A 121,932-nucleotide genomic window follows, 5' to 3' on the forward strand; every position below is an offset into this window, starting at 1 on the left:
CAAATGTGCCCAGCTTGGTATCTAGTGGTTTGGGATGAAAAACGAAGTAGGGAACATGCTCCTTGGCCTCAAGAAACTTACCAGGTAGTAAGTAACCTGTGAAATAATCATAGAGTCAGAGAGAATCATGAGATTGGGGAAGACAGAATGAGGGATGGAAGTGGGTGTGATCTGTTTGGTAGATGGTGAAATGTAGGGAAATGAGGCAGGTGGATCTGGCTATCAGAGAGGCAGAGCATAGTCTCCGGGTCAGGAGTGGTTTTGAATCCCCAATTGTTTAACAGTGGGTGATTTCTTTTTTCTCTCTGACCCTCAGTTTCCTAATCTGAAGATTAAATCTTATGTTTTCTACCCCTTTTGTGGTTGTGAACATTAAGTGAAGTAGATACGTGCATGACTTTGGACAATGAAACGCCCATACCCCATGGCCATCTAGGACATGGAGGTGGACCATGTCCCTGGGGCAACACTTGGTGAATTTCCAGTGTTTGCTGCAGCCACCAGGTCAGCTTCCTGGTTAATAACCAGCTTGGGGGCTATAGACAGCAGTCCACATCTATGCCCCCTCATTAACAGTCTTGACTAAATGATAGGTGGGTTTTGTGGAAACTGCTCACAACCACTAAGGAAACCATCTGGGTTTATAAAAGGTAATCTCTCTCTGTGTCTCTGTTTTTCTGTGTGTACTTTCCCTCTCAGCAGTGGCTCTGGCTAGAGCTCTCATTCAGTACAGCCATCTTTCAAGGAAGTCTGAGTGGGTGCTATATCATCCAAGTGAATCAATTATGTCATTTACCCCAACTCATAACATGTGAAAATAGTTAAAACCAAGAGTGCAATGAAAGTCCTTTCTTCCCGAGAAGCACCTCAAAGAAACTGGGTATTTATATAAGCAACAGTGATCAAGACTCAGGTCATAGTCATGGGTGAGTGGAGAGGAAAAGTCTGTGACTACCTGCTCCCTGAGAGGATTCAGCCATTAACTTTGATAGTTTGGAAAGTGTGAATCAGCCTAGCCTTAAAAGTGCTGAACAATCTTTAACTGCCAATATTTTCCTCTTTCTGAATTTCAGGGTTGAAAGGTCTCTAAATATCCCTTTGTTATACACATGAAGAAGGCTCCCGGGCATTATAAGGTCACGCAGCCAGTTAGTGGCAGATCTAGGAAATAGGACTTGAGGACCCAGATGTAGCTAACTAAGATCTCTTTCAGCTAGAGCACTCTGCCTTTCTGTCTTGTGTGAGCTCATATGCAGTAGCAAGCTCTTGTAGGCTGTGATCAGGGGGCAAGGAGACCCCCTTGTCTGGGGGAAGACAGAGTGACATCCCCTCCCACCTGCACACTGCTGCTCTTCTTCCAGAACATACAGTAGGAGGCAGGAGAGGAGCTCCCACCAGATGCTGGCCTCCTTCACTGTTTTGGTGCGGGTTTATAATACCAGCTGTAATAAAACTCCTCAATTTGGGCTGTTTGTAAAATGATTCCTGGTAATAAGTCTTTCTACCCTAGTTCAGGGTTGCAGCACTTACTCTGTTTTCTTATTCTCCTAGGACCGTGCAGGAACGACATCCATTTCCTCTCGGTATCTTGTCCCTGGACCTCCCAGGTTGCTCGGTACTGAGAATGTTTACAGTGAGAAGGGCAGGACTTCTGAAGACCTGGCTTTCAGTCTGAGCTGTACCCCCTCAATGATTTTGAGCTCTCCATCAAGACATCAATCCATTTTCTGGAGTTGCTTATATTTATTATTATATTTATTACCAACTATAAGGTATTACACTAACCACCAAGCTATAAAGAGTGCAAGTAAGATCCCTGCCCTCCAGGAGATTTCCCTGTGGTGGGAGACGGCCACACAAGCAATCATAACCTACATTCTAGAATAGAGTGACTACGTGTGTGCGGATGATGCATAGGCAGCCTGGTCCTCCAACACTGGAGAACAATGGTTCTATGCCACAGACTTTAAAGAGGTGCTGGAAAGGATAATGTTTGAGGTCATGGAGAGCCAGATTAGAAGGAGCATTCTGTATCTAACTAAGGAGGTTAGATTTTTATCCTGTCAATTCAGGCCACACTTGTAGACTTGAGGGGGGACCCAATTTCCTCTAAGAAATATCATGCTGGCTGGCAAGGCAGGCCTTGAGGCAGGGAAACCAGACAGGTGGTTCTGGGAGTGGAGGGGAGTTCCCGAGCCTGCATGAGGAGAAGCCAGTAGAAAAGATCCAAGAGGTATGAGGAAACCTAAGAGAGAGGGTGTTAAAGAAATTTCAGAAGGAGACAATTTCCAGGAGGGATTAGAGAACAGGACTGTCCAATCCTGCCAGAAGTAACGTAACACAGGTCCAGGTGGCAGCACAGGACATTGGGCCACCAGGGCGTGCTGACAGCCCTGTGACAGGACCAGTTCCAGGGCAGCTGGGGGCAGAAGCCAGTCTGCAAGTGTTGAAAAGAAAATGGGAAAGGCAGGGAAAGGAGAGCCAGAAAGTCCCGGTTTCTTTACCTGACCATTAGGACGGGAATAAAATGTGTTATGTGACTATCCATTCACCCTTCAAGATGGGATGGATGAAAAGTCCTGGGGGCGGATGGACGCCATGGCTGCATAACAGTGTGAATGCACTTAAGGCCACTTAACTGAAATGTAACTTAAAAAACGGTGAAAATAATAAATCTTATGTTGTATCTATTTCAATGTTTAATAGGTAAAAAAATACAGCCTACAGAAAACTGTAGCATTCTGTACAAATTTTGTTTATTTATATGTAGGCTTACAAGCAGCATGCACTGGCCTTTGGCTGCAGATTTGGACACGTCCTTTAGGACACGCTGGCTGTGCAACCAGAGTGGGGAGGCAGCATCTTCTCAGAGCCGCACGGCTGTTTTCACCTGTTCAGACTTCCTTTGAGGTCAAGCTATACAGGAAAACACTGAGTAACATACTGCGTGTAAAACGATCAAGGGGCTTATTATTATTCATGCTCCTCTGATCTTACTATTTTGTATTGCAGTAATTATTACAATTTAAGCTCATTTTTATTTTCCCTGAGAATTTGGAAAATCTAGAAAGCCACTAAATAAAATAAAACTGAACCATTACTTCACAACTTGAAAATACTGAATTTAAGAAAAAAAGAAAATACTGAATTTTATAACACGACTTTTAAATAACTTTTCTTATAGTTGATGTTCATATCCACTGTTGAAAATCTGGGGAATACAGGAAACATAAATCTCCTGTAATCCCACAGTCTAGAGATCATTTGGCGTATTTATTGATAGTTTGTCTTTTCAGTGCTCTTTAAACTAGATTGGGGAGCCTGGGTGGCTCAGTCAGTTAAGTGTCCGACTTCGGCTCAAGTCATGATCTCGTAGTTCAAGGGTTCAAGTCCCACGTCGGGCTCTGGGCTGACAGCTCAGAGCCTGGAGCCTGCTTCAGATTCTGTGTCTCCCTCTCTCTGTCCCTCCCCCACTCGTGTTCTCTCTCTCTCTCTCTCTCTCAAATAAACATTTAAAAAGTTTAATTAAGGCAGAGAAGGACAAATACCATATGTTTGCACGTATAGGAGGATTAGGAGGAACTTGACGGAGGAACAAGGGGGAGAAGAAGGGCGGAAATGGTGGGGGAAAGGGAGAGAGGCAAACCATGAGGACTCTTGAATGCTGACAAAAACTGAGGACTGATGGATGTGGGGGGGAGGGGGGGATGGGCATGAAGGAGGGCACTTTGGGGATGAGCACTGAGTGTTATGTAGAAACTAATTTGACAATAAACTATTTGTAAAAATAAATAAATAAATAAATAAATAAAAAATAAAATAAAATAAAAAGTTTAATTAAACTATATTATTTTGTAAGCTGTTTATTTCACTAAATATAACATGTTTTCTCATATTATGAAATATTCTTTTAAACATTTATTATTACTATTATTATTTTTTATGTTTATTTTTGAGAGAGACAGAGACAGAGGCAGAGTGTGAATGGGGAAGGGGCAGAGAGGGAGGGAGACACAGAATCCAAAGCAGGTTCCAGGTTCTGAGCTGTCAGTATAGACCCCAACGCAGGGCTTGAACTTACTGAGCTGTGAGATCATGACTTGAGCCAAAGTCAGCTGCTTAACTGACTGAGCCACCTAGGTGCCCCTAAACATTTTAAATGACTATAGTATCCCACAATGCAGAGTACTAACCACCAAACGATCATGGCTAAATGACTATAGTATCCCAGTAATGCATGTAAAATTCTACTTTTAGACACTTAAGTTTTTAATTTTTAGAAAAAATGAATTATTTTTGCTTTTTAAAATTAAGTATGATGGTTCTGTGCATAAAACATAGAAAAACAGAAACAGAGGAAAAGCCACATGGAATCCTACCACCCTGATAATCACTGTTAGCAGTTACAATTTTTTCCCCGTCTTTTCCTCTGTGTGTGTTGTGTGTGTATTCACTCAACAACAGCAATTCTCTCTCGCTAGATATTTCAATCATCTATCATTTTTCGATATTAACAAGTTATATCCCATAGGATACTATGTAATCATTAAAATAATTTTCTAAAATAAAATTTCATAACTTGACAAAATGCACACTCTGCACTATAAAATACTGGACAAAAATAAGTTACAAAATGTTATCATAATGATGAGTTTATACATGTGCCAGAATGTATCAAATTGTATGCTTTAAATATATGCAGTTTGCTTCATGTTAATTATAACACAATAAAGCTGTTTTACTTAAAAGTAAGATAAAGTGCACTTCCTAAAAAAATTTTATATTGACATGGCAGACATCTTTTTTTTAATTTTTTTTTAATGTTTTATTTATTTCTAGGAGAAAGACAGACAGCGTGAACAGGGGAGGGTCAGAGAGAGAGGGAGTGACAGACTCTGAAACAGGTTCCAGGCTCTGAGCTGGCAGTCAGCACAGAGCCCGACGCGGGGCTCGAACCCACGAACCGCGAAATCATGACCCAAGCGAAAGTCGGACGCTTAACCGATTAAGCCACCCAGGCGCCCCGACAGGGCAGACATCTTAATGAACGTATCTTTATCCTCAGAGCAGGTCCCCAGGCTGGAATTCCTGCCTCCAAGTTTCTTGACATCTCCTGACAAATGGCAGGGAAGGATTAGCAATGCATATTCTGAAAGCTACTTTTTTCATGCACCAGATAGCTAGAGAAGAGGACATGATGATATTTTTCAACAAGGGCAAAAATATTCTAAAATATATTTGCCTATGTTGGGTGCTGTTAAAAAGAGGGAGGGAAGGCAGAACTAAGTGTAAACAGGGCACAGGGGAAGAACAGGAGCGGCAAGGTTCCTCCACCTGTGTGAGCCTCGGCGCCCTCACCTGGTCATGGGATGCAGGTGCACCCTTTGCAGATGGAGCTAAAGCCAAGAATGCTAGATTGCAGCCACCCCCAGCAGCTGGAAGAGGCAAGGAAGGATTCTCCCCCAGAGCCTTCAGAGGGAGCATGGCTGTGGACACCTTGATTTCAGACGTCTCTCCAGAGCTGGGAGAGAATACGTTTCTGTTGTTTCAAGCCACCAAGTTTGTGGTACTTTGTTACCACGCACCGGCAAACTTCTATGCTGAGTACGTTTCTTCGCTTTCTTTCCTCACTTCTAACTAGTGCCCAGCTCTCCCCTGAAACACTTGTCACAGTTGTACTTTACATATTATTATTATTATTATTATTATTATTTTAAATGTTTTATTTATTTCTAAGAGAGAGAGAGAGACAGCGTGAGCAGGGGAGGGTCAGAGAGAGAGGAAGACACAGACTCTGAAACAGGCTCCAGGCTCTGAGCTGGCAGTCAGCACAGAGCCCGACGCGGGGCTCGAACCTACGAACCGTGAGATCATGACCTGAGCGAAAGTCGGACGCTTAACCGACTAAGCCACCCGGGCGCCCCTGTACTTTACATATTATTTGTATCCTTCAACCTCAGTCATGGGGCAGGTATCCTGAACCCGGCTACCTGCCAAAGTGCACGTGACACAGGAAGCGACTTGGGGAGTCCGTGTGCCGCCGTCCACCCATGGTCCTGGACGCTGGGCTGTATCACTGCTTTGGAGGCGGTGACACCATTGAGCATGCTTGATTCAGCCTTGGCAGGTACCAGCTACTCTGCGAAGCATTTGGCCACCATTGTTTCACTTAATCCTCACAACAGCTCTACCCGTCGGTCCCTGTGTGGTTCCCACTTCACAGATGCAGAAATTGAGTCTTGGAGGTGGCACAGCTAGAAAATAGCAAAGCCAGAACTTGAGTTTAGATTTGTCTGGCCCCGAATCCTGGCATGAACGTCAAGCATCTCTCAGAGTTCTTACTTCATTCTGTTGACTGGGCAGGTCTTAAACTCTGGGGGTTACCCCCTTTGGCTAGACTTGAAATTTAAATTTACAAAGAAACATACAAGTGGGAGCACACCCAGGCAGGGTCCCCGTTTGCCCTCCATTCTGTGTCCAGGGTGTGGGGCAATGTAAATCAAATCCCTTCCTGTCAATCACCTGCTTAAAACCCCATAGCCCTTGGGAGTAAACCCTTGGCTCTGTGCCCTTCACTGACTTCTCTGCTTTCAGCCCATGTGGGCCCTATATTATTAGCCACCTAGAGACATCTGCAGTCCCCAAACAGCCTCCCTTGGCACCTTCCTGCAGCAGCTCTCTGAGTCGGCCTTTCCCTCGGCTCCATCATCCTCAGCAGACTCAGCAGGCTTCAAGAAGCTGTCCCCAACCCAGTCTGAACTGGATGCCCTTTCTTAGTATTCTCACATTGGCCTTGAGCAACCTTATCATACTTGGTTACTTGCTTGTCTTCCACCAGGCTTCCAGGACATCTGTGTGGTTGGAACGCTGAGGGTGTGGGGGAGGGGAGGCCTCTGCGTTCCGGCACCAGACAGACCTGGGTTTGCATCCTGCCTCCTCCAGTTGCTCCCCAGGGCACCTTCAGGTGGCCATCTAGACCACCTGAGTTTCATTTTCCTCACGTGTAAAGTGAGCATTCTCTTACTCATCTTACATGGTTGTTGGGAATTTTGATTTATAAACAAAAATAATTGCATATATTCATAATGCCAGGTATGTAGCAAAATTTCACTCCCTGTATCCAATGCCATGTAGGGGACATCTTTAATAAAATTAAATATACCTGGAAGTCCCATTTTATATTCTTCTCCATCTTACAAACCTTGGCAATTCATACAGATACACCTTGAACTGTGCTCTCCAATGTGTAGCCACTAACCACACATGCCTAATGAACCCTTAAAACGTCCGAATTGAGATGTACCCTCAGTGTGGAATGAACACTGAATTTCAAAGACTTGGTAGGAACAAAAGGTTGTAAAATATTTCGATAATAATTTATTTTACAATTCATTACATGTGACAATGATAGTATTAAGGATATACTGGGTTAAATAAAGTATATTACTAACATTACTGTCACATTTCATCTTACTTTTTTTAATAAGGCTGCTAAAAAACTTGAAATTACACATGTAGCTTACCTTACACACACACACACACACACACACACATACACACATACAGAATGAGAGAGAGAGAGAGGAAAAAAAATACAGAAATATATTTGTACTTGATAGTGTTACCCTTGACTCTCAGAGAAAACCTGAATGCTTACATCAATTCATTTACTCTGTGTGTGTGTGTGTGTGTGTGTGTGTGTGTGTGTGTTTTAAGCCTCATGAATGGCTACAGACAAGGGAACAATCAAACTGTAGTCATAGGTGCCCTGAGCAGGGTAAGTGGGTATGGGAACATCAGGCAGAGAAGAGGCTTTAGTTAAAAAAAAAATTCAAATTCAAATTCCCTCACTCTGACATTTGGCCCCAGCCCTTTGGGCTTCCCCCATGTACAGTCCAAGGCGCCATATCTTGAGAGGCAGCTCTGATTCTCTGGCTTCCATCACACCCCCTGGCCCAGATCCATTCACTCATATGCCATTTAAGGAGTTAAGTGTCTGTCGGTTGAGGCTGGAAGGGCTTCAGATTTTCTAAGATGTTTTCAGTAAGAAACAGTCAGCAAGCCAGTTGAGGAAATATCTGCCTAACAGACGGACACTGAGGCCCAGAAGGCAAAAACCTTTGTATTAAATAATACAAAAACTCTGACTTGAGCGTGCATCAGATAAAGAAAAAAAATATTCTGATTCCAGGAATGATTACCTTGAGGAATCATGATTCATCCTTGGAAGTTTCTGAGAAAATTAGTTGGTAGAGACCAAAGGGCAAAGGTGAGAAGATATAATTAAAGAGGCTACTGATTAGGATAAAATGCTTATTTACCTCAGGAGTCTTTCAAAGACAGAAGTCAAAGAAACCAAGCAGCCACTTAAAAAAGAAATAAAGAAAATAATAAAGACAGACAGACAGAAAGAAAGAAAAGAAACAAACAAGTCAAAGGAAAACTACCATACTAGGGTAAGTAGAGACATCCAAAAGTCAGAAAGATAATTAAAGATGGGAATCTAATTACAAAGCACATAGATTTAGACTAATAATCAAGGACTCTGCAAACACATTTGGAAAGAGGGGAAAGGAAATGCCCAATTTACAGAAGGAAGCCCAACCAGCTCAGTTATTCATCTCCCTGGACCTCAGTTTCCTCATCTGTAACAATCTCTAAGGTGCCTTTCAAATCTAAATTTAGTATTTTATAAAACAAATAGCTAAATGAAAATTTTTTTATGTTTTTCTTCATTTTTAACTCAAAAAATACATAGGTACTGTTTGTAGAAAAAGTAAAATTACATCTGAGCAAGACAGAAAAATCAAAATCATCAATCTCACCACCTAGAGAAAGCTACTATGAATATTTTATTGTATATTCTCTCAGATTCATATATACAGGAAGAGATAATTTTGTACAAATTTTGCTATTACATGTTTCCAGTCAACGAAATATTTTAAGAATATTTTCTTGGCCCAGTTTGGTTTCCATGCCTTTGTTTGTGACGGCCACCATGTACTGTAGTTCAAACGAAGGCGTCAGAGTACAAGGAGCTGCAGGATGTGTGTTGTATGGGAAATGTGAGCATATCCAGACTGGAGACATGAAGAAAGCCGAGGGGAAAAAATAATGTATGACGCCTTCTAATTTATAAAGGACTGTTGTACAAAAGCCTTATAATCCCAGCTATCACAATGTCTAGCATATAGGAAAAATCAATAAACATTACGGAATAATTGAAAAAATAAATATGCATTGTCTCCTATATTTCTCATAAAACTGGGATGAGACATGCCTCATTTTACAAATTTTACAGGTTACCTCTGTCACCTTGGTAATGAGCATAGAATTTTAGTCCTATGAGAGATGGAAACTGAGGTTAGGGTCAGATGGTCAATAAGTGGGAGAGCTCGACCTTGAATGCAAACTCACAACACTCTCCATTGCTTCCCAGCCTTGAATTGTCCCGCTCCTCTTTTATTTAAGCAGTTTGTGTTGTGGGAGAAATCATCTGTGTGCTGGTAAATGGTTAACGTTCAGCTCTGGGGTAGGAGGAGCCCTGATTTTCAGTGTTTACTGATTTCCCTGGTGTAAATACTCCCACCATGGCTGATATGAAGCTACTGACATGAGATTACTGATCACAGGTGTCCACAATTAGTACACAGGTGCCAGCTAGCTCTAAATACTCCTAGTATTTAGAATACTGGAATAATCTTTCCCTCCCCCTAATTATTAATTCCTGGAGGCCAGGGACTGCGTCTCTTTTCCATCTTCATAATGCCAAGTACCTAGATAGCAAGTAACATGCTTAGGCTTGGCATAAATGTTTACTTAGCCTGGCTTTGCAATTTCTCATTCTCTTTGGTTTCTTCACCTACACAGTCCTTTTCCCCAGACTTGGGGGAATGTATAGCGACAATCCTGTCGTTTGGATAGTTTCCCTTTCTTTCATCTCCATTTGTGTCCTTGTTGTCGCCCAGGGCAGATACATGAGCCTGAAGACAGAAGCGGCAGCCATGGGGGCTCAGGATCTCCTGTTTTATATTTGTAGTCTCTTAATCTCAAGTTTAGAGTCTTCTTCTGTCCTGGGGTCCCAGTAGCTCACTGTTAACCAAAACATCTGACTTCCTTGAGGTTGGTGGGAGGTGGAAGTGGCAGATGGGAAGCGAGGTGACTTTCACCTGCTGGTACATTTCTTCAACCCTAAATTGGCACAAAATCCACCAACAATTGGGAAACCTGAAGTTCCTAGCTATGTCAAACACAACTACAACTCTTGAGGCTATTTTCCCCCCTCAACATCTTACTAGGAATTTTCTGCTGTGGATCTTAACTAGAGTTGGGCTGGGCTTCATTTTCTTGAGAGCGAAATGTGCAGACTGAAAGTGTAGAGTGAGAAAAAAGGTGGAGAAAAGGCAGACTTTGGCACCACCTTCTGGAAGCTCCTGTTTTTACATGCCATGTATGAATTAATAAAGTTGGTAAGATAGATATTTTGTATTCTGTTCTCTGATACATGGCCAATTTTGAAAATTTCTTATAAGAAAAAATATGGGAAAAAATTTATTAAAACGGAAGTTAAATACTAATTCTCCCCTCCTAAAATATTTATTAAATCCACTGTCAGATTGAAGTTTAACTCTACTTAACGTTCCCCTCCAATCTACCTTCCCTTCAAGTACTACCATCTAGTAGAATGGCCAAAGACTAGAGAAGGAAAACTAGAAAAGCATAGGCTACTGGTCTGGAGAAATTGACAAGTGACTCCACATGCAAAGCCAGCACAACTTTCTCTCAGGAGAGAGAAATGTACTTCCAGCAACTTCTAATATTAGATAACCACAGCAAAATGAAAACAAGGAAAGGCACACCAGCCGTGTGTACCAACAAGCCACACGCCAAGCAGCAGCTTTGCTGGATGGCTTCTCCCCACGCTCATCTGGGGCACTGGGCCTCTGGGGTCAGGGACAGGCCTTCACAATTGGTCAGGGCAAGTCACATCTGGGGAGCCTGATCTGTCAATGCTGAGACCCTTGGCTTCATATCCACACCAAGGAGCAGCTTCAGAAAGGTTTGGGATTTTTTTTCTTCTTTTCCTCCTTTGAGTTTTACTTCATTCACATTCATTTTCAATGGCTCATTTGTAGGACACTGATAAATACATTTTTCTCCCCTCAAAAAGACCAGACCGATTTTCATAGTGATATTACTTGGTATTTGTGCATCACTTGATGCTTTTTATTTTTATATTTTTTATGTTTATTTATTTTTGAGAGAGAGAGAGAGTGCACACAGGGGAGGGGCCAAGAGAAAGGGAGACAGAGGACCCAAAGCAGGCCCTGTGCTAACAGCAGACAGCTCAATGTAGGGTTTGAACTCACAAACCATGAGATCATGATCTGACCCAAAGTTGGTCACTTAACCGACCCAGCCACCCAGCCACCCCTCACTTAAAGCTTTTGAAAAGCTGGCATTGCTGTCACTTCCCAATACCCTGTGATGCAGATAGACAGGGGCTGATCCTCAGGCCACCAAGGAGAAAGTGAGGTTCCAGGAGGGCTGATGTGTTGTCCAGACCCCACAGACCAGCACCTCTGGCTCCCAGGCTGGGCCTTCAGTCACCTGGTGCCCTGTAAGCCCCGGGGGCCAGGTGGGGCTTCCGTCATGTGGGTCGGTAAGGACAGAGCCTGGGTGGGCAGCTGTTGCCACCCTGCTCCAGGCTGCCTGAGCAGTGCTCTGTGGAGCTGAAGGGGCAGATGCAGAGACAGAAAACTCTCCAAGGCTGTTCTGAAGAACACCTGTAGCTAATAAGCATAGGATGGATTCAAATGTCATGACATACCTGTGTGACAAAGTGTGCTAGGAGGAGACGCAGGGGTGAGGTGTCCCTTTGGTTGGCAGGGGAGACACAGAGGAGTGCTCAGGTGGCCTTTAATAGGGCCTCTAAATGAAAGAGCAGACGTGAGGGATGATTTGAGATCAGAAAGTTATACCCACACACATGCTTACCCTCACTCACATGGACATGCACACTCACAGAGGAAGAGCCTCAGCTCAGACCCTCTCTATCCCTCAGGTTTCTGGGGAGGCCCCAGAGGCCCGCCTCGACCTGAGACCCTGAGGAGCAAGCCGCATAAGTACTGAAGAAGCTGAGATTCGTGAAGGTTTTCTCAAAAACACTGGGATGCCAAAGGACTGTCTCTTCCTACTTTTCCACACTCTAGACTTGTTTTAGCTTTGCTGGGACCAAGCTGGGGGAAGCCAGGGGCTATCCGGTGTCACTGGCTTCGGCCAGTGTGACAGCTGTGCCTATTTTCTGGCACCAAGGGGCTTGAGGGTGGAATATAGTCCTGGGAGTTATTTCTGTGTGTCCTGGGGTTTCTCAACCTTCCTGGAGATGGGACAGTGGTCATTGAAACTGCTCCATGGCAATGGCAGACACTCTTCAACTGGCTTGGCCTAGATGACACCCTGCCAGTGACTGACCCACACTCTGATAATAACTGTTTATCCTGATAATGACCCCACAATGACCCTGATAATGACCCACAAATACCAATGAGTAATTCCTTTTGGGTTTTTAGAACATGAGAACCATTATTTCGGGGGTTTGGAAGTAAACTGCAGGTCCATTTTTTTAAAGCTTATTTATTTTGAGAGAGAGAATGAGAATAAGTGGGGAAGAGGCAGAGAGGGAGGGAGAGAGACAATCCCAAGCAGACTACACACTCAGCATGGAGCCCAATGCAGGGCTTAAACTCACCAACTGTGAGATCATGACCCGAACTGAAATCAAGAATCAGACACTTAACCACTGAGCTAGCTAGGGGTCCCATGCAGGTCACATTTTTATGTTAAAGGCTTCACAGAGGTTAATATGTTCTAGACAGGAGAAAGCAAAATCCTACCCTTCCATGGTTTATGAAAGTCCTATTCATTGGCATCACGATCACAATAATTTTATCTGGGTCTCAAGCCAGGGGCCCCTAAATAGATTATGTGGGGGTCACGTGCTGCAAGCGTTGGTTCTGAAACTGTGCTTTGGGTTTTTGGAATCCTCTGAGGATGTTAACTGGAATGCAAGACGTCAGGCTCTGGAGAGAGATTTTATCCTTATTCCTCACTTCTATTTTCAATCCATAAATTGGACCAGAAGTAGAATTCAGGTTCATTCATTCGACAAACATTTACTTAACACTTACCCTAAGTACACCTTATAGTAGGAATTGGAAACACATATGTAATTAGAACTGCATCCCTGCCCTATGAGATAAGGTACATAATAATAAAAGTGTATGAACATGAGCTAAGAGCTCTTTAATGCATGGTTCCCTGTATTACTAATTTTCTACCCCCCACACTTAGCACTGAGATTTAAGTGAAGGAGCTGAGTAAAACTTTATTGAATGAATAAATGGCCCATGATTAAGAATCCACTTGCAAGGGCGCCTGGGTGGCTTAGTCGGTTAAGCGTCCGACTTTCGCTTAGGTCATGATCTCGCGGTTCGTGGGTTCGAGCCCTGCGTCGGGCTCTGTGCTGACTGCCAGCTTAGAGCCTAGAGCCTGTTTCAGTCTGTGACTCCCTCTCTCTCTGACCCTCCCCTGCTCACGCTGTCTCTCTCTCTCCTAGAAATAAATAAAACATTTAAAAAAAAAAAAAAAGAATCCACTTGCAACAATGGCAAGGTGTCCACTATAGAAGGGACATGGCAATGTATGTTGTCAGCAAGGACTCTATGGTAACATGCAAATAAGGGAGTTATTGCTGCAGCTTCTTAAAGAAATAAAAGTAACATAGGCGCAGGAAAGAATATTTCATTCTGCCTAGGAGGGCTGTGGTGTTGAAAGGCAGAAACTCATGGTTTCTCTTCTATTTACCACTCTACTCTCAATACTTCTGGCATCAAACATGGGGAGTGTGTGGGGGGTTCTCATACCAAGCAATTCCCCAACACCAGCGAGGTGTCCTACAATTCACTCAATCCTTACACTATCTACCGGGAGATAATGTCAGATCCCACAGGTTAGGGGCTCAGTCCCACAAGACTGTCCTCACTTCAGACATCAGTTGCAAGTCCAGTTGTCACCCATGCTTCTGACTGCCTCTTCCTTCTCAAGTTTGATAATTTGCTAGAATAGCTTGAAGAACAGGAAAACAGGCTGCTTATCATACTACTGGTTTATCAGAACAGGATACAGTACAGGAACAGCTAGGTGAAAGAGATGCCCAGCACCAGGTATGGAAGAAGGGCCATGGCGCTCCCACACCCTCCCAGCACCTCCCTCTGTCCACCAACCAAGAAGCTCTCCAAATGCCTAGCATGAGGCATGTTCAGAGCAATTGTTAAATGTTTATCAGATGAATGAAGGAACTCTAAATTAGGAACTTTTATGGAGATTTCATTATGCTGACATGATTGATTGTATCATTGGCCATAGGTGATTGATTCAACCTCCATCCCCACTGGAGTCCCCAGAGATCTGGAGGTGGGACTGAAAGTTCCAACTCTAGTTATAGTTGGTTGACCTGGCATCCAGCCCCCATCCTTAGGGTCTTTCAAAAGGTCACCTTATTAACATAAACCCAGTGTGGTTGAAAGGAGCTTGTTATGAATAAAAAAGAATCTTTATGGCTCTCATCATGTAGGAAATTCCAAGGGTTTCAGGAGCTCTGTGCCAGGAAATGGACAAAGACTAAATATATATTTCTCATTATAAACCACAACATCACAGATGCCTTTATAGGGAAGTTGCCTTTTGAGCTGAATTTTAAGGGACAAGTAGAATTCACAGATGTGTAAGGTAAAAAAAAGGCCAGTCCCCCGAAAAGAACAAAGGGCACAAAGTCCCTAAGAAATGAAAGATCATGACCCATCATGGAGTAGATGGAAATACAGCACATGTGTGGGCAAGCAGAGAAATGATGGCAAAAATCTGAGTGAAGGGCTCTATTTTCCTTTTGCCACACTTAGGAGGTCAGGCTGTCTCTTACAGGCAATGCCAAACCACTGAAAGGTTTTAGAACTCTGTGCTAGCCATATAGAGGTGCAGGCTGTAAGCTGCAGACATTAATAGCAGGTGGCATTAGTCCATGTGAGAAATGATGCAAGTACCAAAAAGGCCAGCCCAGGGCACGGGGTTGAAGAGAGAGATGCAGACGTGAGAAGTGCTTAGGACATGTGATCAGAAGTGGTGCAAGGTGGCAATGATGAACTCAAGTTTTAGAATTAAACAGATCCAAGTTTCAGTTCAGCTGTCTATTCACTCTGTGATCTTGTGCAAGCAATCTGTGCCTGTTTCCTCGTCTATAAAATGATGCAGAGTACCTATCTCATATAATTGGTGCACTAAATTAAAATATTAGGGATTAGTATAATGTTTGGCACTTAGGATGTGCTCAGTCAATATTAGCTACAATTATTACTACTGATTAGGCATGGGGAGTGGAGATGGAAAGGGAGAAATCAAAGACTTGGGTTTCTAGACAAAGCATCTTTCCCTACTCCAAGTAGGGAATGATTGTGTCATGGACCCAGATGAGGAATTGGGTGGAAGAGCACACTTGCAGAACAGAAATTTGATTTCCAGTTTGGGGAATGTTGAGTTTAAGATGTCTATGGGACAGCAATGGAAATGTCCATTGGGCATTCAATAGAGAGATCGGGGCTGGAGTTGAAGATTTGGAGGACTCACAGCACAAATAAGGACGTTAAGCCAATAGAAGACGTGAAATCATTTGCAAAGGGATATTAGAGTAGTAAGAGGAGGGAACTCTGAGAACACCAATGTGCAGAGGGGGTACGAAGAAGGGCGCCAGAAAAGAATCCTGGGGATTGTCGCAGATGGAAGATGTCCACTCTCAGTGCTTCCAAGGAAGAAGACAGTTCAGCCAGAATCCACTGTGTGCCTGCTTTCTGCTGAGAAGCTCACGAAGGTAAGTAAGACACCAGCTGGATCCTCACAGAACCTACAAGAAAGCTTCAGGAGCTTCAAAAACCGCATTGTACTGGACTGCAATTCTGTTTCAGTTGCCTCTTTTCCATCTTTTCTCTTCTTTATGGATAAATAATTTTCACTTGCAATTTCTCTGCCCATCTCTGTCTTTGCTTATCGCGTAGAGGCTGTGTGAGCCCAGGGGCCCAGCCCTCATGCAGATGGCAGGTCTCCTGAAAGCACTATGTGGCCGAGCCGGGCCAGACCATATGTCCTGTGTTGCCTTCCAGTTCTGTGGGGCTTCCTCCCCGGCCACTGTGGGACAGTGCCCCAGACAGCCAGGGCTTTGAGAAGTGAGTCAAATACCCTGGCCAGGAAGGAAGGAAGTGTTGGAGGTCTGTGGAATGTAATGTAGCTACTTGAAGGACAATCTTGGGCATTGCAAAAGATACATGGATTTCAAATTAAGTTTTAAAGCATGTCTAGTTTTGCAACAATATGCCATACATATCTAGGGTATGCAAAAAGCTGTATTTATGTAATTTGACTGATCAAAGAGAGCCACATGTTCAGAGACTGAGTGGGAAGTAACGGATGGGAACACTTAATATTTGCTCACACACTCAGCAGGTTAGTGTAGAGGTATACCTCTGCCCCCTTGCCAAATTCTCCCCCACTGTGATGAAACGACATTATCAGTGCAAATATGCAAAAACATGCTCCCGACAGCTCCCTCTATGGATCAGACAACTTTGTTCCAGAATCAAAGACTGGGGTAGGAACCCTATGATAGCCCTTGTCCCCCATTCTCCTGAGACTGCCTACTCTGTGTATCATCCAGTTATTTTTGGTACTTGGCAAGGAAATCTCAGAGTGCCAATGAAATCCAGTTTGGTTACCTTATAGGGATACAGTAACAAGTGATGAGGATGATCGTGAAAGAATAATACCAAACACATCCCTAATGCTTAATGGACCAAGCATTGTTTTAAGTACTTTACACACAATAACTTAATCCTTGAAAAAACCATAGGAGGTAGGTGCTATTGTTGGCTAGCCAATTTAACACAAAAGGAAACAGAGAGAGAGAAGTGGCTGGGTGGAAGACAGAGACTGACTGTAAAACAAAAACAAACATCACAAAGGATCTTTTTGGCGCCATGGAAATGTTCCATAGCGTAATTGTGACGGTGGTTACGTGACTGTATCTGTTTGTTAAAATATGCCAAGCTGCATTTTTAAGGTTACTGAATCATACTGCATGTAAATAATATATCAATAAAGCTAATTTAAGAAGAGAAAAAAATAAGGAAAGCTTCTAAAAAAGAGGTAGCAAAGAGAGGGAAGCAAGGCCTTACTAGGTAGACAAAGTAGGCAAACTACGTAATGGCTCTGTGCCTCTACTTCCATATATATAATAATAATACCCAGTCCTCAATACAGGTCAGGTTTCGTCCTCCTTTCTTCTGTCCCTTTTCTGTACCATCAGACTGAGCCCGCTATAAATGAGGACTATCACTTATGGGTGGGGCGGGGGGGTTCTCGCCACAGTCCCTCTAGACAAGGCTGTCGGATGGAAATGGTTGTCTCTCTAAAGGGGCGTTTTCCCCTCTATAGAGAAGAAGACGATCACACATTACTGGAGAAGCTCATATTGACACAGTAATTTCAGAGTAGAATTTTATAGCATGTGACAACATTTTAAGCCCGTTTACACTTCTACAAACCTATATTAAAGAAGTACGAGAGGGTCACCTGGGTGGCTCAGTTGGTTAAGTGTCCAACTTCGGCTCAGGTCATGATCTCATGGTTTGTGAGTTCGAGCCCTGCGTTGGGCTCTGTGCTAACAGCTCAGAGCCTGGAGCCTGCTGCAGATTCTGTGTCTCCCTCTTTCTCTGCCCCTCCCCTCCTCGTGCTCTGTCTCTCAAAAGCAAATAAATGTTGGAAAAATTTTTTTAAAAAGTACGAGGTACAAGCAAAAAACTTGCAAAAAAATATCTACGTAGAACGATGCACATGGAAGCCTTGTAAGAGTAAGAATTGAAAACAGTCTCAATGCCCATCAGTAAGGCTTGGTTCAGTGAGTTAATGGACCTCTAGCCCCTGGAATACAATGAGCTGACAGGCAACATAATGAAATATTTGTATACTGACAGAGGGAGACCTGCCCAACGTATTGTTAAGAGGGAAATCTACATGCAGAGCAATACGCATGAAATGACACCATTAAAAAAAGAAAGTGTGTAGGGTAGACCTGGCTAGTTGTTTGTCAGTCTCCCTGCTTTATTTCATTTAGTAACAGAATTCTGGTCTCCTGCCAATCCGGTACATTTTAAATGGGCAGCTAAAGACTACATTAGCTTGGGTGGGTATGAAGACCCCAGGGGGCAATGTAGCCCAATCCTGTATGTACATGGAGACCAAAGCCTCCCTGTTTAGCCAGGTTTGGCAGAGGGTCTAAATTCTTGCCAATGGGCTGTGAGCAGAAATGATGCATGAAACTAAATGGTCATATCCTCCAAAAGGAAGTTGGTTGTCTTTCACTTCCTCTGTTTCCTTCCTGCAGCTGGACCCCAGAGATAACCCTTTGATGCAAACAAGGACCCTCTCTAGGAGATGAAACTTCATGGAACACAGGCAGCTACTGTTCACTCCTCCAAAGGCTTCTAGAAAGAGGAAGAAACCTCTACACTGTTTGAGCCACTGTAGTTTGGAGTATCCAAAGTAACAACAGTACATGTTTCTAGTATTACTACTGCTGAGAATTGTAATGCACACATCTAGCGGTTATTCTGTGCCAAGTACTATTCCAGGCACTTCACGTGTAATAACAAATTTTACCCTCACGACAACCCTATGAGGTGAAGTTCCATAACTGTCCCTTTTCTACAAGTGAGAAAACTAAGACACAAGGAGGTCAAGGAACTTGCCCAAGGTCTCCTAATACAAGTGGCAGAGTTGGGACATGCACTCCAGAGGCTATGTTCCCAATATAAATCCCAAATTACCTCTGGATGTGGAATATATGGAAGAGAAAGGAGAAAGTCTCCTTTTTACATTGTGCTTTTCTGAATGTTTGATTTTTTTATAACAGCCTTGCATTATTTTTATAATTTATAAAAGGTTTTGCTAAATTTAGATATTTTGGTAAAAAATAACCACAATGGAGTGGTATCATTAATTTAAAATAAAACTTTAAAAAGGAAGAAAAACTTCACTTTTCAGGCCTAATTGCTCCGCCTCAGAGACAGCAGGAAAGCTGATCTGTGTTGAGTCCTATGTCACAAGACAGTGGTAAAGGATGGATGTGATGCAAAGACGACAGAGTAAGTCTGAAAATGCACCACAGATGGGCCAAGCCAGCCAGCTGATGCTGTTGTCCAAACAAGCAGTGGGACACACTTCTCATTTTTCACCATTTGTTTTGCCATAATATATCTTCAATGTAAACCTAGAGAGGAGAAAAAAAAAAGACCCTCTCAGTCAACCACTCCTCCCTTGAGAGGGTCTCAGACGTACAGTCTCTCTTTGCCTTTGTAAATATTTAGCCCTCTGGTTCCTGGAAGAAGATGAGTCTTGACTTTTGTAAACCTTCATGTGCTGCCTAACAACCCTGTAGGGGGTGTGTGCCGAGCCAAAATGTCACACCATATACAAACTGAAAAGAGTGGCTGGCTGGTTGCTTTAGTCTCAGATCTTCTAACTGGAATGAAGGATATTAGGTCCACACAGTTACTGGGTTTGCAAGACTAAAAGGACTCAGGAGTTTCTGTCCACTTATTTATCTGCAGAGCTTCCGGGTTGAGAGGAGCTGTGTGTGCACTACACAAGACTCCGTGTAAGTCCCAAGCTGCAGGTTTTAAGCAAAAAGTACAGTTTGAACCTAGGTTAGACTACTTTCAGAAAATAATATATTCTTTCTAGGTTTTCATGTTAGGTTAATAAACTCTGCCTATAGAGGAGCTTGAGTGGCTCAGTCAGTTGAGCGTCCGACTTTGGCTCAGGTCACACGTGTGGGTTCGAGCCCTGCATCACACTCTGTGCTGACAGCTCAGAGCCTGGAGCCTGCTTTGGATTCTGTGTCTCACTCTCTCTCTGCCCCTCCCCAACTTTCTCTCTCTCTCAAAAATAAAGAAACATAATTTAAAAAATTAATAAATAACTCTACCTATAACACATTATGCCGATTTTTAAAGATAATGTTAGTAACAGTTTCATAATCGCTGTTTTACTCATTTGCTTTTTTTTCCCAACAATATGACAATCAGCTGTGTTTTATTTCTTAGTATTATCTATGGAATATCATCTTAACAAATGAAGATACTATTTTGTGGGCAACAATTTAAAATTATATATTTTTTAAATGTTTTAAAAGTTTATTTATTTTGAGAGAGAGAAAGGGAGAGAGAGCCAGAGAGGGGCAGAGAGAGAGGGAGAGAGAGAGAATCCCAAGCAGGTGCCAGGCTGTCAGCAAGGAGCCTGATGCTGGGCTCAAACTCATAAACCACGAGACCATGACCTGAGCCAAAATCAACAGCTGGATTTAACCAACTGAGCCACCCAGGCGCCCTAAAATTATATTTATTTTAACCCTGTATCGACACCTATCACTTCTCTCAGGACCCTTCTGAACACTGAGAATAATTACTTGGTCTCTTATTATGTAGGATTTGATGTTACTACCCCAGGAAGGTGGTTTTGTTATCTAGCTGACTCATGTCTGAGTCATTATCATTAAGGAAACTTTGCTTTGAATAGGACAGTTTTTGCTCCAAATCAGTTCAGTTTGGTAAGAATTTCATGAGCACCTACTATGTGCTTCCTTCTGTGACAGGACCTTGAGATAAACCAGGAATATTGAGTCTAGTAAGGAGAAGGACTCTCTCTTTCTTTCTTTTTTTTTTTTTATCAATACAATGACAAAGATATACAAGTGATACTATTCGAGGGCATAAGTGAAAAAAATCTTTTTTCCCATCTTTTAATTAATTTACTCGTATAATTTAAAATAGATGTTGATGGTTTTCAAACTACCATTAAATTTCAATTTCTCTCAATATTTTTCAAAGAGTGATGTAACATTTTAAAATGCCAACCTTTATGATATTCTGAATGTTACATACTCTGCTACTGTTTATATTTTTTTATGTTTATTTAGCTTGAGGGGGGAGGGAGAGAGGGCGCTCATGAGCAGGGTAGGGGTAGAGAGAGAGGGAGAGACGGAATCCCAAGCAGGCTCTGCACTGTCAGCATGAAGCCCCACGCAAAGCTGCATCTCAGAAACCATGAGCCTGAGCCAAAATCAAGTTAACTGACTGAGCCACCCAGGTCCCCACTGTTCAGGTATATCACCAAAGTTTTACGTTTTGAGTTTGTTTTGTTTTACAGAAAAAATAAACTTGTATTTATTCTGTCCAAAGAGGGGGATAGAAATCACCTTAATATAACACTGCCTTTCCTTTTGTTGCAGTCAACAGTCCCATCAACAGGCCAGAAAAGCCATCCCATTCCTGCAGTAAGCACTTGTGAATGGGGAAAGGGAACCCATCTTGTGGTTGCAGCATCAAATGGCTGCTCTGATGTGGCAGGGCTGGCTGGCATTGCTGTAAGCCTCAACACCACAGGCCGAAGCCTCTTTTTGCTTTTGCTTTGCTTGGTTCTAGCTGAGTCTTAGCCAGCACTCCCATTCCCTTGGGATCCTGATGTGGTTTTCCCCGAGTGCTGCGATCCAGATGACGGAGCTGTTGATGTAGGAGGAGGTGTGTTCTCAGACTCCAGGTAGGACTTCATGCAAGACCCCTCAGCAGAGCTGTGACCTTGGATGAAGGCTGCAGAAGTGGTGTGGCCACAGGAGTCTCCTGCCTCGGTTACCATGTTCTGCCTCATAAAAGCCAGATGCACTAACTGTGTCAGTTTCATAAGCTGAATATACAAAACAATGTGCAATGAGGGATGCAGTTTTGTGTAACTGTTTTTAGAAAAATACATGCAGGAGCGCCTGGGTGGTTCAGTTGGTTGAGCATCCAACTCTTGATTTTGGCTGAGGTCTTAATCTCAGGGTCTCTGGGGTCGTGGGATCGATCCCTGCAATGGGCTCCATGCTGAGTATGGAGCCTGTTTGGGATTCTTTCTCTTTCTCTCTGCTTCTCTCCCAATTGCTCGTGCACATGCACACACACTCTCTCTCTCTCAAAACAAACATTAAAAAAAAAAAAGGAAACGCGGAGGTGCCTGGGTGGCTCAGTTGGTTAAGCATCCCATCACTCAGGTCATGAGCTTGCAGTCTGGGAGTTCACACCCCCTCACTCCCACCCCAGCTGTGCTGACAGCTCAGAGTCTGGAGCCTGCTTGCGTTTCTGGGTCTCCTCTCTCTGCCCATCCCCCACTTGTGCTTTGTCTCTCTCTCTCTCAAAAATAAACATTAAAATAAATTTTAATGCACATGAATACCATTATTTCCAGGTTGTGATATACAATAGGTTCCAAATATGCATTTTTAGGTAAAGAAAGGATACTCTAAAAAGTAGTCCTGTTGTAGAAAAGCACTTTTTTCTACCATATTACAATAATATGGTTATTCCATAGAGTTGCCAGGCTTTCTAATTAATGGTCTCTGTTCTGTACAAAAGCAGGAATACATAGCTATTCTTCCAAAGACATATCCTAATGCTGTTATACAGCAGAAATAATCACACTTTTAAAATCATAAAACAGGCTTTTTGGGTCACACCTGAGTTAGGTCCAGGCTCTACCCCTTACAGCCTGGCTTGAGACATAGGCTCCTAACCCTGGCTGAACCCCGGGAGGGGGGGGGGGGCGGTGCTCAAAAGTAGGACCCAAGGTAGGAGGGGATAGCCTTACATTGTCCTCAACGACTTCCTCGGTTGACTTAGGGTGTCAGGCTATTTTCCTTCTTCATCTGTATAAAAGATGCCAATGCCCACTTCACAGAGTTGTACTGCCACACAACACAAGCTCAACGAGTGCTACTCGGGACTGCCAGTGAATTTGCACTAGCACCACCCAGTCAAGCAAGCCGGTGCCAGAAAGTTCAACACCAGTAGATCCTACTAGAAAAGTGTTTGGCCTCCATCTCCCCACCACAGTCGTTCTCCAGGAGAAGGGGAAACTTGGTGACAGTTGGCAAAATTGGGTACATTTACGGTTCCCTAGCATCTAGCAGGTGGAAACCATGTTTGCTGCTGACCATTCTAGACTGCGCCGGGCAGTGCCTCACAGAACCCTGCCCGACGGCAACAGCACCGAGGATGAGGGGCCCTGGGTCTCTGACGGGAAGCTGGTCCAACGGGCCGTCGCTTTCCAAGGTGTGGCAGGGACCCAGCCCTCACTCTACCTCCTTAACAGGCAAAGAGAACTACACCTTACCTCGTGAGGCAGCCTCTGAGGCGCACAGCGGGCCAGAGCTCCTCACGCGCAGGCGCAAGCGGAAGAACGTGCCCCACCCAGAGCAGCACACGGGCCGGCGCGCGGGGCCTGCCGGGAGCAGCACGCGGCCGCCGCGCAGGGCCCGCTGGGAGCACGTTGAGCACCTGCCCAGTCAAGTCAGTTTTCTAAGAGACAGAGGCAAAGAAACCCCGAGAAGGTAACCGAGCAGGCTTTGAGGGATGAGCAAGAGCTCACACAAAGGCTGGGAAGACAAAGGGTGAGGAGTGGCTGTGGCCTCCGGTGTGAGATGGGGCGTGGAAGGGCCTCGTGGGCTGTCGAGGAGCTCATGCTTGCCTCGGTGCTCATAGGCACTGTTCTGGGGCCAGCTGTGTTCAGGTCTCAGTTGTTGGATTCCTCGGGAAGGATTTACGTGACATGCCTGCTCAAATACAGCCAGAAGGAAGGTGGCAAGCACAAAGCAGCTTATTGAAGACAGTATACTCTCAAGGTAGGAGGGGGCAGGCCCAGAGGTGGCATCCGCACCGGGGTCATATGTTTGCACAGCTTATGCGTCATAGCTAGGTTGTTTCCAACCGTCTCAGGGGCGCTGCCCAACCGGTTGGGAGGGGGAGATTTGGGCCCTACAAGGCCCTTGCCCAAAGTATCATGACCAAGTTCCCCTACGGGTTTGGGGGGGGGGTCGAAACTCTAAATATAATAAAGCTATAGGTTCCTCTGGGACAAAGGTTGAAGAGGACGGTGCATGTTCTGCACTTGTGGCTCCTGGTCTTTTAGCCCCGTGGTCTTGGAAGCCACAAAGTCAGGATGTTGTGCCCCCAGGCTTCTAATGTGTAACTTATTTATCACTGTGCTAGCTTCTACCTCATGTTAAACTGCCTACTCTATTAGTAAGATTGTCTAAAATTATATACATTATCATTCCATGTTATATGTATAATCACAATGTGTAATTATCCATATAAATATGAAATGAATTTTATATAAATATATAAAGTGAATTTTTCATGGTTAACCATATTCAATTAAAAAAACTCTTTTTTTATTCTAAGACAACACCCTTCCTGTATTTTGGTGTTAAAATGTCCCATCATTAAGCAATTGTAACGATAAAAAATTGGCAATTCAACATTGGGCCCCTCAATTTTGGCTTAAAATTTCACAGGCTTAGGGATTCTACCATTCTGGGAGTCACTAAAAGAGATAGGAGGGGACAATTGAGGAATCATGGGACCTGGATTGTCTTTTCTGAAAGCTCATGCTGGCAGTGGTATGGAGAATGGGTGGTAGCAGGCCCACTGGGGATAACTTAGGATCAAGACCAGAATTAATGAGGGCTCCAAGTCCCCGAAGTCCATTTCTGTTTGTATTTCAGCATAAGATCACACCCTCTTAAGCCTGAACTCTGGCAACCCAAGTCACAGCTGGCCTGGATATGCCTAAGGACGCCCTAAAACAGAGCCACCTGCTTTCCCTTCCTCATGATACATTGGTTGGGGGATGGAGGGGAGGGTCTTTCCTTTCCCAGGAAGTGGTTTATTTTCCCTCCTTCAGTAAAGATCCTATAAACAACCACCCAAAACATCTAGTCCTTTCTGATGAGGTCCTTTGAAAGCCAGAACCTTCCAGCTCTACCAGAAAATCCTTTAGTTTTTTTTCCCTTCATTTCAAATCTGAGAGGTTACCTGAATGTTCTAGTGGAGTTTTCAGTTCTCCCTTAGAACCAAGGCCCTGCTCAAAAGCCTGTATTCCCACCTTGGGTCAGGAGCCGTGAAAGGCCTGGGTCTGGCCATGGTAGAGAATCAGGTGGAATGACTCTGGACAGCGGCTGATATCAGATCCTTTCTGGTTTAATTGGGAGGAGAAAAATGGGATCAGGCTCAGGATGTAAGACAGAGTTCAGGGACCAGGAGGCACTCCTGAACATCCTTTTGCAACATCTCCTCTGCTAACATCCCAAACACAACACAAGCCCATGCACACACACAGCGCATGACTACACACACTGACCTCACTTATCACTCTCGTCTCTCATTCTTTCTCTAGCTCCTCTGGCCACTTCACGTACCAGGCATATTTTAACCTCAGGACCTTTGTACCAACTGTTCCCTTTGCCTAGTATACTCTTCCTCTGTACAGCTTCATGGATCATTCCTTGACTTTCTTTGAGTCTTTGCTCAATTGACACTTTTTTACTGAAGCTTTTCCTCACCACTTTATTTAAAATTCATACTTCCCTCCTCCCACATTCCCAGTGTTTCTACTTTTCTCTATTTTCCCCGTAGCACTAAGCATTTCTTACATATTGTTTATTATATTTATTTTATGTCTCTCTCAACCATAATGTAAGTTCCACAACAGAAGGCATCTATTCCATTCAGTGTGTGTCACCATTGTCTAAAACCAGGGGTCAGCAAACAACATCCCAGGGTCAAATCCAGCCCAACCCTAGTATTTCTATAGCCAGCAAGCTAAGAATGATTTTTACCATTTAAAATCTGAAAAAACAAACAAAACCACACATACACACAAGAACAAAACCACTACTGACTTTTTGGTGAGAGAAACTGCTTGAAGGGTTGAAGACATTACTGGGGCACCTGGATGGCTCAGTAGAGGATGCAGCTCTTTACCTTGGGGTTATAGATCAGAACCCCCCCTCCCCCACCATGTTGGGTAGAGAGATTACTTAAAAATACTCTCTGGCCCTTTACTGATAGATTTTAACTACCCCTGCCTGAAACAATGTCCAGCACATAGTAGATGCTGAAAGAACCAACGAATGAATAACTGAATGACTTCCATTTTACTTTCAATTTAAAGAACTCAAATAGGTACTATGTAGCTGTGTTCAGGAGGAATTTGATTTTCAGATTAAAAAATTTTATAGCAATTTGATAGTCATTTTATGTCTGTTCAACCTAATCATTAAAAGTGTGAGATTTAGCACTTAAAAATTTTTTTTATTTTAGTTGTTTTTTAATAAAAGAATCAGTCCACTACAGATTGGGCATTTAAAAACTAATCTTTGGGGTGCCTGGGTGTCTTGGTTGAGCATCTGGCTTTAGCTTGGGTCATGATCTTGTGGTTCGTGTGTTTGAGCCTCGTGTCAGGTGCTCACAGTTGACAGCTTAGAATCTGGAGCCTGCTTCTGATTCTGTATGTGTGTCTCTCTGTCCCTCCTCTGCTGGCGTTCTGTGTCTCCCTCTCAAAATAAAGAAATAAACATTTTTATTTTTTATTTTTTTAAATGTTTTATTTATTTCTCGGAGAGAGAGAGACAGCGTGAGCAGGGGAGGGTCAGAGAGAGAGGGAGTTACAGACTCTGAAACAGGCTCCAGGCTCTGAGCTGGCAGTCAGCACAGAGCCCGACGCGGGGCTCGAACCCACGAACAGCGAGATCATGACCTAAGTGAAAGTCGGACGCTTAACCGACTAAGCCACCCAGGCGCCCCAAACATTTTTAAAAATTAAAATAAAATAAAAACTAATCCTTCACCATGGGCAGATTGAGAAGCATTCCTCCAGGCACGCACCTGCACTAGTACCTTAGTGACCATGTAGGTTAGGTGTTGCTTCCTTTCTACCATACCCTCATTCCAGACTGGATCCTATTCAAGGGCTCCTATCAGACCAAAGTCCACATCCAACCTTCAAGCATTGGAAAAGATGAGAATTAGGATGTACGCTGCAGAGGAAACTTGCACCATCAGCTATGAGGGGTTGGGGTATATTCCATAAGGGAGACTCTCTGTGATTGATCCCCTGTGTTGGGCTTGGCCCTTCACTCTGATTGTTCACTCACATCAAAGAAGTCCAGAGGTCACCAGTGCAGGCACTGGGGCAGTCCATGCAGCACTCTTTCTGGGTGTGCCTCATGGTTTAAGTCAACTGCTGAGCTCCAGCTAACACATCTGCATTCCAGACAGCAGATGAAGGAAGGAAGAAAGTAACTTCTCAGCAGGCTTTCAGTAGGTAAATATGGAGAATACTTTTAAGAACCCGTTGGTTTTCATGTTCATTGGCATTCATGATTTCTAGGTCAGCCATTTTCCCACTGGGCCACTCAGCCATTAATTAGTAGGACACATTTCTTCTCAGGATTATAATGAAGAGGGGCTGAAATGCCCTTCCTTGATCTGCTCCCATTGTATTGGTTCAAATTTTCTTTATTCTTTCACCTTTTTTTTGTGTGTATAGGAATAAATAGTTTGTAATCAGAATTAAACAGGCTGTATGCATAAAATCCCATTGTAATGGGAATTGTCCTAAATGGAACCAGGTGAGCAAAGGTAATCACATGGACAGTTGTCAGATCTTAAGTTTTGATTGATGATGGTCCATCTGGGCTCCTTACCAGATTCTCTGAAGTTGTAAGCTGCACGTGTCTCCCCACGCCCTTCCCAGTTCCAGGCACACCCCCAGGTTTATCAGGATCTGTGGAAGGTGATTCTGACTCTTGCCCTCCTCCCTGCCTCCCACCTCTCAGTCCATCCTGCCAGGAATCACTGTTCTAGAAGACAGCTGGATGTGCTTTCTTGTCCCTGATGGAGTTCCTGAAAGCTGAGAGGCTGCCCAACCAATCATTTGTGTTGGAACAGATCTGCATTTTGGAAACAAGCATTATGGAAGAACTGAGCATGCCTAAATTCAGTAAGAAGACAGTAGAATTTTGCTCTTTGTGCTATTACCTTTCCAATGATAAGGCCTCATTGTGTCTCACACTGGAATCATTTTCCTTCTTGGTTCTCTGGTACAAGATTTGTACCATTTTCAAGGGCAGCCATTGAATTCAGCCTTGGAAGTATTCCAGCAATCTGGTTGATTACTTCCAGTTTTGATATTGCCTGTTGAACTACTTTCAGGTGCTTACTGTCAAAAGCCCTTACTTTGGCCAGTAGGACCAAAGGGTCTACCCCTGCTCACCCAGCTCTCCCCATCTGACCTGACTGGTCTCTGAACAGAGGGAGCCCATTCTTGCTGAGGAACTTTACATCTGCGGTCCCCATGCCCCAGATGTAGCCCCATCCAGACATCCACTTATAATGCTCCTTCATCCTGTCCACATATGGTTCCCTCACTTCTTCAGGGCTCTCTTCCAAGGGCAACAGGCACTTGAAGAGGACTTCCCTGATCTTCCTAAATAAAATTATTCTCACAGCCACTCACATCACTCTACTCTTAAGGTTTTTCCTAATTTATTTTCATTCATTAGCACTTTTACCCATCAACACTTCTTCACAGAGTATTTAATTGCTTATTCTTTCCTTTCTTGTCCATCTCCCCCCACTGGAATATTTTGTTCTCAAGTGTTTACCAATGCTTAGAACAGTGTCAGGTACATAGAAAGTGCTCAATAAATAGTAATTGATGAATGCATGATCAGTACAGGTTTATTGAAGGTATATATATAAATGCTAGGTAAAATTATTCGGGGTCAATTAACCCATCAAAAAAGTCTAGCACCAAACGTGTGCCTTGTCTTCAATACTTGATGGCTGACGCTGGGGGAATGTGAAACTGGCCAATTGTGTCTTGAGCACCCTGGTTTTCCCAGTCTCTGTTATTTCCCCATCCTCAACTGTATCCCTACATCTAGTCTCCTGAAATTCTGCTTTATGAAAACATGCTTTTACATAACTCACAAACTTATATGGCCTCGGATTTTAATTGGAAGGAAAACCTTAAGTTTGACAAACAAAATTAAATTAATTAAGTTAATTAAAATTAAATCCAGTGGGTAAATCAGAACTTCAAGAAGTCTTTTGTATCCTCTAAAATAATCCCCTGAAGCTAGTTATCTAATCTATTTTATAGAAAGATGATATACCAGAGAACACTTTATAATGCATCCTTGCACCCAAAAGTATGGATTCTAATTGCAGCATCGAAGCACTGAGGAGATGACATGTAGTCTATACCACTGGCCTGGATTGTCTAAAGAAATTCTAATTAAACATAGTCACTTACTTTACCCTGCTAAGCACACTTGATCTCCTAAGGATCTTATAAGGAAATGTGTTACAATTTTTTATTTTGAAAGATCTGATGCCTACCCACTTTGCTAAGTTGTTTTTGACTCTCAGCATTAAACATAGAGCCAGAAGCCAAATGGTGATTACTGCTCAATCCCAGTCCAACAAGGAGAATTTTACAAATATAATTTTATAAGTACTTGTCATCTAATTAGCTAAGACAAAGTAATGAGCCATCATGGTCTCACAACCTTCTTGCTATATGACTGAGTGCAGTCATATAGTGAAGTACATTACAATCAATCGTCATCACAATTTTGCTGAATTTATTTATTTATGCAAATTTGAACTCTTGCCAAATTTACGCAAATTTTCAAGTTTGGTTACATTAAATTTACCACATGGGAATAGACTTTTTAAATAAATTTTTAATGTTTTTATTTATTTCTGAGAGAAACAGCATGAGCAGGGGAGGGTCAGAGAGAGAGGGAGACACAGAATCTGAAGCAGGCTCCAGGCTCTGAGCTAGCTGTCGGCACAAAGCCCGATGTGGGGCTCGAACCCACGAACTGTGAGATCATGACCTGAGCTGCAGTCAGCCGCTTAACCGACTGAGCCACCCAAGCACCCCAGGAATAGACTGTTTTTTAAGTTTATTTATTTATTTTGAGAGAGAGAGAGAGAGAGAACAGGAGACAGGGAGAGGCAGAGAGGGAGAGAGAAAATCCCAAGCAGGCTCTGTGCTTTCAGCATGGAGTCCCATACAGGGCTCAATCTCAGAAACTGTGAGATCATGGCCTGAGCTGAAGTCAAGTCAGACGCTTAACTGAGTCACTCAGGCACTGTAGGAATAGGACTTTATGAAGATTTATTAACAAAATTAAGAAAAAATAATACCTTTATTTGCACTTGACTCAGATTGACTGTTGTTTGACAATCTTAGGGAAAAGATAGTATGACCTATTACAAGTCACGATTATTTTCCAGTTATTTATTTATTGAGTATAGTTGGCACACAATGTTATATTTGTTTCAGGTGTACAACTTAGTGATTTGACAAGTTTATACATTATGCTGTGTTCACATGAGTATAGCTACCATATGTCACATTACATCACTTTTATAATAGCATTGACTATATTCCTTGTGTTGTGCCTTTTTATTCCCATGACTTATTCATTCCATAACTAGAAGCCAGTATGTCCCTCTTCCCTTCACCCATTTTGCCCAACTCCCACCCCTCTTCCCTCTGGTAACCATCGGTTTGTTCCCCGATGATTAGTGATGTTGAGCATCTTTTCAGGTGTCTGTTGGCCACATGTATGTCTTTGGAAAAATGTCTATTCAGGTTCTCTGCTCATTTTTTAATCAGATTGTTTGTCTTTTTGGTGTTAAGTTGTGTAAGTTCTTTGTATATTGTGGATATTAACCCCATACTGGATATGTTATTTGCAAATATCTTTTCCATTCAGTGCGTTGTCTTTTTGTTTTGGTGATGGTTTCTTTTGCTGTACAAAAGCTTTTTATTTTGGTGTGGTCCTGATAGCTTAATTTTGCTTTTGTTTCCCTTGCCTTAGGAGACAGATCTAAAAAAATGTTGCCATGGCTGATGTCAGAAATTACTGCCTCTGTTCTCTTTCAGGATTTTTATAGCTTCAGTTCTCACATTTAGGTCTGTAATTCATTTTGAGTTTTTTTGTGTGTATGGTATTTAGGAAGTGGTCCTGTTTCATTCTTTACATATAGTTGTCCAGTCTTCCCAGCCCTATTTATTGAAGAGATTACCTTTGCCCCATTGTATATTCTTGCCTCCTTTGTCATAGGTTTTTTTTTTTCTTTTTAATGTTTATTTTTGAGAGACAGAGAGACAGAGAGCAAACGGGTAAGGGGCAGAGCGAAGAAGACACAGAATCCGAAGCAGGCTCCAGGCTTCAAGCTGCCAGCACAGAGTCCAATGCAGGACTTGAACTCACAAATGGGGAGATCATGACTTGAGCCAGTCGGCTGTTTAACCAACTGAGCCACCCCGTGCCCCTCCTTTGTCATGGTTTAATTGACCGTATAATCATGGGTTTATTTCTGGGCTTTCTATACTGTCCCATTGATCGATGTGTTTGTTTTTGTACGAGCACCACACTGATTTGCTTACTACAGCTTTGTAGTGTATCTTGAAACCTGGTGCTGTGATACCTCCAGCTTTGTTCTTCTTTCCTAGGATTTCTCTGGCTACTCAGAGCCTTCTGTGGTTTCATACAAGTTTAGGATTTTTTGTTCTAGTTCTGTGAAAAATGCTGTTGGTATTTTGATAGGAATTGACATTGAATCTATAGATTGCTTTAGGTCATATGTACATTTTAACATTATTAATTCTTCCAGTCCATGAGCATGGGATATTTTTCCATGTCTGTCATCTTCAGCTTCTTTCATCAGCGTTTCATAGTTTTCAGAGTATAAGTCTTTCACCTCCGGGTACACTTACTCCTCGGTATTTTATTCTTTTTTGGTGCAGTTGTAAATGGTATTGGTTTTAAATTCCCTTTCTGGTACTCCATTATTCATGTGTAAAAATGCAACAGATTTCTGTATATTTATGTTGTGTTCTGTGACTTTGCTGAATTTTTCAGTTCTAATAGTTTTTCTGGTAGAATTTTTGGGATTTTCTATATAAAGTATCATGTCATCTGCAAGTAGTGACAGTTTAACTTCTTCTTTACCAGCATGGATGTCTCTTATTTGTTTTTCTTGTGTGACCCCTGTGGCTAAATCAGTATTATTTTCAATGAAATATTCGTTTGGGCCATCTAAAATGAATATGGGTCACAATATTCTTTCTAGAAGCAGAGAGTAGAATGGCAGTTGCCAGGGGCTGGAGAGTGGAGAAAATGGGGAAATATTGGTCAAAGGGTACAAACTTTCAGATGTGAGATAAATTCTGGGGATATAATATACAACATGGTGACTACAGTTAACACTATATGGTATACCCGCTAATTTGCTAAGATAGTAGATTTTAAGTGTTCTCACACACAAATATGGTAACTTTGTGAAATGATAGATGTGTTATTTACTTTTATTGTAATCATTTCACATATGTACATGTATATCCAGTCATTACATTGTACACCTTAAATGTATACAATTTTTATTTGTCACTTATACCTCAATAAAGATTGGAAAAAAGTGATTAACATGTGAAAATCCATTGTTAGAATAAGATAATTAAAAATAGGATCTCAGAAGCCATAAACTTTTTGGATTGATTTCCTAATAGTTTCCTATAATATTGTCTTGGGGTGAACATTGTTTTGGAACATAACATAGTTACAAAAATATGCTCACAAATAGTTATCATCCTTTGTTAGTAGATGGTTATTTAATTTATGCTATCTTTATCTGAGATAAGAGTGGAGGTTAAGTTGTTTAAAATAGTGATCATCTAGGATGCCTGAGTGGCTCAGTCAGTTAAAATAGTGATCATCTTATTCACAAATTAGGTAGTTACCCTGGAATTGAAATACTAACACATTTATTTCTACATAACATCTAGTAAATAAAGGAATCTTCTATGTGGTCAGTGGCCAAACCTCACAGGAGAGTGAGATTAGAACAGACATCTTTTTCAGTGAAATAGCCAGTTGAGCTATTTCTCCACTCAATTGCCTGGACTTTTGTTCTAAATAAACCAAATAGAAAGTTTAACTTGGTTTCTTATAGATATAGCTTGCTTCCTGAATTTTGTCTTCCTGTCTCGCCCGGATGACAGCAGTGAAAAAGTACATCTCTAAAGTGGCAGGTTTAAAAAACGATAAAAAAAAAAATCTGGTATAATGTGTCATTGTGGGTTCATATGCTACTGCAGATATCAAATAGTTCTTAAAAGTACTATTGAGTTTTCAAACTGTTAACTTTTACTAATGTACACACAGCATTAGTGAGGCTCTGGGGACTCTGGAAAATAACTGAACACATGAGCCTTTCCCCAAAGAGCTTATATCGGGGAAAAAACACTCAAAACAACTAGAGAAAAATATTTAATTATTATATACACTTACGAAATGACCAGGGTACAACATAAAATTAATTCTATGATGAAGATTATGCATTGAAATGTATTTAAAACTAGAAACCCTAGTGTGTGGCTGGCATCCAGCCCACATTGTCCTATAGCAGAGGCACAACGTAGATGTCACATTCCCCAGCCCCAAGCAGTGTTCACTGAGTGCAGGGCTATAAATAGAAGGCGACAGACAGTTTACAGTACACACGAGACTTACTTGAGCAAGACCATACTGATGAAATAAGTGAACAGAAGCATATATAAATAGAGCATGAACATTATGTATAAACAACAGAGCAGATATACCTGGTGGTTGGAAACTGAGGGAGAAACCTCTCCTTTTATAGAAAGGCAAGAGGGTGTGGAAGAAAGAATATTAGCTTTGGTTTCAGATACACTGAAATATGAAAGCATTCAAGTCCCGGCTCTTCCACTCTGGAACTGGGCGCATTATCTGACTTCAGCAAATCTCATTTCCCCACATCTACTCGAAGCTACTAACTTTGGCAACTGTTACTAGTATTACTTCTGTTAAAACTAGTTAACATCCCACCATGTTGCTGGGATGCACACAAGGGATCGTGTCTTAATGGTCTTGGTACTTGGAACCAGTAAAGAGAACTGCTCTTGCTCCTCTATTAGCGGAGGAAAATTCCGTGAACCAATAGGAAGTTCAGACGCTGTCTGAGTACCAAAAACGGAGAGAATTCGTGAGAGGGGTGAGAGCATTCCAGGCACAGGCAACAGCTTCAGCGGAGCTCTGAAGGGAGGCAGAAAGTGGGGTGGGGGTTGAAGGAGGAGAGAGTCTGAGGCACAGGAAGGAAAAAGCGAGCTGGGTGTTTGGGGGCCCATGCTGTGTGCAGGTAAGCAGAGAGAGGAGAGGAGCCTCCAGACAGAGTTCCTGGCAATTTGAATTGGCAGTGCTGGGGCCTGGAAGCCAGAGGGGCAGCAGCTGAAGCTAGGAATGGCAGGGGGTAGTCAGGAAGTGCTTCTGGGGCAGGGAACCAAGGCAGAGTGCATGGCAGTTCCTGGAGGGAGTTGAAGGAAAGCCACTGGATTGCCACAGATTGCAAGCAGCATTAGTCATTTTAACAACAAGACCAAAAAAAACCCCCAAAACTAAACAAACAACAACAACAAAAATAAAACATAACTACAGTAATACAGAAGCCATGTATTGCTTCAGGTTAATATAGTGGTTAAGGTTGTCCTGGAGCTGGTCCTCAACCAGCTTGGGTCACCTGAGGGCTTCCAGCCATGTGACCTTAGCAGAATGATATAAGCCTCTCTGAATCTGTGTGCCCCTCTTTCGTAAAATGGGGATGTTCTCTGTCTCTGAAAGTTACTGTGGTTGCAAAGCCAATTAATACCTGTAGAAACTTAATATTTTCTCTGATGGCTAATGAAGTTAAAGGAAAAAGATGTCGAGAGTAGATCAAAGATTTTATGTTCAGAGGGAGGATTTCATTTGCTTTTTATGTTTTCTACCGGTTCAGGACTCATGCTGCTTATATTACATTGAATTTGCTGTTTATTGGGAGAGTTATTTCAAATTGGGTCCTAGGTCCTTAATTTTAGTTGGCAACAGGCAAGAGAAATGCCCTGTTGACCCTCCAAGCTTTAACAGGTCTGCCAGCCGCATATCCAACACCCACTGTGCTGGGTCCTCCTCCCTGACTTCAAAAGGCAGCAGTGTTTGGAAATCCTCCAGGCTTAAAACCTTACACAGAATTTTAAGTTCTCTCTCCAACCCCCATATCAAATTCAAAACCAGGTCTCATTCCTTCGTTCATTGTGATGCCTCTTAGATTCAGTTCTTCTCAGTTCCACCTTTTCCTTTCTCATCCTCCCCTCCCCCTCCCATTTTCCTTTTCAACAGTCCTGGATCTCCTGTCTCTACTTTCAACCCGTGACAAATTAATGATCAACCCATTGGTCAGGACACCACTTATCTCCCTTTGTCAAGAACTCTCAATAGTTATCCTCTGAGTGTTAGGGTGAGTTCAGATTCCTAGGTTTGGTATTAAGCCTTCCTCCCAAATTCTCAACTTTCTTTTCCCAAATTCTCAACTGGCGGATGGCACCTTGGCTCCACGTTCCAGACCATCCCTTCCCCAGCCTCCTGATGAAATTCCATGCCTTCCAGAGGACTCAGTTTGTTTCCCACACCCCCCAGGAAGCTCTCCTTGGGCAATTATTCCAGCCCCAATGCCCTTTAGCCCTTGGGGCATCCCACCCAACCCAACACTGAATTATTTTACACCCTTGTGAGTTTGTCTTGGAGGGTAGGACCCCATGTTTGGCCGAATGTCCACATCACCAGGCTAGGATCCCTCACCCGATAACGCTGGAAAACTGGACGGATGTGTTCAGGAACATGCTCCTGGTCCAGTCCCTACTTGATAATTCCCAGCTCCTACCCCTCCTCCAACCAGAGTGTGACCCGGTGAGTCCGACCTCCGGACGCCCCCGAGCAGGAGTGGACTGTGTTCCCGAATCCTGAGCGTTTCCACGTAGCCCGCCCTCCCACTTAGCCCTGACCCGAGCCGAGGACAGTGGTGCAAAGCCCCGCGCTCTGCTCTTCGGAGGTTGGTTTCGGGTACTCGGCCATCAGCGCCCAAGACCACGCAGGGGTCGAGGGTGACGCAGCCGGAACCGCCGGGGGTTTTCAGTGTCGCCCCTCGCCCTCCCCCTCGCAGCCATTGGGCAGCCTCGGCGGCGCGCCCTGTGGACGGGGCGGGGCCCTCCCCATCTCCCCTGTTCCCCTCCCCTGTTTCCAGGGGTGGGATCGTCGGGAGGCAGGCAGGAGGCGTGGAGGGGCTGCCGAGGGGCGTCCGGTTACGTCTCCGCCTTCCTCAGCCGTGTCCGCAGAGCCGCTAGGTTTGCGGGACAGCAGTTCGTGAACATGCTGGCCGCGATCCGCCGGAGCGGGGCTGCGTGGACGCGGGCGCTGCTGCTGCAGCTGCTGCTGGCGGGGCCCGGGGGCTGCCTGAGCCGCCAGGAGCTCTTTCCGTTCGGCCCGGGACACGGGGACCTGGAGCTGGAGGCTGGGGATGACCGAGTCTCCCCAGCCCTGGAGCTGAGGCAGGCGCTCCGCTTCTTCGACAAATCCGACATCGACTCGGTCTACGTGAGTGCGACCCGGGGCGGGCGGCGGAGGCCGTCGGGGCGGAGGGCGTGGGAGCCGAGCCCGCGTCGGAAGGAAGGCCGAGGCTGGCCGGGGGCGCCCGCGGGGCCGGACGGACGTGGGCGTCGTGGGCGGGGACCGGGGCCGGCGGGGCGCGGGGGCGCGGGGCGCGGCGCTGGGTGTCCTGGCCTCCTGGCTCCGCGGGGCCCGCCGACGCCTCCGCACCGTCTGGCCCCTGTCGCCCGCGGAGCACGCGGGCCTGGGGGGCTCGTCCCGTCCGCGCGGCTCCGCGCGCAACCTCCCGACCCCGGCACCCCGGCACCCCGGCACCCCGGGCGGAGTTTACTCCCCCGCGGCTGGGGGCGGCATCGCCGCCGGGAAGTCGGTCCGCGTCTATTGTCCTGTGCCTTTGGGGACGGGACCCGGCCCGGTGGGACTCGGGGAAGGGCCGGAGCTGCGGCGCCGGCGGCTCGCGGGCCCTGGGACTTCCGTAGGTGCCGGGGCAGGAAAAGACCGCCAAAGCCGGCCTCTGCCCCGGGAATTTAGCCGACAGCCTGCATGCGTGTGCGTGGACTCCGGATATGTCTTGGCAATGGTTCTGCTCTCCAGTCGAGCTCGTTTCAGTCCAGAGTTTGGCGCCGTTAAGCTGGGCGACCCGATGATCCAATTTCCTGTAGCAGAGCATTCTCACCATCGGGGTGGGGGTGGGGGCAAGTGGGGAGCGGGCCCCGGTGGCCGTTAGCTCTCGGGCGCCTTCTCAGAACTGGCCGGGCCCGGGGACGCTGTCAACTTGGTAAAGTCCTTCCGTGCGGCCGCCTTCCCCAGCCGCGCACCATGTGGATTTCATATAAAGCCGTGCGCATTCCAGAAGTGGGGGGAACAGCACAAACAGCGGCTGGAGCCGGTCCTGCCCGTGAAATGGCTGTGCTCGTCGCCTGGCCGGTGCAAACCGCGCCTTGGACGACACCCACGTGGAGCCTGTAGGCTTCGCCTAAAAAGAAGGAGTCTTTCAAGTCTCCACCCACAGAGAGTAATGCCCTTGTTGGTTGACCTCCGTGGGCCGCCTGGTGAAGCCTGTCAGCCCCCTTAGAATAAGATTTTTAATTACACAGAATAAAATCCGCAGGATTGCCAAGGAAATCAGTTGTGCTCAAATACGGATACAAATATTAAAAATCGTATGAAGAAATATATGCGGGTGTTTTTAGCCATTTTAAATGTCAGGTGTAACAGTGGATCCAGTGATGGGGGAGGGTCCCATAATTACTGAACTTTCAAGATCATGAGGACTGTGAACAGTATTTGAAGACACCCGCAATGACTAAAATGTGAGATGAGAATATCAGTGACTCCTACCGGTGACAAGGTCATCAAGAGTTCTTACTACCATGCTCTGTTGCCTGCATTCATAATGGAAAGAAATGCCAAATATCACGTTAGGGATTATGGAAAATAAAAATAAAATTTCTTTTCCCTTCTTAACAGACCCTCTGAATTCTATTCATGAGTCCCAAGTTCAGAACCCCTATGTTAAATTTGGCATCTCCTTTATTTGTGGCATCAGACTAACCACACTGCATTCTGAAGACCTAGAAAACCTATTGCTGAGAAAACAATTCCTGTCAAACCATACCTTCCAGGTCTGTTTGGGTTTACTCTGCACTTCAGTGAGAAAGAATCCCAGAGCTCTTTTGGTTGTTGTTTCTGCCCCCTGCTGGGTTCCCAGGAAGCTGACTGTGAAATGGAGATTAGCCAGTGGGTGATTTCTTTGGGGAGGGCTCCTCACTTCCACCTAGGGAGGGAGGAAGGTAAAGGACTGAGCAGAGGCTGAGCGGCCAGTAAAGTTCTCAGCCAGCACCTGGGAGCCCTGGAGGTGGGGTGGCTTTCCAGAGCTGTCTCGAGTTTGCCTGAGAGGCCTCGGCCTCTGTGTCCTCACAGCGATCAGTCCTTGGGCTAGGGCTGCCCTGGAAAGAAGCGGGATCCTGAGTCAAGCAGTTTTTCAATGGAGGCAAACCTCAAAGAGGGCCAATGGCGGAGGGTTCCATTCCCAGGGCACCTAGTGTGTGAGTGAAAAGGTGTATGCACAGGGATGTGTGGCTGAGCTACATGGTGTGCACGGTCCTGGGTACTTGGCTAGGACCCAGGTACTTGGTGAGTATTGGGTGAGTATAACTACGTGTGTCAGGGGACTTGCTAGTCTTACGTTATTTAATCCTCAAAACAGCTCACCCTTCTTATCAGATGAAGAAATAATAATAAACCCTGGCCCCAGAATTCCAAAATCCTACCAGATGTTTCCACCCAAATGCCCATCTGTCACTTCAGATACCACGTGGCAAAGTGAAAATCCTCCCCTCAGATCTTTCACAACTTGCTTTTCCTTGTTCATGGTACCTTGTTTATGGTACACTGACTTGAGGCTGCCTTACCCCTCCCTTTTACTCATTTATTCTACAACTACGTTCCAAGTGCCTACTATGTCCGAGGCACTATTTTAGGCACTTAAAATACAAGTGAACAAAACAAAGAATCCCGTCTTCAGGGAATTTACATCCTAGCAGGGTAGTGGGACCAAGAAAATAGCAAATGTAATAATTAAGTAAATTATATATTATAGTAGGAGGTGATATACTACCTAATGTCAAGGATCTGGGATGGTGTAGGTATATGAGTCTGGAATCTAGAAGAGAAACCTAGGCTTTAGAAGTAAATTGGGAATCATTGGCACATAGATGGTATTTAAAACAGGATAACTAAAGTAACCCCAGCAGGGGAGCATATGCAGATAGAGCAGATGGCCATGGGAGCCGCCATCCCAGCAGGGAAGAGGAGGAGTCAGCAGTGGAGACTGACTGGGTGTGGCCAGTGAGGTGAGAAGAAATGCAAAAGATGAGTCCTAGAAGCCTAGTGAGGAAAGAGTCTCCAGGAGAAGGGAGTGAACCCTCAAGGTTAAATGGGCTCAAAAGGTGAGGACTGAAGAGTCGCCCATTGGCTTGAGTGACATGGTGGTCAGTTCCCCGTTTCACCTTCGCAGGAGGCCCTTGCGTCTGTATCTTTCTTGTCCTGTTGCAATGACATTTTCCAACTATGTTATGTTTCTTTTTCTTAAATGTTTATTTATTTGGGGGAGGGAGCTTGAGAGTGCTCGTGTGCTTAAGAGAGGGAGGAGCAGAGAGAGAGGGAGAGAGAGAATCCAAAGCAGGCTCTGCGTGCTGTCAGCCAGAGCCCGATGAGGAACTCGACCTCACCATTTGTGAGATCAGGGCCTGAGCTAAAATCAAGGGTCAGATGCTCAACAAACAGCCACCCAATTCCTTTAGTGCCCTCCTCCCATCCTGGCTTCAGAGATCCCTGGACTCCTTGGCCTGGATTCAGGGCCTCAGTCTACCATTCTAGCTTCATTTCCAGGTTTGCCTTAACACTTTTTTTTTAATTAAAAGAGAAAGAGAGACACTGTGAGTAGGGGAGGGTCAGAGAGAGAGGGAGATACAGAATCTGAAACAGGTTCCAGGCTCTGAGCTAGCTGTCAGCACAGAGCCCAACGTGGGGCTCGAACCCATGGACCGTGAGATCATGACCTGAGCCAAAGTCGGACGCTTAACCGACTGAGCCACCCAGGCACCCCTTCCTTAACACTTCTAAGACAGTAGAATATGTCTAAATTTGGTCCTTTACTCATTCTTTTATTCTTCCACTTTATCCATCTCTTACCTCTCAGATTGTCTCCCATTCTCTAGGCCCTTCCTCCTTCCTAACTGACTAGCAATAGTGGACTGCATTCACCCCTCAGTCCTTAGAACTCTTCTGTCACTCCAGTATTGTCTGACTTGGAACTTAATATTTATAAATGTTCATATACCTTCACTTTATTTGTTCAACGGGAGTATCAGTAAGGAATGTGGAAAGAGTGGGGTCTGGAGCCCAATACATGTGGGCTTGAATCTCTGTTCTACTACTTATTTACTGTAGATCCTGGATGAGTTATCCAACCTCTGAAAGCCTTGGTTGGTTCATCTGCAAAACAAATATCATTGCTTTTCTCACGGAGTTGTGAACATTCACTGAATTAATGTATTTAGACAGCTTATCATGTAGTAGTGTGCTCTAAAACTGCGGGCTTTCTTTTTCATTGAGAGCAGAGATTGTGTCTTTTTTGAAAAAGCCCAAAACCTTTATTCTATACTTTATTCTGTAGTACTTTGGTGCTATACAGTTGATGTAGCTTTTGAGAAAAGATGTCTCATATGTAACAAGCTAACGCTAGCTTTGTCAAAGGTGTCTACAAAAATATGCCCCTGTGCTTTTACATATAACCAACCATAAAATCTGTCAAGGTGAAGACTCCCTGGAATTTCTTAATGTACTAGGAAGTGCAGCAAGGCAGGAGAAAGCATTCCACACAAATAGTGTCTAAGCTTTCAGGCCATGCACAGTGTTCTTAGTGTAATTGAAGTGTAGCTTAGCTATATAAACACACAACATAGTTCGGAAGCAAGTGAGATTAACAGAAGCACCTGTTCTTTACATTACTCTTGATCATGAGCCAGGCTGTGATAGCTCATCCCGTTCCCTCGGAAGCAACTGGTTGTATGTGGAGATCAAGGCCAGCTTCGTGGGTCATTTCTTGCAGCAACATACGGGTATTGCAGCACTGCAGTATTGTTAGAGCAGTGGCGCTCCTGAGCCTACCATTTGCTGCATTGAAACATCCAGCATTGTGCATTGGTGTTAATGTTTGTCCATCAGGGCAGGAATCTTACAAGGTTCATACCCCTCAGTGTAGCATCCATACACTTAACCGCAGTGGCCACGGCCTCTGTTCTCTTGCCCTTCGTTCCTGCAGTTTGAATCCTTGCACCCACAGCATCAACCCTAGCACTCCTGCCGTAGAGATTAATTGCTTGGTTCTTTTGGCGGATTTCATTTTCAGTGTATGTTCTTGAAACATTTGTGTTGCACTCCTGAATGGACTTTTTTTTTTTACTCTCAGCTTTTTCAGCCTTTCCTTCTTCTCGTTTTTCTTAAGTTTATTTTGATAGAGAGTGTGTGTGCATGCACACTCAGGGGAGGAGGTGGGGAGGGGCAGAGAGGGGGCAGAGAGAGAGAATTCCAAGGACATCCCACTGATGGTGCAGAGCCCAACGCAGGGTTTGACCTCATGAACCAGGAGATCATGATCTGAGCCGAAACCAAGAGTCAGATGCTTCACCGACTGAGTCACCCAGGCATCCCTCAGCCTCTCCTTCTTTATCATATTTTTGACATTTCTATTAAGCTCTTCCACAGAAAACTTTAAGTTAAATAGGTGTTTCTCCATGTTCAACATAGTCTCATGACTTTCTTTAGAGGTGGTAGCCCAGAGCAGTGGCCCCAGTTTGCTAGGAGGACACTCAGGGTCACATCCTAGTCCTGAGAGGCAGCCTGCACATCTCCCAGACCTCAGGTCCCATTCCTGTTGCTGTCACTCATACAGGGCCACACTGACTGCCACAAGGGAAGTTTATGAATCTGTTGGTTGAGCCCAGGGCCAGCACCTGTGGTCTAAAGGTTGTTTGCAGCACAAGGGCCATGACCAAGGGAACAGTGAGAGCTGGAGCCCAGCCCACAGGCACTCACCAAGCCCTAAACCTGAGCCTGGGGCTGGGGCCACTCCGAGGAAAGGGCACCTGCATTTGATTTGCCCCAAGGTGCCCGGTGGTCTAACAAAGGCCCTGGTTGAGTAATAGAAAACTTAAAAGATGATTAATTTCCAGTTGGGACTAAAATGAAACTGAGTCATTATGGTGATGCAACTTTTATTTTTTAAGATTTTATTTTTAAGTAATGTCTACACCCAACATGGAGTTTGAACCCACGACCCTGAGATCAAGAGTCACATGCTCTATCGACTGAGCCAGCCGAGTACCCTTGTTGAGCAACTTATAGTTGAGGTCAAATCACTTCATTTCTTACCCTCTTGTTTCTGGTCTTGTTATTTCTAAAATGAAGAGATTTGACAAGAATACCCTTGAGCTCCATTTTATCTTTTTAAAAAATTTTATTTATTTTTTTAAATGCAGTGTACATTAGACAAGCGCATGCATTTTATTTTTTTTAAATGTTTTATTTATTTCTCGGAGAGAGAGAGACAGCGTGAGCAGGGGAGGGTCAGAGAGAGAGGGAGTCATAGACTGAAACAGGCTCCAGGCTCTGAGCTGGCAGTCAGCACAGAGCCCAACGTGGGGCTCGAACCCACGAGCCACGAGATCATGACCTAAGCGAAAGTCGGACGCTTAACCAACTAAGCCACCCAGGCGCCCCATATCTTTTTTTATTTTTTTTTTTTAATATTCTTTGAGTGTCGAGGGATTGAATTAATGCATTTCTATTTCAAGACAGTGGATATTTTTTCTAATAAAATGCAGTGTAATACGAAGATAGGTCGTCTAATCATTCAGGAAACATTTAAATTCATTGCCTAATATGCCAGGCACAGTGCTAGGCTTCAGTGATCCAGAATGAAACAAAATCAGTTTCTGCTCTCAGTTTTCAGTGGCAGACATTGCACCAGTGATTATACCCATAATTGCCCAATTGCCGCAGTGACCAGGGCTCTGAGGGAGAAGTCCGTACACTGTGGTGGCACCTGAACGGGGTGGAGGGGTCAGGTCCCCCCTGGAACTACAGAATGAGGTGAGCCCTGTGAAAACGGCAGGCGGGCAGGACTGCTGCAAACTGAGGCAACGTTACTGTGCGCAGCACCATGAGTGTAGAGAGAAGGATCGTGTAATGTCACAGGAACGGAAGCCACTGTGAGCGAGGGCAGCACTGCCCGACCCAGGAGAGCTAAATCTGACCTTGTCACCCAGGTCAGAACCCTCCAGGGGTTTCCCTCCCTCTCCAGGAAGTCCTGACTTCCCGCCACGCCCCTAGAGCTCTTGTGGCCCCGCCCAGCTGCTGTCTCCGCCCCCATCCACACCGGGTTCTCCCCCCCTCCCCCTCCCGCTTGCCTTCTCTCCCCACCACAGCCAGCTTGCCCCATGGCGCTCGGCTTCCCTCTGCCTGGGACACGTGGCCCTGCTGTTCTGTGTCCGCGCCTTCCTGTTGTGCAGCTGATGCTCACACGCAGTCCCCCATTTGTGATTTTTTTTTGGGTGGGGGCATGCTGTCTTATTTACATCATGGCATGCGTCACACCTAAAACCAGGTTGTTCGTTTATTAGTTTACCTGTTTATTGGCTCTCTTATCCGCTGGAGCCTGGGCCCTGGAAAGGCAGGGTCTGGTTTGTCGTATTCACCCCCATTTCCCCCATTCACTAGTGGCCTGCGGCACATAGTGGGTGCTCTGTTATGATTTATTGAATGAATGAATGAATGAATGAAGCCTAGGCATTAGTCATAAGCGGGATGCCATTAGAGCTTTCTAAGTAGATGAGTTACGTGATTTTTCTAAAAGATTCCCACTTTCTTCAAGGAATAGATGGCGTGGGAGAAGAAGGGAGAGAGAAACCTATGGATTAAGAGATTTAAGAGACGTGTTAACCAAATGCCAGGGGACGACCTTGTCAGATACTGATTGAAACAAATTGGCCGTAAAAGGACATCTTTGAGACAAAGTGCTTTCCGAGAAGAGATACATGTGGAAATATGGACAGGTGAAATAATTTGATGTCTGAGCGTCCGACTTCGACTCGGGTCATGATCTCACGGTCCGTGGGTTTGGGCCCCACGTCGGGCTCTGTGCTGAAAGCTCGGAGCCTGGAGCCTTCTTCAGATTCTGTGTCTCCCTCTCTCTGCTCCTCCCCTGCTCACTCTCTGTCTCTGTCTCTCAAAATAAAATAAAGACATAAAAAATAATTTTAAAAAAGTCTCAAAAAAAAAAAGCCCATGTGTGGGAGGAATTTTTTTAAAATCTCAAAAAAAAAAAACCAAGCCAATGTGTGTGTAAAATGGAAACTGAAGCACGCTGGTAACTGTGGGAGCCGCTTCATGAGTATTTGGATGTTCATTTTGCTGTTCTGTGTGTGTGGAAATTTTCCCTTTAAGTAGTCTGGTTTTATTTATTTATTTATTTAAAGTTTTTTTAATGTTTATTTCTTTTTGAGACAGAGCATGAGCATGAGCAGAGGAGGGACAGAGAGAGAGGGAGACACAGAATCCGAAGCAGGCTCCAGGCTCTGAGCTGTCAGCACAGAACCCTACGTGGGGCTCGAACCCACGAACTGAGATTGTGTCCTGAGCCGAAGTCGGATGCTTAACCGACTGTGCCACTCAGGTGCCCCTAAGTAGTCTGGTTTCAAAAAGTTTTAAAGGGGCGCCTGGGTGGCTTAGTCGGTTAAGCGTCCGACTTTCGCTTAGGTCATGATCTAGCAGTTCGTGGGTTCGAGCCCCACGTCGGGCTCTGTGCTGACTGCCAGCTCAGAGCCTGGAGCCTCTTTCGGTCTGTGACTCCCTCTCTCTCTGACCCTCCCCTGCTCACGCTGTCTCTCTCTCTCCTAGAAATAAATAAAAAATATTAAAAAAAAAAAAGTTTTAAAAAATTACGCTGCCTCCCAGCCAGAGGATTTTGAGGGGCAAGGTAGAGGAGAAAGAGTGAATTCCAGGGCAGAGAGGCCTGTTGCCAGGGGTCAGAGAGGTGGCAAGTGGATGGGGGCGGGGGGCGGGGGCAGTTCCAGCTCTATTTGGAAGGTGGGAACAAGGAGGCTTGCTCATGTTTTATCTCACTTGAGAATTGCAGCTTTGCAGGGTAGCTCAGGAGGGTCATTAGAGGAGGAAACCAACATGCACAGCTAAGGGACTTGTCACAATTCACTCAGTTTATAAGTATGAGCTGGGGGAGCGCCTGGGTGGCTCAGTTGGTTGAGTGTCTGGCTTCAGCTCGGGTCATGATCTCCCAGTTTGTGAGTTTGAGCCCCTTTCCGGGCTCTGTGCTGACAGCTCAGAGCCTGGAGCCTGCTTCGGTTTCTGTGTCTCCCTCTCTCTCTGCCCCTCCCGCACTCATTCTCTCTATCTCTCTCTCTCTCTCTCAAAAAATAAACATTAAAAAATAATATGAGCTGGAACTTGAACTTGGATCTTCTGACTCTGAGTTCTGCATTCTTTATACTATGCCACATCAGATAGCACGTTGTTCCTTTCCTTTCTGCATTTATTCATTTTGATGAGGGAGCATAATGTGAGCTGCAGGCAAAATACAAGCTGGCACCCTCCCTCCCCACGTGGGATCTGTGTGATATTTCTCAGACGCTCCTGGCTGCCCAAGAACAAAGGAAAGGGGTTTAAGTGCTTGCCATGTGATGTGGGAAACTAAGGCAAATGAATGATTAAATTCCCTTACGGCCTACAGCCCAGTGACAAGTCTTTGAAGCAGGCAGAGTGACCTCCCTCTAGGAGCTCAACTGCCTGGATGATGACACTCTGCTGGGGCAAAAAGGAATCTTGGCTTAACATTATCCTGACCCCCCCCCCCCCCCCCCCCCCCCGCCCCAGGATCCTGTAAGTCTACTTTAACATCTAGCAATTCCTTTGGAAATTTCCTTTATCTCAGCTCCCCCAAAATACATACTGGCAATCATACTCCAAGCTTATGGCCCCGATATACATCTGAAGGGTCTCATGACTGAGGTTTTACTAATTGATAATAAATGGCACTTTTCTAACAACACCTAGTCCCTCAAGGTCCTGGAAACCTTGCTTCCAGAATACCTCAGAGACTTACCTACGCCCCCTCTCAACCTGAAGGTATATAATCAGCTACCTGTCACAACTCCAGTGCAGCTCTTTCTGCCCAGGGTCCTGTCCCCATGCTTTAATAAAATCACTTTTTTGCACCAAAGATGCCTTCAAGAATTCTTGCTTGGGTGTCAGCTCCGAACCCCACCGTCACCCCAAAACCCCATCAATTTGACAGTATCATTTCAGCCCCTGTTCTGTATAGACTTTTGGCTAGGTTTGCGGAGGAGCTGTGATGAGTGGCATCACACACGGTCTCTGGTCTCATGAAACTAAGTAGGGCATTGCACTACCCACCACTGCATGACCCCACTCACCACCGATCAGATTACCTGCCACTGCACTCCACTGCTCATCCCTGCGTGGCACCACTCACCTCCGCATTGCTTGTGAAAAAAGTTGGTTCTTAGCCCCTAGGGAGCAGGTTTCTAAACTGCTTTTGCCCTTAGGTACATTGTTTTCTTTATTTAATTTTTAATTATAAATGTTTCAAACACACACATAAAAGGGAGAAGGTAATATCAAGAGCACCCATAGGCACATTAGCTAGATGTTAACAGTTTGAGCACTTTCCCTATTTGTTTCATTAATTTCCCTTTGCTGATGTCTCCAAAGTAAATTACAGTCCTTATGACTTACATCACTACTGTAGTATGCATTCCTAAAATGATAAGAGCATTCCCCTATATAGCCAACCTACTATTATCACACATAACAAAGTCAATAATAATTCCCTATTATCAGTTTATATCCAGTCCATATCAGAGCTCTCCAGTATTCCCAAAGCTGTCCTTTATAGCTAGACTTACTCAGATGGGTTTAAAGAAAGACAAACATTACATGTGACTGCGTCTCTGTAATCTGTTTTAATCTTGACCTTCCCCCTTTTGAGTCATCAGGCTATTCAGGAATCACTGCCCATTGGCCCGTAGAATGCCCTCACCTTCTGCATTTGACCATTTCTATGTAGTGTAGTTTGGCTTGTTAGTCCATTCCTGTATTTTCCTGACAACTGGCGATCTTGAAAATCATTCAGGGTAAACATTTTTATCTTTAGAAAGCCCGTAGAATTTTATTTTAAAATTCACTTTAGAACTAGGAAAACAATACAAATGGTTAAAAGAAAATTATAAAATCATAGAAAAGGGATATCTTCTTCCCACCCTGGCTCCCAGCCCCATACTTCCCTCCCGAGAGACAATTACTATTCATGAGTTGTTGTTTTTTATCTCCTTGCAGAGAGATTCACAAATTACAAACATACATGTATATAAAACTACACCCTGATTTGATACACCTCCTTGATTTTTTAAATACCAGCTTTATTGAGATATAATTCATGTACCACAAAATTCATGTCTTTACAGCAGACAATTCCATGATTTTCAGTATAATCAGGAAGTTGTATAACCATCACTACTGTCTAACTATGGAATATTTTGATTCCCCTCAAAACGAACCTCATACCTTTTAGCAGTCACACCCCATCACCTCCCTGCTCCCTACATCCCTGGTCCTTAGCAACCACTAATATACTGTCTGTCTCTATGGATTTGCCTGTTCTGGACATTTCACATACATGCAATCATACAATATGTGATCTTTTGTTACTGGCTTCTTTCACTTAGCATAACATTTTCAAAGGTTCCTCCATGTCTCAACATAGAGTGGTACTTTATTCTTCCATGACTGAATAATATTCTCTTGTTTATTTGTCCATTCATAAGTTAATGGATATCCAAATTGTTTCTCTCTCTCTCTCTCTTTTTTTTTTTTTTGGCTATTTATGAATAATACTACTGTGAATGTTTGTGTTCAAGTGGACATCTGCTTTCAGTTCTCCTGCATCTGTCCTGAGATCTGGAATTGCAAGTGACGGGGTTCAAAAGAAGTCTCTGCAAAGTATGCCACTTTAGTACGTGGATTATTTTGAGCTGAAAGCAATCAAGACTTAGCAGGCTCAAAACATTTTCTCCTCCCTAACTACTTTGAAGAATGTAAGTTGGGGGGTCTTTCCCAGAACGAGAGGTTTTATCAGAGATAAATTTTACCTGAGTGACCCATCAGTGTGGCAGGGCAAACATCTAATTATGAAAAATCTGCTCTTATCGCCCTGTGAACTGCCCTTCTCATTCTACCTTATTCCTTAGCTCAGTATAGCATATATACTTCATTTTTACCTTCCTGCCTTGGAATGCCCCATGCATGTGGTGTTCCTGTGCATTTGCAATTAAATGTGATTTTCTCCTGTTAATCTGTTTCATGCCAATTTAATTCTTATATCAGCCAGAAGAACCTTTAAGGGTGGATAAAAATTTCTCTTCCCAGCACTAGGTCATATGGGAGCCGTGTTTAACATTTTGGGGAGCTATCAAACTGTTTTCCACCGTGGCTGCGCCACTTTACATTCCCACCAGCAGTGTATGAAGGTGCCGGTTTCTTATCTTTTGTCAATGCTTCTTATTATCTGACTTTTTGATTCTAGCCAACTTAGGGGGTATGAGTGGTATCTCACTATGGTTTTTGATATGCATTTCCCTAATGGCTAATGATGTTGAGCACCTTTTCTTCTTTTTTAAATTTTTTTAATGTTTTATTTTATTTTCAGAGAGAGAGAGTGCAAGCAGGGGATGGGCAGAGAAAGAGGGGGACACAGAATCCGAAGCAGGCTACAGGCTCTGAGCTGTTAGCATAGAGCCCAATGTGGGGCTTGAACCCACAAACCATAAGATCGTGACCTGAGCCAAAGTCAGACACTCAACCGACTGCTGAGCTTAACCCCCTTTTCATGGGCTTATTGGCCATTTATATATATTCTTTGGAGAAGCCTTTATTCAAGTCCTTTGCTTATTTTTTTATTTGGGATATTTATATTTTTTATTATAGAGTAGGTTAAAGATATTTAACAAGAGTACTTTGTGAATGAAGTTATGTCATACTGTATAACATCAGGAGGCAGGTGATACCCGGTTATTTCTGTACTACCTGCTACTGTTAAGGAGATGACAGCCAGGTCATGTCTGTCAAGTCATGTTTTTTTCCCTTGTGAACAGTGAGAAAGTTATGGGGTGACACTTTGGTCTTGTCGAGGGGCCCCCATTTCCACCAACCTTTCAACTAATGCTTAGCACCCATTGATGATCATTGCCTGAATCAATTATTGAATTAAGGGTTGCCAAGACATATTTTAGTTTGTTCTGTTGTTTGCTTCTTTCTATACTTTATTATTTATCTATTTATGAAAAAAGTTTTCTAACGTTTATTCATTTTTGAGAGAGAGATGAGAAAGAGAAAGAGAAAGAGAGAATGAGTGGGGGAGGAGCAGAGAGAGAGGGAGACACAGAATCTGAAGCAGGCTCCAGGCTCTGAGCTCAACACAGGGCTCCAACTCCTAGACCACGAGATCATGACCTAAGCTGAAGTCGGATGGTTAAACAACTGAGCCACCCAGGTGCCCCCTTATTGATTGATTGATTGATTGATTGATTGATTGATTTTTAGAGTGAGAGAGAGAAAGAGAGCAGGGGAGAGTAGCAGGGGATGGGGGAGAGAGAGAAATCCTTAAGTAGGCTCTATATTTGGTACAGATACAGGGCTTGATGCCACAACCCTGAGATCATGACCTGAGCCAAAATCAAGAGTCAGACGCTCAACTGACTGAGCCACCCAGGCGCCCCTCTGTCATTCTTTGTACATTTACTAGCTGGCATACTTATGTAAAGAGGAGCTTTCCCTCATCAACTGGGGCTCATGGGTGAAAATGACATATGGTTCATTCTGGAAAGGAAGATGGATACTTAATTGTTTCTTTATAATTTCTAATGTTCAAATGAAGGGATTGGTGTTCAAATGAAGGGGCTGGCATAATCCAAATTAGGGGAGTTTCTGGGGCTTCAGAAACTTGGCACGGGGAAACTTGTGGTTATCAATCTGCAAGGTGTCAAAGAAGAGCTTGCTTCTCCCCAGCAACTGAGAGTGTAGACAAGCCCTTCTCCTTTCCCTGACCCGCTCCTGTTCGGGAATACTGACGCACACTTCTACCTCTTCTTTGATAGACACTACTAGAAGCGAACATTTAAAGACCCCGACCACTTTTAAATGTTGGAAGGTAATCTCGGGTAGAAATTTCCTGCAGAAGAGATGGGTAACCGATCCAAAGTCTCTCGTTAGATATTAACTGGATTAAATTGAAACCACTGACACAAGGTCCCTTGTTTTTATGTGCTAAGACTTTTATTTTTATTTCTAATTCAAGCCAGAGCCATTTCTCTGGCCCAGTGGGGTTAATGGAAAAGGTCTGCAATTTGGACTCAAGGGTTTTGTTCTGGCACTTCTAGTGTGTGATCTTAGGCAAGACCTAAAAACTGAAACTCGTTTTTTCTCACATGAAGAATGAAGATGATATTAATGCTTGCTTTACTGGATTTAATCAGATAACCGGAATAAAGATGCTTCGTAAACTGTAAAGTACCACATAAGTGGGTAAGGCCGTAAGTCCCTTATTGGCCCTCTACTTAGAATCAGTCAACCTCCCCCTTGATTAGATTATGGACTTGGTATTTCCTGGACTTCTTTACCAAGTTTCTCTTTCCTTAGGCCCTTTTAGTTTCTTAGCTTTTTCTAGCTATCCAGTCTTTATCCATGAAGCTCTCCCATGAAGCTTTGCAATTTCCACAACTGTGGCTCACAAGTCTTCTCAACTAGCCAGGAAATATAACAGAAAGAGCAGAGGTTATGGACACCAGCAAATGTGAGTTCACATCTTGGTTCCCTCATTTACTGGCTGTACGACATTAAGCTAAATTATGTCCCATTTCCTTGTCTTTTTTTTAATGTATGTGAAAAGAAGGAATGGTCATACTAAATTTTTAAAAACATGGGCAGCTGTAGTAAAGGACTTCAGACTTAGTAGACGCTGAGTTTGTTGCCTTTCCATTCTTTACCCCAAATAATTTTACCTTCAGTTCCCCCTTCCTCCCACCCATGGAGTTTGCTTTTGCAGCTGCATGCAATTTCATTGTCTTCTCAGTACAACGATTTGCATTAGGAAAACGACCACATTTGTTTCTCATTTGTGCCTACCTCCAGTATTCTTAACCACGTCTCTTTTGGAGAAGGCTTTCCCCCAGGATTGCAAGCTGCTTTCTGCCCTGAGGACCGCTCCTAGGCTCATTTATGCCTCAAAAGTTGGTTATTTCAGCTTCTTCCCTGTGTATTTGAATATAAGGAATTTAACGTGTAATTTATTGAGTGTCTGCATTCAGACTCTCTGTGGTGACTCATGCTGTCTGTCTTCAAAGACAACAAACATGAAACAGGATATGCGTTTTTAAATCAGGAATAACCCCCTTTATGGGTTAGTTGCTCAGTCTACCCTCTTCATAATGTCAGCTGAGTTGAAACAATTGCACGTTAAGTGGCTCCAGCTGTTAGCCATGTGGTGCTGGGCATTTCACCCTGGGGTGTTTTGTGATGTAAGCGACAGTGTTCTGAGCAGTGCAAATGGATGAAGAGCCTCTTGTTTGGTGTGTTCCTTGGAGCAAGTGAATAGACATATTCTTTATTTTTTAGATTTTTATTTATTTATTTTTTTATTATTATTATTATTTTTTTACAAATAGTTTATTTATTTATTTGTTTTTTAAAGTAAGCTCTACACCCAGTATGGGGATTGAACTCGCAATCCCGGGATCAAGAGTCACATACTCCACTGACAGAGCCAGCCTGACGGCCCTAGATATTTCCTTCCTTCCTTCCTTCCTTCCTTCCTTCCTTCCTTCCTTCCTTCCTTCCTTCCTTCCTTCCTCCCTCCCTCCCTTGCTGCCTTCCTCCCTCCCTCCCTCCACACACCCAGCATGGAGCCCGATTGCCCAGTTCAGGGCTTGAACTCAGGATCCTGAAATCAAGACCTGAGCATGAGATCAAAATCAAGAGTCACACACTTAACCAACTGAGCCACCCAGGCACTAGATACATTTTTTAAAAGGGAGCATTGGGGCGCCTGGATGGCTCAGTTGGTTAAGCGTCCGACTTTGGCTCAGGTCATGATCTCACGGTTCGTGGGTTTGAGCCCCGCGTCAGGATCTGTGCTGACAGCTCAGAGCCTGGAGCCTGTTTCAGATTCTGTATCTCCCTCTCTCTCTGACCCTCCCCTGTTCATGCTGTCTCTCTGTCTCTCAGAAATAAAAAAAAAAAAAAACATTAAAAAAAAGATAAAGGAGGCATTAAGTTGTGCTAGTAACACACTGAGCTGAAGTTTAATTTTGCTAAAGGAATTTCTTTTTCCCAGTGTGAACTGTTAAGTAAGATTTCAGGGCAATATTTACATTGGTCAATGTACTAGAAGTAGCTGGTTTCAATAAAGAAGTGGTATGGACAATAACATTATTATTTATTATCATTATTACTCTGTCAATAATTCAGACAGCGTTTCTCAGGAATACATTCAATCCTTTGTTTTGTGGTGTAATCTGTGGAGGCCACTTGTAGGCAGACAAGCTTGAGCACTGGAGTGCAGCAAGGGACACGCTGACCACGTTGGCTCTAACTGCCCAATGGGCTACTAGCAACTAGATACAGTTACCACAAAAGGGAAAATTCCATACATCCCCATACCCCCTCACCTTCCCTCCTTAAAAGCAGCCCCCTCCCAGTGCTTCCTTACAGACCTTCTCTCCTCTGCTGTCCCGTCCACCACACTCCCTTGTGCTGTATCAGTAAACTTCTGGCTCCTTTGTTCTGCCTCAGGGAGATTGTTTTACCTCTTGTGCCACTGGGTGGGCTTCCACCTGATCGTCACCCCGCATTTGGGGACCCCCGTCTGATCAAGAGACACCCCATTTGGACACCACATAATCTACAGCAAAGAATGTGCTGGTGCCATTGCGAGTCAGGGCACCTGTGTCGGGTTCCAAGGTACTGTGACCGTTGTTTGAAGATCAACGGAGGCATATTAAAAACTTTAAGAGTTTACTTGAACAAAAGTCCATTGGAATTGGATAGCATCCATACTAGCAGATAGAAATGAGCTGTGAGGAGTGTACAAAATGAAAGGCTTTCGTAGCCGGCAGGGAGCAGGAACAAGGAACTTCTAGGTGGAAAATGGATTGCTTATTGTATGGTCCGTTTCCTTTTATGGGATGGTACGGGTCTGTCGGCAGGCAGATGACCTAGCTAGTGCTGATCAGGCAATTCCTGATTGACTGGTTTCTGATTCCATTTTTGGGGGAGCCGAAACCGTAATTAAGTCTTGGTTTGGTGCTGTGCTTAGCATAAGTGACTCCACTGGGGCTTGTTGTCTTGTGAGGTTTTTTGTTTGGTTTGGTTTTTAACAATTCTTTTCTTTTTTAAAAAAGTTTATTCATCTATTTTGAAAGAGCATTCAACTGGGGGAGGGGCAGAGAGAGAGAGAAAGAGAGAGAGAATCCCAAGCAGGCTCTGTGCTGTCAGCATAGAGCCCGGATGTGAGGCTCAAAGCCATGAACCATGAGCTTATGACCTGAGCCGATCTCAAAAGCCAGATATGTAACTGACTGAGTCACCAAGGCGCCCCACCAGCAATTCTCTCCTTCTGATCAGGCTCTCAGCCTGAGACACGTGATCAAATTTTAAGACACTAGTGCTTCCCCCAGCTCTGGATTTCCTGCAAGGTTTATTGCCTCATCCTCTGGTGAAATATTCCCAGGTCAGTACGTCTTTTTGCTACATCTCTCTGGAGTGTTTGTAGGTCATGACTTTGGGCTCACATTCTTTAAGTCAGTTATTCTCTTTGTTTCTTCTCTGATAATTTAATCTTAGGAAGATCATCTGCTTGGTGGTTAGTGGCCGTAAACATGCATTTAAAGCTTTTGAGAAAACATGGTGTTTCAGGGAGACTACTATGATTATTGTGAAGAGGATAATTCCCTAGAGTCTAGAGTGTGCTTCGGAGCCATGGCGTCCAAGAAGCAAACCAGTCAGAATCAAATAAAGTCAATGAAAGACCTCATTGAAGGAGTCACATTCTTTTTTTTAATGTTTGTTTATTTTTGAGAGAGAGACAAAACACGAGCAGAGGAGGGGCAGAGAGAGAGACACACACAGAATCCAGAGCAGCTCCAGGCTCTAAGCTGTCAGCACAGAGCCCGACACAGGACTTGAATTCATGGACCGTGAGATTATGACCTGCATACGCTTCACCCACTGAGCCACCCAAGTGCCCTGCAGGAGTCACTTTCTTAAGCCAAGTGCAGCAAGTGGTGTTGGCCATAGCACACACACCTCCTTGCTCAGCTGAAAGATAATCGAGGGCTGTCCTATTACCGAGAACAATTTTGGAGAGGAAGACTAAGGATTTGTATTGGGCAGATACTGCTTTAGCAATAGTTTCAGAGGTAGGTGCCACGGTTAGGGAGCACTTTCCATGCATTCACAGAGAGAAAAAGCAAGTAGTGAAAAGGAAAAAGGGATAAAAGCCTCATAGTGGAGGTGAAGATCTTGATCTGTGACCTTGGGAGGGCCATCCCTCAAGGTGCAGTCTGCTCCTGACAAGGAGCCTCCCTTGTCAATAGTAGTTTTATATCTCCAGCTGGTGTGCAGTTGCAAGGGTATCGAGGAGCCCGTTTTATTTGGGAGATGTGGACCTGAGGTTCAAGTCCCTGAAGGTTCACTGTTCTCTGGGTGGTGAGGAGGACCTGGTATAGTCCCTTACAAGGAGGTTCAAGGGCAGTCTTTGTTCTTAGTGATTCCAAATCAGAGGGGTAGGAGAAAGTTGGAAATGTTAGTCTAGAGAGTTGTAGCCAGACATTTGCGGAAACTCAAAGAATTCATTTCAGGAAACTTGAAGAATCTGGTCCAATTTAGAGGTATATCACAAAACCTCAAACACAATGAACAGGAGTAGAATCTGATATCTACAAGGTTATAGGGCGCCAGGTGGCTCAGTCAGTTAAGCGTCCAACTTCGGTTCAGGTCATGATCTCAAGGTTCGTTGAGTTTGAGCCCTGCATCAGGCTCACTACTGTCAGTACAGAGCCTGCTTCAGATCCTATGTCTCCCTCTCTCTCTTTAAATAAAACTTTAAAAAATAATAAAATTATGATATCCACAAGGATGTGTTATCAGTGTCTACTGAATCACTCTTATTTCTATCAAAGATAATCATAGACTAATCTGTTTGCAAAATAAGTTGAAAAGTTAAATTTGACTAGACTATTTGCGTAAGTGCAGCAAGAAAAGCGATTGACTGGCGTGCCTGGGTGGCTCAGTCGTGAGCGTCCAACTTTGGCTCAGGTCATGATCTCACAGTCTGTGGGTTTGAGGCTTGCATCGGGCTTTATGCTGACAGCTCAGAGCCTAGAGCCTGCTTCGGATTCTGTGTCTCCTTCTCCCTCTCTCTCTCTCTCTGCTCCTCCCCTGTTTGCACGCATGCGTTCTCTCTCTCTCTCTCTCTCTCTTTCTCAAAAATAAACATAAAGAAAAAAAGAATAGTGGTTGACTGTATAGGCTCTACAAATCCGCACTGCTGGAACTTTTCATAAGGAATCTCAGATTGGACTTTTAAAAAGCCTCTACAGACTAAGAAGTCAAGCAAGCCAAAGACTCATCACCAGACTTCGTCTGAAATCCCTATAGATTTGGGTGAATTTCTCTCTCCAAGAGGCCCCCAAGATACCCTGAGGTTCCTATGGCTGCAGGAAGTGACTGTCCTTACTCACCTGGGTAGCCTGCCGGAAATCCTATAGTGAGACACCAGGCTGGCTTTTCCAAGGTGCTGTTATTGGCTCTGCAAAGCCAACTTTAGTTTCTCAAAGCTGTCTGGTCCCATCTGACACTGTGCACATTCTCAAATCTGACATACCAGTCAAAGCCTTGGTAATATAACCAGTGTTTCCAGTTGTGTCCAAGGGAGAACAGATTCTTAATAACTTATGCAAATCTCTATACTGATATGAAGGTAACAATACTAACTTCCCACATTCTGGAGGGATCAGGTACGGAGAAGAGGTAAATGTTTAAAGTCTTCTACGGGCACCTGGGTGGCCCAGTTGGTTGGGCATCCAACTTCGACCCAGATCGTAATCTCATGGTGTGTGAGTTCCAAGTTCCAAGCCCCATGTCAGGCTTCCTGCTGGCAGCGGAGCCGGCTTTGGATCTTCTGGTCTCCCTCCCTCTGCACCTCCCCCGACTGCATGTGCGCGGTCCGTGCTGGCTCTCTCCCTCTCATTCTCTCTCTCTCTCAAAAATAAAAGAACACTAAAAAATTATACTTACAAAGGCAAACTTTACAAAAGGAAAAAGTAAAAATCCTTTCCTTAAGGCTGGAAAAAAACCCAAAACATTAAGGAACAGCAAAGTGTCAAAGATAAATTTGTAAAAAAAAAAATAATAATAATCCTCATTAGTTCATTCAGTCCCATGGTATTAATTCTTGTTCTGCTTTCATCCAGTTTTTCCATGAGTTCTGGAAATTCGTACCCAGTGCAGTTGTATAATCTTCAAGTTCCTGGAAATGTGTACTCTTGACACCAGTCTTCCTGATGATGAAGCACTTTTGCAAAAGCGGCAGAGTAGAATAAACATCTGTACGTGACAGAGTCATAAAATGACCATGTTTCAGAATCTCATGGGAGTTATTTTAACAGAATTATAATTATAGTAGAATATTTGGTTGTTTCTGTGACTTACAACATTTTAAGACAATAGCTGGAATTGGGACTGATAACATCACACCAGGACATTTTTAGCAATTTCATACAATTTCTAGAGCACCTATATTAATAACATGCATTTGTACAATATAACCTAAGAAAGTTTAGCATCTGGGTGCCTGGGTGGCTCAGTCCATTGAGTTGAGCATTCAGCTCAGGTCATGATCTCCTGGTTTGTGGGTTTGAGCCCTGCTGTGCTGACATCTCAGAGCCTGGAGCCTGTTTCAGATTCTGTGTCTTCCTCTCTCTTTCTGCCCCTTCTCTGCTTCCCTCTCTCTCTCAAAAATAAACAAACATTTAAAAAATTTAAAAAATAAAACCCTTATTATTTCTAGTAGTTTTAATTACATATATTAATTAGAGTTCTTAAGTATTAGAATCCTTATTCCTGGTGAAAGCTAAGAAGTAAGCGATTGTGGACTGACAAATTTATGAATACATTTTACAATTTCTAGAAGGATATTCTTCCTAATTATAAACTTTCCAGTGTGGCACAGAACACATTTACTAATAGAGCCAAATACCTTGAGTTCCTCTAGAAAAGAAAGCCAAGGGAAGATAAATAAGTCTGTGGTCAGTAATTACTGTTTCAGTATTTTATCTTACTTGGAAATGATCTAGATAGTCCCTGAATATCCATCATTTAACTTATCTCAGTATAACTTTAAGGTTTCAAGTTATGAAAAAGATTTTGGAAGCTATTTTTATGTGGACATAATCGTAAAGCATCATTATTGTTGAAAAGTTCATTTATAAACTTTTACTTGCATGTATTTAACTCACTTGTTCTAAACAATTATGTTTAGATAAACCAGGGAAATTTCAGAAGACATCAAGCAGCCTAACCGTTATCTAAAGTTATTTTTTCTTATTGAAAAATTCTGTAACAGAGATATCAGGAGCTTATCGGACTTTTAGTAAACCTGTGTGCCATAAAAGTATTACATATTTAATGCTGATAACTCTAACTCTAAAGACAAGCCTGTTTTAATTAAACCAACAAACTTAAACTAGCTTTTATGTACCAAATATTATCCTAGATCCCATGAACTTGAAAAACCTTGGAGTTAGTTTCATATTTCTGAGCGTATACTTGATTTTATAGAATGCGTTTTTGTCGTTAAGCCAATTAAAGAGAACTCTTTCCAACTTCATTTTGGCATTACCGCCTAGGGGTAGAAGAAAATATCACCCATTTATAATATACATACATAAACGTGTAGATGGATGCAAACAGAGATCTTCTGGCTTTTATTTTAAAATTTTCGCCGTGAGACAGGCAAAACTCACTAGTTTATAGAAGAACAATTGGATCCAAATTTTCTTTCTGGTGGATGGAAAGTTTATCTGCTCAGACGGCAGGTGGTTAAAGCCTTTTAGTAATATTTGTGGAAGACACTTGAGTTTTGTATTTGTCCTTGGCAAGTAATCTTACAGAGGCTGTGGACTACATTTGAGCCAAGGAAGCTTAACTGTTTATGTTTTAAGAAGCCTCCTCCTCTCCCCTCCCCTTTTTTTTCTTTCTGTCTCAGGTGTTTGTGAGCCATGTTTTACTTACCTCCTGGGGTATTTACATTTCAAAGAAACTTGGTAACATTTACATCTTCAAGGGACCTTGGAAAAAAGCGTTTTCTTTGAGGAGTTTTAGGGTATATTTGCCTATTATCAGAAGTCTAGGGTAATTAATACTTAAATTGTTCCTTCATTTTCTGAAATGCAGGAAAAGTTCTGATTCCAAGTTCTGATCTCCTACACATCTGTAGCTATTCTGAGATGAATAGGGGAGTTTAAGGGAATGGTAGAGATAGGTAGACTTTGAATTGTTTCCAGAGCCGCAATTCTGGTTTTGCAAAGATTTGTTAGATAATGACAGTTGCTCTTAATTCTGAAAACTGGCTTGTAGCCTTCAAGGTTTCAAGGGGCAGAACTGCCCATCTAACTACACTAGCTTCGATTTGCTTCCTTGTATCAGGGAGAAAGATCTTCAACCAAGATGAAAATCAGAAGATTCTTGTGTTCTAGATTTTGAGCTGTTGGTCTTTGGACTAGTTTAGTAAATCCTTCCACAAAAGACTTCGTAATGTTTTTCTTTCCCTCAGGGTTACATAGTTTCATTTTAGCTTAGGTGAGAAGGCCTAAAAAGCGTTCCTCTTCATCTCTGAAGATCAACCTCCATGTTGGCCAACTTCTGACCATAGAGCTTCTTAAGAAAATCCTTTCAAATATCTTGTCAGGTTTCAACAGGCATAAACAGTAAATATTCCCGGCAGTAATGAGCAGCCTCTTGGATACAAGAGGCATCCCCAAAAAGGGTGTGGAGAATACTGCCTGGCCCAAAGTTAACCAAAAGAATGAAAGACTTAAGAGAGTTCTCCTGAGAGCTGGCAGTAGTTGATAGGACCGTGGCCGCATATGGAGTGTAGCGCACATCTCTGGCCACATTTGGGGGCCTCCCAACCCTATCCAAAGCAAGATAAATAAGGCAGTAGCTGTCCTGGGGAGAGAAAGGATCAACAACTGATGGGTACCCAACAGTAAATTCACGAGAGTCACAATTCAAAGGCCTGATTGTTTGTTACAAATGTCTTTTTGCCTGCCAATCTGAACTTGGAAAGGAAGGGACAACATGAAATTTTACCTTCCTCTCTCCACCAGGCTCTACAGATAGAGATCTGGGAGAGCTGACTTTGGCGAGAATTCTCAACGTTTTCTGGCTTTTGCTAGTTTTCCCAGGATCCCATCTGTGGGCTCTGGAGCGAGTGGGGTGTCCCAGCAGGTCATATCCTGGTCACTGGAAACTGTAGAGCAGGAAAAATCATTTTCCCTCCCCCTTTTATGGTCAATGGTTGGCTGAGACCCCTTTTTCTCTGGGATACCTCATAAATGGACAAGCTTATCTAGGTTAAAAGTTCTCCACTATGGGCCACTGTATTTCAAGATTGTCTTTGGTAAGGTCAACCTGTTTGTTCCTCCTTAAAACAACATTTTATTCACCCAAGGCCTCATGCTGGACCCAGGCCAGTTTAGATTGGATCCAGTCCGACCCTGAACTCAGATCTGGCAGATATGTTTCTTAGGACTTCTTAAATCTACAGGTTCCCCTCACTGCCTTTTTTCTTGAAATGTGTTTAGTAAAGCAATGGGCATTTGCCCTTCATAGTGTCCCATATTCTGGATTTTTCTGATTGTGTCCCTACAGTCTCATTGAACACATTCTTCCAGCCCCTGTATTTCCTATAAACTGATAGTTAGACCTGGAGATGTGCTTAGATTCAAGTTATCAGTTCATATTTAATGCAGACTCTTTTTTTTTTTTTAAGAAATCTCACTCCATCTTGGTTTTTTTTTTTGTTTGTTTTTTTTTAAGCTTAGTTATTTATTTTGAGAGAGGGAGAGAGAGAATCCCAAGCAGGCTCCACACTGTCAGTGCAGAGCCTGATATGGGGCTCGAACTGACAAATGAGCTCATGACCTGAGCCGAAATCCAGAGCTGGACGCTTAACCAACTGAGCCACCCAGGCATCTTTGTTTTATCTTTGTTTTATTTTTAAAAATAAATTTTTAAAAAATGTTTATTTTTGAGAGAGAGACAGAGTGTGAGTGGGGAAGGGCAGAGAAGCAGGCTCCAGGCTCTGAGCTTTCAGCACACAGCCAACTATGAGATCATGACCTGAGCCAAAGTCAGATGCTTAACTAACTGAGCCCCCCAGGTGCCCCCAGACTTTTTGTTTTAATCATTGGTGCAGTGGCAAGGACCACCGTGACACAACCACCATGACACATTACACTGCGATCCTTCTTGCGCTCACAAACGGAGCTCACACGCCTCTGGGCATTATTTCTGGAACACCTTGGTATTCAGGCCTTCTTCTGTATGAATCTCCCCACCCCATTTTCTGGAGGAAGTCAGGAAGGGAGGGGAATAACACATGCCAGGTGGTGTATGAGCTTTGCAGCTACGGTAGTAACCAAGGTGGACACGGTCCCATCTTTTGTAGGGACATATTGCCTCATGGGGAAAGCAGCGAGGGCCAGCAGATGAGTAAATAATGTCATACACATCGTTTTCCACACTTGGAAGGAAATGAACAGGAAGTGGGAACAGAAATGCGGGGCCAGGGAGTGAGGGAAGAGAGGAAGGAACAGGAGGAGACCATAGTGGGTAGATGGAGAAGCCTCTTTTAGAGGCTGTACCTCACTGAGCTCTGGAGGGTGACAGTGAGCCAGTCATGTGACTGTTTGGGGCCAGGGAGAGGGTGCTGGTGGTGGCAGGGATGGAGAGCATGCCAGGGACCTTGAAGATGGGACACAGGGGACATGGGTGAGAAACAGGAGAGAATCATGGCCAGCTCTCCAGTTGCCTGGCTTAGACAATGGGGTGAATGGCATGAATCTCTGTGTCCCCGCTCTGTTTCCTTTGGAGATTGTAGTGCCCGTGTCCATCCTCCTGACCTCCTAAGTACCTTCTAGCCCCTTCCCTTTGTGCTCCCTGTGCTTCTATTGCTTGCTCAACTTTAAGAAGGGGAAAAAGAACAAGACAATGGGAGCATCACACACTTGACAGATTTGTGCAGTGAGACTGGCATCCAAATGTAAGAGAATATTGTTGAAGTCAGCCATTAATTGGTGGTCTTAAACAGGAAAAGAAACATTTACTGGGGAGTTTTTTCTTTTTAAAGCTTATTTTTATTAAGTTTATTTATTTACTTAGAGAGAGAGAGAGGAGAAAGAGAGAATCCCAAGCAGGCTCCACAGAGCCACATGAAGGGCTCGAACTCACAAAGCTTGAGATCGTGACCTGAGTCGAAACCACAAGTCAGAAAGCTTCACCGACTGAGCCACCCAGGCACCCCCGGGGAGAAGTTTAAAGCTAAGAGTCAGATGATACTTCTGGATGTTCTGTTTATAACATTTATACTCTGACGTCATCCTCCTTCGTTATCACCAAAAATTGAGCCAAATGTACCATAAAAAATGGCTGAAAAATACTTGTCCAGGATGAATACTAAAAAGGGTTATATGGTCTGTGTCCAGAGCATTTGCAGTGCTTCTCGATACTCGTCTAAAAATTCGATTCCCAAAGCATTCCTTTTGGTAATAGAAACAGCCCCGTGCCCAGATTCTAAACAAGAAAAGACACCGGGAATATTTTCCAAATTGTGGGACTGAAATGTCACCGGAAAACAGCTTTTTGAAACTTAAGTTGTGTGCATGTGGCCTCCCTGTGATCGCTTCCCACTAGCGGCTGGTAACTGGCAGCCTCTGGAGGCTTTGGGAAAGCGAGCTCTTTCCCACGCCCCCACATGCCAGCCCCGCTGAGATGTCCGTGCAGGGAGAGGTGCACATGGGCTGGGGGGGCGAGAGGGTGAGGAACCAGGGCTTCTTCCCCGCGCCCCTTCCCCGCAGCCTGCCAGCATGCCCAGAAAACCATTGCCATGCCAGACGGCACTGGGAATCGTGTCCTAACAGTTAACGGCCCGTGAAGCCTGGTGTAAAGGAAGGGCTTTGCAAAGTCCACGCACACTCCCAGAACTCTTGCGACTTTCTCTTCTGGGGCCCAGATCTGCTCCACCCCTTTGAACCTTTTCACCCAGTTCTCGGCCTGTTGCAGGGTCTGGTCTGAAGTGCTCTTCTTAGTATCTACCCCGCCCCCTCCTCTAGTAATGAGGTCTGTAGCGAGTGGAGGAGAAGGCTGGGGGTGGGGGGATAAGTGACTTGGAAAACCCAAACCCCCTTCCCCCCAAAAGCCTTCTGATCAACTCCTTAACAATAAAGAGCCCCTTGTTTGCATTCATGTTCTTCTAATTCACAGCCTCTTAAAGTACAGACTGAGGTGCAATTTGCAAAGTCTCTTCCATTTGCTTAGGGCATTTTTTTAAAGTTTATTTATTTTTGAGAGAGAGAGAGAGAGAGAGAGAGAGAGAGCAAGCACAGGCAGGAGAAGGGCAGAGAGAGGGAGGCAGAGAATCCCAAGCAGGCTCTGCACTGTCAGCACAGAGCCTGATGCAGAGCTCAAACTCACAAACGGCGAGATCATGACCTGAGCCGAAATCAAGGGTCAGACCCTTAACCGACTGAGCCACCCAGGCACCACGAGGGCATTTTTATTCACAAATTCTTGGGGTAAAAAGAGCACCGGAGTGGTGTTCTGTGTTGTCACAGGATTGTGCACTAACAAGAAAGAGTGAGGGGGTCAAAGCCTCATGCTTAGCCTGGCTTTGCAGGAGATGCAAGCACCCCCACCAAGTGCCTTCAATCAAGGGGCTCCCTTTTTTCCTAAGGAGTGTGGGTTTAGCTGGATAAGAACACTAAGCTCTTTCTATAGGGAGTTAAAACTCATTTCAAGAAGGCTGTACACAGTGATTAAAGAGGGCCAACTTTGGAGTCTGGCTCCCTGGGTTCGAATCCCAGTGCTGATGCTTGTTGGGACCTTTGGACAAATTGATTTAACTTACCTCATTTTCTCCATCAGAAAAATGTGGATAATAATAGTAGCTAGTCTTATGGAGTTCTGCTGAGGATTAAAGGTTAATAAGATGTCTGGAACATGGAGGCACCTGGGTGGCTCAGTTGGTTAAGGGTCTGACTGTTGCTTTCAGCTCAGGTCATGATCTCACCTCTCATGAGTTTGAGCCCTGTGTCGGGCTCTGCACTGATAGTGAGGAGCTTCTTGGGATTCTCGGTTTCTCTTGCTTTCTGCCTCTCCCCCACTCATGCTTCTTCATCTCTCTCAAAATAAATAAATAAACTTAAAAAAAAAAAGGATGCCTGGAACATGGTAAACATTCAGTAAGTGTTAGCTACTATTCTGACATTAAACTAGACATAATAATTAATGATACCGTAATGAGCCATTTAAATGTACTTCTTTCTTTAAAAATTTTTTAAAGTTTATTTATTTACTTTAAGAGAAAGCAAGGGAGGGGCAGAGAGAGGGAGAGACAGAATCCCAAACAGGCTCTGCTCCCTCAGCGCACAGCCTGATGCGGGGCTCAAACTCACCAACTGTGAGATCATGATTTGAGCTGAAACCGGGGTCAGATGCTCAACTGACTGTGCCACCCAGGCACTCCTAATACTTTTTTTTTTTTTTTTAAAGATCTACGCTTCCAATGTATTTTATTTATTTATTATTTTTTTAAGTAAGCTTGACACCCAAAGAGGGGCTTGAACACATGACCCCAGATCAAGAGTCCCATGTTCTACTGACTGAGCCAGCCAGGTGCCCCCAAAGTTACTCCTCATCTCATTACATATTGTATCATCGTCTGTGTCAGTCCTTCCCCATACCCTTCAGGATCGTGGGATCTTGAAAGGCAGAGACTGGGTGCTACCCATTTTGGGACCCCCAGCACTCTGGCCCAGCCCTGGTATGTTCTGATGGGTCAATTCGCTGGGGATCATAATGAAGGCTTTCATAATGGTTTATGTGTGAGCGGTGCTTTGCGAAGTACAAAGCACGCATACACGGAAAGCCCAAGATTTAAAGTTCAGGACATGTGTCCAAGGTAGGGTGACTGGTCCATGCCAGAGTCAGGTCCTGTGATTCTCACCCCATGCACCTCCCACCGGGCCATCCTGTGAGGAGGGCCGTCCTGAGTTTTCCCATCCAGGATCTTGCCCTTCTCCGGTTCCATTGCATTTGGCAGACGGGGGTACCTGTGGCAGTGTTCTGTGAGTGGCAGCTCAGAGTCCCTGAGGAAGACATTTTTTCTGCATGCCTCTTAACTGTGCTTGGTTTTGGACAGGTCACCACAAATGGCATTATTGCCATGAGTGAACCCCCGGCCAAAGAATCCTCCCCCGGGCTCTTCCCACCAACTTTCGGCGTAGTTGCTCCTTTCCTGGCGGACTTGGACACGACAGATGGCTTCGGGAAGGTTTACTACCGGGAAGACCTCTCCCCCTCTGTCACTCAGCTGGCAGGAGAGTGTGTCCAGAGAGGGTTTCCAGAAATCTCTTTCCAGCCCAGTAGTGCAGTGGTCGTCACTTGGGAATCCGTGGCTCCATACCAAGGGCCCGGCAAGGACCCCACCCAGGAGGGCAAGGTAAGTGCTCACCCCGAGACAAGTGCAAATAGTCCACAGGTTAGCTGCACACTTTGGTCTTCCTCGAAGGAAGGAAGATACTTGAGTAAGTCGAGAAGCCACATCTAGATCTGAAGTCACTTTTTAGGACATGCCTCTGCTTCTCTTTAGAAAAGTAATTTCCCTCCATCGTTATTTAATGTTTACGGTATTACGGAGGAGAGAGAAACTTGAAAGGTCCCCATCCACTCCATTCAAACATGTGACGTTCTAGGTGGGTAGTTCCCAAGGCGAGTACCACAGAGCACCAGTTCTGCAAGAGAGTCTTCGAGAATAAGGCCTCCCCTGGCCAAGTAGGTTTGGAAATGTGGAACTTTCTCTCTCTCCTGGTAACTTACTCTGAAAAGTCCTACAATAAAGACGCCTGCGTAATTTTTTTCAGGTTTATTTATTTTGAATGAGAGAGAGAGAAAGAGACAGAGAAGGAGCATGCAAGCAGGGGAGGGGCAGAGAGAGAGAGAATCCCAAGCAGGCCCCACACTGCCAGCCCAGAGCCCAGCATGGGGCTCAATCTCCCCAACCATGAGATCGGGACCTGAGCAAAAATCAAGACTCAGGTGCTTAACTGACTGAGACACCCGGGCACCCCAACACCTGCTTAATTTTTTTAAAAAAATTTAGCAGTCCCCAAACCTTTTGGCCATATTGTTTTCTCCCTCCCAAATAAGACCTGTAAGACAGAACACCCTTTGGGAAAGCCTGTCATGGGCCAGCACGACACCATTTGCTCTTTATATCTCTGTGAGTGCTGCACTTGAAAACTGCTTAAAACCTGCTGTTTCTGAAGGGTGCGTCCTTGTCACTTGAGTGATAAGTGCCCAGCCCCTTGTAAAGAGCCCTTTGCCTACCTCTTACCCTTACTTCACACACCCTTTGCGGCACTTGAACCAAATTGTTTGGAATTCTCTGATCATCCTGAACCCTCCTCCCTCCCCCCAACCCCAGTACCTTGCACTTGCTTTCTTCTCTGCTTGGGACATCCTTTCCCTGTCTCCCACTGCTGGTGTCGAACTTGTACTTGATCTTCCCAACTTGCATAGCCCTGTCTGTTCCCACCCTCCCAGTGTTGGACCCTTCTTTCTGTGGCTCCAGTAACACTTGCACACAACTCCTTTATAGAATCTGTCCCCCGTTTTTTTTTAATTTTATTTTTAATTAATCTCTAACATCCAACATGGGGTTCAAACTCAACCCCAAGATGGAGAGTCATATGCTCTACTGACTGAGCCAGGCACCCTTGTCCCCCAGTTTTGCAATATTTTCTTCACATGTCCATCTTCCCACCTGGCCCGGAAATTTTCAAGCACAGGGACCATGTATTTGTAGGAAAGATAACCAGTATTTAAGGAATATCTTCTCCGTGCCTGGCCCTTCATATCTCACATAGATCTCCTATCATTTCTGTGAAGTAGATGGTTTTCTCTCCAGCTGGCAGATTCAGAAATCCAAGCTCTGGGAATTTAAGCAACGTGCCCAAAGTCACACAACCCATGATGAGTCAAGCAAGGAGTTGAATCCACATCTGTTTTCTCCCAGAGCTTACATTTCATCTTACTGTGTGTTGCTTGGGCTCAACAGATGTATGCTAGTTTAGCATGATGTTTAGCATGATGTTTGAAAATGTTTCATAGCAGTGGAAACTTTCTACAGGCAAGAATTTGCTAAGTTACGTAAGATTTAGGTCTAGAAGTACCATCTCTGTAATTTTTTCTTCACACAGAAAATGTTCATTCATTCATGGGAAAATTTCATGCTGACAGAGGCTCAGATTTTTAAGTGGGGCCATCCTAGAATACTTGGTTCTTGCTACAAAAATACTTTTAGGGGTGCCTGGGTGGCTCAGTCAGTTAAGCGTTTGACTTCAGCTCAGTCATGATCTCTAGGTTTGTGAGTTTGAGCCTCATGTCGGGCTCTGTGCTGACAGCTAGTTCAGAGCCTGGAGCCCGTTTCAGATTCTGTGTCTCCTCTCTCTGCTCTTCCCCTGCTCATGCTCTGTCTCTGTCTCTCAAAACTAAAACATTAAAAAAAATACATTTAGAATAAGGTGAAAATGCTGCTTATTCTCTGGACATTCTCTAAATAGTCTGGGGAATAGAACAATTTAAGATCCATTGATATTTTCCCGAGTAACTCAACCTCAACTCCTCTTTGCAGAGAAACACATTCCAGGCTGTTCTAGCCTCCTCTGATTCCAGCTCCTACGCCATTTTCCTTTATCCTGAAGATGGTCTGCAGTTCGACACGACATTTTCAAAGAAGGACGAGACCCAAGTTCCTGCTGTGGTTGCGTTCAGTCAAGGTGCCCAAGGATTTATATGGAAGAGTGATGGAGCTTATAATATATTTGCCAATGACAGAGAATCCATTGGAAATTTGGCCAAGTACGCTTTCTCTGTTCTTCAGTCGATTCTCCCCTTCGTGACCATTTCATTATTAAGATGATCACTTTGTTATTTTATTAAGGATGATAGATGGGCACTATGGACCATTACCTAAAAATGTTCCCACAGATTTAAATTTTTTTTTGTATTATGTAATGCTTTTTTTCCCCTCATGAACTCAAAGTAATACACTCTTAGAATGAACAGGTTGCCCCTTTTCTAGATCTCATGCTCATTTGAAACCGTTTCTACCATCTCCTCTGCAAGTGTAAAGTCAGAAATACAAGCTATTCAAACCCTATCTCCTGCTAGTAACCCAGGGCTGAGAAAAACCTCCTCCCACCACACAGGCGGCACTTTTCTTGGGCTATTTTCTAGAATTTGGCAGAAGCAGGGAAAGCTCAGACTGCTTTTTCTGAATCTCAACTCTTTCCTCTCCCGTTATGCTTTAAAAAATGAAGAAAGAACACCCCACCTCCGAACTTTATTTTGTCAAATTGAGTCTAAAACTCCCCTGCCCTTGACTTAACAGCGTGCTTAGCAACTGGCTTTATGTGGGTGAGGAAAGCCCTCATTTATACTGTTTACCTATTTCCGTGGTGTAAATTCTCCTTTATTGGCCACTTTCCAGCTACCCATTTCATGTTGTTCAACCATGGAGCTGAGAAGAGACCCATTTTTCTCACCCCACAGATGCCATAGATTCCAGTAACTTCAGAACACAGACGATCGTAAAATAAATCAACGTGATGGGTTTCAAGTACTGGTTGCCTTTGTTTTGTAAATGTCATTTGTTTAATTCTAAGTTTATGTAATTTAATTGCTTACCATGACTGTGTTTAATAACTGGCTTGCAAAACTGCTCACATTTAACAACTGGTTCTCGTGAGCTGGTGCTAGCAAGCTTCTGTACCCTTGCATTTCCCGGAAGTCCCAGGCAGACAGATTGAATACACATCTTCTATCTACAGGGCTTTCTGGATTCCTTATCCCCTACCCCACCCCAGCATTTTGCTCAGTGTTCCCCACTGAGTAATGTCTGTCCCCCCTTTCCACTGCCGAAGCTGGTCATTTTGCAGGTTCTATAGCACTTCCGAGCAGACACAGAAGACCAGTAAACATGGTGCCGAGAGGAGAGATTAGGGTTATTCTGTTGTGTTTTTTCATTTATAAAAGGCCTTTAGATTTTGAATCTCTTTTGCATCTCACTCTGCCCTTGGAACATGAAAAGGTAAACTGAGGCCTGTCTCAGATTCCACAGCTGATAGAGTTGGGATTTCTGATCATCCAAGTCTGTACTGTTTTCATGCACACTTCTGACACCGAATAGGTGGGATTTTTTTTTTCCTTCACCAACCAGTACTCTTAACTCTTTAGACATCCACTTGGTGTCCTACAATTCAGTTCAGTTCTGACACTGACAGCCCCAGGTGAGCACGGACCCCACTGGCTAAGGGCTCAGTCCCACAAGACTGCATTCCAGGTTGCCGCCTGTGCTTCTGATCAACCAGCTCTATAAATTGGGGGCTTCTCTGACCCTCCCACCCTGCTCAGTTTCAGTAATTTGCTAGAATAGCTCAAAGAACTCAGAGAAACACTTCTCTTACTATTGCCTGTTCATTTCATTTTATTAAAAAAATTTTTTTAATGTTTGTTTATTTTTGAGAGAGAGAGAGGAGAGAGAGCATGAGCAGGGCAGGGGCAGAGAGAGAGGGAGACACAGAATCTGAAGCAGGCTCCAGGCTCTGAGCTTGCTGTCAGCACAGAGCCCAACGCGGGGCTCAAACCCATGAACTGTGAGATCATGACCTGAGCCAAAGTCGATGTGTAACCAACTGAGCCACCCAGGCGCCCCGATTTTATTTTATTTTTAAATTTTTATTTATTTTTAATTTTTAAGCTTTATTTATTTTTGAGGAGAGAGACAGAGACAGAGTGTGAGTGGAGGAGGAACAGAGAGAAGGAGACACAGAATCCGAAGCAGCCTCCAGGCTCCGAGCTGTTAGCACAGAACCCAAGGCGGGGCTCGAACCCATGATCCGCGAGATCATGACCTGAGTGGTAGTTGGCTGCTTAACTGACTGAGCCACCCAGTCAGTTAAACTGAGCCCTGATTTTATTTTATTTTTAAAAGTTTATTTACCTATTTTGAGAGAGAGAGGGTGAGAGTGCTGGAGAGGCAGAGAGTGGGGGGACGGGGAGAGAGAGAGAGAGAGAGAGAGAGAGAATCCTAAGCAAGTGCCGCGCTGTCAGAGCAGAGTCCGATGTAGGGCTCGAACTCACAAACCATGAGATCATGACTGGAGCCGAAACCAAGAGTTGGACACTTAACTGACTGAGGCATCCAGATGCCCCACCAGTTTATTTTAAAGGACACAAGTCAGGAACAGCCCAAACAGAAGAAATGCATAGGGCAAGGTGTGGGAGGGAGAGGGGGTTTTAAGCTTCCAAGCCATCCCTGGGCACACCATCCCCTTGTGTTCACCAACTCGAAAGCTCTCCCAACCTCATCGCTTAGGGGTTTTTATCACATAAGCATTATGGATTAACTCATCGGCTATTGATGATTAACTCAATCTCCAACCCCCTCTCCCCTCTCTGGAAGTCAGGGCGTGGGGCTGAAAGTTCCAACTCTCTAGCCTTGCGCTGGTCTTTCTACTGCCCAGCCCCCATCCTGAAGCTCCCCAGGGTCACAGCCACCAGTCATTCATTAGCAAAGAAAAGAACATCTCATCACTCCAGAGATTATGAGGATTTCAGGAGCTCTATGGCAGAACCAGAGACAAAGACGAAGTAGGCGGTGGCTTTCAGGCTGGTGCCAGACCCCCAGGGGTCCTTCTGCTTGGTTAGCGGGGGCATGTTGTGGGCTGCTGGCCTGTTTCTAAGAAGCCCCTCCTCCCCTCTAGGAGCAGTAACTCTGGGCAGCAGGGCGTCTGGGTGTTTGAGATCGGGAGCCCGGCCACAGCCAGCGGCGTGGTGCCCTCTGACGTGAGCCTCGGACTGGACGATGGAGCAGAATATGATGATGAAGATTACGACTCAGTGACACATCTGGGCCTGGAGGACGTGGGCACGACATCCTTCCCCTATGAGTCTCCGAGAAGCGGAGACCCCAGCATCCGCAGCGTGCCCTGGGTCCTTTCCCCCCGCCACCTGCCCACCGAGAGACCCGCCGGACCTCCTGGACCTCCCACAGAGAGGACCCGATCTTTCCAGCTACCAGGGGAGAGGTTTCGCCAGCAGCACCCACAGGTCATTGATGTGGATGAAGTTGAGGAAACAGGAGTGGGTAAGGCCTTGAAGGTTGCAGCTGGTATGTTTCTGGGCACCTAGGTTTCCAGACGGGAGCCCTGCTAGAGGGATGTCAGCTGTGTGTCTCACATGGCGGTTTGTGAGGATGTAAGCTGGGGAAGTGGAGGCAGACCTCGCTCGCTGCTGTGGAACTTAGGTGCCTGTGCCTGATGGCTTCAAAGACACCAAGGGATCTTTTGGGATTAGGGCTGCGCTGACGGGGGACCACTGAGCGGTTCTCTTTCAAGTTTCCTCTGATTCCTTTCTGTCCGTTTTAAAGAGAAAAGTGCTTTGGAATTATTTTGCAAGTCCAGTGTTCTTGTTGGTGACTTCTGGGGTCCGACATCTATCCACCCACCTGAAAAAACATTTTCGAAGTTTCTTTGGCTGTTGACGCAGTTTATCTTTGACGTTTATTTCCTCTTGGTTTTGGATTGAGAATGGTTGATTATTTTTCCTCCCCAGTCCCATCAGCTTCAGATTTGGTTTGTGAAGATTTAAAAATCCAACACAAACAGAGCCTTTTTAAAAGATGGTTTTATTTTTTTAATTTTTTTTAATTTTTTAAAAAATATTTTTATTTATTTCTAGGAGAGAGGGAGAGAGAGAGAGACAGCGTGAACAGGGGAGGGTCAGAGAGAGAGGGAGATACAGACTCTGAAATAGGCTCCAGGCTCTGAGCTGGCAGTCAGCACAGAGCCCGATGTGGGGCTCGAACCCACGAACCGCGAGATCATGACCTAAGTGAAAGTTGGACGCTTAACCGACTAAGCCACCCAGGCACCCCAAAAGATGGTTTTAAAATGCAATCTCTTCTAGTCATCCACATTCTATCAGATTTTTGCTGCATTCTGAGGGAAAGCCATTTGGGCTCCAGCGTGCTTTGATTTTTCTTATAAAAGAAGTTCAAATGAAGCTGTATTTTTTAGGTTTTGCTCTTTAGGCTGACATATAATCCATTACCATTCGTATAAATGAGATGGCCCAAGCCTTTAAATGATATTTATTGTGACTCTTTCTTGCCTCTACTATGAAGTTTTAAGGCCCGCAGATAAATCTACTCCATCCCGCATTACTCACTCTGTATTTGTTTCCTCATATGTGTTTGTTCCTTTTGAATATCCCAAAGCACGGACAAGATCTGGTGGGCAGAGGAAGAGTACTTACTTACTTTTTAGGCACAGAAATGGAGAAGTTACTGCTTAGTGGCGTGATGAGGTCCTGGGTTCATGTCTCAGGGCTCCCTACACATGCCACTAACATCTAGCACATGGCAGTCTGTGATTGTAGCTGGTTCCAGACTGATCCCCCCAGATACGTGGGGTGTGTTTACTCGTACCTTGTTCCAGACCGATCTCCCCAGATACGTGGATTATGTTTACATGTAGACCTTGTTCTAGACCAATCCCCCCAGATACATGGGGTGTGTTTACTTATAGACCTTGTTCCAGACTGATCCCTTCAGATAAATGGGGTGTTTACATGGAGACATTGTTCTAGACCAATCTCCCCAGATATGTGGATTATGTTTACATGTAGACCTTGTTCTAGGCCGATCCCCCCAGATATGTGGGGTATGTTTATTTGCATATGTTGTTCCAGACTGATCTCCCCTAGACATGTAGGATATGTTTATTTGTAGATGTTGAGTCTGGAATCTTATTCTGCTTTCCCCTGTCTAGATGTCTCTGACATTCTCATTTGTGAAGCCTTCATCATACCTAGCACCAACAGCTTATGGTAGTATATTATTTGGTACCGATAAAAGCCTAGACTTGAAGCCCAAACTAGAACAGATGTTTTCCAACCCTCCATCCCACTGTTTTATTTCACTGTTTTTATTAGAAAGGTCAGTCTCCTGCAGCCAGCAGTACATTCCTGGTGTTATGTGAAAAGTCACCTACAGATACACAGGCCATTAGGGACCCACTGGGAGCTGGGCCCACAGTGAGAGCTAAAGTAATTAGTCACATCTTGTGTGTTCAGCTCAGAGCCTGAGTGTTCCCTGCTCCAAAAGCCGCCTTTATACACACTGGAAATTCCCTTCTGAGGGTGTAGACTAATCAAATCTACCTGAGGTTAAACTTTACTTTTATCTTCCCTCATAACAGTTATAAATTGGATCATTATCCCCTCTGAAAGTCCATCCCTCTTGTGCTTTTGAAGTTCATTCCAAATTAATTTGCTCTGGATTATTAAATTTAATGAGCTAGTTCATAGTTCTAATAAAATGAACCTGGGAAGTAAGAATTTGAAATAGAAATTCTTTTCGTTTCTTGGGTCAAAAGCCTTTAGACCAAGGATGACTAAGGAATTATTTTTAATCAGCTTTCGAGTATAAGAGCTTCTTGAGTTTTCCCCTGGGGAGAAGAAAGAGGCAACAAAGTTTAAAATATTTTTAGATCATTAAAATGACAAATTTTATGAGATAGATCTCTATGTGTAATTTTCTTTTGCCACAATAAGAAATAGTAAAATAAAAAAATTAGGGGTGCCTGGGTGGCTCAGTTGGTTAGACTCTTGGTTTTGGATCAGGTCATGATCTCGAGTGTTGTGAGTTCAGGCCCTGCATTGGGTTCTGTGCTGACAGTGCAGAGCCTGCTTGAGATTCTCTCCTTTGTGCTCTCTGCCCCTCCCCCACTCGCTCGCTCTCTGTCTCTCTCAAAAATGAATAAATAAACCTAAAAAAATGTAAAGGTCTGCCCCAAAACATGAAGCCGATTTGACTACATTATACGGACACCATATTAAGATTGTATTTGGTGGTAGTAACCTAATATTGATAGGGTGAGAATATTGACTGCATGATCCAGTATTCATAGCTTTGCTTAATAATTCACCCCTGTGATTCCTCAAAACTCCCTTTAGACCCACTTGCCTTGATGGCTTGCGTACTGGAGCCACCACACTATGTAAGAAGCTACAGGTAGTGAGCACTGGCCCTGGAATCGCCCAAGTGGTCGGGAAGGGCTTGGGGGTGCAGTGTAATTAACCAAGCCTGGTCCGCGCCCCGCACACGCTAACAGGTGTGCCGTGTTTTCCCCGGAACAGTGTTCAGCTACAACACGGATTCCCGCCAGACGTGCGCCAACAACAGACACCAGTGCTCTGTGCACGCGGAATGCAGGGACTTCGCCACGGGCTTCTGCTGCAGCTGCGTTGCTGGCTACACCGGAAACGGCCGACAGTGTGTTGCCGAAGGTACTTGGCTTTTTGTGTGTTCCGTTTGTGTGGTGAGAAGGAGGGAGTGGAGTTTTTGTTTTCGTGCTTGCTTTGAAATGTTGGCTTTTACCCAGATCTCTAAGGTGGGTACTCTTTGTGGGGCGATCATATTGAATCTCTCCTTCCCATTCTTTGTCATCCTTCCCTGAAGGGTCGTTCTCGGGAAATGCCCATTTTTCTAACATGGTGAGGTCTCTTTCTTTCCTGTGCTATATTTTTTCACCATCTTTGAAATGAGCCCATCTTTATAACTGCCCCTAGTGTTGGACAAAGGCTGAAGTTTTGAAATAATGCAGACTGCGCCTGTGCCTAATGCCTCTCGTTTTCCTCAGTTTCTTTCCAGCCTCCCGTATGGCACTGCTCGCAGACTTGAGTGTCCTAATGGTTGTTAAAGTCCAGCTGGGCCGTGGTGGGCGGGTGTGGACCAGAGTTTGTAGGGGGGAGAAGTCTGTTCTGCTCACCCTTCCCCTTGGGTGGTCCTTCCCTCATGCTCCTAAAATCACAGCATGATGATGGTAGAGCATAAGGGGCACACCAGTTAATTCTGGGCACCAGACCCACGGGGGGCTGACTCCAGAATGGCTTCACATTCTGGGTTCACATGTGGGTTCACATCAGCTCTGAGCTCTGCACCCAAAAAGAATCTCAGTGAAAGTCTAGAGGGCCAGACAGTGAGGCATCTGGGAGGTTAGGTCCATAAAATTAAAACCAACAAAAACCCTACCATACTGAAGATTTGTCCCTTCAGACACCAACTCAACTCACCTCGCTTGTCACCGGCCATTTTCCTTGTGTTTCATGAGGGACTTCAACTGCTTTGCATAATTTGACTAAATAAAACTCAGTTGCAGAAATGCTTTCTGTTTTTCATACCCCCAGCCATAGCTGTAGTAAAATCAGTTATTTTAATTTGCTTAAAAAACTTTTTTTATTCTTCTGTGTCACAATGAGATACAGTGAGTTTTGTTAAATACTGTCTGAAGCAATGAAAGAAAATCATGTGTACTTTTCATGTTAATTTAGGGGGAGGTTTTGAATGTCTGTAAATGTGTTTTCTGTTTTCTTTTAAATCCCTCTTCCCACCCCCAGGTATGGTGTGCCTTTACTCCTTTGTTTTAGGCTTGGCTTTTATACTTCTCTCACCCTGAGAGAAGCTTCCAGAACCTACAATGAGAGCTTATTCTCAAAGAGCAACCTCCTGAGCTCTTTCCGTGCCAAATATCAGAGCTGGCAGTGCTAGCAGTGTATTTGGTGGCAAGCTCAGATATAACAAACTGTTCGCTACATATTTTGACATAGTATACACGCCCCATAATAGTTCTGTGGTTTAAATATTTGTTGGATTCTTGCTACTTTTGAAACATTTTTCTGGCTCAAGGTTTGGTGGAAAAAATTTGTTTGGTTTCCTTAACTTGGCTTTCCTGCCCGTTTCTGTAATTGTTTAGGGGATGCATTTTTTTGATATTAGTCGTCCAAACTTAATAGCATTCCCCAATGTAATGACACAATTTGTGTGCAGAATTTCTGTGTGTGTTTAGTATGCTTTGGCTTGTCAGTGACCCCGTTTAACAGCTTGGGCAGCCTGAGCATAGCGAAAGGTCTTCCGAATATGGCGATGACGCTCAGGTGCAAGCCCCTCTGTCTAGTGTTAGTCACCAGACTTTATTGAGAACTTAACTATGTGCAGAAAACTCTGCAGAGACCAAGCGAAGGAGCTGGGTAGGAAAATTCCTGTCCCTAGTACTCTAGGAAGAGAAACAGGATATGTGCGGTCAATAACTGATGGAATTTCTTTCTTTTTAAAACGTTTATTTATTTTGAGATTGAGAGAGAGAGAGACACACACACAGAAAGCAAGCCAAGGAGGGACAGAGAGACAGATGGAGAGGGAGAATCCCAAGCAGGACCCAAGCTGTCAGCACAGAGCCTGACGTGGGGCTCGAACTCACAAACTATGAAGTCGTGACCTGAGCCGAAATCAAGAGTCAGACACCCAACTGACTGAGCCACCCAGACACCCCAGGACATTGGAATTTCTAACTTACTTTATAGGTGTGGGGCCTCTTGGGCATGTTATTCTTTTGTTCAAAGGCTGGCTTCTTTGTTTCTTGCTCAGGCTCCCCTCAGCGAGTCAATGGCAAAGTGAAAGGAAGGATTCTGGTGGGAAGCAGCCCGGTGCCCATTGTCTTCGAGAACACCGACCTCCACTCTTACGTGGTGATGAACCACGGGCGCTCGTACACAGCCATCAGCACCATCCCCGAGACCGTCGGCTATTCTCTGCTTCCTCTGGCCCCTGTCGGAGGCATCATTGGATGGATGTTTGCAGTGGAACAAGATGGATTCAAGAATGGGTTCAGCATCACTGGTAATTTATCTCAGACATTGCAATTAACGGGCCTCCCAGTGGTGCCTGGGGGCCCTGGGAGGGCTGGGGGGTGAAGGCAAGGGGAACTTCATGTCTGCAAAAACTCACCGAGGAACATTTTGTGGCTCCAGAAATAAGACGTTGAGGTCAAATCATCCATTTTTTCATTAACATGTACTAACTAAAGCTATCTTGAATTGCATTGTGAGCAGGGAGTGATTTCATGCCGAGGAGCGGGGGTGGGACTTAGAGATCTCCAGCAGAGCAGGTGAAGTCATTTTATACATCCTCACACCGCAAAGTGTGGGGCTTACAGTTTCACTGGTTATCAAGCCTGCCTCCAGATTCCCAACCAATCTGAACTGATACTTCACGGTTCTTCAGTATCTGCTTGGAGGAAAGGAACCTGCCATTTCTATCTGCTAAATTAAACCTTATAAACATAATCTCCCTGCGTCTTAGAAAACCTAACTTTCCTTGGAGCTTCTTAGAGCCTGTGCCCTGCTGGGGAAAGCTCAATCTTCAGCGGACAGACGGGCATGTGGTGGGAAGAAGGTTTCTGTAGAGTGGTCGCAGCCTCTGCTGAGGCCAGCGGCCCCATGCATGCTAGAAGCCCTTTTCTAGAACAACTTGGGTGCAGGTTGTTCTTCCCCGGCTCCTCCTGGGACCTGGAGCCTGTTGTTGTGGGTCACAGGTGCCCAGCCACTGCCCTCATTTGCTCCACCACTGCCTCCCCTTGCTGGAGCCTCGGCCATGGCTTTATTGAGGAAACACCCCGAAATCAGGGTCTCTAGGCTTTACAAGGGTAACCCTCCAAAAGTTACAAAGCATAAAGACATGCTGAAATGGGGCCATTTTAAGAAAGGAAAGGCAGGCTGCCTGGGTGGCTCAGTCGGTTAAGTGTCCAACTTCGTCTCGGGTCATGATCTCACGGTTCGTGGGTTCGAGCCCCGCGTCGGGCTCTATGCTGACACCTCAGAGCCTGAGCCTGTCTCAGATTCTGTACCTCCCTCTCTCTCTGACCCTCTCCTGCTCACGCTCTTTCTCTCTCTCTCTCTCAGAAATAAATAAAACATTAAAAAGAAGAAAAAAAAAAAAGGAAAGGCTATGTATTAGGAAAAGGGTGCACCTACCCTTAAGATATCTAATGTTTGGCCTAATATTTCTTCCCTCTGCCCCTCAGGCATGTATATCCTGAGTCGTATAACGGTGTTCATGTTCTTGTGCACATGTGCTCTTCCCTTGGCAGACGGAGTTGAGCTTTGCAGTCAGACCCACAAATGCTAGTCCTTCCCTGCACAGCATTTCATGCTGGTGTTGCTTTATGTGCGGGTTAATTAAAGTGGCGATATTTTGAATTTTTTTAAATGCTTATTTATTTTTGAGAGAGAGACAGAGTGTGAGCAGGGGAGGGGCAGAGAGAGAGGGAGACACAGACCGAAGCAGGCTCCAGGTGCTGAGCTGTCAGCACAGAGCCTGAAGCGGGGCTCAAACCCATGAACGGGGAGATCATGACCTGGGTCGAAGTCGGCACTTAACCAACTGAGCCACCCAGGCGCCCCATGTATCACTCCTTTGTCATCAAGAAATGGAGGCTCAGTGGGGTTAGGTGACTTGTTCTGGTTCACCCAGTTAGTACCTATCGCAGCTGGTACTTTGTGTTTTTCCAGCACCATTCTTGAGCCCGCCCATCCCGATGCAGTGGTGGGGCTGGGAATTGTCTCTCCAATACGCATCCCTCAGTTGGGCCGCAAGGATGTCCCCACTCTGTCCTTGGTGTCCCCAGCTCCATTTCTACCAATCAGACGAAAGCACCTGTAGAGGAGGTCCGAGCCTCCTTCAGGAGCAGCACCGGGAGCCTTGGGCCGACAGGAGGGGGTGTCCCAGATGTCAAAGGTGACAGACCACCCTTGCTTTCCAGGAGGCGAGTTCACCCGCCAGGCCGAGGTGACCTTCGTGGGGCACCCAGGCAAGCTGGTCATCAAGCAGCAGTTCAGCGGCATCGATGAGCATGGACACCTGACCATCAACACGGAGCTGGAGGGCCATGTGCCGCAGATCCCTTTCGGCTCCTCAGTGCACATCGAGCCCTACACCGAGCTCTACCACTACTCCCCCGGGGGTGAGCAGCTGGCGCCGGTGGGGGGTGTGGGGTGGGAGGGTGGAGTGCAGTCCCAGCTTCCGACCTGCCCACTGCTGCAGCGGCCCCGGGCTGGGCTTTGGAGAGGAAATAGCTGGGTACTAGCTTATCAAAATCACTTTTTCCCCTAATTACAGACATAGTACCCACTTGTAAAGTAAGCATAATGGTAAAACTGGGACATCATTATTATTAGATTTAAATGCATTGAATTCCTTTCAGCCTTTTCCCCATATGTGTGTGCATGTGTGTGTCTATATACATATATATATATTTTTGTGTATATGTATATATACATATATTTGTATATATGTGTGTATATATATATGTGTATATATATAGTACCCCAACATATATATAACATCTCAACATAGATCTTATAAGTCTCCAGGAATATAATGTACAACATGGATATTACATCTATATGTAACTATATATATATATATATACGTACATATGTATATATCTATATTTTAACCTATTATTTTAAATAATTTCAAATTAACAAAAAAGGTTGAAAACAGCGTAATTTACATCTGCCATTGACCCAGCTTCACCAATTGTTAACATTTTGCCACATTTACTTTTTCTCTTGCATATACACATACATATATATATTGTAAACAATACATATTTTTTGAGAATAAGTTGTAGTCATTGTGATCTTCCATCCCCTAAATAAGTCACCTATTTTTCCTAAGAACCAGAACATTCTCTTTTGTGGCTACAGTACAGCAGTCACAGAGTCAGGAAATTTAACATTGATGGAATTCTAGTACATATTCTACAATTCAGTATATAGTTTTTATTTAAGTAAATTTGCAGTTATACCACATTATTATATCTTCATTTTCAGTAGACTTTGAAAACACTGTTTAATGGATCTGTACTATTATATGGCTATTAATTTAAACCATTCTATTTTCTTTTTTTTTTTTCATGTTTACGTATTTTGAGAATGAGAAAGCTTACTGATCATGCATTCGCACAGTGTGGAAGGGGCAGATAGAGAGAGGGAGTAAGAGAATCCCAGACAGGCTCTGCGCCGTCAGTGCAGAGCCTAACGCTGGGCTTGATCTCATGAACTGTGAGATCGTGACCTGAGCTGAAATCAAGAGCTAAACGCTGCCCCTAAACCATTCTGTTTTCTAAAGTTTAAGTTATTTCCAATTCTCCCATCTTAGAATGAGTTGAAATGACCATCTTCATCAGAAATCTTGACCAAACTTCTGATTCTTTTCTAAGATTCAATTCCTAGAAATAGAACTGCTGAGCCAAACAATAGGGACTTTTTGAAGGCTCTTATTAAATTGCCATCCTCAAAGGTCGTACTAACTGCCGAGGCTTTGTGGCTTGATTGGGCTCTCCTGGGGATGACGGGGCTGGGGCATAGGACCCCAGTCTGCGGTCAGCCTGCATCCAGATGGTATTTCTGGCAGCACAGCACGTGGGAGCTAGACAGCAGGCAGCTTACACTAATCTTTAATTTATCCTCTGACTTTTGTTATGAACTACATCAGAGCACACAAATATAAAGAGCCTTTTATTCCTTTTTTTTTTTTTTAATAGGAAGTTGAGAGTTTCATCATATGGGTTAGAAGGAGGCTTTTCTGAGTGGGGAAGTCTTTCTCTCTTCTCTGTTGAGATTGGCTCACAGCACTTTAGTAATTTTTCAGGAACTAGTTACTGAAACCCATTTAGTGTCTCATTTTCTATACAGGAAAAATGCTTGATCTAGGGTTATATATAGCAGCCACTATTTATTGAATCTCAAGTGAGATAACTAATATAGAGCAGTTAACGCTCTGCTAGTCACGTGCTCAATGCTCCATAGATGAGTACCAGAGATAGTAGTTTCTCTTAATAGTGGTAGGCTGCTTGAGGCCAGAAATTTTACATACATTATGTCGTTCTCACCCCAGCCCATGTTGTAGAAGTAACTGAGACTAGAGTTGTAACCGGTCTGTGATCACACACCTTGTGAGCAGTAGTGCAAGGTGTGTTAAGTTCAGATGTATCTGCTTCCAAGCATGTGCTCTTTCCACCAGATCTTAATCTCTGGGTTGGCTCTGGGTGACTTCAGAACTTATAAAGAGCACGTGATGAGAGAAAGCAATAAATATTACAATGCAAATAGTTGTAATCATAGTATGGGAAATCTGCAGAATGAGTCCCAGTACAGAAATAAATGATCTTCTGTAACCTGTTACGTGTGATATCTCAGCTGGGCAGGGAATATTGCCAATAGTTTTAAAGCCCTTGACTAAGCTGCTTGCCTCCTTTGTCTCCCTGCCTGGTCTCCCTTCTTCCCCCCTCACCACATCCCAGTGATCACATCGTCCTCTACGCGGGAGTACACCGTGATGGAGCCTGAGCAAGATGGCGCTACCCCTTCTACCATCTATACTTACCAATGGCGCCAAACCATCACCTTCCAGGAGTGCACCCATGACACTTCCCGGCCGACCCTGCCCAACACCCAGCAACTCTCAGTGGACAGCGTGTTCGTCCTGTACAACCAGGAGGAGAGGATCTTGCGCTATGCGCTAAGCAATTCCATCGGTCCCGTGAGGGGTAGGAATGGGCGTTGTGTGCCTGCCCGCACATGTATCTCCGCTCTTTCGCGTACTATTTTTCATCTTTTACTCTCAGTGAGAAGAAAGTATGCTAAAATATGTCCCTACAGACGAAATAATCTCATCATCTATGATTCTTAGAAAACTTAGGCACCTCTGTTCTGCTAACCTAAGGCCGCTTCATTGTTCTGTTTGGGGTGGAGTGAAGAATGCTAACTCGTTGAGTTACCTCACGGAGCGGACTGTCCAAAAGGCTACAGCAGGCTTCAGCAGGGCACTTAGAGCATGCTCATGCTAAGTCTTGAAGGGAATGTGTGCTCAGGGCCTGAGGAAATCTAAATACAGTCTGATGAAAGTCGGGCATGGAGCCTCCACACCTTCTGCCCTGTGACAGCACATCGCTGGTGCTGAGGTCTGGTCTGTGCATGCTTCTGGCTGCGTGGAAGAAGCTGGCATTTGGAGAGCAAGCGCGACATCTCGGGGTCAGACTTCACGTCATCCCAATCTCCAGGCCCCAGAGGTTCCGTATCTTTCGGGTTGGGTTTTAAGGTCTTTCTCTTTTTTGGTTATTTTTGGTGGTTCCTCCACACCCAGGTCACTTCTCCAGCTGACCATGTTTGTCCTTCCGCAGTTCCGCAAATCAGGAGGGCGGGTGTCTTTCTCCCTCCTTTGACAACTGTAGCTCAAGGCGTTGAGGTTGGCACATTTTTTCTTAAAAGGCTGGGTAGTGAATATTTCGGCTTGGCCAGCTGTACAGTGTCTGTCACAAGATCTCAGTTCTGTCATTATAGCACAAAAGCAGCCATAGGCTGTTCACAAGTGAATGGATGCGGCCTGTTTCCAATAAAACTTTATTTACAAAAACAGGCATGGATCTGGAGGGATGTAGTTTGCTGATACTGCCCCCTAGTGACACAGGAGTCTGGTATCTTGTTCCAGAACCCTCTGCTGTTCTCCTGCTCATCAGTTACGCATTCCTTTCTGTGGAAGGAGGACACCCACAGGCGTTTCTGAAAACTCACTTGGCTTCCATGTCTCTGCTTCACAGACAGCTCTCCCGATGCCCTCCAGAATCCTTGCTACGTCGGCACTCATGGGTGCGACACCAACGCGGCCTGTCGCCCTGGCCCTGGGGTTCAGTTCGCCTGCGAGTGCTCCATCGGCTTCCGAGGGGATGGGAGGACCTGCTCAGGTACGGCCGTCCATTCTGACTTTTGGGAGGCTGGGAAGCGGGCTGGGAGGGGGCATCCACTTCTGCACACCAGAGGCCTGGGTGAGGTAAGGGAGCGTGGGTGAGGGAGACGCCGGTGGGAGCACTGAGCCTGGTTAAGCCCCACACCTGGGGTTCCAGCGGTCACCCGGTTAGGGGCACCGCTCTTTCTTCCATCTTGTCCAGTGCGCGGACTCCAAGCAGCAGAGTAGACATTAGGAAGCCACACAGCACACGGTTTAAGGGGAACCTGGAGTCAGCACTGTTTCTAACACTAATAATATAACGGTCCCTGTAAGGAACCCAGGTGCTGCTGCTGTCAGGTGCCTCACAAACCCCATCCCATTTCGTCCAGCTGCTCTAGAGATCGAGTCTTTCACTTCTGCCTCCTGAATGTTTACAATATTTATTTTTAAGAGACAGAGGCAGAGCGGGGTAAGGGCAGAGAGAGGGAGACACAGAACCCGAAGCAGGTTCCAGGCTCTGAGCCATCAGCACAGAGCCCGACACCGGGCTCGAACTCACAAACCAAGAGATCGTGACCTGAGCTGAAGTCGGATGCTTACCCGACTGAGCCACCCGGGTGCCCCTCATTATAAGTTAATTTTTAATACATGCATGTAGATAGCTAGATAGTGATATGTTTGTGACTAAATTGCAGTCCAGTACCAAGGACCAGTTAGTGAATTCCTGACTCAGTGAAGAGTCCATACAGCAGAGGCCTCTAGTGCAGAAATGTCAGGTGCTTCAACCACAGCTCCCGAAATCTGCGACAGAGGGCTCACGGGTGAATGTAAGGAATGCTAGTAGTAAATTCTGCTAGTGCAGGAGCGGCATACACAAGCGTGTTTAGCCAGAAAGATGAGCAGCCCCCTTGAATGACTCAAGTCTAAGAATCTGATGAGCCCAGAAGCCCTGAAATTTGGGAACGATGCCTTAGGTCTGGAATCCAACCCCCTGATTAATGACAGACTTCGTGTGCTGATTTAACAGAGAGATTGGCAGAGTGAAACACTATGTGAGGTCCTCGTGGGAGCATCTGAAATAACGGAGAGCAGGGACCTGCGCTTATAGAAACAGGCTGCCTAATCGCTTAGCCAGCCTGCTGATAGCTTTGTACAATGTGGTAGAATTCAGTCGGAGGCTCACCTTCCTTGGAACATACCATTAGCAAGGGGTCATAGTTCCTACTTGCCTCAGACCATCAGAGTTTTCCAGTAGGTCCCCAGAGAGCCCAACAGTTTTAAGCCAACTGGATGTTAGTAAAGCGTGGAGATGCCCCAACCCGCTGCTGCTGGGCCATAACCTCTGGCTAATTCTTGCACTCTTGGTACGTGAGCTTCTCGTAGGAAGAGCGCTTGATTCACTTCACAAGGCACAACGTTGCATAATCTACTGCTATCAGAGAAAACTCTCTGATGCGCTCACTCAGGAAGACAGGTGGTCATGTGGGGACCTGCTTTTGTTCTGGGGTTAGTCCTCGCTCTGGCAGATTAGCACCGTGGAATGTGGGTATATTCCCAGTCAGGCTGCTTTTTGTTCTGGGTCACTAGAACATGCCTCCCAGTGTTAATGGATTGAGACATGAGGCCGTTGATAGGAAACTGGATGAAGCAAATCACTTCATGCATTATTTTGACCCGGAAAATGACTTAGAAGAGAATGATCCTTTGTAATTCAGGTTGGGTAACATGGATATAATGACAGATGGCATCCCAAGAATGCCTGGTGTTGGCGGGACGCTGCAGAGGGACCCTCCAAGGTAGTTTGGAGCAGGTTTCCAGATGAACTCACAAGCGCTCTGGTGCCTGGCCGAATGGCTTCTGTGTATTTCTCAACCGGGAGGCTATAGAGATCCTTCTGGATAATCTCTCAACGAGTATTTTGAGCACACACAAGACACTTAACAAACCAAACCGAACAAGTCTCCTCAAAGAGTCTGGCCTTTATAAATTTTTTTTAACATTCTTAATATATTTCTGAGAGAGAGAGACCGCATGAGCGGGGGAGGCTCGGAGAGAGAGGGAGATACAGAATCCGAAGGAGGCTCCAGGCTCTGAGCTGTCAGCACAGAGCCTGGCACGGGGCTCGAACCCACGAACTGTGAGATCATGACCTGAGCTGCAGGTGGACGCTTAACCGACTGAGCCACGCAGGCGCCCTTTCCCAGTGTTTCAATGATCAGTTAGTAGATACTCTTCCCTTTCCATTTCCCAAATATACATTTAGTCCTAAGGGGCTTAGCTCCTTAGGCGCCCCGAGCCTGGCCTTTATAAAAGGGATGAATTTAGAGTTGTTGAAAATACATGAAAAGTAGCCATTCTGAAAAAAAAAACTAAAAAGGGAAGCAGGCATTACAAGAGTAATCCAGCATTTTCCTTTTGGGTTAGAGAATGATTTGTGTGAGAGGAAGTATCTTCCCAGGGAAGAATTTGACCAGATATTGAATAAAAACAATAAACTTTAAACAGATGCTGTGATATTTTATGAGGGACAGTAATTGCCAATGCACTGTTTCCAGTAAAGTACGAATTAAAGTCCTAGCCTCAGTTTATGGAAGGGGGGGTTAAATTAGGCATTAGGAAGAGTTTCCACTTTGTAAGGACTGTGCTTTTATGGAGAAACTGCTAGTCTCGCTCTAAAGAAGAAGTGTGACCCTGCTTGGATTCTGTGTGCAGACCTTCATGGGGGTGAGGTTGTGCTGGGGATCGTCCCCTCCTTCACCCCCCCCCAACCCCGTTGACCAGCTGTACGTGACATGGGGGATTGACTGCTCTCCTAATCACTTATGTAGCTTTTGCGAAACCCACAGCTGCCCTGTCCATAAACCTTCCAGGGCCGAATGGAACTTGGAAAACTTCCCCTGGTGATTTTGTTCTGTCCCTTTGATTGAAAAGTGTTGCTTCTTTGCCATTGTCCTTTGGCAACTGCGCTGAAGCCGTGGAGTCAGTCCTGCAGGCTGTACGGGGCCTCCGGACATCTGTGCTGGGAGTGTCCTCTGAGGGTCACGCACGGAGACCGTGGAAGCCGGAATGATTTTTTTTTCCTCCTGGGTTGTTGGAGCAGCAGCTGGCGGACGGAGCCGCGGAGGCCACGCTTGCTCAATATCCCTGCACCCACACCCCAGCCTCGTGGAGGAGGCTGCTGGGGGGAGGGGGCCTTGTTCTGGGGCCTTCCAGCTGTGCCTGGGGTCATCCTCTTGTGTGAGACCTTGTATCGTAAACATGTCGCGGGAATGTGGGAACATTTGTGGCGGTATATTTTCAAAAAGCTGCTGCCGTTATGGGGTTTTGCACGGGTTTGGGAATGACGTGGCCGAGGTGTTTTATCTTGTGCGGTGCCCGCTAGGCCAGCAGGACATTTGTGTCACCAGTGACAGCACTGATGCGTCACTGGTGGTAACACATAAGGCTTCATCTCCTGAGTGTGAAAGATTCACCTTAAGGCATTGGGGGGTGGGGGTGTGAGAGGTGGATCTCAGCCATAATGCAATCTGCCCACAAGTCTCAGAGTTCTAGAAATGCCGGAAGTAACCGTGTACCCTCTGAGAATGAGGTTGGGATGGAAAGACCTTGTGTGATTGTGTTTATTTCAGCCCATCAGTGGACAGGTAACCAGTGTGATGACAGGTCAGCTCGGTTTCTTGTCCGGGCCAGCCAGGCTCACTGTGGGATTAGCTCTAGATTGGACCCCGATGCCTAGAGGCCATCCGCAGGCCATGTTCCTAGAATGGGCCAAATCCATCCCCATGTCTGGTTGTGTAGGATGAATCCCTAAAAATTATAAAATAGCTACATTTCTTGAGAATCCTAGGTGCTCCTCTGCCTTACATCCATTTTCTGTCATCCTCAGAAGAACCCCTCAAGGTCAATAGTACTATGCTTATTTACTAATGGGGAAACGGAGGCTGAGTAGTCACTTGCCCAAGGCCACACAAGCCGGTAACTGAAGGAGGCAGGATTTGAACCTCGGTATGTCCAGCTCCCAAGCATATGCTTTTTTGGTTCTTCGTTACCCCATGTGGTGGCTTTGGTGTTGTCGCGTGAGGGAACATCACCCGGCTGGCTCATTTACAGCCTTGTGAGTTAATGACTTTCCTTTTAGTGCATTAAGCTCTAGGTAACATTCGAAAATTCACAATCAGGCTTTACATTGTCCGACTTTGCTTTGTAACTGTAGCTGAAGAAAAGTAATATTTTTGAGGAGCATGAATTTACATATGGTCAGTAGTTTAGGAGCCTTACTCACGGTCTGGACACTCGTCCCCACATCTTTGTGACATGTGTGTGTCATTCTGATGTTGGCAGACTCCAGGCTCAGCAGTGAATCCCAGGACAGGCATGGGAAGCCCACATTTACAGCAGGAGGACCTTGACATCTCTCTCGAAACTTGGGCCCAGGAAAACAAGAAACCTTTTTACCACTACTTTTGGAATATAGAGCAGGTTTTTTTTCCTTAAATAGTTTATTGTCAAGTTAGTTTCCATATAACACCCAGTGCTGATCCCCACAAGTGCCCTCCTCCATGCCAGTCACCCCCCTACCTCTCCTCCCCACCCCCATCAGCCCTCAGTTTGTTCTTGGCATTCAAGAGTCTCTCATGGTTTGCCTCCCTCCCTCTCCCCCACTACTTTTCCCCTTCTTCTCCCCCACGGTCCTCCGTTAAGTTCCTCCTAATCCTCCTATACATGCGAACATATGGTATATGTCCTTCTCTGCACGACTTATTTCGCTCAGCATAACACCCTCAAGTTCCATCCACGTTGCTACACATGGCCAGATTTCATTCTTTCTCATTGCCATGTAGTATGCCATCGTATAGATGAACCACATCTTGATCCATTCATCAGTTGATGGACACTTAGGCTCTTTCCATGATTTGGCTATTGTTGAGAGTGCTGCTGTGAACATTGGGGTACATGTGCCCCTATGCATCAGCACTCTAAGAGCAGTTTGTTTTAAAATTGATCCCTTCATGGGCCAGAATGCTTTCTATTTTATTATACCTGGTGATACTGAAAGAAGTTGTTTTTTTAAATGTCTGCATGTTGAAAAAATTCGTTGTAGATATCGACGAATGTTCAGAACAGCCCTCAGTGTGTGGGAGCCACGCGATCTGCAATAATCACCCCGGAACCTTCCGCTGCGAGTGTGTGGAGGGCTATCAGTTTTCAGACGAGGGGACATGTGTGGGTAAGTTCTGTAGGTAACTTTTCTAAGCATTTATTCGTTTATTCATATGTTGTGCAGTACCACACCACCTGGACGAAGGTGTTGCCCCAGGTGATTATCCTGGCTGGGTTTGCTGGCTTCCTGCAGCACCTGGCGAGTGCTGGCTTCTCTTGTTGAGGGAAGCAGTTTACAAGATGAATCAGACTCATTCCTTCCTTCCAACTACCTGGAGGGTCATGTATGTAAGGAATAAGCAGTGTTATTATCTGTGCTAGTAATAGCATCCCTTTACCAGTTGTAAGCTTTTGCACTACATTTCTTCTTATAAAACTCCTTTTAATTCTTCTCATTGTTTTTTAATACTTCTTAAAACAATTACACTTTTTTCACCATTTGTTTATGTATTTATCGATTTAGTTTAGTTATTTATTTTTGAGAGAGACAAAGATGGAGAGTCAGAGAGAGAATCCTAAGCAGGCTCCACACTGTCAGCGTGGAGCCCGAGTTTATGAACTCATAAACTGTGAGATCATGACCTGAGAGAAAACCAAAAGTCAGACACTTAACTGACTGTGCTACCCAGGCGCCCCATAATCAATGGTCTTGAGATTCATATGGAGGGAGGATCTGACAGATGATTTAGATAGAAGTTTTCCTGATTAATGTCTAAAATTCAGGGGCACCTGGGTGACTCAGTCGGCTAAGCGTCCAACTTCGGCTCAGGTCATGCTCTCATAGTCTGTAGGTTCGAGCCCTGCGTCGGTCTCTGCTGACAGCTCAGAGCCTGGAGCCTGCTTTGGAGTCTCTGTCTCACTCTCTGCACCTCCCCCACTCGTGCTCAGTCTCTCTCTCTTTCTCTCTCAAAAATAAACATTAAAATTTTTTTAATAGAAAAAAATTCCATTTGGGGCCATTCTGTTCACGGATCTCGATTTTATAAGCCACAAGTAATAGCATAACTTCTTACCCTTGTCGAAGCTGTGAATCGGACTAATAATGCCTTAGGTCAGTGATGATTTGGGTGGTGATGGAGATAGGCCGACCACAAAGAGCCAGATTGTTTAGATTTCTCCACTTTTTCCTCCACTGCTGCACTTTGACCTGTTGGCTCCAGCAATTTTAAGTTCAGAGATTTGTGGAGATTTCCAGGGCTGGAGGGCAATATGCTGAATGGACCATCTGAACTCAACATTTCTTCTCAACAATTCAAAACAGATTCTTCTTTTACGGCCTCAGTGAGCCGTCTCCTTACCCCTTCCTTGCTGTTCACAAAGCCCTAGCGTGCTTTCTGTTTGCTCTGTCTCAGAGCTCGGATGAGGCTCCGAGGTCCCAGGGCGAGGTGATGTCTTCAGGGCGGCAGGGAACAGGCAGTTCTCATACTTTGAATGTGACCCAAACATCTGTGGATTTGGAGAAGCCAGGCGCCTTTGCACAGAGTGAAGCTTTCAGCTCTGCTAAGGTTACTTCTTTTTCTTTTCAATGGAGAACAACAATTTCTGTGTATTTGGCCTCACTTCCTTCCATGCTTTTTGAGGTGAAGGAGATTCAAAGGTTTATTTTCTTTTTTTAAAAAAAATGTTTATTTATTTATTTGTGTGAGAGAGAGAAAGAGAGAATCTGAAACAGGCTTAGTGCTGTCCATGCAGAGCCCGGCATGGGGCTTGAACCCATGAACCGAGAGGTAGTGACCTGAGCCGAAGTCGAGTTGGACAGTTAACCGACTGAGCCACCCAGGTGTCCCTCTAAGGTTTATTTTTTCATGACACCGCCATTTACATTACATTTGGACTTACACTTGGGTGGTGGAGCGTGCATTCGTGGGGTAGATGGCTGTGAGGGGTGATGTCCGTGTTTGGACCATTTCTGCCGTGCACACTCGCTGGAGGATAGGATGGGGTGCGAGGCAGGTGGGGTGCAAATGTCAACTCCTAGGCATCGGATTTTGAGGAACATGCTTACCGTCTCTGAGCCTCCATTCCTCAGATCGCTCCTCTCATTCCAGGTCAGGGCCCCCCTCCTTGCCCAGGGCTCTCTTCCCGCATGGAGGAGCTAATAAAGTACAACCGCAGCGTACCATCTACTTGTGACTGTAGTTCATTTTTAATTCCCATTTGAGCCACTTTTCTCTCCTTCCCAAACTTCTCCCAGTATCCCCCCGCCCCTGGTAGCTTCCCATCCGTTGTACAGGCGGGATCAGAGTTGTAGAGAGATTACCAGCTCTGCAAGGTCAAGAGCCTTTGAGGGAAGCAGAGCCAGGCGCCCTGGTGTGCCCCCTCTGGTCTCCTTAGGGCTGTCCAGGAAGCCGCTTCTCTGCTGCAGGGATAAGCCAGCTGCTCTTCTCCATGACTGTCCTGACCTCTCTTTGAAGGAGCATCATCAGCAAGACCATTTAGAGACTCCATTTGTGTGAGAACCGAGGCGAACCTCCAGGACTGGGGGCAGGGCGGTGGCTGTCAGGAACCGTGGCAACGCTTTCCCTTGAATTGATTTGAAACCTCACTAAAAAATGCTTCATTCACTGTAAAATGAAAAAAGTCGAATGAAAACACTTGGAATTGTGAAGGCAGCTTTCAAAACCCCTTTAAGGAGAAAATTGTTTTGCTGTGGAAACATGGTCTTCCATAAGGAAAAACATGATTTAAGAAATTCAATTTTCTTACATTTCTAGACTTAAGAAATTAAGAGGGCGCCTGGGTGGCTCAGACAGTTAAGCATCTAACTTCGGCTCAGGTCATGATCTCACAGTTCGTAGGTTCGAGCCCCATGTCAGGCTCTGTGCTGACAGCTAGCTCAGAGCCTGGAGCCTACTTCTGATTCTGTGTCGCCCTCTCTCTCCGACCCTCCCCTGCTCACACTGTCTCTCTCTCTCTCTCTCTTTCTCTTTCTCTCAGAAATAAAACATTAAAAAAAATTTTTTTAAAAAGAAATTCAGTTATAAATTGCCTTTTTCTAGAAATGACTTGAAGATTATAGAAACACATACGTGTGTGAAGATGATGATGGGGAGAGAACACTGAAATGCATATGTGCTGACCCCAAGTTTCCCCTCTGTTAAGAAGGGTGCAGCAGATCGAGGCCCTGAGCAAATATAATTTATAAAATGCTCACTTACAATCTATAAATTACATAAAGATTTGTTGTGAGAGACAGAGGAAAGAAAGCAGAGTGAGGCTGATTTCCTGGCTGTTCTATTGACCTGTATTTTCCCTACCTTTTGAGGACCCTAAATTTGTTGACACTATCCCCTTCACACCACAGGCTGAAGGATTTGTTGGGGTGGGGGAGGGACCCTAGAGAAAAGAACAGAAATGAGGGGAAGTGAGAGATGACAGGAGGGTCCAAGGAAGCAGAATGTGTTAGGACTTGGTAGGTATAATGTGGGCTACTGTTTTCCAGACAAATCTGTGGACCGCTTGCAGTAATTTAAAATCTATCCACCCTTTGGCCCACAAGACTCGGTTTGCTAATACCTGTCCCGTAGAGTCTTGACTTCAGGAGTCTCAGTGCCAAGTGCACAGGCCGGACCTCCATCCACCACTACTTTACTAACTTCTCATTTCCCACAGACCTTTGAGGAGTATCCTCTCCTTTCTATATCTCCAACAGTGCTTAGAGCTCTCCCTCTCAAAGCACGTGAGCCCAGAAAAACCGGGTTGGGTCTTGGGAAGACTCACGGAGGAGAAAGAGGAAAAGCCCTCCCTTAAGATAATCCAGACACCAGGGGCCTCCTCAGAGGGAAGCAAAGGTTCTGTTCTGACATTTCAAGGGACAGGATTCTGTCCTGGGTCTTAGAGCTTTAAACCCAGAAGCTAAACGGTACCTTGTGAACCCCCAGAGAACCTGAACCGGCCATTTGAAAATACGCCCTAGACCTCAGCCCTTGACTTCCATCTCAGGGAAGAGCACAAGGTGAGGTATTACTGGCTAGCCTCTGTGTCACTCACCCACGTCCTGAGCCCTCGTTCTATGAGTTCTAGCATCAGGACCCTTTAGTAAATAAGAGTTCCATCTACTGGGCCTCCTTGTGCTTGGCACGTGGGAAGTAATTCCTACAGAGGAAGAACTTGAGGCTCCAAGAAATCATATGATCTACCAAAGCCATGTGGCGGAAGGATTCCTCCTTCCTTCATGGGAAATGGGTGACTTTGACTTCAGCACTCGTAGTCTGTGTTCTTCCTGCCCGGTGGGCCAAGGGGAAAGACACCCTGGGGAAGTCTCAGATCCTTCTCTTCAAATGCTCTGACGGAGCTGCCGCAGGAGCGTACACACATACACCGAGAGGTGTTCCACCTCTGCATCCAGGTGAAAGGGAAGCTGGGTTTGGGGGAACCTGGTATGGAGAGTGGCCTGAGACAGAGCCCCAGGGGCGAAGCTGAGGGTATCAGGCTGAATGAGCAGCCTTGGTGTCCATCCTCAAAGACTAATCCGAGGCAGAAGCCAGGTGGCAGACAACAGGAAGTCCGGGGATCTCAACCCAGTGGTGAGCAGAGGATGACGCCTGGTAAGATGCCTAGAGCTCCGGGGTTCTAGCACATTCCCCTCAATGGACTAAACCGCTGATGGAGAGGGAACTTAGAAGGTCACTGGGACCACTCAGGGGCCTCGCTTCAAACACCATGTCAACGTTTTGTTTGTAGCTGTTGTGGACCAGCGCCCCGTCAACTACTGCACGACGGGCCTCCACGACTGTGACATCCCACAGCGGGCGCAGTGCATCTACCTGGGAGGGACCTCCTACACCTGCTCCTGTTTGCCGGGCTTCTCTGGGGACGGCCGAGCCTGCCAAGGTGCGTGTTTCCTCTGATTTTTCTCTCTGTGTAACCTCAAAAGATTCCATGTGCTAATTACCAACTCATCCTGAAATTAAGAGAATTACGCTATTTTTTTTAAGTTTGTTTATTTTGAGAGAGAGCGAGTGCAGTGGAGGAGCAGAGAGAGAGGGAGAGAGAGAGAATCCCAAGCATGTCCCGCCCTGTCAGCATGGAGTCCAATGCATGGTTCAGGCTCATGAACCGTGAGATCGTGACCTGAGCCGAAATCAGGAGGTGGACACTTAACCCACTGAGCCACCCGTGCACCCTGAGAATTATCCTTTCAACTCTGTTGGGTAAATGTGCTGCATTTTGTCTGTCTCTGGTAGTGTGACCCAGGCATTTTTCCTTGGAGGCTGTTCTCATTGGGGAAGACACTTAGCCCCCACCTACTGTTGTGTTCTGTGATTTGCTCACTTAAGCAACAATTAGACCCCTGCTGTCTGCTAGGAACTGAAGAGATGGTCTTTCACAAAAAGGCAGATAATCCTTGTATACGTGGGGACTTGAGATCCAGCTTTTTCTTTAGTAAGTCTGTAGCCATTCACCTGGCCTGCTCTCACCTTCTGCTCCAGAAAAAACCAAGTCCCCTTTTAAAATAAATGACTGCAGAGAATGTCTCCACAGAATTCTTTCAGACCTGAGGTCAGTCCATTGTTGGCTGCCAAGATGCTTTTGAAGATGATTTTAGGTAAGATAGCTGTAAAAAAAAGTACACTGATCTCTTGATTTGCAAAATTACTTAATAATACACCATATAGTACTCCTGAAAGTCCAAACTTTTCTAAGATACAATACTTTCTGAGATACAATTTCTGAGATACAATACTTTCTTTTTTTTTAAGTTTATTTATTTGTTTTGAGAGAGCGAGCGAGCAAGGGAGAGACAGACAGAAGAGAGAATCCCAAGCAAGCTCCACACTCAGCACAGAGCCCTACAAAGGGCTTGAACTCAAGAACCTTGAGATCATGACCTGAGCTGAAATCAAGAGTTGAACGCTTAACCGACTGAGTCACCCTGGCGCCCCGGGATACTTTCTTTTTGTTACTGAACAAAAAGTAAATGTGAATTTTCTCTGATCTCTGAGGTTTTTCTGTCAGTGGTTAATCATGTCTCCAAACTGTCAGACATTTTTAAAGTTCTCATTTGTGATGACAACGATCATTTTATATAATATGCAAAAGAATCTTTTTTTTCCCCTTTTACATGCTCGATTTTCCATGAAAACATTATCATCCAAGTGAAACACATTTATAAATACACAAGATAGAAATTGGAGAGTGAGTGGTTTTTTTTTAATGTTTATTTTTGAGAGAGAAAGAGAGAGACAGAGCATGAACAGGGCAGGGGCAGAGAGAGAGGGAGACACAGAATCTGAAGCAGGTTCCAGGCTCCAAGCTGTCAGCACAGAGCCTGACACAGGGCTCGAACTTACAGACCTCAAGATCATGACCTGAGTCAAAGTGACACTTAGCTGACTGAGCCACCCAGGCGCCCCAGAGAGTTTGTGTTTAGATGACTAATGTTTGGTGAACTTTCAATCACTGTTCCCAGATCAGAAACAGAGCCCCCTAGAGCTGAGCAAGTGGTTTAAATTATCGCATAAACCATGCAGGCTCTGTAGCGCAATGGATAGTGCATTGAACTTTTAAATTATTGTATAAACTATGAATTCCAGAAGAAGTTTCATTGTCCCTGGGCTTTGTGGCTCTTTTGCAGACGTGGATGAATGCCAGCCAAGCCAATGTCACCCTGATGCCTTTTGCTACAACACACCCGGCTCCTTCACATGCCAGTGCAAACCTGGTTATCGTGGAGACGGCTTCCATTGTGTGCCTGGAGGTAAGGTGTCAGAGATGTTTGGAGTTGATAGGCCATTGCCACATTCGTGAGGCCTGAGTCCATGACCCTGGGAGAGGAGGTGAGATGGGGAAGTTGGAGTCTCTATGGAGGGTCCTAAGGGTTGTTAAGGTGGGAGATCAGAGCACAGCCATGGTGTACAGGCATGTAGGGTGTGCACTGCACAACCCCAGGGGCCGCCACACAGACCATAACTGTACTGTCAACCTAGAGTCTGGTCATCCTTATAACTTGAGCAAGCAGTTCAGAGTAAGAATTGCTCTATATTAGGGTTCTCCAGAGAAACAGCTAATAGTGTGTGTGTGTGTCTGTGTCTGTGTCTGTGTTTGTTGTCTGTGTCTGTGTTTGTTTATAAAGGGATATATTATAAGGAATTGGTTCTCATGATTATAAAGACTTGCAAGTCCCAAGATCTGCAGTTAGCAAACTGGAGACCCAGGCAGCTAATGTTTCCATTTGAGACTGAAGGCAGAGAAAAGCCAGGGTCCCAGCTCATAGTAATTAAGAAGGAAGATTCTCTCTTGCTCGGGGCAGGCCCGACTTTTTTATTCTATGCTAGCCTTCTCCTCTTTGGATGAGGCCAATCTGCTTTACTCAGTCTGTGAAGGTAAAAGTTAATCTCATCCAAAACGTCCTCACAGAACACCTAGAATGTTTGACTGAATATCTGGTACCCAGATATCTGGCATATCCCCACCCTGTGGCCCAGTCAAGTTCACACAGAAAATTGACTCATCCTAGCTTCCTAGGAGTCACAGGAGATAGAGCTAGGGTGGAAGTAGGGAGCACGGGTGAAGGGCCACGACGGGGGGAAGATGGAGGCCGAGGATGCTACAGAATTGTCCCAATTACTGCATATAGCTGGACCGTGCACCTGTTGAAGTTACCTGCTCACCCAAAGCTTGGGTGCCATCTCATTAGACCCTAAGAATAATGATGGCCCTAGGACCGTATCTGGATTCAATTCTGGGAACTTGGGAGGTGCTCGACAGATGCTATTGCGTGAATACGTGTAATTGGCTGCCGTTTGTTAGGACCTGTTCTGTGTTAGTAGCTTCACTTGTACTGTTTCATGTAATGTTCACTGTTGTCTTTTTAAAGCGAACACTATTATGATCTCCACTGATAGAGAATGCTAACGCTTAAAAAGATAAAGACATAATCAAGGTCCCGCTGGTAGTAAGTGCCAGAACTGAGACTCAAATCCAGGTCCGTACGATGGACTCCGGCCTGGATTCAGGCCTCTAAACCACGTGATATTCTGTCTTGAGATTAAGAATGCGTTTGACACTGTAGACTGGAGTTATGTAATTGCTTATTTTTAATTACTGCTGCTGTTCTTGGCCAGATATATTTATGCCACTGTAAATATGTTATATATATATAAATGCACAAGTATATAATGTTTTAACAAAATATCCATTTCACCACTTTTTTTTTAATTTATTTTTGAGAGCAAGTGAGCGGGAGAGAGGCAGAGAGAGAGGGAGAGGGAGAGTCCCAGGCTGGCTCTGCACTGCTCGAACCTACGAACTGTGAGATCAGGGCCTGAGCTGAAATCAAGAGCTGGAAGCTCAATCTACTGAGCCCCCCTGGCCACCTCCATTTCACCACCTTTTAAAGCAATTAATAGCCATTTCCGTATGTGTCTCCTTCACTAGCCTGTGAATGTAGGGTGCATATGCATTTTATTTTTACATCCAGTGATATCCAGTCAAGCACGTGGCCCCTGATGGTGCTCACATATTTATTACTGTTGAACCAAATGAATGTACCAGTTTCCATGCCTACCGGCAGTATATAAAACTATTATGTATCCCCACTCTCAACAGGACTACATGTGACTGGTTTTTTGGATAGTTGCTCATAGATTAAGTTAAAATCTGGATATATATAATACATATTTCTGGTCCACACTGTTCCCTTCTGATTAGAACAACGGTCAACATACTACTCCTTGCACATCATATCTGGCCCACCTCCTGTTTTTATAAATAAAGTTTTATTGGAATACAGCCATGCTTGTTAGTTTATGTAAGTCTGTGGCTTCTTTAATCTTACAAAGGCCGAGGTCAGTAGTTGTGACAGAGACCATAAGGCGTGCATAGCCTAAAATATTTACTACCTGCTTCTTGAGAGAAAACGTTTGTCAACCAGCCAGAATGACCCGAGGGAAGGCCAACCTTTTGTTCCTGAAATTGGGGGTAAGAACTGTTAGTGCTGCCCATAGATTCTGATAGGCAGGCCTGTGATGGTCTTAGTCAAGACTCCCCAGCAGCTACTAAAAATCACGAACATTCCGTTATTTCCCTAAGCTTGCTTCACATCACCAGTTCAAAAAGAAGCAGATGTCTTCATTTCTTGTTTTTTGTTTTTAACCTCACTCCTTGCCCCCTCTTTAAGGCTCTGTTAAGTAAACAGAAACAAATTCATCCCTGCAGGCTAGAATATGAAGCTGGGACAAGGATGAAACCGATGAGCGCAATCTGCTAGGATTGTTTATGTATTCAGTCCTGTTCTCCTAAGAAATTCAACATCTAATTAAATAGTCAAGAGAGAATGTGCACTAGAGATACATACCAATGTTCACTGAGTATTTGCTTGTAATAGAAAAGAAATCTAAATGAGTATTGGTAGGAGGCACGGACCTGAAGTTTTGGTACAATTCGATACAGTGAAATAATATGCAGCCGTTAAAATGAGGAAAATGTAAAAAATGTAAAAATGTTAAAAAGTTGAAGTAAGTAAAATAAGTCAATGGTTAAAATGAGTTAATGGATAAACCTTGACAACAGATTGAGCAGAAAAAAAGTTGCAGAAGGGTACATGCGATGTGATCCCATTTATATAAATTATAACACTTTCGGTCGGGCACCCAACTCTTGGTTTTATCTCAAGTCATGATCTCACAGTTTGTAAGTTTGAGCCCCGCACCGGGCTCTTGTGCGGACAGCGCAGAGCCTGCTTCAGACTCTCTCTCCCTCTCTCTCTGCCCCTCCCCCATTCACACTGTCACTGTCTCTCTCAAAAACAAATAAACTTAAAAAATATATAATGCTATATGAAAATAAACCTATGTGTGTATACGTATGTAGGAAATCTATAAAATGCCTGCACAGTAGGAGAGAGGAAGTAGGGATTGAGGAAGGTTACGCAAGAGCTGCCTCTGTATTCCCAATTTTTTTTTCCACTGGAATACGAACGCAGAGGTTTTCATCATATTTTTCTAAATTTTGTCTAAAATATTTTATGAAATATCAGCAGGGAGAAAACTAATGTCATCCAGACGCCTATTGCCAAGCACAATGAAGTGCAGGGAGTTGGACAGTCAGCACTTAATTTAGTACCTGCTATGTACAGAAGGGACTAGTTGAAAAAACTAAACTGACTTTGAGGGTGAGTCAATTAGGGTGACAGCTACGGCAGTGTCAACTGATGACAGACAAGGCAAGAAATTCTGATTTGTGTCCCCCAAGCCTCTGCACTCTTGCTCACAACCTGCATATGGATTGTGAAATCCATTCCATGGATCGCTATTACCATTTTTGTTTAAATGAAGTGGAATAGAAAACAATAATCAAGAAAATATCAGAGTATGTAGAGTATATATAGGAGGAAAAAGTACTGTTTCATGAAATGATGCTTGTATCCACACGGGTGAGGATGTGTGCGTAAGTGTATGTGTGTGTTGAGTTGCTGAGTGGAATGTATTCCTGTGGGTCATGGCCCGAAAGTTTGAAAGCCACCGTGGTACAGTTGACTCTTGAACAACACAGGGGTTAGGGGCACTGACCCCCCCCCCCACGCAGTTGAAAATCCATGTATAACTTTTGACTGCCCAAAAACTTAGCTACTAAGAGCCTACTGCTGACTGATAGCATAAACAGTCGATTAATACATACTCTGTATGTGGTATGTGTTACATGCATTCTAACAATGAGCTAGAGTAAAGAAAATGTCATTCAGAAAATCATAAGGAAGAGACAATACATTTATAGTTCTGTTCGATAAGAAACTCCACAGTTCAGAACCATGTTGTTTAAGAGTCCATTGTAGTCATCTATTGTGATGTAACAAGTTATCCTCAGGATTGCAGCTAAAACAATAAATATTATCTCACAGTTTCTGTGGTCAGAAATTCAGGAGCAGCTTAGCTGGGTGGTCTTGGATCAGGGTCTCTCCTTAGGGTGTTGTCCAGGAATTAGCTGGGGCTGCGGTCTCTGAGGGTTATCTGAGGCACAGGGATACCCGTAATTGCTGGCAGGCCTCTGTTCCTCATCGACTGTTGGGACTGAGGACTTCAGGTCTTCACAGCCTGGGTCTCTTAATAGGATGCCTCAGCGACTTCAACCCCTGGCAGCTGGCTTCCTCCAGACCAACTGATGAGAGAGAGAACATCCAAGATGGAAGCCATGGTCTTTTGTAACCTCATCTTGGAAGTGACACGCTGTCCCTTCTGGTGATACTCTTAGTTACAGGCCAGCCCCCTAACAGCATTGAAAGGGAATTGCCTAAATGTGAAAATACCAGGAGGCTGGAGATGAGGGTGATCTTGGAGGCTGGCTACCACAGCCAATGACCTTGCCTCAGGAATGTCCAGCGGAATATAATTGGCTAGATTTTTGGAAAGTAGGAGAATGGAATATTAGCAGATCAAAGAGGCACATAATACAATGTCCTGGGATAGAGTTGCAGAGTTTGGCCCTTAAGGGCAAATACCAAACCTACAGATGTTTTATCACCTCTTTTCATGCTTGGCGCTCATCACACTTAGCAGCGTCTCCCACCTAGAGGCATACCACACAACTTTAGACACAAAGGCACTTCAAGAGTTCAGAAAGTAGGGCTGTAAGGAAAGCTGAAAACATTGAGGGGGAACAATACAGTTTAGAGAAAGAAAACTGAGGAACGATTTAATGTATGTCTTGGTTTTCATGTCTTGTTTGTGTCTCAGTGTGCACTTTACTTCAAGCAAACCCTATGTTAGAAAACTTGAATTTCCCAGTCAGAACTAGAAGGAACTCTAGAAATTCTATGATTCATCTCCTTCGTTTTATAAACAAAGACCGCCTGAGCGATTTCTCGGTTTACAAAAAGGTTCCTTGAACTTTTTATGTAAAAGAATTTTCTATAGCAATTTTTCTCAAAATGGAGTAAAGCCCTTTTTAAAAGAAATTCTTTTTTTTTAAGTTTATTCATTTAGTTTGAGAGAGAAAAAGCACACACCGACATACACACACACACGCACACACACACACATCCGTGCAAGTTGGGGAGGGACAGAGAAAGAGGGAGAGAGAGAATCCCAAGCAGGATCCGCACTGTCAGCACAGAGCCCAGTGCAGGGCTCAACTCACACCCCATGAGATCATGACCTGAGTCGAAATCAAGAGTCAGATGCTCAACCAACTGAGCCACTCAGATGCCCCAAAAGAAAGACATTCTTAAAGTCTCTGATGTTGGTTTAGATTATTTTTATTATAGATAAGTCTGCGTGCGTAGAAGAGCCCCCAGGAGCAGCTGGCCCCTCTTGGGGGCAAACTGGGCAGGAAGAGGCTAAAAAGTGGTGCCTCCCCACATGAGTTCCTCAACCCCATTGAATATATCAGAGGCTGTGATAGTTATCTAGTTGAATTGACACAGAGAAGGAAATTTAATCAGGTAAGGGAATGAAATGCAAGTCAGGAAATTAAAAAGGTACTTTTTTTCTTATTTCTCCTTCTATTCAATTTCCTCTCATTTTCTTTGTCCCCAACCTTGAGAAAGTCACCCCAGACTTCCTGCTGTTCCCTGGACAGATATCAGGTCTTGACTGCTTCCTCCCCCGAGCAGATCAAACTAGATGAATAAAAGGAATCTTGCCTGAGTGGTCATTTTATCAGCCAAAAACACGGCCAGGAAATGTGTCTTTATTACTCCCTCCTCACGCTACCCACTGTGGAAAATTCTCCATGGGGGGCTGGGGCCAGCAGCGGGGGGGCTCCCCCTGGAGCTGCTCCCCCCGCCTGGTGGCCCAGCTTAGAAGCCATCCCCAGAAACCCAGCGACCTCACAGCTTTCCATAAACACACTTGAAATTCCATTTCCTGAGTCACAGCTGAGGTTTTCCCTCCTTTTTATGAGTTCAAGATACAGCACTTTAAAGTTCCACTGTAAATTGTCACTTACTTGAGATGTTGTATGGCAGCCAAACACCACATCGGCGCAGAACTGTCAGCCACGTAGAATGGGGTAACCTCTGGTTCCTCAAACGTTTGGTTTGGTTGACTGCCCGCAGAGCACCAGGTGTGTTTTCTAGTTGGAAAGGCAGCATCAGATATAGACGTTGATGGAGGGAAAATGAGTCTGTGGGCCACACATAATTTTAGTGGGTGCGTTAAGCTCACTTGTGTATGCCACTGTTGACATAACCCATCCAGCGTGCACTGGGCTTGTGGGTAAAGATGAGGTAGGGGGCTGGGCTAGGAATCCAAAGACCCAGGTTTCTAGCTTGAGCTGACCCACTTATATGTGCTGCGATCGGGGAGCCCCTTCACCAGTGTGAGCCTCGGGTCTCTCATTAGGTGGAAAAAATATAGTTAGTTGCCTGTTGCATAGGATTCTAGTAGAGAAGTTAAATGAAACGTGTAAACTGAGACACCTTATGCAGAAAACTAAAACCCTGTGCACACGTAAGGTATTGAGGAGGTGAACAGGTTCTATGTCCAGGAGTAAACAGGCCCCAACATTTTTATTCCCAACCAGATGGCTTCTTTCCATCTTTGTTTGGCTCTTCCTACATCATTTTTTTTTTTTAATGTTAGCCCATAGGACAAAAGGGAAAGCAATACCCACTTTTTCCTAGCCACGTTCAACACCCCCTTTCCAGGCATGTTCACTGCTTCTGATCAAGGGAACAACCACATGAAGCAGGGTAATGTGAGAATTGGCAACACAGACAAAAGGTACTTTAAACATTTACTGGCAACGTGCATGCTAAATGTCACCATGAAGGCCATGTGTAGATACAGTCACAAATGAACATGTGAGCACTGAATTTAAAATTTGCTCTGTGTGCATTGTCTAATCATATTTCACTTACTCCTCTGAATAATACACTACGGGGTATTACTACAGTCCCCAGAGGACAGATCTGGCCCACTGTCTGTGTTTGTAAATAAAGCTTTATTGGAACACTAATTCGTTTATATGTTAGATTTGGTTGCTTCTTGGCCACCTCTGCAGAGTAGAGTAGTTGTGACAGAGACCACATGGCCCACAAAGTTGAAAGTATTTACTCTTTGCCTCTCAACAGGAAAAGTCAGTGGAGCCCTGTACTAGATCTGTACATAACCACAGTCTTACGGTGAAGATCAAAAACAGCACTTTGAGGGCACCTGGGTGACTCAGTCAGTTAAGCTTCTGACTCTTGATTTCGGCCCAGGTCATGATCTCACGGTTCCTGAGATTGAGCCCCAGTGCGGAGCCTGCTTGGGATTCCCTCTTCCTCTCTCTCTGCCCCTCCTTGCTTGCACTCTCACTCTCTCTCAAAAATAAATAAACATTAAAAAAAAAAAAATGGCACCTGGATGGCTCAGTTAGTTAAGCATCTGACTTTAGCTCAGGTTATGATCTCACAGTTCATGAGTTTGAGCCCCATGTCAGGCTCTGTGCTGACAGCTCAGAGCCTGGAGCCTGCTTCAGATTCTGCATCTCTCTCTCACTCTGCAACTCTCCCGCTCACACTGTGTCTCTCTGTGTCTCTCAAAAATAAATGTAAAAAAAAAATAGATAAGCTTTAAAATACCTAGCACTTTGGGGGTGCCTGGACTCTTGATTTTAGCTCAAGTCATGATCCCAGTGCTGTGGGATCGAGCCCCGTATCTGGCTCCGTGCTGAGTGTGGAGGCTGCTTAAGATTCTTTCTCTTACTCTGCCTTTTGCTCTCACTCTCTCTTTTTAAACACACACACCCACACCTGGCACTTGGTACCCTTTGCTCTCTGAGACCTACGGAGACTTCTGTGGGTCCATCCTATTCCAGCCTCCTCTGTCAAGATAGATTGTCACATTGTGTTTTCTTGTTCCCTCCCCTCTGGACCATGAGCTTCTTGAGCTCTGCCCTTGTCAGGTGCTTCCTGAGTTGAGGTGAGAGAGATGGAGTGGAATCCACTCGGGGAGACAAACAAGGAACAAGAGTCTCAGTGCCTGTGTGACACAGAGCTCCAGGGCAGGTGAGCGCAGGCCTCCCCCACCCCCCCAGCTACAGAGGCACATGGGACCCAGCCCTGGAGGGCCCGGTAAGGCTTCTGGAGGGAAGTAAACGTCTAAGCACATTTTTGAAGGATTACCTGGGAGGGAGGGAAAGCAGGGTCAAGGAGGAAGGGGTGTGACTCAACAAATAGCACATGGAAAGGCCTAGAAAAGAGAGGCAGCCAGCATAGTTTGGGTTGGCGGAAGCATGCCTCACGGCAGTCCGTGCTGCTGCTGGTGTCTGGCTGTCACTCTGTGGTGGAGACTCCAGGGCTGAGGGGATGCTGGCCTGGGCCTTGTGGTGGCCAGACTCCAGCCACTATGGAACCACCTAGAACTCTGCGTATTGGGAAGTTGTTGAATTCCAGGCCGTAGCTTCTCATCGGCAATTCCCCAGAGATCTAGAAGTAGTTCCCTACTTGGGGATCTGAGTTGCATGGCTGAGAGGCCATGTCTCGTGCCAAACATGAAGTCATCATTAAAATGACACGCGGTTGTTGGAAAATGCACCCTGTGCTGTTTGGTCTCCCAAATCTTTGGCCTCAGTTCAACGTGGATAGTCAAGAAGCTTGACATGATAAAAAGGACAAATTTCAGAGAAGCAAAGTTTCCCAAAGTAAATTTCAGTGATGTCCGCCCAGTGATGAATGGATAAACCAATGCGGTGTAGCCACCCTGTGGAATAGTATTTAGCCATCCAAAGGGATGGCATACTGATGGACACTACTGGTGAATGAACCCCAACACATTCTGCCGAGTGAGAGCAGCCAGACACAGCAGGTCACGTGTCATATGATCCCAGTTATAGGACGTGTCCAGGAGAGGCCACCCACAGAGACAGAAGGCAGGTTGCTGGATGCCAGGGGCTGAGGTTGGGCAGAAACGGAGAGCCATGCTCTGCTTCTGGGTATTCCATTTCCTTCGGAGCTGAGGACAGTGGATCAGTATTTGGTAGAGGTGGTGGCCGCCTAACACTGACTATACGAAATGCCACAGAATTATTTCCTTCAAAGTAGTTAATTTCATGGTATGTCTGTTCTGCCTCAATTGTTACAAACAAACCAAAAAATGCTTAGCAGAGAAAAGAAAATGTGAATATAATCTTGACCGTCGGATCCCTTATACAGGATGGTATTTTATGTTTTAGAAAATTTTTTTAATGTTTTATTTATTTCTGAGAGAGAGAGAGAGAGACAGTGTGAGCAGGGGAGGGTGAGAGAGAGAGGGAGATATAGAATCTGAAGACAAGCTCCAGGCTCTGAGCTAGCTGTCAGCACAGAGCCTGACGCGGGGCTTGAACCCACGAACCGTGAGATCATGACCTGAGCCGAAGTCGGACACTTAACCAACTGAGCCACCCAGGTGCCCCTGGTATTTTATGTTTTAGAACCACCCAGCGATGAACGGGCAGCCTTCACGGGGCTGAGTCCAATGTGGGTGACCTGCAGTCACGGCCAGGGAGCACCGACCGATGGCATGGCTGACCGCCTCCCTCCCTTTGTCTCTGTCGTAGAAATGGAGAAAACACGGTGCCAGCTGGAGCGAGAACACATCCTTGGGGCGGCGGGGGCGGCGGACCCGCAGCGGCCAGGCCTGTTCGTCCCCGAGTGTGACGAGCATGGTCACTACGCGCCCACCCAGTGCCACGGCAGCACCGGCCACTGCTGGTGCGTGGATCGCGACGGCCGAGAGCTAGAGGGCACCAGGACCAGGCCTGGGATGAGGCCTCCCTGTAAGTCGGAGGGCAGTGCTGTGCTGGGCTTGTGTCTGAGAAGGGCCTGGGGGACTGGGGTCCCAGTGCCCGTGGGCATCACAGGGGGCCTCGCCCAGGATGCTGGTGGCACTTCATGTCTGCCCTAAATCCTGCACTGCTCCGCTGGCCCAGGCACCATTCCCTCCCTCCCTGTCTGCCCTCTGCACCCCTTTTCTCTGTCTCCCTCATCGTGCACCCCACTCCCTCCACTTCTCTGCCCCCCACACCCATTCTCCTCCTTTCCTGTGCAGATCTGCTCTTTACAGACGCCGGCGGGACCGACTGCAGCAATACTGCGGTTGGTCACAGAGGGTGCATGTGCCGTGGGTCCCCCGGGGCACAGTCCCGTCAGGGTGGCCTGGCCTTCCAGTGTCTGGGACGTTGAAGGCATGGGAGAGGCCAACTGAAGCCCTTCACTAGGAGGCGCTGGGCAGGGAGCAGGGACCTGTGGGCGGCCCAGCTGGGCTGTGTGGCTCGGGCCCCAAACTGCCTCAGTCCCCACGTCCTCAACCTCAAACGAGCAGAGGAGCAAAATCTCTTGGAGGGATCCGGCTCTAGAATCCTGACTCTGTCTCAAACGTAGGAAATGATCATTGTCACAAGTTATCGAAGTCAGATACAGACAGTCCTTGAATCTCCATTCTCCATTCAGCTAATAATCAAGGATTATTTCCGGAAGCTGTTAAGAGGCTGCTAAGTGAGCAGGAAGTGGTCATTAATTCATCCGGCCGACGTTAACTGAGCTTCAGATGCTGGGGTCAGTGCTGGGGGCCCAGATGGGAGAGTCGCAGCATGGCCCCCAGAAGGTCAGAGGCCAGGTGAACAGGTGCAGAGCAGGGAGAGGAGCTCCGTGAAAGAGTAGGGGGCCAGGAGACCCAGAGGAAGGTGTCCCTGGCTTCTGTGGGCGTAGGGGGTACTTGGGGAAGGCTTTCCAGAGCAGCTGGTGTGAACCAAGTTATTGAGCAGGGATAAAGATAGCAGCTCTTGGGAAGCTGGCAGTGAGAAGCCGATTCCCGGCAGCAGGAGTAGGCTTAGCACTCAGAGACATTGCAGGGGTGTCTGTCCTCTGGGGGGGAGTTGAGGTGAAGGCCTCAGGTGCAGAGGAGCCTGAGGTTGATCACGATGGCAGCTGGGAGCCGAGGGAGGATCTTGAGCAAGCATCGACGTGACCGGGTTTGGGTTTTAGAAGTGTTGCTGCCTGGACCGTGGAAACCGAGATAGATAGAGGCTCTCGGGTGGGGAATGGAGAGTCTGTCCCAGTGCTTAAAACTAATCCAGGTGAGAAGCCTCCAGGGAAAGACCTGAGGGGCTGGCAGTGAATTTGGAAAGGAGGGATGGATTCCAGAGACTGTGAAGAGGTCAGCCAGATTGGTTTATGTCACTACCTGGGTACAATGGGCAAGACGTGGAAATGGCCCCAGTGACGACCGGGTCCAGCTCTCTCTCTTCAGAGAGCAGGAGACAAAGCCCAGGAAGATCCATGACTCAGCCACACAGCAAGGGAGTGGAGGGCTGGGTCTAGGCTTCCTGACCCCCACTCTGTGCCCCTCACCCTGTTTGTCGGGACATTCTGTCGTCCGGGGAGCCGGGTTGTCACGCCAGGCATCAGGGTCAGTGTTTAGGAGGCCAGGCGGAACCTGGGGGCAAATTAGCCCCTGATCATCGTTCTGTCCTTGGAAGCTCAGGAGGGACGTGTTCCCACTCGGGAGGGTGTGAGACTCGTGAGACTCGCCCACCATGGGGGACAGGATCCTAGGGGCCCCTGAGAGCCCCTCCAGCACTGGGAAGTTTGCACCTGCCAGTGAGAAGGGAGCACCCTGCGGGCAGGCTTTCTAGGGGCTGTTCTTGCTGCTGTTTTGGTTCACTGCCTCGGCCCATGTCCACGCAGCCCATGCCCAAAGCAGGGCATGAATGGTTCCATTATTTCTTTTTCTAAGGGGAAGTCCAAGCCCCATTTTCGCATGACCTTTAATGTCAGACCCATGCCCCGCCTTCTCTTCTTCACAGATGCCCTTTGATTGAGGTCTTTCTGCATCTTGTGCTTTTAGATACACATGGGCATTGAGTAGCCGTGTGCCCTGCGGTGCTGTGAAGGCGGTGTGACAGTGTGTGTGTGTGTGTGTATGTGTGCGCGCGCGCATGTGCATTCCTACCGCACACAGACATCTCCTGCCACCTAGGTCTGAGTACCGTGGCCCCCCCGATTCACCAAGGACCCTCCGTCCCCACCGCTGTGATCCCTCTGCCACCTGGGACCCACTTACTCTTTGCTCAGACCGGGAAGATAGAACGCCTCCCTCTGGAAGGAAGCACCATGCAGAAGACAGAAGCCAAGACATTGCTTCACGCCCCGGTGAGTGCCGGCTCAGTGCGCTTGGTGACAGCTTCCGCTTCAGCCACCCGGGAAAACAATCAGGTGAAGTTAGACCAGTACCGGGGCTTGACCCCTGGATGCAGGAACCTATTGATTCTTTGTGACCGCAGGTGTCCATCTCTAGAGGGGGCCACCATGTCCCCGAGCTGCCTGTGTAGCTGGGAGGGTGGGAACAGAATCGAGAAGGCCTTTGAGAGACCACTGGTGTCTGACCCCTTGGGCGGGGGCGTCACACGAGTTTGTGGATCTGGTTTGTGTGTGTCTCCCAGGTCTGACCTTGCCATTCCTGCTCAGTTAGAAAAGTGGCTTGTGTTTGGTGGACCGTCACCTCAGGATCTTCATATCTGCCCCAAGGCAATAACAGCTTTGGCTTAGAACTTTCCAAAGCATCAAAGATGAATTTTGTGAGTTGGAGAATTTTTGTCTGTTAGAGGCTGGTGGCTTCTGAAAAGCTCTTCTGTTAACGTCTGTGATCCTGACCCCCTCTTGCCAAGAAACCAGACTTGAGACCTGGGGGCTTCCGGTGGGATTTGGTCAGGCTTCCCGGAGCAGTGGGGGCCGGGGGGAAGCTCAGGTCCTAGAAGGAGTGAAGAGGCTTTTCAAATCCTCTTCTAATTAGCCTTGACTGGATCCATGTTCTTCTGCACAAAACCCTCTGATGGGCTCTCCCTTCACACAGAAAAAAATCTAGTTCTTCCTATGTGCTCTGGCCACCTCCCCCATTCCATTCCTTGCCACTGTCCCTCCCACTCACCAGCTTCATCTTCTCTGACCTTCTGGCTGGTCCTCAGCACACCACGCACATTCCCACCTCAGGACCTTTGCACCTGCCTGGAGTCATCTCCCTCTCAGACCCTTGTGCAGTACACCACCTCACCTCACTCAGGTTTCTGTTAGCATTTCACCTCTCTGGCCACCCTGTCCACACCGCTCTCTGTCTCCTTATCCTGCTTTGTCTCCCCCATACCACTCAGCACTGCTTGATGCATTATGTATCAGTGTGTATGTTCTGTATCTGATGCATCTGTTCCCGATAGGAGTATATGCACACCAGACCAGAAACCGTCCACCTATTTCATGGACGTATTTGTTTCACAGTCGTGTTTCTGGAGCCAGTGCTTGGCACTCAGAAACTACTTGCCAAGCGAGTAAGTGACGTTTGTGTTCTCCCATTGCCTCGCTGACACACAAATCCCTCTGGGGGTGATCATCATCCTTTCTTTGTGTCCTTTCGAGCCCACACTCAGGTAGCGGGAGTGGGCTGAGCTCCCTGTGAAAGTCATTGTCACCCAAGATGAAGGGAAGAGACTGAATGTCAAGGGAGGCTGTGAAAAGCAGAAAGTGGAGGTCGGGGCAGGTGGATGGGAGGGCACTGAGGCCACAGGAGAGATACTCGCTGTTCTTTTATTTTGTGTTTTGTGTATTTTTACCATTTAAAAACTTTTTTTTAATCTTTACTTTTCGAGAGAGAGAGCAGGGGAGGGGCAGAGAGAGAGGGAGACACAGAATCTGAAGCAGGCTCCAGGCTCTGAGCTGTCAGCACAGAGCCTGATGCGGGACTTGAACTCACAAACCGTGAGATCATGACCTGAGCCAAAGCCGGATGCTCAACCGACTGAGCCACCTACACGTCCCTGTTTTACCATTTTTAACAACTTCTCAGTGATGGTGTGACCGTCACCACCATCCATCACCAGAGCTGTTTTCATCACCCCAAACTGTAACTCGGTCCCCGTTAAGTAGTAACTCCCTCTGTCCCTAGCCGCTGGCAGCCACTAGTCTGCTGCCTGTCTCTATGGATTTGACTCCTCTGGGCCCCACATATATTTGGAATCATCTGGTATTTCTCCTTTTGTAAGAGGCTTTCTTGACTTAGCATAATGTCCTCAAGGTTCATTTATGCTGTAGCCTGTGTCAGACTTTCCTTCCTTTTTAAGCTGATAGTATTTCATTGTATAGATTTACCACATTCTGGTTACTCATTCAACCATCGATGGACATTTGGGAATAATGCTGTTGTGGACATGGATGGACAGATAATCTGTTTCAGTCCTTGCTTTCACTTTTTTGGAGTATAAACCAGACCTGGAATTTTTGAACCATATGGTAATTCTGTGTTTATGGTTTTTTTATTTTTATTTTTATTTATTTATTTTTTTAACGTTTATTCATTTTTGAGAGAGCATGAGCAAGGGAAGGGCAGAGAGAGAGGGAGACACAGAATCTGAAGCGGGCTCCAGGCTCCAAGCTGCCAGCACAGAGGCAGAGCTCGAACTCACAAACCGTGGGATCATGACCTGAACCGGAGTCCAACGCTTAACTGACCAAGCCACTCAGGTGCCCCTACATTTTTTTATATTTTGAGAAACTTGCCATGCTGTTTTCCTTAGTTGCACCCTTTTACATTCCCAGCAGTGTGGTACAAAGATCCCAATTTCTCTAATCCTTGCCAAATCTTAGTATTTTCTAATTGTTAATACTAGTCATCCTAATATGTGTGATGTGCTGTCTTATTGTGGTTTTGATTCATGTTTCTCCAACAAGTGATTATCTGTATCTTCTCACGCACTTATGGACCATTTGTGTGTCTTCTTTGGGAAAATGTCTATGCATATCCTTTGCCCGTTTTGTAATTGGGTCATTGTTATTACTGAGTTGTAGGAGCTCTTTATATATGTGCTTTGCCTCACTTGCATTTCATAGACATTTTGGAGGAAGTTTGTAAGTTTCTACCAAAGGGAAGACTAAAGCCTACAGGGAGTTGGCTATAGATGGCATTGAATCTTTAACTTTATTTAGGAGAAATTGATATCTTAGCAATATTAAATGTTACATTATATTCAACTAATTTATCTCTTCATTTATTTGAGTCTTCTTTAATTTCACTTTGTGATGTGTTACAGTGTTCAGTGTAGAATCTTGCACATTTAAAAATACTTGTTCTTAAATACTTTGTTTTGGATGTTATTGTAAATGTTACTCTCTTAAAGTTTTTATTTTGTGCTAGTATGTGGAAATCCCAGTTTATATTGACCTTGTATCCTTCAACCTGGCTGGATTCCATTGGTAATTATAATAATTTTATAGATTCCCCGAGATTTTCTACAGAAACAATCAAATTGTCTTAGAGTGATCTTACCCATTCCTTTCCAATATTTTATATTGACCTTGTACCCTTCAACCTGGCTGGATTCCATTGGTAATTATAATAGTTTTATAGATTCCCCGAGATTTTCTACAGAAACAGTCAAATTGTCTTAGAGTGGTCTTACCCTTTCCTTTCCAATATTTTATATTGACCTTGTACCCTTCAACCTGGCTGGATTCCATTGGTAATTATAATAGTTTTATAGATTCCCCGAGATTTTCTACAGAAACAGTCAAATTGTCTTAGAGTGGTCTTACCTCTTCCTTTCCAATATTTCTGTCTTTTTAAAAATGATCTTTAGGCAAAGATTTCTTAGATGATGTACAAAAAGTATTAGCCATAAGAGAAGCAATAATAAGTTGAATTTAACAAATACTTAAAACTTGTGCTTTTTAAAAAACACTATTAAGAAAAAAAGAACCAAAAAACCCCCCAAAAACAACAACAATAACAAAAGAAAGTGAAAAAATAAGCTACATAATGAGTGGAAGCACGCGCACACACACACATACACACACAGGTATATGACAAATGAGTTTTAGCTAAACTATATAAAGAACTCCTATAACTCAGTAGTAAACATTTTTAAATGGACTAAAGACTTGAAGACCCTTCATAAAAACATGTGTCTGGATGCCAGTAAGCACATGGAAGATTCCCACCATCACTGGTTGCTCAGGTGCTAGTGAGTGGGCCACTCTTATGGCTGGTCTGCACTTGCAGGATAAAGTCATCATTGGCTTGGCCTTCGACTGTGTGGACAAGATGGTTTACTGGACCGACATCAGTGAGCCTTCCATTGGGAGAGCCAGTCTGCATGGTGGAGAGCCAACCACCATCATTCGACAAGGTGGGCAAGCAAATACCATTCTTCCTTCTTGGTTTGGCTTCTGGCAGCCCCAGGGGCTCTTGGAGGGAGAGCAGAGGGGTGGGTGTATGGTTGCATACAGGTTATGATGATTTGAGAGGGACTAGGTCGTTGGCCTCAATGCTACCCTTTCCAGCCTTCTCTGAAAAGTCCTCCAAGGACTTATCATTAAATCCTTAGCTGGGATTTGTGGCTGGCCTAAGACAAATAAAACTAAAACAGGTAAGTGCACATGCCTTTCTCTAAAAGCTTATGTACCCAGTTTTAATGAACAGTAAGGGCCAAACTCCACTGTCCACTTTGGGTATACATTTCTCCTCTGGCTGTTGAGCCTGGACTTGACTCTCAGACTTTCTGCCCCATGGGATGCTCCATTAGGATTTCCCCAAGGGCAACAGGCAGATGATCTTCAAGTTGGGAGGGTTACAAGCTTGGCAAATATTGTCCCTGATAATTGTCTATTCCCAAGATAGCTTTCGAGTCAAAAGTTGTCACTTCAACCTGTGACATCATGGTGGTGGTGGGGAGATGTCTTTTCCACCTTACCTCCACGGGCACCTGTTCAGACAGCCAGTGTCAGAGGAGTGCAGCACATCGAGCTGAACTTCCACAGACATTCCTCAATTTTCAGTTGCATTACTGGTAATGAGACGCACATGCTTTTAACCTCAGCATTTAACCTCAATTCCTTAACTTATAGAGGTTGATCTAGGTCAAGAACTCTGTGCATTATTGTAATGCCTACACTCAACAAGTCATGACTATTTTATGTGGATGTGTTTTATCAAGATTAAAGACCATTACAACCAAAATCCAAGGGCCTATACAAATTCCCCTTTACTGAAAAGGTCAAATATTACATATTGCTAAATCAGTAACTCATCAGCTGACTTGCAAATATTTTTGATCAAAAGACATTGTGGGGGTGCCTGGGTAGCTCAGTCAGTTGAGCAGCCAACTCTTGATTTAGGCTCAGGTCATTTTCCTGAGGCAGTGAGGTGAGGGGGGGGGGTTGTGTCATGGGATCAAGCCCCGGATCAGGTTCTGTGCTGCTCATGGAGCATGCTTTGAATTCTCTCTTTCTCTCCCTCTGCCCCTCTCCCCTGCTTGCACTCTCTCTCCCTAAAATAAAAAAATAAAAGAAGAAAGAAAGACATTGTTATGCCAGTGATAGTTGTCCTATAAAATCATTTTGTTTCCTCTGTAAAACACTCAAATCAAAGATACAGTTTCAAAATGTCTGAGCCTCATTTGGTATTTCTTTTTACTTGGGGCTGAATGTCGCTTTTCCAGTTTCCAATTTAATGTTTCTCTAACGATTGATTTTCTGGAATGGTGTCTGTGGGGCAGGTTTTTCCCTTACTTGGCCCCCTCACAAAAGATGAACAGCAGGAACCAAGCTGAGGTTGAATTCAGTATTTCTAGCTTTGGACATAGACCCTGACTCCTTTTCTGGAAGCTGACATGCTATTTAAATAATGTCTGGTAGTTTCCATGGTTTGGTTTAATGAACAGAATTTTGAAAATGCCTTTTTGCATTGTCGCTCCCTCTTCCTCTCTCTCTCTCTCTCTCTCTTAAAAATGTTGCTGTAATCTGTGATTTGACTTCAAAACCCAGTGGAAATGGGGAATAGGTCACCATTGCTATTTCCTGTTGCTTCTGGAACTGATAATCATCCAAGAAAGCTTTAAGCACAGTAAGAAACATTCCAGGCAAGAGTCCACTGTGAAAACACAGAATTAAAGTAGAATGTGATCTCTGTAGTAGAAAGATCACTGGAAATAAGTGTTCTTTTATTTAAAAATAAAAATATTTATTTAAAAATATTTTTAGGGACGCCTGGGTGGCTCAGTCGGTTGAGCGTCCAACTTTGGCTCAGGTCATGATCTCACGGTTCGTGGGTTCGAGCCCACGTCGGGCTCTGTGCTGACAGCCAGCTCAGAGCCTGGAGCCTCCTTTGGATTCTGTGTTTCCCTCTCTCTCTGACCCTCCCCTGCTCATGCTGTCTCTCTCTCTCTCTCTCTCTCTCTCTTTCTCTCTCTCTCACTCTCAGAAATAAATAAAACATTAAAAAATATTTTGAAAACATTTAAATATTTAAAAGGAGAAAGAAACTTCCACTTAAATCTTTGTCGTGGTATGGGTTGGTACGTCCCTAGTGAGTGGAAGAGGGGGTGTCTGTCTCTTCTCTATTTCATGCAGTCTGAATCCTAAGCTTTTCTTTCTTTCCTAACCAAACATCCTAACCAAAGGAGACAGATCATAATCAGCAGCATGGAATATATATTGCCTTGCTGTCTTCCCTTCCTTCCCTGACTGCACAGTAAAGGGGGGAGCGGGGTATTCCAGACCTTTCCTTTGGTCTTAAAATTCATAAAGTAAGTATTTTCCTGGTTGGAGGAGGTTTGATTGCTCTTGGGTTTGAGGTCAGGACCAGGGCTGTTTGTAAGGAGCCAGAGCGACAGGGAGTTTCTGGATTCCTCTGCATGTCTTGTAAAGTACTGTCACTGAACAGTCTTTTCTTCCCCACTCTTCTCTCTGTGTCCGAGTGGCTGGTGTCCCTGGCAGAGAATGTGCTCATTTTGGATATAGCCCCAGAATGATTTATTCTACTTTTGTCTGACAGTCGGAAGAGGTGTTTGGAGGTCAGGCTCGCTGACCCTTCACCTCTAGGGACGTGGGAAATATTTTCATACTTTACAAATCTCTACTTTTGGTTGATAACAAAAACCTTGTTCAAGTGCTATTTCTAATTCTTAATAAACTGCCTCTGGCAGGGGTCCTTTCCGGGGGGTGGGGCTTTCGTGTTTCTAGCATCCAGGGTCATGGTCATATTAGGAGTCTTAAGTGAAGGCTGATAAGAGAAAGCAGAGGTTCTGAACAGCTTCCACACTGATAAAAGAACACAGCGTGGGGGTCATTTCCTCACACCCAGGATCCCTCGGGTACAGTGGCTTCATCCTTGGCCTCTTCCTCTTCCTGCTTATACTTCCAGCCATACTAAGTGACCCTCAGTTCTGTAATCAGCTGAGGGGAAGGAATCCTCAGTGACACCAGTAAAACCCTGGTGGGGTTCTGATGTTTAATTTGCTTTCATTTATAGTCCGGAAATCATTAGTTTGGTGGCACTGAAGATTCCTGTTGCAGCCAGCTTACCCTGTGGCAGCCCTTGGCTTGGAAATCAGTTACTTTAACCTAGTAAGGACTTCTGGTGGTGTTATCTGTGATCACTGACACCCCTTCTTTGTACTCCTAATACTTGTGCAGAAGTAGTAACAGCTATGATTTCTTGTAATTACTCCTCTGAGATGATCCTTTTCCCCCAATAACTAATGAATAAGGTGTATCTATTTGCTGCATATTTATGTGCCCCCCACTCCCACCCCATGCCTGCAGGATAAACTCTAAGCTCATTAACACCAGCATCCTAACTTCATCTCTGGTCACTCTCCCAACCTCTGCAGCCATGCCAAATCACGTCATGTCCAGTCTTTGTTTTTACACTTACACACAGGTCCGCTCCCTGGAACCCCTCATCCAGGATCTTTGCCTGACAAACCCCTGTTGGTCCGTGAGGAGCCAGCTTTAAGAGGTGTCCTCTCCCCCAGAAGACCCTCCCAGGTCTCCCCAGGTTACATCTAGTGTCTTCCTCCACGTTCCCATAAAACCACAACTCAGTCTGAATTGAGATTGCTTGCAAGCTCCTGGAAGCCAGGTCCACCACTTAGGTGTCATTATGGGCTTGGTACATAACAAGTAGATGTCCGCCGAGTGAATGAGTGACAGCAACATGCATTTCACATTCCCATTTGTTCTTCCAAAGTGCAAGGATTGAACACCGAGGGAAATAAACACTGAGTAATCCAAAAAACCTAATCTTAACTTGCCTTAAAAACCCAGGATTCCGTGTTTGATTCTAGATCTTGGAAGCCCAGAAGGCATTGCCCTGGACCACCTTGGCCGCAACATTTTCTGGACCGATTCTCACTTGGATCGCATAGAAGTTGCAAAGCTGGATGGGACCCAGCGCCGGGTGCTGTTTGAGACTGATTTGGTGAATCCCAGAGGCATCGTAACGGATTCCGTGAGAGGGTATCTGTGTAAATCTGTGTAAATCTATTCCATTTGCAACTGCTCGTTTAGATAATTCTCAAATGCTAGGCTTCAACTCCAGCATTACTCTCCTGAAATGAATAAGTTCCCGGATGAACAGGTCTCCAGTGGGTGCCTTACAGATAGGCACTGTGAAATGCCAGAACATTTATTACAATTCCCTATGATATTGGATTTGATTCCATGTTCTACTTTTAAGTCTTTTAGGAAGGGGATTTTGTAAGTCCACAGTTCAGAAATTGAGTATTTCCATTTGAGGTGAATGTGGATCGACACTTGCCTTGTACCAGCCGCAGAAGGGAGTCAAAGTAGCATAAATGTACCCCTGGGGCTCAGACCACCACTGCATGGACACCTTGGAGACCCCTTGCTGGGGGTTTTGTCATCACGTCAATGCTTTTTTTTCTTTTTCCTTTTTCTTTTTTCCTTTTTTTCTTTTTCTTTTTTCTTTTTCCCTAAAGTTAGTTCTAAATCTTAACCCACCAGGCATTTGGCACCTCACACCTTCCCTGTGAGACCAGACCCCTAGTTCTGTGGCCGGTTGGCCACCTCCCTGGTGGCAGACACCTCGACCACCAACTCTATCAGCATCTGCTTCTGTGCCTGAGCCCCTGGGTCCGCTGCCCCCCACTGCGTAGTGACAGCATGTAGGAATCCCCATCTGTTGATATCAGGTGTGGCGTTTGTTTTGTGTTGTTCTTTTAACCAGCTTTATGGAGATACACTGTATCAGTTGTTTTTTTTTTTAATTTTTAATGTTTTTTATTTATTTCTGAGAAAGAGAGAGAACGTGAGCAGGGGAGGATCTGAAGCAGGCTCCAGGCTCTGAGCTAGCTGTTAGCACAGAGCCTGACGTGGGGCTCGAACCCACGAACCATGAGATCATGACCTGAGCTGAAGTCGGACGCTTAACCAACTGCTTGAGCCACTCAAGCACCCCTGTATCAGTTATGTTTAAGGGAAGTGAATTCCTTAGTAACAGAACAACCAAACTCAAACTGAGAACCAAATCCAAGGAATTTCTGCAAAGGAAAAGCTGTCTTATCCCCTCCAGACCCTATTTAGCCATCCTGGGTTTTAATGTCTTCATCGTGGGTTCTTTTGAAGTTTTTTTTTTTTTTTTAAATAAAATATTTCTCGAGTGTTATGTGGAAACTAATTTGACAATAAACTATTTGTAAAGAAAAAAAAGAAAGAAAGACTTAAAAAAATATATTTCTCGTCCATCTTTGTTATCTCTCCTCTTTCTTTTCCTTTTCCTCCTGCAGGAACCTTTACTGGACAGATTGGAACAGAGATAGTCCCAAAATCGAAAGTTCCTATATGGACGGCACGAACCGGAGGATTCTGGTACAGGATGATTTGGGCTTGCCCAACGGGCTCACATTAGACGCCTACTCGGCTCAGCTCTGCTGGGTGGACGCAGGTAATGGAAATCCCCATCCCCGGGCCTGGCTCCTGGGGTTGCAACAGTGCTTTTTTTTTTTTAACCTAAACAGTTATTCTTACCCATTGTGGGCTGGCATCTGTTAAGGGGAAGCAAGAATAAGATACCTGTCTTATTTTCCTACACAAAATCAGCTGCCTGTCTTTGCTCTGAAATGTATTGTTTCTCTAGGCTTGACGGCATCCAGGGCAAGTGCTCGTCTTCTAAATCAGGGCTCTGCAAACTCTATGTAGCCCATGGGCCAAATCCAGTCTGTTCTGGTACCACCCGGGTGCTAGAAATGGTTTTTATTTATTCATTGTTTTGAGAGAGAACACATGAGCAGAGGAGGGAGACAGAGAGAGAGACAGAGACAGAATCCCAAGTGGACTCCACGCTGTCAGCACAGAGCCCGACATGGGGCTTGAACTAATGAACAGTGAAATCTTGACCTGAGCCAAGGTCAAGAGTTGGATGCTTAACTGAATGAGCCACGCAGGCGCCCCTGGGTTTTACATTTTTAAATGTTTATGTTTTAAAGGGTTACATAAATGCCTCCATGATGTCCTGATTTTGCCTCTTGGCCCACAAAAGCTAAATTAATTACTCTCTGGCCCTTTGAGAGCAAGTTTGCTGAGACCTGGAATTGTTCTCATCCTATTATTATCTCTCTGTTATGCAATTCATGACTTCCGTCCCTGTCTTGTGCATCTGTTCCCCAAGGACCCTGCCCTGGGGTGTCCCTCAGGGGATGGAGGGGCAGGATGCTCACTTGGGAGCAAGGTCAGTCATCCCTCAAAGGGTCTGTTGAGTACCTGCGCTGTTCCCAGTACGCCAGGTGCCCTGGGGGTGCAGGAACTGTGTCTCAGGAGGGAAGCATACACACAATTAAATCAACATGCAAGCCGGAAGCTGTCCCTAAGGCAGACACTGATACGAGGCTGTGCTCGGCTGCATTCAAGGTGCAGGTTAGCAGTTGTTAGTAGCTCTGACTGCAGGGAGGGAGAGTCTGGGTGGCTTGGGGGGGTGGGTAGGGACTTGAGGGAGAGGTGGAAGATATCCTTGTTCCCAACCCCCCACCCCCTATCCCTAGTTGCTATGAGAATGGGCGGGACAAGGAATGGTCCCTCTGCCCAGCCCACATGGAAACCAGGTATGGGTCCCCCAGCGGAGGTGGGTGTTGACCAGTGAGAGCGGCAAGGCAGGGCGAGGAGACCACTTTCCGCTGTTGAAGGGCAAGTCACGTGTGTCCTCCGGGATCTGTCATCGTAAGGCTGGCTTTCTGGCACCCTTGCCCTTGTTACCCATTTTGATACCATGGGGCCATTTCTTGTTTGAACAGCTTGTCTTCGCTCCACACAGGCACCAGTCGGGTGGAGTGTCTGAAGCCGGGGCAGCCGAGCAGACGGAAGGTTCTCGAGGGGCTCCAGTACCCTTTCGCTGTTACAAGCTACGGGAAGCATCTGTATTACACGGACTGGAAGACGTACGTCAGCTGCTGGAGCATTACCGGGTTGGGGGGCGGCGGGGGCCGGGGAGGCTACCACCCTGTCTCTGGGAGGCCGGGCCCTTGCTCTGTGGCCTCGGCTTGACATTCCAGTGTCCAGAGACGTTCGCCTTCTGCCTCAGGAGGGGAGGGTGTGGGAGAGTGAGACCCTGGGGGCCAGGAGGGACTGTTTATCATCCCAGTGCTCCTGGATGGGCAGCTTCAAGTCTGTGGACTTGAACTTCATGAGCATGTCCATTCTTCCCCCAGGAGCTGCCCCAGGCTCACTTGGCCAGCAGGCTCCCTGCCTACCCCGTACCCTTACTTCATTCTCCTTAAACTGCAATATTCCCACAGCCCCTTCTTGACCAGCCCTTCCTGCGAAAAGGAGGGGTTCAACCAAGCCAGCAGCTGTGGTCGGGGGCATCTGGAGAGAAAGCCGATTTCCCAGCTTGAAATTTAGAGCTGAGGGGAGAGCTAGCTCAACTTTGTCCTTTTTTATTTTTTAATTTTTTAAACACTTATTTATTTTTGAGAGAGTGTGAGCAGAGGAGGGACAAAGAGAGGGGGAGTCACAGAATCTGAAACAGGTTCCAGGCTACAAACTGTCAGCACAGAGCCCGATGCGGGGCTCGAACCCATGAACCGCGAGATCATGACCTGAGCTGAAGTTGGCTGCTTAACCGACTAAGCCACCCAGGTGCCCCTGTCCTTTTTTTTTTTTTTTTTTTTTTTTTAAAGAAGCCAGAGAAATGCAGGCTTGTTCCCGCCACAGGAAGAGGGAAGGATGGCTGGGAGGTGAGGCCAGCATGTCACTTCACGGCCTCCAGTTTATCCCCCAAACCACAGAAGAGGGTGCCCAGTAAACGGAAGGCTGGAGCCATCATGTGTGTCTACTTTCTGCCCTTCGGTGTTTTGTAGGAATTCCGTGGTTGCTGTAGATCTTGCCATTTCCAAAGAGACGGATACGTTCCACCCACACAAGCAGACCCGGCTGTATGGCGTCACCACGGCCCTGTCTCAGTGTCCCCAAGGTAACTCCCCCGTGCTCTTCCCGGTCAGGGGCTGGGGATGACCGGAGGCTCCAAGCCCACACCCTTCCTACTGCCTATGGGGCCCCTACCTACCCTGACCACCTCGCAGGTGAGACGCCCTCCCTTCCATTAGCAGCCTGCATTATTTAATAAGCGAGCCGAATCAGTTAGCAGAAAGCATTAGGGAACAAACTAGAAATGGTGGACAAGGGTGAGGAAAAGTATTGAATCTTGGGCTCGGTCAGGAAGTGGGTGGTCTTCAGGTTCCAAATAGGAACATCCTATTTGAACGATCTCTGTGGCCTTAAGGGTCTGTCCGCTTGGCCTAACAGCCACAATAGTAAACACCTCTAATGATAATCGCAGATGTGGACAAGGTGCTTACTGTGAGCCAGGCCTTTACATATGTTAACTCAGGTGCTCTTTATTCAGTCTTCCACTTAGTCCTCACAGCATCCCCACGAGGCAGGTACTATTCTTGTGCTCCTTGTATACATAAGGACACTGAGGCCACTTGTCCAATGTCACATGGCTCATGGTGGCCCCAGCAGGGGGGTCAGCCAGGCACCCTGGCTCCAGGATCTGTTGCGCTGCCTCCTGGAGACCTCTCCCCTCGTTCACCCCCCTTGGCTTCCCACCTCCCCGGGTCTAGCGCGAGGTCGAGCGGACAGGCTAGACGGAGAGGATTTTGTGCTTGAAAACTCCAGCTCCACGTTACCACTAGAGCTGGAAGACCCTCCCTGAGACCGTCAGTAACTCTCATGGTAAACCCGCACAGTCCCCAACTCAGGAATCGCTGCTTTTGCCCATCTGGCGAGTCCGTCACCGTGAGGATTCCCTATTCCAGAAGCACCCAGAAGCTCAGTCTCCTGGAACCCGAAAACTGATGCGTGGGCTTTTCCCTTAGATGGCTGCTGAACTGATGTCTGCCTTTTCCAGGTCACAACTACTGCTCGGTGAACAACGGTGGCTGCACCCACCTCTGCCTGGCTACCCCCGGAAGCAGGTCCTGCCGTTGCCCTGATAACACCCAGGGAGTTGACTGCATCGAGCGGAAATGAAGACAAGAAGGCCTCATTCCCTCGGCAGGTACTCAGCATCACCCTACTTGAAAGGGTCCAGACTGAAAACTGTCCGACCTGGTGGCCACCAGGCCCAGGTCCTACCCAGCCGGAGCCCCGACAGCGTTCCCCTCTGTTCCCCAAAACATATGCCCCGGGGTTCTGGAATGGGAAAGCCCCTTCTCCCTATGCAAAGACAGAAAACCCCCTGACTCCAACCCTCAGATGAACAGACACAGCCCCCGAGTGAGGATTATGTGCCCACCCCAGTGCTCTGGAAACTGTGCCCAGTTTATCCCCCCAGTGATGGGCAGGGCCTGCCCAGGCATGAGCCGGCCCCTCCCCTGTGGCCTCATAAGCTCAGCCTCACTCTGAGTTGCCCACCATCTTGTAACTCCCCGACACGCCAGCCAGGGCCGCCTGGGCCAGGCTGTGACTGAAGGAGGGAGTTAACCCTCCCACTCATTTTTCTCTTGGTGCTCTGATTTCCCTCCCTACACTCCTGGCTTTCTACTCCTGTACCACCTGCATCCTGCCCAAGGCCCCTGCTATAGTGAGCAAGCCCTGCCATTTTGTTCAAAACCCACCGTGTCTTCAGGCCACGTGGATACACAGGGATGATCATGAGCAGTCCCTTCCAGATACGTTACTGGCATTTCGGCAGTAGCCCTGGGGAGGTAGGCAAAGCCTTCAATCAAGGGAGTGCCCAGTGGTAGGAATTTCAACGTGTAGAGTCGGGTTTTGAGGACGTAGATTCTTTGGATGTGCCTTAAATTACACCAGTGGTTACCGAACTGTTCCACTTTGCCCAAAGCACCTGGATCTGAACATCTGCTCCCTTGAGCAACATGGCCCCACTGCAGGCACCCAGGCCCAGCCTGCCCACTTCAGGCTTAGCTGGGGCTGGGACCGGGGATGACCCGTCTGTAGGTCTTCATCTCCCACCTCCACTGGTAAGAGCCAATCTACAGTCAGCACGAGCCGTGTCTCCTTTGTTTTCCCCTCTGTTCATGGCCCTTGCTGGCTGTGTTCCCATCTAAGAGGGCCAGAGTGAGTATTTATACTCCTGACCCAGAGTGAGTATTTGTACTCCTGACCCTTTATTGCTCACTGGTGTAATTAAAGGGACCACCACGAGATGTCACATGTATGTTTCTACAGTCTGTTTGGAAACATATCCTGGCCGTGCGAGCAGCTTTTTATCAGCTGTTGCCCAGAGATGCAAAACAATAGGAATTTTGGATTGAAAGTGAGGCATAAGGAGATGGAGTCAGTAAAGACTGGGGTAAGGGAGTGGAGAAGGCTCAGCGGAAAGTGTCACAAAGCGGTTGATCAGGAGCAGGAGTGGAAAACCCAAGAGGAAAGGAGAGAGGAGGGTATTTAACAACAGCAAGAAGAAAAACTCTCCAAAGAGAAAATGGGACCTTTCTCTTGAGGAGATGGAAGGATTTGCCTGTGTTTCTCCTTGGGGAAGGGGTCCTTCCCCTTATCTGCAAACCTGAGTACACTCATCACCCCCCCACAACCCGTACCCCTCCTCACTTTCTCCTCAAGTGCGATGGCTTCACGGTGGAGCCTGGACCGGGAAGGAGCCTTGCCCCCCGAATGACTGGCGTTCCTTCTGAGAGCCAAATGCAGTCCTGAGAATCACGCCGTTTGGGGAACATGTGGGTCTTTTATCCAGCCCAGCCCCATGGATCAGTTTTGCCTTTTTATATTTATCATTCCATATCAAGCCCTCTATATCAAATGTTCGTCATCATTTTGTATAATTTTTATAACTGTTTTATTCATTTTACTAGATTCATCCTAAAAGTTTTCAAATGGTAAATTCTTAAACTGTGGAAACCACTGAAGGTGCTTATTAACTGTTCCCGCCCCCCAGATTTTTACAAGTATTGGATGATTTCTTGAGTTTACAGTTGTATAAATATCAGTGCAGAAAATAAAATTTGTTTCTTAAAAAAAAACCTTTATCCTGTTTGAATAAAGAAGTTTAATGTTGGGGGGCTGATTCACAGTGAGTAGGTAGCCATTTAATAATCTGCAAAATCTATGGGCATGGAGGAGGGCACTTTGGGGATGAGCACTGAGTGTTATGTGGAAACTAATTTGACAATAAACTATTTGTAAAAAAAAAAAAAAAGAGTCTGCTATGGTTTCACATGTACCCCAATGTTCATAGCAGCACTCTCCACAATAGCTAAAACATGGAAAGAGCCTAAGTGTCCATCAACGGACGAATGGATCAAGAAGATGTGGTTTATCTATACCATGGAATACTACATGGCAATGAGAAACAATGAAATCTGGCCATTGTAGCAACATGGATGGACCTTGAGGGTGTTATGCTGAGCGAACTAAGTCAGGCAGAGAAGGACAAATATCATATGTTTGCACGTATAGGAGGATTAGGAGGAACTTGACGGAGGAACA

At 45.4% G+C, this 121,932-nt stretch overlaps 1 protein-coding gene across 2 annotated transcripts; it reads left to right on the plus strand.

Annotated features, from left to right (window-relative positions):
• The first annotated feature begins 32,782 nt into the window (after nt 1-32,782).
• On the plus strand, nt 32,783-121,466 carry NID1 (nidogen 1). Of its 2 annotated transcripts, XM_039247165.1 has the most exons (21): nt 32,783-36,487; nt 64,632-64,931; nt 67,125-67,351; nt 70,258-70,640; nt 73,694-73,843; nt 75,981-76,232; nt 78,154-78,354; nt 80,701-80,946; nt 81,997-82,140; nt 87,226-87,351; nt 91,968-92,117; nt 93,862-93,984; nt 103,746-103,964; nt 106,166-106,338; nt 110,231-110,357; nt 114,297-114,468; nt 115,758-115,915; nt 117,278-117,401; nt 118,323-118,435; nt 119,375-119,524; nt 121,051-121,466. In XM_039247165.1, the coding sequence occupies exons 1-20, from the start codon at nt 36,263-36,265 to the stop codon at nt 119,494-119,496; spliced, it is 3,735 nt and encodes a 1,244-aa protein (XP_039103096.1). In that variant the 5' UTR covers nt 32,783-36,262; the 3' UTR covers nt 119,497-119,524; nt 121,051-121,466. The 2 variants fall into 2 exon arrangements, with proteins under 2 accessions (XP_039103096.1, XP_039103095.1); XM_039247164.1 differs by having other exon boundaries at nt 119,375-121,466.
• The last annotated feature ends 466 nt before the right edge of the window (nt 121,467-121,932 follow it).

Source organism: Hyaena hyaena, unplaced genomic scaffold, assembly GCF_003009895.1.
Source record: "Hyaena hyaena isolate Hyena2069 unplaced genomic scaffold, ASM300989v1 scaffold_288, whole genome shotgun sequence".
In the NCBI taxonomy this organism is placed as follows: Eukaryota; Metazoa; Chordata; class Mammalia; order Carnivora; family Hyaenidae; genus Hyaena; species Hyaena hyaena.

Excerpts from the sequence above, each read along its gene's own strand:
- NID1 (XM_039247164.1), top strand. The coding sequence starts at position 36,263 with ATGCTGGCCGCGATCCGCCGGAGCGGGGCTGCGTGGACGCGGGCGCTG. Across the intron at positions 64,932-67,124 it reads ACCCCACCCAGGAGGGCAAG|AGAAACACATTCCAGGCTGT; the intron begins GTAAGTGCTCAC and ends TCCTCTTTGCAG. Across the intron at positions 106,339-110,230 it reads AGACATTGCTTCACGCCCCG|GATAAAGTCATCATTGGCTT; the intron begins GTGAGTGCCGGC and ends CTGCACTTGCAG.